The 139986-nt window shown below is 41.2% G+C and overlaps 11 protein-coding genes and 1 pseudogene across 15 annotated transcripts; 7 read left to right on the top strand and 5 right to left on the bottom strand.

Moving 5' to 3' along the window:
- Positions 1–20162: 20162 nt before the first annotated feature.
- Positions 20163–22407, top strand: LOC130135395 (1-aminocyclopropane-1-carboxylate synthase 1-like; annotated as a pseudogene).
- A 20372-nt stretch (positions 22408–42779) lies between these two features.
- Positions 42780–46016, top strand: LOC115686962 (1-aminocyclopropane-1-carboxylate synthase-like). 2 transcript variants are annotated; one of them, XM_030612402.2, is made up of 4 exons: positions 42780–43014; positions 43187–43318; positions 43420–43580; positions 44577–46016. In XM_030612402.2, exons 1-4 carry the CDS (start codon positions 42844–42846, stop codon positions 45586–45588), a joined length of 1476 nt encoding a protein of 491 aa, XP_030468262.1. In that variant the 5' UTR covers positions 42780–42843; the 3' UTR covers positions 45589–46016. The 2 variants fall into 2 exon arrangements, with proteins under 2 accessions (XP_030468262.1, XP_056160406.1); XM_056304431.1 differs by lacking the exon at positions 42780–43014 and having other exon boundaries at positions 43181–43212; positions 43257–43318.
- Positions 46017–56766: 10750 nt separating this feature from the next.
- Positions 56767–59004, bottom strand: LOC115665419 (heavy metal-associated isoprenylated plant protein 39). Its single transcript, XM_030587308.2, has 3 exons — positions 58721–59004; positions 58096–58171; positions 56767–57569 (listed from the first exon to the last, which is right to left on the bottom strand). The coding sequence occupies exons 1-3, from the start codon at positions 58724–58726 to the stop codon at positions 57142–57144; spliced, it is 510 nt and encodes a 169-aa protein (XP_030443168.1). The 5' UTR covers positions 58727–59004; the 3' UTR covers positions 56767–57141.
- Positions 59005–62761: 3757 nt separating this feature from the next.
- LOC115686983 (uncharacterized) lies at positions 62762–71606 on the bottom strand. 2 transcript variants are annotated; one of them, XM_030612429.2, is made up of 10 exons: positions 70620–71606; positions 70422–70520; positions 70077–70279; positions 68830–69023; positions 68559–68667; positions 68035–68324; positions 66161–66571; positions 65415–65496; positions 63753–65318; positions 62762–63054 (listed from the first exon to the last, which is right to left on the bottom strand). In XM_030612429.2, the coding sequence occupies exons 1-10, from the start codon at positions 70682–70684 to the stop codon at positions 62885–62887; spliced, it is 3189 nt and encodes a 1062-aa protein (XP_030468289.1). In that variant the 5' UTR covers positions 70685–71606; the 3' UTR covers positions 62762–62884. The 2 variants fall into 2 exon arrangements, with proteins under 2 accessions (XP_030468289.1, XP_056160425.1); XM_056304450.1 differs by lacking the exon at positions 66161–66571.
- Positions 71607–77472: 5866 nt separating this feature from the next.
- Positions 77473–79923, top strand: LOC115687030 (uncharacterized). The gene is made up of 5 exons (XM_030612499.2): positions 77473–77901; positions 78984–79138; positions 79299–79365; positions 79455–79506; positions 79591–79923. Exons 1-5 carry the CDS (start codon positions 77547–77549, stop codon positions 79682–79684), a joined length of 723 nt encoding a protein of 240 aa, XP_030468359.2. The 5' UTR covers positions 77473–77546; the 3' UTR covers positions 79685–79923.
- A 1301-nt stretch (positions 79924–81224) lies between these two features.
- On the top strand, positions 81225–85864 carry LOC115687029 (mitogen-activated protein kinase homolog MMK2). Of its 2 annotated transcripts, XM_030612497.2 has the most exons (6): positions 81225–81585; positions 82154–82283; positions 83032–83169; positions 83619–83951; positions 84871–85054; positions 85382–85864. In XM_030612497.2, exons 1-6 carry the CDS (start codon positions 81416–81418, stop codon positions 85552–85554), a joined length of 1128 nt encoding a protein of 375 aa, XP_030468357.1. In that variant the 5' UTR covers positions 81225–81415; the 3' UTR covers positions 85555–85864. The 2 variants fall into 2 exon arrangements, with proteins under 2 accessions (XP_030468357.1, XP_056160385.1); XM_056304410.1 differs by lacking the exon at positions 85382–85864 and having other exon boundaries at positions 84444–84928.
- Positions 85865–86245: 381 nt separating this feature from the next.
- Positions 86246–89123, bottom strand: LOC115687026 (probable polygalacturonase). Its single transcript, XM_030612494.2, has 6 exons — positions 88938–89123; positions 88394–88738; positions 87879–87999; positions 87586–87760; positions 87370–87440; positions 86246–87102 (listed from the first exon to the last, which is right to left on the bottom strand). Exons 1-6 carry the CDS (start codon positions 88971–88973, stop codon positions 86405–86407), a joined length of 1446 nt encoding a protein of 481 aa, XP_030468354.1. The 5' UTR covers positions 88974–89123; the 3' UTR covers positions 86246–86404.
- A 2334-nt stretch (positions 89124–91457) lies between these two features.
- LOC115687028 (probable polygalacturonase) lies at positions 91458–94474 on the bottom strand. The gene is made up of 6 exons (XM_030612496.2): positions 94269–94474; positions 93787–94128; positions 92940–93060; positions 92662–92836; positions 92389–92459; positions 91458–92236 (listed from the first exon to the last, which is right to left on the bottom strand). Exons 2-6 carry the CDS (start codon positions 94123–94125, stop codon positions 91527–91529), a joined length of 1416 nt encoding a protein of 471 aa, XP_030468356.1. The 5' UTR covers positions 94126–94128; positions 94269–94474; the 3' UTR covers positions 91458–91526.
- A 4264-nt stretch (positions 94475–98738) lies between these two features.
- Positions 98739–102350, top strand: LOC115687025 (uncharacterized). Its single transcript, XM_030612493.2, has 4 exons — positions 98739–98896; positions 99008–99889; positions 101340–101882; positions 101970–102350. The coding sequence occupies exons 1-4, from the start codon at positions 98828–98830 to the stop codon at positions 102072–102074; spliced, it is 1599 nt and encodes a 532-aa protein (XP_030468353.2). The 5' UTR covers positions 98739–98827; the 3' UTR covers positions 102075–102350.
- Positions 102351–106586: 4236 nt separating this feature from the next.
- Positions 106587–111230, top strand: LOC115686995 (ferric reduction oxidase 2). Its single transcript, XM_030612449.2, has 8 exons — positions 106587–106910; positions 107029–107131; positions 107219–107416; positions 107977–108211; positions 109071–109398; positions 109611–109854; positions 110043–110746; positions 110977–111230. Exons 1-8 carry the CDS (start codon positions 106685–106687, stop codon positions 111114–111116), a joined length of 2178 nt encoding a protein of 725 aa, XP_030468309.2. The 5' UTR covers positions 106587–106684; the 3' UTR covers positions 111117–111230.
- A 5169-nt stretch (positions 111231–116399) lies between these two features.
- LOC130135389 (ferric reduction oxidase 2-like) lies at positions 116400–122243 on the top strand. The gene is made up of 9 exons (XM_056304386.1): positions 116400–116405; positions 116912–117143; positions 117278–117380; positions 117468–117665; positions 118196–118430; positions 119989–120316; positions 120480–120723; positions 120951–121654; positions 121884–122243. The coding sequence occupies exons 1-9, from the start codon at positions 116400–116402 to the stop codon at positions 122021–122023; spliced, it is 2190 nt and encodes a 729-aa protein (XP_056160361.1). The 3' UTR covers positions 122024–122243.
- Positions 122244–122859: 616 nt separating this feature from the next.
- On the bottom strand, positions 122860–131926 carry LOC115686994 (uncharacterized). 2 transcript variants are annotated; one of them, XM_030612448.2, is made up of 23 exons: positions 131567–131926; positions 131375–131482; positions 130672–130820; positions 130346–130427; positions 129781–130199; positions 129163–129595; positions 128862–129085; positions 128202–128397; positions 127891–128036; positions 127611–127785; positions 127417–127470; positions 126985–127164; positions 126598–126710; positions 125988–126170; positions 125111–125168; positions 124791–124850; positions 124641–124682; positions 124437–124567; positions 124209–124344; positions 124052–124129; positions 123659–123775; positions 123415–123477; positions 122860–123272 (listed from the first exon to the last, which is right to left on the bottom strand). In XM_030612448.2, the coding sequence occupies exons 1-23, from the start codon at positions 131711–131713 to the stop codon at positions 123183–123185; spliced, it is 3384 nt and encodes a 1127-aa protein (XP_030468308.1). In that variant the 5' UTR covers positions 131714–131926; the 3' UTR covers positions 122860–123182. The 2 variants fall into 2 exon arrangements, with proteins under 2 accessions (XP_030468308.1, XP_056160405.1); XM_056304430.1 differs by lacking the exons at positions 131375–131482; positions 131567–131926 and adding an exon at positions 131092–131256.
- Between the last annotated feature and the right edge of the window lie 8060 nt (positions 131927–139986).

The following is a 139986-nucleotide window of genomic DNA, read 5'->3' as shown; positions in this document are numbered from 1 at the left end:
TTATTATTATTATTATAATAAGAAAAGGGAGGGGATCGTAACCATTATTAACCGACCAGCTACTTTGTTTTAACTCCTTACGTAGGTATTCAGTTGTCTGTTTGCTTATGGTCCGCCTAACAAAGGATTTTCGATCCTTTTAGGACAGGAAGAATTTACAAGACTGATCTTCCATTTTTCATGATATATAATCTGCCACGTGGCTCTCGCTCGGCTCATTAAACATTTCATTATTGGCTTTTAATCCCCGAAAACTTGATGGTTTATTGAGTTTAAGTTTGACAGGAACAAAATGGACGAAGAGAAAGTATCTCAAATGTATTCCCTAATGTTTATCTCTTTCGTCTTTCTTCTTTGATTGATTGTAAATTTGACAAGAAAACTAAAAAAAAAAGGACTTACTGTTTTGAATATACCCTTTTTGACTGTCATGTCTCATTAACTTTAAAATTGAAAAAAAATAGATGTAATTAAATTGATGCCCATAATTTATCTCCTCGGCACAGCAATCCTTCATAACACAATTGGCCATTATACACGATACACACGAACATCTCGATCGTCATGCATACTTCCCTCTCTCCCTTCTTCTGGAGCGTAGAATCATACAAACTTATATGGAGATAATTACAAAAAGAAAAGTTTTAAACATATTGCATGGATATCAATTCAATCAAAAACATTTTCATTAAACTAATTTAGTCATAAATCTTTTAACGATTTGCCAATACAATCTTTTTCGCCAATTTTTGCCGACAATTGTTGACATGGACATGGCTGTCCTATATGGCATGATCGGCATTAACATGAACGATTTTTTGCACTTTTTTTTTTATTTTTCTGAAAATTTTCAATTTTTTTTATTCTTTTCCTTTTTTTTCTCTTCTTTCTTATTTTTTCTTGTGATTCCTTCTTCATCCACCAATCACCATGGCCGGCAAGGGTTGAACTCATTGGTCCTCGTCTATGGCCGGTCGCATGCCACCGTTGAGACCTGGTGACCGGTGAAAGAAGAAGGAAAAGAAAAGAAAAAATTCAAAGAATATATAAAAAAAATTCAAAAATTTGTTCACATCGATGCTAGCGTATGCCACGTAAAATGCCCGACATCCACATCAACATTGCCAGCCGAAATTGGCCAAAATGACTACATTCATAAATCGTTAAAAGGTTTGGGAATAAATTGATCAAATTAAAACTGAATTGGCATCCGTACAATATGTTTATAATTTTTTTGTTAATTTTCCCTACTTATATGTGATGTTGATTATTATGATTTCCATTTTGCATATGTGCTACTTATTTATGTGTTGACACCTAAATTTTGGCACATCATTTAGTGATTAATTGCATAGAAAATTAGGGATTAAATTTTAACCCCTAAACAAAAATATCAATATCGCATAGCATATAGTTTAGGATCATATAGTTTAATTGCATTTCACATCGGACCGGCGGCAGTGAGTAAGTTGAAAATCCATTGCATAAATCAAGCTCGAGTACCGAACAAAGATCGTCTCACTCGGAAGACGGGGGACGAAAATCACAAGTCTAAAAGGCCTTGGTTGTCTTGTTTTGAGCTTAAATAAGTCCATTGAGCTTAATTAGAGAAAATCTCAAATTAATTCGGCCCATTTGAAATTAAATAAAAATTAAAGGATAAAAGCCTAAGCCTAAGCCCATTAAGACTAGGAAGCTTGGCCAATTAACTTAGGGTTGCAATATCAATATGTGATTACACCCCTCAATCAAGGGGGCTCTCATTTTTTCCGGAACATAATTCTTGACAGTACCAGAGACACGTGAGCAAGAGTAAGAGAGAGAGTCGCTCGCGCACGTGCCCGCCCCACCGTCGCGCTGCCTCGCTGCCACCACCGCTGCTGTCCCGGCGCCTGCTATTTCCACTGTGAGCCAAGAAGCCCCCTTGACGAGCTGCTTTAACATCGAGTCCGCTGCCCTGTTCGCCACTGCCCTGCTAGCGTGCATCCACTATATTGACGAGCTCCAGTCCACGACGATTCTTCCAACGGGCTAACGCACAAAGTCTTCCATCCGTCGTTGGTGAGGAGTCAAGCGGTGGCCAAACGAGCAATAATCAAGTGGAGAAGTGCTTCAGTGGAGAAAGAAGCAAAAGAATTCATCTTTTCCTCTCCTTCTCAGGGACGACTTTGTTTGCAGGTTCACAAGAGGACAAAACCGAGTGCAATTGGTGGAGGATGAGTTCGCTGCTGAAGGAGACAACATCATGCTCTCGGGATTCCGCATTCTCCACAAACAAATAACATAAAGGAAGAACAAACGTGTGAAGTCAAGCTTCATCCCCGTGCACTCGCCACAGCTTCGGCCGCACCACCGCGCACACCACCGTGCCCGCCGCCGGCCACCCCGTTGCTATCCCACGGTGAGCCTCTATCGCCGTCGCCTCTCATCGTCGCCGCCGGTTCGTCCTACCGCCGCTCGTCCCGATCCGCAATCCCGATCTGCAAGTCCAAATTTGGAAATTTCTCGAAATTAGGTAAGGATGTTATCCAATATTTTCATAATATTTGGTTTCTTAATTTTCGGATGTTTGAATATTTCGTGAATATTGCGTGGATAGCTAAATATCTTAGGATAATGTGTGTTATATCCGCAATATTTGAAAATACCCAAAATTAGGAATTTTTCCTAATTTGGCAACGTATTTGGACGACTATCCGACCTTATCCATAAGGTACGATACGCGACAATACGGAAAATTATTATCTTATCCATGATCACTTGGATACGATAATAGATTTTATTCGCTTTCCAAATTCGAATGATCAGTTTTTCGTCGATATCTATAACCCTATAGATATGACTGTTAATTTGATTTCTTTTCCTAATTCAAATTTGATAAGAAGAATCTTGCGGATTGCGTGGATTGTTTGAATGCGGTTGTTATCTTTGTTTGATTGTTTTTTTTAATAAAGAAAATCCAAAAATATGTTAGTTAGTATTTAAATTAGAAGTTTTGCATGTTTATAGAACCTTAAATGTATATAGAAGATAGGATAATTATTTAATTTAAATTAGGACTTGAGATAATTTATTTCCTAGTTTAAATTAGGTGTTATTCTAATCCTAATAGATTATTTAGGTTATTTTAAGATTCCGAATTTCCATGAAAATCCCAAAAGAATGAGTTACTTTAGGATAGATTGGGATAGATTGCATTCATAATTTGAGTAACTTTTAATTTCGAATTTAATAAAAAAAATATCAAAAAAAGAAGTTGTTAGATTGCGTGTTATTTTAGACATTTTTTAAATTTCGAATTTCATTGTAAAAATACCAAAAATAAATCGTTTGTTCGTCATTAGAATTAGGTCACGTCGTCGCATGACATATAGTTCGCATGCTAGGTTGCATTAATCGCATGTCATTTTTTGCACGTCATTGCATATAGATTAGTTTGCATTTTAATAAAGCGCAAACCCTAAAGAACATCTTGAGTGCCTTGCTTTGTTAATTAGAAATCATATTAGGATTGTCTGTGTGGTTTTCTACTAATAACGCAGATGCTTGCGTTGCTCTAAGGTACATCATTCTCCTAATCTTGCAATTTGTTTATTGCTTTCTTGGGTGTTAAATTGGTGGTTTGCACACCCGCATAAACACCTCACATGTTAGTGATTAAATAATAAAATGGATTCAAACTGCCTGCATAGACATTTTTTGAAAAAAAAAGGTACCGAAAGGGTGTTAGACTAGATCTAGCGTAACCAAGTCCCCGAGTTTAGAATCTCTAGTTCGTAGGAATAAAACATATCTCCCTATGTTTTATTTAGGTTTCTAATCGACCTACCATAAATAGATTAGTGGCGACTCCAAGCATGAAAACTTTTACATGTTAAAAACTTAAACCCTAAGTTGCGAATTGGTAGGGCTTGGGAGGGCCCGAGTTAGGCTGAGTCTTAATAATCCATTAGCCTGAGAAATTTAGGTCGCGATAATATGGAAATTGAAAAGGTAAAGATGACCAAAATTAACATCGATGGAGCTTACCTAGCTAGAACAAACGTAGGTATGGTGGCGGGTGTCTGCCGCAAAAGCCCTGGGAAGCTAATTGATGACTTTGTGCGATCTATCAAGGCTTCTTCAACAGCTCAGGCGAAAGCACAAGCCATGGTGGAAACCCTAATGTACTTCTCCACGCAAATTGAAGTCTCACTTAAAGTGGAGTTGGACCATTCTGATCTGATAAGCGCACTCACTTGTGGAGCGCAGATCAACTGGGAAGTACAAGGCCTTATCAAAAAAGCCTACTCGCTCCTCAAATCTTTCAAGGATATAAAGTTAGCCCATATTAATAGAGAGTCCAATAGAGTTGCTGATTGGGTTGTTAAGGTTCAGAGTAAAAATAGATTACCTCGAAATTGTGTTTTGAACCCCTCCCCCTCCCCCTCTTAGAGAGCTTCTTTGTTATGAAGCAAATGAACTGTATCCACATACTTATTTCCAGTAATGAATGTCCTTTCCTTTTTCTGACAAAGAAAATGTGAGTTTCGTCAAGCATTTTATCGAGTGAGCTTAACGAGATAAGTACATTATTATGACCCGATTTGGGCCATTCGTTTTTTCAAGTTTGAGCCGAAATTTTGGCTAGTGTCAACAATATCTTCCATTTTTAGGGCAAGTTTTTACACTTACGGTCTTTATGTTCAGAATCTATCCCTTTTGGCATATCCAAACATTCCAAACGTTCAACCTCAAACAAGAGTTAAGTCTCAAACTTTGACGAACAAAGAGGCCCAGACAAATGAAATGCTCGGAAGAAAGGCTAATTAGCTAAAAGATTTGCTCAAGAACGTTAGATGAGCCCATCTAACTGATTTCTTCTAAAGATTTTGTGTACTAAAACACACGGATATGACCTAAGTAAAGTCCTTAAACTGCTTCGTTTGAACTCTGGGACATTACAATTCGGGGATGTTCCCTAGGGCGGGGGGAAGAAAAACTTTCCCCCAACAAGAGAGGCTGAGCGTACGTGTATCAGCACGTTAAAATAAGGAACGCAGTCCTATCGGCTCACCAGGTATATACATCTGGATAGGTGGGGCGACTCCAATCAAAAACTTCGAATTTCCCTGCTTTGGTGAGGTACCTTAAACAGAGAGTTAAATGTCAAACTTTGAAGAATAAAGAGAAAATTGAAACCTTATCGGGCTAGACAAATGAAATGACCGGAAGAGTGGCTAAAAAGATTTGCTTGATGAGCCATCTAACTCGTTTTTCTCAAAGATTTCGTGTACTAAAACACACGGATCGACTTCTTTTAAATTGATGACTGCGAAAAAGCAGGACATTCATACAGGTGGCGGGGCTAGGGGGACCATGTGAAGTGTTTTCTTCCGGCAAGAAAACCCAAATTTCTTCAAGATTCTGCCTTTTAAATTGAACGACTTCTTTTTCGTTGCGACTCTATATTTGCGAAAACAGCCAAGAACCGCCCACAAAGACGTCATCCACCGGCTACCTTTTTTTGTCTTTGCAACTTTCAAAGTCTGCATCTCCTGGTCCTTCAGGGCGAAGCTTCTCTGATGCCAGTAGCACCATTATCACATGTTTTGTGGAAATCCCCCGCTCTGTCTCGAGGAAAAATGCTTATCTTCTCCTAAAGGGTAGAAGCAAGGTCGGATAGTCGGGTTTCCATGCCGTGCAAAGTCTTATAGGTCTTATATGGGTTTCGGGTGTTGACGTTGATGTAGCTAGCAAGGATCATCTAAAGGGGGGTGAATAGGTGATCTTAAACAATTTTTATCAATTTAAGCGGAAATGATTGATAACAGTTGAATCTGAATAAAATTCAGATTCAAAACAGTTTATATAGACAGTGCTCTTGATGTGCAGTGTGTAAAGTAAGAGATAAGGGATAGAAAAACTGTACACAAGTTTATAGTGGTTCGGCTTATAGCAAGCTTACGTCCACTCTCCCACGCTGACAGCCTACTGGTTGGATTTTACTATGTAATCAAGAGGAAATACAGCTTCTGAGTGACAGCACTCTTGTGTATGATAGGATTCTCTATCTCACACAATCACTCTTTACAAAGTGTCCATCAAGATCTTAATGTTTGGCTCAAGAAAGACAAAAAAAGGATCGGAGTATGCTCAGACTTTGGACTTGTTGATTCTTGATTTCGTACTTCCTTCTGCTCCTCGTAGATCTCCTTTTATATTCCTCCACTACCAAACTAGCCGTTGGACAGTCTTCAGAGGATCATCTTCCAATCTTTATCTTGGACAGATTTGTATAAAATGGATTGAGTAGCCGTTGGTTGATAAAATCTGAATCCCGCTGATTCCGGTCGCCTATACAATCAGAATCTTGATTTCTATAAGTAGAGTTTTATCCGTTGTAATGCATACTTGCCATAATGTTTGATTGTCAATCAATTAGATTGAGATTGAATCAATCAAAACCTTCCTTTTGTGAAATCCATACCAGATCACTAGCTGTTGTGATACCTTCTGAATGAGTTTTGCTTCTGCGTCTGAAAAACTTCAGCATTTGCGTCTGCATAATTACTGCGTCCGAAGAATTTCTAATTCAGAACTTGAGTCAGCGTAGGTCTTCAGTAGAATCTGAGTATTTCATAATAAGAGTCTGAATGACTTTTATAGTAAAGTCTGAAGATCTCATATCTGAGTCTGAACTTTTAGTTATGAGACTTGTAAAGTCTGATATTTCCTTTTGAACTTCCAGAATATATTAACCTGAAATGGAATGCATGTCAGTTTCACATAGAGAGTTTTGTCAGCTTCAAAATCCATTAGGAGTTCTCCTCAACAATCTCCCCCTTTTTTATGGTGACAAAACTTCCATGCAGATTCAATCAATGTCAAATAAATTTGAAGAAAATAATCATATTAAGCGCATGAAACACAGATAGATAAATGTGCAAACTTGAAAGATCTGTGTATTTCTCTCCCTTTGAGTATAACCTGTATAACCTGCATATTTGAGTATTAGTACGACAATATCTGCATAATTTCTCCCCTTTTTGTCATCAGAAGAATAAATCAATAATAAGCAGAATCAAGTACTGATATAAAACATTCAAATAGTCTAACAAAATCAATTGTCAATAATACAGATCCAGAATGGTTTAAAAGGAATGTATGAAAAACAGGTTATTTCTTTGAAGGGGTTTGAACAAGTTGAAAGTTTTCCAGAATAGAAACAGCTTCTTCAATCTTGGTAGAACATTGACCCACAGCCTGCTCCATATTTGTAGAACATAGAGCTATAGCTTCCCCTAATTCTGCCTTGTCTTTTTCTGCTTGATGACGTTGAGTCTGATTGTTTTCCTCAACAATTTTCTGAAGGTTCTTTACGTCTTCTTCAAGTGCATCTTGCTTTTCTATGATTTCTAGCAGAAGGGTCAGAATGGTTATGTTTTCTGAAGTCTGTCCCTGAACATTTTCTGGTGCATGCTGTTCGAACTTATCCCCTTTGTCTTTGTCATTTTTCTTCTCAACAGATTTTGCTGCTGACTGCTGAGCATCCTTTCCTCTGGCTATGCTTGCTTTTTCCTTTTTATCATCAAAATGCTTCATCTTGGTAAGCATTTTTTCTCCAACAAACATACAAGGTACAAAGGTTTTGCACAACTCATCAGGAATAGTTATCCTTAAAAACATTAAGATTCGAGTGATGAGTGCACCATATGGAAGTTGTCCCTTATCCTTTTGCAGAGTTCTGTACATGTGGAAGATGATGATGTGTGGAAGAGAAAAAGATTGTCCATTCAGAATGGCCCAAATAAGCTTGATTTCAGACTTGGATAAGTCAGTTTTGGAAGCTGCTTTAGACTTCAAGCAATTGATAATGATCTTATGCAAGATCATAGTTCTTCTAGTCATATCAGAATATGAAATATGGCATTTAGAACCTTGAGCAAAATTCTGATTCTCTGAAGCCGCTTTGGAAGCATCTTCTAGGCTCACTTCCAATGGAGTAAACTTGTAATTTTTCGCTCCAATAATCAGAGCCAGATCTTTCGCTTTCAAATCATACTTTTTATCACCAACAGTGAATTGAAGCCAATTTGGTGACAAAATAGAGAGATTTGAATAAAAATAGGCAATTAGTTCTGCATATACATGTGCAGATTGCAGACAGATTTCATAAATCCCCAATCTTTCAAACAGATGTTTCACAGAAATGCCAACCTTTTCAAGATATTCGAAATCCACACTTCGATGATTCATAACCCCTCTAGCAAGTAATAACTGATAGTAGACATTGTGCTCAATACTTCTGAATAAACCTCCATTACCTTGCACACCAGATGCAATTCCAACCTTCATCTCAAAATTATCAAAGAATCTAGCATCATCATCAGGAATCACAAATTTAGATGCACTGGTAGACTTAGGGCTTATGCGAACTGATTTCTTGTCAGAGAAAGTGGATGGTTCCCCGACTTTCTCTTTTCCCTTTCTAGAAGAAGTCTCATTTGGAGTAGTGCTGGCCTGATCGTGATCAGTTCCAGAGGAATATTGAGAATATTTTCGCACAAGGCTTTCTTCAGTGTGAAAGCCGTTATCTCTTAGACATTGACGAAGGACCGATGCAGAAGCATTACTTCTTCTCAATCATAAGCATTCCATACAAGTTTGATGCTACTGAATCGAAAGTCAGTTTTACCGGTGGTTTTGGATGGCGACGATCGTTGTGGTGGTGACGCTTCTGAGGGTTTTGTTGTTGGTTCGATTCTGTGTCTGATAACTCCATGTGCTCTGCTGGTGCTGAAGACTTTGAATCTTTGTTGAGAATACGCGAAGATACTCTTTTGAAAGGGCAAAAGTACACCACAAGTGCCATAACTTGTGTACGGCGATCACTTTGGTGCCATAACTTTTTTTCGGATCACTTTGGTGTCAAGTCGAAGGAAATGAGATCACTTTAGTGCCAATTTGGCCGGAAATCCAACGTGGCATTTTTTATTAATTTTTGACGCCGACGTGGCTCGCCGGAGGCTGAGTCAGCGTGAACAGTCAGCATTTTTTATTTTAAATAAATTTTTCCAGCGTGTACAGTCAACATTTTTAATTTTAAATATTTTTTTCCTTTTTTTTTTCTTCTTTCCTTTTTCTTTTCTTTTCTTTTTTTTCTTTTCTCCCCTCGCCGGCCGGCCACCGGCGAAGCCTGGGAAGAGCTGGGCGAGGCTTGCCCATGGTTGGCGAGGGGCGGCCTCGCCAGATCTGGGCGAGGCGACCCTCGCCTGCGACAGGCGAGGCTGGCCCAAGCGAGGGCTGCCCTCGCCGGATCTGGCGAAGGCGACCCTTGCCGGCGTCGGGCGAGGGAAGCCCTCGCCTGGGTGGGTGAGGGAAGCCCTCGCCTGGGCGAGCGAGGGTCGCCCTCGCCGGATCTGGCGAGGGCGACCCTCGCCAGCGTCGGGCGAGGGTCGCCCACGGTCGACTCTGGCGAGGGCGACCCTCTTCCCTCGCCCTACGCCGGCGAGGGTCGCCCTTGCGTATCCGGCGAGGGCGGCCCTCGCCCGGGCCGGCGAGGCGGCTCGCCTAGGCCGGCGGCGCCAGGGCAAGCCTTGCCCAGCCCTTCCCGGGCTTCGCGGGTGGCCGGCCGGCCACCGGCAATCGGCCGGCGAGAGGAGAAAAGAAAAAAAAGAAAAGAAAAGAAAAAGGAAAGAAGAAAAAAAAAGGAAAAGAATATTTAAAATTAAAAATACTGACTGTACAGGCTGGAAAAAATTATTTAAAATAAAAAATGCTGATTGTACACGCTGACTCAGCCTCCGGCGAGCCACGTCAGCGTAAAAAATTAATAAAAAATGCCACGTCGGATTTCCGGCCAAATTGGCACTAAAGTGATCTCTTTTCCTCTGACTTGGCACCAAAGTGATCCGAAAAAAAGTTATGGCACCAAAGTGATCGCTGTACACAAGTTATGGCACTTGTGGTGTACTTTTGCCCTTTTGAAAGGCATATTGATTCACAAAGACGAAAAGATTTGATCTTGAAGAAGGAGGAGGAGTAGACTCCGAGTGTCGTGATGGTCGGGAGTGAAAAAGGGTTTCGTACTGATAGGGTTTTATAAAAAGAGGAGGATAGTTTTTGGAAAGAAAGACCCCTTTTTGAATATAGAATAAGTGATCCTATTATAGAGGAAGGAAATATTATATTTGAAGCACAAACAATCACGACAATATTTTAAGCACAATTAATAAGATAAATTAGAATATATACCTGATTTGCTTCCGAAAGTAACAAATACGAAAATATCCTGCTAGAAATGCCAAAAATATACCCGCCAAAATTTGAATTAAGGACGTACCTTTCTTTTGAGTCTGAAATGGACATTCAGACGGAGAACATTTGAGTCTGAAAAATTCCTGTCTAACAAATACTTCAAGAAAATGGATAAGTAATGCACAGTTTATTTCTAATGTACTCAAATGAAGACCTATCAAGAGGTTTTGTGAATATATCAGCTAATTGATTCTTAGAATCAATGAATTGAATATTCACATCACCATTTTGAACATGATCTCTGATGAAGTGATGCTTGATTTCAATATGCTTAGCACGTGAATGAAGAATTGGGTTCTTGGTCAAATTGATAGCACCTGTGTTGTCACATTTGATTGCAACACTTGAATCTTCAATAGCAAAGTCTCGCAAATGTTGCTTCATCCATAGAATATGTGCACAGCAACTTCCCAAAGCCACATATTCTGCTTCTGCCGTAGAAAGTGCAACTGTATTTTGCTTCTTTGAGTACCAGGATACCAACATGTTTCCAAGTAGTTGACATGTTCCTGTAGTACTTTTCCTGTCCACTTTACATCCAGCTAAATCAGCATCAGAATAACCAGTAAGAGTAAAATCTGAATCTTTGGAATACCAAAGACCTAACATTGGATAAGTTCCAATGTATTTGATTTTCCTTTTAACTGCAGAAAGGTGTGATTCCTTTGGGTCTGATTGAAATCTTGCACATATAGACACTAAATAGAATGTCAGGTCTAGATGCAGTAAGATATAACAATGATCCTATCATGCTTCTATATACCTTCTGATCAACCTTTTTACCATTTTTATCTTTGTCCAGTTTGGATGAATGAGACATAGGAATGTCTGTTTTCTTGCAATTCTGCAATCCAAACTTCTTGACAATCTCCTTAGCATACTTCTCTTGGCAAATGAATGTACCATCTTTGGTTTGTTTCACTTGTAGGCTGAGAAAGAATGTCAATTCGCCAATCATACTCATCTCGAACTCATTCTGCATATTCTTAGAAAATTCTTTGCAAAGCATTTCGTTAGAGGATCCAAAAATGATATCATCAACATAAATTTGAACAAGTAAAAAATCCTTACCTTTTCTCTTAATGAACAAGGTTGTATCAACCTTACCTTTTATGAAGTCATTTTGCATAAGGAAGTTACTTAACCTATCATACCAAGCACGAGGTGCTTGTTTCAGACCATAAAGAGCCTTTTTGAGTTTATAGACATTATCAGTCTTCCTTGGTTCTTCAAAACCAGGTGGTTGTTCCACATATACTTCTTCTTTGATATATCTATTCAGGAAAGCACTTTTCACGTCCATCTGAAATAATTTAAAGTTATGGAAACAAGCATAAGCTAATAGTAGCCTAATGGTTTCTAACCTAGCAACTGGTGCATAGGTTTCATCATAATCTATGCCTTCTTCTTGAGAATAGCCTTTTGCTACCGGTCTTGCTTTGTTTCTTGTGACTTTCCCTTTGTCATCCAGTTTGTTTCTGAATACCCATTTTGTTCCAATTACTAGATGATTTTTGGGTCTTGGCACAAGTTCCCATACTTTATTGATTCTGAACTGCTGAAGTTCCTCCTGCATAGCTTCGATCCAGCTTTCATCTGATAATGCTTCACCAACTTCTTTTGGTTTTATTTCTGATATCAACGTCAAGTTGCTGATCTTCTCTTTGTGTTTAGATCTAGTCTTGATGCCATCTTCTATTTCTCCAATGATGAGGTTCTTCGGATGACTGGATTTATGTTTCCAGTTTCTATCAAATCTTTCCTTTCTGAATATCATCAGACTCTGAAGGTTCTGGTTGAGTCTGGATTGTATCTTCTTTTCCTTCTTCTACAGATTCAACGATCTTTGGAGATTCTTGTTGAGCTTCAGATATCTCTTGAATATTGGAAGATGGTTCAGATTCATCTTTGTGAGTCTGAATATTTTCATCAAACCTTACATTCATTGTTTCTTCCACAGTTTGAGAATTCTTGTTGAAGACTCTGCATGCTTTACTTGTGGTAGAATATCCAAGGAAAAATCATTCATCTGCTTTCTCAACAAACTTACCAGAGCGGTCATTTGGATTTTTGAGTATAAAGCATTTACAACCAAATATACGAAAATATAAAATATTGGGTTTTCTACCTTTGTAGGGCTCATATGGGGTTTTCTCAAGAATGGGTCTGAGAAATGCTCTGTTAATGATATAACAAGCCGTAAAAACTGCATCTGCCCAAAAATGAGAAGGAATCTTGCTTTCAATCAACAAAGCTCTTGCCATTTCTTGCAAAGAACGATTTTTCCTTTCCATAACACCATTTTGTTCTGATGTATAAGGAGTAGAAAAATTGCGTTGAAAGCCATTTTCCTCACAGAAATCTGAAAAACTTTGATTTTCAAATTCTCCCCCATGATCAGTTTTGATGCTGGAAATAGTATAACACTTTTCGTTCTGAACTCTTTTCGCAAATCTTGAAAAATATGAAAATGCTTCATTTTTATGAGCAAGAAAGAACACCCAAGTAAATCTTGTGAAGTCATCAACAATAACTAAACAATATTTCTTACCACCAATACTTTGTGTTCTGGTTGATCCAAATAGATCCATATGAAGAAGCTGCAAAGCACGATTAGTAGAAACATGATGTATAGACTTAAAAGAGCTTCTTACTTGTTTTCCTAGAGTGCAGGTATTGCATAACTCTATTTTCTTGTATTTCAAATCTGGGAGACCTCGAACCAATTTCTTGGTTGAGATTTTTTAGATTTGTTTCATACTGATATGCCCCAATCTTCTATGCCATAGATCTTCATCCTTTGAATGTTTGAGAAGAATCTTTGCTTGTTCCTGAGCATGTATCACGTCCATCATACATGGCATGATCGGCATTAACGTGAACGATTTTTTGCACTTTTTTTCTGAAAATTTTCAAATTTTTTTACTCTTTTCCTTTTTTTCTCTTCTTTCATATTTTTTCTTGTGATTCCTTCTTCATCCACCAATCAGCATGGCCGGCAAGGGTTGAACTCGTTGGTCCTCGCCTATGGCCGGTCGCATGCCATCGTTGAGACCTGGTGACCGATGAAAGAAGGAAAAGAAAAGAAAGAAAAGAAAAAATTCAAAGAACATATAAAAAAAAATTTCAAAAATTTGTTCACATCAATGCTAGCGTATGCCACGTAAAATGTACGACATCCACATCAACATTGCCAGCCGAAATTGGCCAAAATGACTACATTCATAAATCGTTAAAAGGTTTGGGACTAAATTGGTCAAATTAAAATTGAATTGGCATCCGTATAATATGTTTATAATTTTTTTGGTAATTTTCCCTACTTATATGTGATGTTGATTATTATGATTTCCATTTTGCATGTGTGCTACTTATTTATATGGAAACTGAAAAGGTAAAGATGATCAAAATTAACATCAATGGAGCTTACCTGGCTGGAACAAACGTAGGTATAGTGGCGGGTGTCTACCGCAAAAGCTCTGGGAAGCTAATTGATGACTTTGCGCGATCTATCAAGGCGTCTTCAGCAGCTCAGGTGAAAGCACAAGCCATGGTGGAAACCTTAATGTACTTCTCCACGCAAACTGAAGTCTCACTTAAAGTGGAGTCAGACCATTCTAATCTGATAAACGCACTCACTTGTGGAGCGCAAATCAGCTAGGAAGTACAAGGCCTTATCAAAAAAAGCCTACTCGCTCCTCAAATCTTTCAAGGATATAAAGTTAGCCCATATTAATAGAGAGTTCAATAGAGTTGCTGATTGGGTTGTTAAGGTTCAGAGTAAAAATAGATTACCCCGAAATTGTGTTTTGAACCCCTCCCCCTCCCCCTCCCCCTCCCCCTTTTAGAGAGCTTCTTTGTTATGAAGCAAACGAACTGTATCCACACACTTATTTCCAGTAATAAAAGTCCTTTCCTTTTTCTGACAAAAAAAAAATGTGAGTTTCGTCAAGCATTTTATCGAGTGCGCTTAACGAGATAAGTACATTATTATGACCCGATTTTGGCCATTCGTTTTTTCAAGTTTAAGCCGAAATTTTGGCTAGTGTCTACAATATCTTACATTTTTAGGCCAAGTTTTTACACTTACGGTCTTTATGTTTAAAATCTATCCTTTTTTTTGGCATATCCAAACATTCCAAACGTTCAACCTCAAACAAGAGTGAAGTCTCAAACTTTGAAGAACAAAGAGGCCCAGACAAATGAAATGCTTGGAAGAAAGGCTAATTAGCTAAAAGATTTGCTCAAGAACGTTAGATGAGCCCATCTAACTGATTTCTTCCAAAGATTTTGTGTACTAAAACACACGGATATGGACCTAAGTAAAGTACTTAAACTGCTTCGTCTGAACTATGGGACATTGCAATTCAGGGATGTTCTCTAGGGTGGGGGGAAGAAAAACTTTCCCCTAACAAGGGAGGCTGGGAGTGCGTATATTAGCACGTTAAAATAAGGAACGCAGTCCTATCGGCCCGCTAGGTATATACACCTGGACAGGTGGGGCGATCCCAATCGAAAACTTCGATTTCCCCTGCTTTGGTTGAGGTACCTCAAACAAAAAGTTAAATGTCAAACTTTGAAGAATAAAGAGAAATTGAAACCTTATCGGGGCCCGGGCAAATGAAATGCCCGGAAGAGAGGCCAAAAAGATTTGTTTGATGAGCTATCTAACTCGTGTTTTTTAAAAGATTTCGTGTACTAAAACACACGGATCGACTTCTTTTAAATTGATGATTGCGAAAAAGCAGGACATTCATACAGGTGGCGCGGCTGGGGGGACCATGTGAAGTGTTTTCTTCTGGAAAGAAAACCCAAATTTCTTCAAGATTCTGCCTTTTAAATTGATCGACTTCTTTTTCGTTGTGACTCTATATTTGTGGAAACAGCCAAGAACCGCCTGCAACTTTCAAAGTCTGCATCTCCTGGTTCTTCAGGGCGAAGCTTCTCTGATGCCAGTAGCACCATTATCACATGTTTTGTGGAAATCCCCCGCTTTGTCTTGAGGAAAAATGCTTATCTTCTCCTAAGGGGTAGAAGCAAGGTCGGATAGTCGGGTTTCCATACCGTTCCGAGTCTTATAGGTCTTATATGGGTTTCGGGTGTTGACGTAATTGGGTGAATTCAGAATCTTATTCTCGGAACTTATAGAATTTCAAACGGGTTGGGAATTTACTTAATCGGGTGATTGGAAGTCTACAAAGCCGCCCTTGCCTTCGCTCTTTCGAAATGCTTAAATTGCTTGTGTAATTTTGTAAATCCTAGAACTCGCTATTCATCAAAGTGTAATGTTGTTCTCTTTGCAACAAGGCCAACGACCATTATTTCAGGCATAATTTCCCATTTTAGATCTTAAATCTTTATGATTGTTTGTTTTTAAAACTTTTACAATCTTGTATTTAAAATCTACCAACCTTCAATTTTGAATATATGGGGATGATTTATTACATATTTAGTACGAGATAACTTGTTATCTAAAGGATACTATCAAAGGTTTCATCTAAATTGTGAAAATCTGACTATTTTACTAACTCGACTTTGGAGTTTTATGTCAAACCGAGCGCCTGATATAGGATGGGTATGGAGAATAATTGAGAGTTACATTCCAAATGTATTCCACTTCCATTCTTAATTCTCTTTAATCGCGTCCCTCTAGTCAATTAGCATACCATTTCTATATGTGAAAAGCATATGGAATTGTTGAAATGTTGGAGACAAAAACTTAATTTATTAGGTGGAATGAAATGACACAGTATATATTATAAGGCTCAATCAAACATAACAGGCAAGTGATTAGGTGCGATTTTCTTTTAACATTCATCCTCACATGTAAGTATATCTAGAACCGTTTGAAAGGAAGGCATGTGGAATAGTCAAGTGTGTCTAACCAAAGAAAAAAAGAATAGTCAAACATGGGGCACGAATGATCAACGACGAAACCCGAAAATTTATTGGGATTTATTTACAAATGATCTCCCTAACACTTTTGTGTTGAATAATTTGACACGATTTCATCACCAGTTACCTTTTCTTTTCCCAATCAGCACTAGATTATAAAGATGGAAGATTCTTATCTCTAGCGTACGGCCTTCTAGTCTCAATGAAAACATGGAAGACGCGCAAGCAAGCACGCTTGATCTTCCAACAACTCCTTTGAATTGAATAGTGGACTTTTCATTCATCTTTCACTCGCATTGGCCCGCCGGTGTAAATCATCCGCTGCTTATGAATAGGGGGCAATCTCCGGTATCATCTCTCGAGATTTGACCTGGAAGAAAAAAAACAATTTTTACATGGAAGTCGCTTTAGAAGATTGCTAGGAATGACGGGCACGGTGAGTATTCTCCGTACTTTGACGGACCGAAGGCACACGAAACACAACTGAGAATCCTAATGGAGTCACCCAAAAGTTTATTCCTTGTTCACAAATGATCTCCCTAACACACCTTTCCGTTGAATATTTTAGCATGATGTTTTCATCGCGAACCTTCTTATCTTTTCCAATCAACACTTGATTATAAAAATGCAAGATTCTTTTCACTTGCCTATGCCCTATTTGTCTCAATGAAGTTATTGCCTAAGCCAAGTGATCGAACAATAAAATTGACAGAATAAGAAAATAAATCGGACACCAGATTTACGTAGTTCGATCGTAGTGATCTACGTCCACGGGTAGAGCAACAACGAATTTCACTATAGATCAAGCGACACAACGGAAATTACAACCATACTTGAGTTACTCAAACACTCTAAGTGTTTCCCAAGCCCTAATTACACTCAATAACTCACGTAATGTTTAGCCCCATAATTTCCTCACGAAATAATTTATTAATCTCGCGGAGAAATTGTACACAAATCTTACCGCAAGATTTAATTACTATAAATACTTGAACTCTCGATGTAATTTCACGAACAAAACCACCAACCCCCCGAGCACTCAGCCGAAAATGGCGCTTCAAGTCTGCTCACATCAACAACGGCTTAAGGAAGTCACCGTCCAATATCGTGTGTATATCTAGAGCCCAAGGATAAAGACGCGCACGGTTGCCGCCTCAAGAAGTCCCCCGGTCGGTCAAAGTTGACAGAATCAAAATAAGAAATAAAATCCAATTGGACTCTCTTTCTTTTCTTCCTTTTATTTTATTTCTTTCTTTTCTTTCTCTCATGAAATTTGGCAACAATGGACTTTCCCCTTTTTGGAGTCTTGTTTTCCCGGTCACGCATGTCGGACTGGACTTTCCACTTTTGACTTCTTTTACCGACTTAACTAACTGAACAGGAAATATAGATTTCTATGGTGGACATGCATAAATATTCAACTTCCAGATTTTTTTTCTAATTTATTTTGGATCGAGTTTCGTTCACGGGCTCAAACTTGAGACATATTTTAACAGAAGTCATGGAAAGTAATGCAAGGAGGAAAATCTTTTTCATACCAAACAACGAAAAATATTTTCCAAAATTTTTTCAGATTTCAGCCAAACACCGAAAAATTGTGCAATATTTTCCAAGAAAATGGCTTCCTAGAAAACATTTTTCAGAAAGGTAACATTTTCCGCGAAATGAACGAAACCTAAATAGTAAAAAATTATGAAATGGCTAACTATCTTTACGTTTCATTTTTTGAAATTACACTTTAATTTAACCTTTAAATAAAAGTGCAATCTCAAACTTTGAAGAACAAAGAAAAAAAATGAAAAACCCTCCCTCTAGTCATTTCGCATAGTCACACCAAAGACACCATTTAGCATGCATTGGTCATTTAGCATGAAGTCATTCAGCTCCACTCAAATGGTATCTTTGGTCCACTCAAATGTTAATCTCGATACCGTTGATCCAGGGAGATCGCCAAGAGAGAGCGGAAGCCCGAGCCCGCCAATATATCCGGTTGGACCCACCACCACTCAAAAGTTTAAACCAATGAATTATTGATCGACCAAGATTTATTAACAACTTCACGCCGTATCAATTCTTCCACGTGGACTTCTCTGAATACCTAGCATTGAATTCATGATTTGACTTGACGAATTTGGAGAAGCAGGACGTTTATACACGCAAAATTATAGAGAGACAGCAGCACGGGTGGAGGACCATGTGAAGCATTTTCCTGTGGCAGGAAAACCCAAGTGAGATTTTGCTTTTTGGTCCCCGGGGATTCAAGGTTCCAGTTCTGGCATGCGCTGTGACTCTATATTTGTGGAAACAGCCAAGAACCGCCCACAAAGACGTCATCCACCGGCTACCTTTTTTTGTCTTTGCAACTTTCAAAGTCTGCATCTGCTGGTTCTTCGGGCCGAAGCGTCTCTGATGCCAGTAGCAACATTACCACATGTTTTGTGGAAATTGCCCGCCCTCTCCTGAGGAAAACTGCTTATCACGGTAAAGCCAAGAAGTACTCGACTTCTCCATCCTGTCTCAACCTTTATAGGTCTTACATGAATTTCGAGTATTTGATGTTATTGTGCATGATCAAATCCGATTTACAAAACTCAAAGAATTTCACGCCTATTAAATGAAGGGAAGACCAATTGTATATAAGAATGTATAAGACTCACTGTTAAGCGATATGGAATATTTCAACATGTGCAAAGCAACCCTTGTTCTCACTATTTTGAAAAACTTAAATTGCTTAGAATTTTTGTAAATCCTAAAGCACGCTATCAATTAAAGCCTATCGTTGGTTTATTTATTTCTCTATTTATTTTGCTACGAGGCGAATAACCATCATTTCAAGCTTAATTTTCTAGTTTAGATCTTAAATTTTTATGATTGTTGATGTTAAACTTTTTACAATCTTATGTTTAAGATCTACAACCATTTTGATATATGGTTGTGATTTATAACATATTTTGGGCGAGATAACTTGTTGTTTGAATAATACTATCGCAGGTTTCATTTGAATCATGGATATCCGACTATTTTATCGATTTAGCTTTGGAGTTTTATGCCAAACTAGTGGCTTATCTAGGACAGGTTTGGAGAATGATTGAGTGTTATCGAGACAAGTTTGAGATAAAGCCAATCATCCCGAATATATCCCGCTTTGGGTCTCAAATTTCCATAGTCACACCCCTCTAGTCATTTAGCATACCATTTCTATATATGAAAAGTTCATGAAACTTTTGAACGTTCAACCCAAAAGCTTAAATTATTAGGTTAAAGGAAATTATATATGTCTTATAAGGCCCAATCAAATATAATAGTCAAGTGATGCGGTATACTTTCTTTTTTTAGCATCTCTTCTCACGTGTAAGAAAGTCTAAAACTGTATGGATGAAAGGCACATGGAATAGTCGAGTGACATGGAATAATAAGCTAACACACACTCATGTACACGATCTAAAACCGACGAACAAAGGCCTGTGAAAATGAAGAATTTGGAGTCATGTATATGCGAAATAAACCTAGGGCATGAAGGATCAATGCGGAAGCCTGGTTCTAATATTTTGTAACAATATCAAATCCAAAATTTATTCCTTATTCGCAAATGATCTCCTTGACACCTTTGCGTTGACTATTTTAGCATGATGATTTCATCGCCAACCTATTTTTTTTTTTTTTGTCCAATCAGCACTAGATTATGAACATGCAAGATTCTTTTCACTTGACTTTGGCCTATTTGTCTCCATGAAGTCATAGGAGACACGCAAGCAATTACGCTTGATCTTCGAACAACTCCTTTGAATTGAATAGTGGAATCTTCTTTCATCTTTCCCTCGCATGGGCCCGCCATGTAAATGATCCGCTGCCTATAAAAAGGGGGCAATCTCCGGTGTTGTCTCTCAAGATTGTCCTAGGATTGAGAACTGACTAAAGTGTAGTTCAGCTCTTATTCTGTAAGGAAAAACAGTTTTAACATACAGACATCAATGGAATTCGCAAGTGAGAAAAAACATGAGTCGCACTCGAAGATTTCCAGGAATGACGGGCACGGTGAGCATTCTCCGTACTTTGATGGATGGAAGGCATACGGCAAGAACCCCTTTCCCGCAACTCAGAATCCTTATGGAGTTATCCAGATGGGTCTTGCCGAGAATCAGGTCTGGTAGTAGCAAAAGCTCTTTGTTATAATAATCTGCTTTCGGAGATAATATATATAAAGTTGCCGTAAGACAGTAGCATGCGTTGCCCATTCGCGTACTCTCACACAGATGGCTTCACAACTTTGTTAATAATACCCCTTTTCACCTTGTTTTGCGATATCGTTTGCAGCTTTGCTTCAATCTGATAGAAGAGTGGATAAAGGACAATCCTACAGCATTCATTTGCACTTCCAATGGGGTTGGCAAGTTCAAGGACGTTGCCATTTTCCAGGACTATCACGGCCTCCTGGAATTCAGACAAGTAAGTTGTAGACAGCCGAAGAGAAAACATTGTCTCTCTAATTAAAAGGAAATGATATGGCCTTTGTTACTCACTAGAAGCGCTTTACATTGCTTCTCTCAGGCTGTCGCCAAGTTCATGGGAAGGGTTCGACGTGGTAAGGCGACATTTGACCCGAATCGTATTTTCACGAGTGGTGGAGCGATGGGAGCGAGCAAGACGCTCATTTTTTGCTTGGCTGATCCTGGAGACGCTTTCCTCGTTCCTTCTCCGTATTATCCAGCGTAAGGATTCATGCTCCCATCTCGTCTTCTGCTCTATATATTATTTTATGTAAGTAGTTAACTCACGTATAGCCCTCAATGAATAATCCGAAAAATATGTAGTGAGGTCCATGCATGGTAAAATGAATAAAACTTTGCAAAAAATCAAGCTGGCAAATAGTCATCGAAGAAAAGTAAGTTCTGGTGAACAGTTCATCTGAATCGAATGGGAACAAGAAAGCTTCAGAATTCAAGTCCTAGGAAATTATTCTTTGCCCTCGTGCCTCAGATTCCGCTAGGAATTGATTCGTCCGTAACTAAGAGAGATCAATATTTCCAAGTCTAGAAAAGTCGCTGTTTTGACCTGGGAACGTCGTCAGGTCAAAGTGATGGTAAATGCTTGGTAGCAATAGTAAGGTTGGTCAAGCAGACAAACATGATGGAGATTACCGCATCTTGATGAGCTTATTATAGCAGAATAGAGTGGACCCAGACCAAATCTTCCGCATGCTTGAACTCGTGAGTTAATTAATTCCAATAACATTCAAACTTGACAACCAAGTCATTTTTGCTAACCACTGCAGCCAGAGATGGAACACAAAGATGGAAAAGGAATCCAGCCCATGTGGAGGTTCTTCTTGGAAGTGAAGCTCCACAAGCTGGTGAGCGTTTCTCTGCTCAAAGTGATTCCCAGCGGGTTTGATGGGTTCGTTAAGATCACTCCTTTTACGTTGATGTTGGCTTCTGTGGGGCCTTGGTGACCTGGGCGCCATAGAAGCCAACATCAACGTAAAATGAGTGATCTTAACGAACCAATCAAACCCGCTGGGAATCACTTTGAGCAGAGAAACGCTCACCAGCCTGTCGAGCTTCACTTCCCCGCCTTCACGAGCATCTCGAAAAAATGCAAGAGACTGAATGCAATCCCGATCTCGTCCACACTATCTACAGTTTGTCCAAGGACATGGGGTTTACTGGCTTTCACATCAGCATAATCTGTTCCTACAATGATCAAGTGGTCAATCGCGCCAGCAAAATGTCTAGTTTCGGATTGGTCTCTTTGTAGACTCAGCATTTACTTGCCTCCATGCTCTCCGCCGATGAGATGTTTGTAGAGAATTTCCTAGAAGAGAGAAGGAGACTGGCCAAGAGTCGGAGTCACTTTGTCAAAGGACTCGAGCAAGACTTGGAAGACAAGGCCGGTCTTTTCCAATGGATGGATTTGGGTCACCTCGTGAAAGAACCAACGCTCGGTGCCGAGATGAAGCTGTGGAGGGTGATTACACAGGATGTGAAGGTCAATGCCTCACCTGGGTCCTCCTTCCATAGCCAGGAGCCCGGGATTCAAAGGGTTTGCTTCGCTGATGTGGATGATCGCACGGGGGAAGAGGCGCTTAAGATTATTAGATAGTTTGTGACCAAGGGCAATGAAAATGGTGATGATGAGACATTTTGGCTTTGTTCTGTTATTTGGTGGAGTGTTCTCAACAATTACGTATATCCCATTTTACAATGATTGAGTTATTAATCGTCAACCATTTCTTTGCACCATTTGCTTGGACGCTGTGTCAGCTTTTTGTGGAAACCTCAAAGAAGGTTTCATTCCCGTAGACAAATCTTCTGTCTGCTTGTCATAGCCCCATGGGCAAGAAACCCTAGGAAAGATTATTTCATGTATTACCATCTCATCAATAAAATAATCTACTTTATTTCGAAATATTTGTTCTCCTGGTAGTGTCATATTTTGCAGTATTGCAATGTGAGATGCAAAAGATGGATTCTCATTTGGAAAAACAAAATTGCAGTTTTCCCTCCACTTTTTGTTTATCAGTAGCGCAGCTTTTCCTTTGGCCTAGGGCAATAACGGTTATATTAATAATAAACTCATTTCAAAATAGAACCAAGGACAAAATTCCTAGCAAACACTGCAAGGGAAAGCCAATAATTAACGAAAAGCATGTAGAACCAAGACAGAGATTAACGCACACCCTCCGTGAAATCTCAATTCTCACGTGTACTTCCCTCTTTCCCTCCTATTCCTATGTGTGAAATCATACGCCCTCGTATATGAAATTAAATTACTTTGGTTTCCGTCTCGCATAAACGTAACTTATTCGTATGGAAATTGAAAAGGCAAAGATGACCAAAGTTAAAAGTCTTTGAAGTTCTCATCCTCCATCTACAAATTATTATTTTCTGTCCTTGCAATTCAAAGTTAGTTTTGCATCTACATTTGGCTTTATATTTCTTTTCTTCTATAGAGTCATTCAAAAACGTTGTTTTTCATTAAAATATGAATTGTAGGACCCGCGTATGGTGCGGCCGATACAGCTAGCGGAGCTAAAACAGTGCACCTCAAAAGGGCAAAAAGTCGAAGAAAAATGGCTTGGATCATCATCATAAAGAGACACTCTACTCAGAAGGCCCATCACTCAAGTTGGACCAAGCCCAGGCCCATCTCTTGGAACAAAATAAAATCGACAAATTGGCGGGGAAAAGAGAGAAAGAAAATCCCTGTTCACTTCCCACTCCCAAATTGGCATTTGCACTTCCATTGATGGTTCATCGACCAAATCCCGAGCTTTCACTTCAAATTTGCGATTATGAAGGTATGCAATCGATTCTAAAAAGCTTCAAGTTCAAGCATAGTAATATGAAACTACCGTTTCATTTTCACCAATGAAACTGGTGAAAGAGATGGAACATGGTATATGAAAATAAATACGAAGAATTAAGACCATGTACCATGGAATCTTCGCATCGGAGAGTACGTCTAGGACAAGTCATGGATATGAATACTATGGAGATATCATATTGATGAACGGCTGAAAGCTTGTGGTCCAAGACTGGTTAGCATTCGAAAACATGAAAGGAAAAATCTACAATTTGTGATCTGGAAAATTTACTATGTATATACTCTACAAGGCTTGTGCTCGTTATCTGTTGCCATGTAAGTTATGAAAGCAGTCCTAAGTTACACTTTTTAAAGAAATTATATAACCGAACAGTAGCAGCTTAAATTTGCATTTGGTACTCATGAATTTGTGTTAGATTTCCTGTCTTTCCAGTTATGTGTTGAATCCTAGCAACTTTGAAGTTGTTTCTCAAATTGTCACATCATTACTAAGTTTCAGGGTTGATGCCACACAATCTTTCAAATTCAAGCGACAGAGTTTGAGTTAAGATCTCAAGTTTTATTTTATCTTTGGATTCTTTGTCTTGCGGATTTTCTAAGCTGAAATGCCAATCAATGTCAATCCTTAAATATGCATGTTAAAGATCATGTCATCAGACTCAGGTTTCTGCCGTGCTCGAATAAGTACTTCTAATCAATACATTAAAATCTGACCTTTTTTTACTCATCATATGTTAAGGCTAACATCGACGGACCACGTGCAACCAAAACCATTTAAGTCCAGAAGAATTTCTAGTTACAGAAAAGTATTAGTCTCCAACCATTATGGTGTTTGAATGCAGTCAATTCTAACCCAAAGAATAATATGAACTCCTTCAAAGTCATTAAGCAAAGCAGAATCCCATGACAATATTAGACTTGCATGTGTTTCTTGTGTTAATTGCCAACCACTGTGCAGAGGTGGCGTTCGTAGGACCTGGTCAGATGTTAAAAGCATGAGGATCAAGCATTTTGACAGATTGCTGGTGTTCAACAAGTGCTGCAATTGAAGAAGACTAAGGTGCTGTTCCTTGACGCTCTTCTAGACAAGTCCTGCTCCGTATAATAGCATTTAGACGTTGCCCGCTAATAACTCGGTTACAACTGTTCATCTAATATTTTTTTAAGCACAAATTCTGCCAATGGTCTGGATGACTTCGATGGATTCTTGGCGTCTCTTTCTAATGGAGTGACGCCCTTTATTTTTCTTTTTGACCAAACAAAGAAACTCCTAATGAGGGAGGATTCCTCAGGTCCATATTTATTCGGTAAAACTTCAAATAGCTGAGCACTCTAGGAACTTATATTATAATCAATCTGGCGTGGCGGTTCCCTTCTTCGGATTTGTGAACCATGGATGCCGATGGCTACATGTTGCATGGTTTTTATTATATTTTATGCAAATAGTAATGCCACCGGGATCTTAACGAGTGGGGATTGGATAGGTCGAGCCTTAGAAATAAAGGAAACTGCATAGTTTACAGAAGCCCTGCATCTCTTTTGCTGAGTTTAGCCCCTGGTATTGCTCCACCAGCCAGTCATTACTAATGCTTTCTCCCTCAAAAGTGCCCTGTCCCTCTGCTTTCCCCATTTCGAACACTGGTTTTCACCAACGGCTCGCGAAAGTTACTTGCGCCCCTGGTTTAGATGGCTTGCACGATAGCTTTACAAAAAGGAAGTGCACTAAACTTGTTGATCTTTCTAGAATTCATCCACCCAGCTAAAGGATTTTTTTTTATTTTATTTTCTACTTCGCCAAAGTTGGATTTGTCCACATTAACGAAATACTCTAACAACCCAATGAACTAGGTAAGTCCAAATTAAGAAAATACTCGTTGATACTTGAGGTTGTTTGTATATGACTCTATGATGATGTGAGGAACTACGTTTGCGTTTATGCTTTTGAATCACACGCACATCTTACCGTAGATCACTAGGGTAGCATCTCGAGGTCGATAGAAGAATTTTGAAGTATATGGCTACTTTCGGATTCGAACACAAAAGAGTTCGAATAGGTTGCTTTACATCTTGGGAACAGAAAGATTAATTGCAGTTGAACAAAACCATAGTCTCCAAGAGTGAGAAGCCCTTAACCTTTCAAGAAAAAAATTCTACAGGAAGAACTTCGGAAATGAATGTCCACAAGCCATGAGCAAGTATTTTATGAACAAATATATATTATTAAAATATTAATTGTAAATGACCAGAAAGATTAAACATTTTATAAAAAGTTACTAATGAACAGAAAGATTAATAAGAACGCATTAAGTTTTGTAATTGATCTGGGTCTTTACAAAGAGTACAATGTGATATAGCACATAATTGACGTTTACAAGCAATCATTGAATTTAAATGAATAAACAACTTCTTAATCATATCCCCGGTATAAAAAGTTATACTATTCGCGACCTCTTATTATCTAGCAATATTTATTTATAAGAAGTTACAAAAATCCTTAATTAATGGCTATAGACATCATCTCCCGGTGATTACGTTTTTGTCAAGTCTTGATGAAGGCTCTCGTCAATGACTTGCACATTGTATTATCAATGATTTCATTGGCAAGTTATCAATTCTTGTCAACTATTTGATTCATTGATGACTTCTCTTTTCACCAAAATTTGCTCTCATCAAGTAGTCTGTCACTTGTCAATAATAACAAAAGTTGGTCATTTTTTTCGTCAACATATACCTCCTTCAAAAAGAGTTTAATGATTCATTCAATTGTTCGATTCTTTTAATTTAATTAATCAAGAGTCATCAATCATTTGACAAATGTGATTTTTCCTTGCCGAATTGCCTCATGAATTATTTTCCTGAAAACAGTACAATTTACCATGTTATGGCCATATGATTGGTGCCACTTGCATTTTATTTTGTTTATTAAATCCTCTTTACTTGGAAATACTTGGCCTTTGGTTATTTAATTAGCTATCTTTTAAAAGTAAGTCGAAGATTTTGTCCAATTTACTAACATCAATAGAGTAAATTTAAGTATCTTTAGTCCTATCTAATTTTTTTTTTTTTTAAATTGCAGGCGATAAAACTTGTCAAGCACCATTTTTGCCATGGTTTCTCAATATTTTCATATTGGTCAAATTCATCATTTGACTCATATATGTCCATTAGAACCATGCTCTATGTAAAGTCTACATGTGATTATTTTATCTCTTTCTGTATATAGTTACTCATACTTAGACACTCATCGCCAATTGAAATAAATCGGCAAAGTCTTTACCTTCAAATCTTTTTCTTATGTTGAATTTTAATCCATCGAACCAACTTTATGAACTCCTCTGAAAGTGAAATGGGACATTTATTGCTAACCTTCTTAAATCGAGCAACAAATTGATCTAAGACTCGTTATTTTATTGATAGAGTCTGGTCAAATTAGTAATCAATACCTTAGGTATCATCATATAAAATTGAGAGTGAAATTGTCTTTCCATCTAAACCTAGTTATCAACAGAATTGGGTGGTAAATTAGTCTACTAAGTGAAAGCAATTTTCGACAAAGACATAAAAAAAAGTAACCTAAGCCTTAAAAACTCACTTGTCCCTGCTTCTCCACACCGGTCTATAAATCAACCAATGTATTCAATGGTCGCTTATTTATTTTCGCCAATAATAATGGCACATTTAGGATTTTGAAGCCTTTTGGAAAAGGTTGATTGTCGACCCATTCAAGATATGATATCTTGTAAACAAAACTAATAATGTCTAGCCCCAATTATTCTTGAACTTCTTCAGCAAACTGTGCAGGATTCAATTATGGGTTTGGTTAGCCATCTTACCCTAGATGATGATACCGGTCTTATCGAATTATCTATGTTAATATTGATTGGCAAATTAGGACTAAGTAGAATATTTGCAGTAGGGGGTGGTAAAACAACTGTCGGCCTTACTTATCTGGCATTTGACCAATTTGTCGATCAGTTTTGTTTGCCAAATTGTTACCAATTTGATTTTTTTTTTTTTGGTAAGTAAACCAATTTGATTATTTTAACCATCATTGTTTCCATTATTTTGGCTTAATTCGAAGATTCATACCTTTACATTATTCTTATATGGGGTTGACCAATCTGACCTATATCGTTAACATTATTATAAACAAATGAACTAGGGATATATCTAGTTATCACCGGGTTGACTTGGAATGGTAGTGTCTGATTGGAAGATCTTGGTCTCGACAAAGCAATATTCACAGCATTAATGACAATTGGCTTGGTCACTTCCAACATGTGACTCACAATGTAATTAGCCATATGATTTTGTTGCTTTTTGAGCAATCTTCTCGTGATAAACACCATGTTGGAATTTGGAGCAATATCTCTTAACTGCTCTTCAGTAAAGATGCTTTGGAAGATCAACTTCTTCATGTCGATTTCCTTTTGCTACTCTTCCTGATGCGGAATTTATTAGTGGTGCGTTTCTAGATCGATTGGACAGACATAAGTCCAAACGGAAAGCGAAACGGTGATGCGATTAGATGGTTTTTTTTTTTATTATTTTAGTGTTTTTTATGAGTTAATTTTAAGGGTCATTTTTGTAATTTTGCTATTTGATGCTTATTAACTTTCCTATTATGATTAGATGTCCTATTATGATTAGGTTTCCAATTCAGATAAGGTAACTTTCCTATTATAATTAGGTTTTCTATTGTAATTAGGTTTAACCCCTATAAAAGAGTGTTTAGGGTTTGCTTTGAGGAGAACATTATTATCATCAATATTGAATTTCGAGATTTTTCTCTCTAAGCAAGGTTTTGCTTGAATTATTCGCTGAACGCTACGTCAGGTGGTATCAATGCCCATGGCGACTGGCGGTGGTCTTCGTGATGATGCTCAGGAGACTGGATCCCCAACCCTTGGGGATGACGCATTGCAACATTTGGAGTAGCGTTTAATGGAACGCTTGGATCAACGATTCGATCAAAGTCTTCGTCGTTTCAAAGAACGATTTGACGAGTTAACAGAACGATTCGAAGGTCTCGGTGTTGATGTGAACCGGAATCGGCGGAACGACAGAAGGCCAGGTGCAGATCTTGCTCACGGTGATCCCGTTGATAGGGATGTTCCTGTCCGCAGGTTGCATAACCCTCTGTTTTCAGAGAGTTCGGAAGAAGAAGAAAACGATTATTTTGATGCGGAACATGCTGATTATGGCGGCGGACATCGTCATGAAGGATTTCAAAGAGGATATGATCGGAGAGATGGAAGACGATGTTACGACGATCATGAAGGTAACGACTTTAAATTGAAAGTCGATATCCCTTATTTTAATGGTAGTCTGGGTATAGAAGAATTTCTGGATTGGCTTGCTGATATAGATAGATTTTTCGATTATATGGAGACCCCTAGTGAGAAAAGGGTGCGATTAGTAGCCTGTAGATTAAAGGGGGGTGCGTCTGCATGGTGGGAGAGATTACAGAATAGGAGGGAACGAGAAGGGAAAGAGAAAGTTCGAACTTAGACTAGGATGAGGAGGCTGCTGAAGCAAGAATTCTTTCCACCCGACTATGAGCAGATTATGTTTCAGCAGTACCAACGTTGCCAGCAGGGCAATCGGACTGTGCATGAGTATACGGCCGAATTTATGAGATTGGCGGAGCGGAATAATTTATCAGAGACGGAGGAACAGCAGGTGGCCAGATATCTTGATGGTTTGAAACCCTTTATTCGAGATAAAATTGGAGTACAGTTTCTGCGAAATTTAACTGAAGCCAAGAATATGGCGATGAAGGCAGAATTGATGCAGCAAGATAGGGGAAGAAGAGGCTATGAAAATTATCGAGGTAGCAGTTCGAGCAGTTCGGTAGAAAAGAGCAGTTTCAATAATCGCTTTAACGCAGGGCGAAATCAAGAAGATAAGGCGGTAGAAAAGCGTCCTATGAACGAGCCAAGGGATAAGGGAACGCAAGCACAGAAAACTGCGAACCCTAACCCTTATGCTAAACCAGCCGCGATAAAGTGTTACAGGTGTAATCAGCCTGGGCATCGATCTAATGAATGCCCTCAGAGAAAGACCGTAAACGTAGCAGCGAGAGAAGAGGAGGAGGATGGATATTGTTGTGCCCCGGATGGTGAGGATGATGATTTTGAAGATGAAGAAGAGGAGCAAGTAAACTGTGTGGTGCGTAGGATGATGTTGGCCCCAAAACAGGAAGATGATTGGCAGAGCCATCAGTTATTCCGAACCAGGTGCACTATTCTAGAAAAGATCTTTGCTGTGGTTATTGATAGTGGAAGCATGAAGAATATCATTGGGAAGGAGGCAGTGAAGAAGTTGGGAATACCCGTGGAGAAGCATCCTAACCCCTATACGTTAGGATGGATTAAATCTGGAGCGAAAAGCATTCAGGTGACTGAACGATGCAAAATTCCATTCTCCATCGGTAAGTATCATGATGAGCTATATTGTGATGTAGTAGACATGGATGTATGTCATGTGTTATTTGGGAGACCGTGGTAATTTGATGTAGATGCTCAGCATTCGGGAAGAAGCAATCAGTATAATCTTGTGAAGGATGGAGTGAAGTATACATTACTGCCACTGAAGAACAAAGGAAAATAAGCTGCTGAAAATAATTTCCTTACCCTTACGAGGAAATTTGAAGCTGAGGTTAAGGAGACCCGACAGATTCACGTGCTGGTCGTGAAACAAGCAATTGAGACTGAGGCTGAATTACAAGTGGAGGAGCAGCCTGAAGCAGTCAGGCCTTTATTGAAGGAATTTAGCGAACTGATGCCTGAAGAGATTCCAGATGGATTGTCGCCTATGCGTGATATTCAGCACCATATAGACTTAATTCCTGGTGCTAGTCTGCCAAATTTACCGCACTACAGGATGAGTCCAAAAGAGAGCGAGATTCTAAAAGAGAAGGTGGATGAGTTGTTGCGAAAGGGACACATTTAGAATAGCATGAGCCCATGTGCTGTTCCGGCCTTGTTGACTCCTAAGAAAGATTGGAGTTGGCGGATGTGTGTAGATAGCAGGGCCATTAATAAGATAACCGTGGGTTACAAGTTTTCAATTCCGAGATTGGATGACATGCTGGATAGGTTGCACGGTGCTAAGTGGTTCTCGAAGCTGGATTTGAAGAATGGATACCATCAGATTCGGATTCGGCCCAGAGATGAGTGGAAGACAGCTTTCAAAACAAAGGAGGGGTTGTACGAATGGTTAGTGATACATTTCGGACTTTCTAATGCTCCAAGCACTTTCATGAGACTTATGAATCAGGTTCTGAAATCTTTTATTGGCAAATTTGTTGTAGTTTATTTTGATGATATCCTGATTTATAGTAAGACCAAGGAGGATCATCTGATGCACTTAAGGGAGGTATTGACAGCTTTGCAGATTAATAAGCTGTATATTAATCTTAAGAAGTGCAGTTTTTTAACTAATAAACTGTTATTCCTGGGGTTTATTATTACTGCTGAAGGAATAGAGGTAGATGAGGCGAAGGTAAGAGCAATCAGAGAGTGGCCGACTCCTAAAATAGTTTCTAATGTTAGGAGTTTTCATGGGTTGGCTACTTTCTATCGGCGATTTATTAAGAATTTCAGTACTATCGCAGCTCCGATTACTGAATGTATGAAGAAAGGCAAATTTCTATGGGGAGAGGAAGCAGAGAATAGTTTTGCAATTTTGAAGGAAAAGTTATGTACTGCACCTGTTCTTGCTTTACCTGATTTTGATAAACTGTTTGAAGTTGACTGTGATGCTAGTGGAGTGGGTACAGGAGCTGTTTTATCTCAAGAGCACAGACCAGTTTGTTATTTTAGTGAGAAGCTCAGTGACGCAAGGCAGAAGTAGAGCACTTATGATAAAGAATTCTATTATGTCGTAAGGGCTTTGAAAACTTGGGAGCATTATCTGATTGGGAAAGAATTCGTCCTTTATTCTGATCATGAAGCTTTGAAGTATCTGAATAGTCAGAAGAGGATTAACAAAGATATGCATGTGCGATGGTGTCAATTTTTGCAAAAATTTCCTTTCAAATTACAGCATAAGTCAGGTGTGCATAATGTTGTAGCAGATGCAATGAGTGGGAGAGCTAGCTTATTGATTACGTTGAGCCAGGAAATTCTAGGGTTCAAGCAGCTGAAAGACTGTTATGCAGATGATGATGACTTTGGAAAAATTTGGGAGTCATGTGCTGCTGGTCAACCTGTACAAGAATTTTATGTGCAGGATGGTTATCTGATACTTGGCAATCAGCTTTGCCTTCCTCGGACATCATTACGAGAGAAGGTAATTCGCGATTTTCATGATGGTGGATTAGCTGCACATCTAGGTCGTGATAAAACTATTGCTGCAGTCTGGGAGTGATTTTACTGGCCCCAGTTACGTAGAGATGTCAGTAGGTACGTACAAAAATGTTATGTTTGCCAGACTGCTAAGGGTCAATCTAAGAATACAGGTCTGTATATGCCTTTACCTATTCCTAACAATATATGGGAATATCTGTCCATGGATTTTGTGCTTGGTTTACCACGGACACAAAGAGGCGTGGATTCTGTTTTCGTTGTGGTTGACAGATTTTTCAAGATAGCGCACTTCATCCCTTGTAGGAAGACTTCTGATGCAGTAAGTGTGGCTAGATTATTCTTTAAGTAAGTGGTTCGTTTGCATGGTGTGCCCAAATCTATTACCTTAGATAGGGATAGTAAATTTCTAAAGCATTTTTGGCAGACTTTATGGAAACTGTTTGATTCATCTTTGAATTTCAGTAGCACTGCTCACCCGCAGATTGATGGGCAAACAGAGGTGGTTAATAGAACTCTGGAAAACTTGATTCGAAGCATTTGTGGAGATAAGCCGAAGCAATGGGATGTTGCTTTATCACAAGCAGAGTTTGCTTATAATAATGCAGTTCATAGTTCTATTGGTAGGTCGCCTTTTTTCTATTGTTTATACAAAGGCGCCTCAGCATACTCTGGATTTGGTACAGTTGCCTAAGCAAGCGGATAAAAGTGTAACAACGGATCATATGGCTAAACAGATTGTGGAGGTGCATAATGAAGTCAAACAAAAGTCGGAGGAAGCTAATCAAAAGTATAAAGCTGCAGCAGACAAACATAGGCGAAAGCAGATGTTTGCGGTAGGTGATCAAGTCATGGTTTTTCTTCGTAAAGAGCGATTACCAGCTGGATCTTACAGTAAATTACAGCCAAAGAAGTATGGACCTTACGCCGTCAGCAAGAAGATCAACGATAATACTTATGTTATAGACCTTCCACATAGCATGGGCATATCCAACACTTTTAATGTTGCTGATTTGTCACCGTTTCATGAGTCCACAGAGCCGTTATATCCAGATCCTGATTTTAACTCGAGGATGAGTTCTTTTCAAGTGGAGGAGAATGATGCAGAATTTATTAGTGGTGCGTTTCTGGACCGATTGGACAAACAGAAGTCCAAACGGAAAGCGAAACGTTGATGCGATTAGATGATTTTTTTTCTATTATTTTAGTATTTTTTATGAGTTAATTTTAAGGGTCATTTTTGTAATTTTGCTATTTGATGTTTATTAACTTTCCTATTATGATTAGATTTCCTATTATGATTAGGTTTCCAATTCAGATTAGGTAACTTTCCTATTATGATTAGGTTTCCTATTGTAATTAGGTTTAACCCCTATAAAAGGGTGTTTAGGGTTTGTTTTGAGGAGAACATTATTATCATCAATATTGAATTTCGAGATTTTTCTCTCTAAGCAAGGTTTTGCTTGAATTATTCGCTGAACGCTGCGTCACTTCCGGTAGCTGGAGATCTGGAATGTGCACACAACCTCGTCATCAGTTTGTAGCACTAGATTATTATTTTTTTTGTCAAAAGAATTTATTTATATCATAACTAGAAACTAGCCGGCAAAGCCCATAATAGGAGCATCACTACATAGCAACGCCCTTACTTAAGGTGGGGATGAGAGCCAATAAGGAGGAAGACAATGTTATCTCTAGGCTTTTGCAGCCCAATCGGCCACCATATTAGAGCTTCTTGGGCAAAAGGCTAACCGGATGAGAGGGAGGCCCGAGAGCAATGAAACCGGGGATCGAGGCTTATGGTGTGGTCTCGAGAGATGCACTGGATTATTATTACCATCAACATTGTCGAACTCTTGTTAATTTATGGTTCTTGCCATCATACTCTCCTCAAATCAACAAGATAGCCAAAAAATTTTAAAATATGGATGAATCGATATGACTTCACAAATATTAAAAAAGGTCATTTTTTAATTTTAGATCAAAAAGTAAATGATATGGAATTTAAATGTATGAACGCTGGGAACAATCGTTGCCAACAATGTCAATTGCCGGTAAGTAAAGATAAAAATAAATTTACAAAAGAACGTTAAGTTATGTACAAGGGGGTCTTTACAAACAGCACAGTTTAGGTATTCATGGCCCCAAATCAACGGTTATAAGCAGTTATTGAATTTGAATGAACAAATAACTTCCTAATCGTATATGTGATTACAAGAAATTACACTATTCACGATCTCATATTATCTAGCAACATCTATCCACAAAAAAGTTATAAAAATATTGAATGGACGGCTATAGACATAACCACCTAGCAATTATGTTTTTGTGTCGACTGCTCGTTCTCGATGATTTTGTCAATCAACTTCTCAAGTCTCGACAAAGACTTGAGTCGATAACTTACACGATGTGTTGTCGATTATTCAAAGTGGTAAGTCGTCGACCATTTTGTTCATCGATGATTTTTGTCTGCTCTCACCTGTTAGTCTATCGCTTGTCGCTTTTTGGCAATCAAAAGTTGATCGCTTTCTGGCAGAAAAAAAAAATTTATTAGGCCTCGGTTGCGTGTAAAGGAAGAAAGAGCAAATCAGTCAATTGATGAACATGGTTTTAACACTATCGGAAACACTGTGGGTCCATCTGACTTCGTTTTGTTCGTTTTTTCCAGATAAGTCCTGATTGACTCTGTAGAACGATGAGAATAAATAGAATACGATCTCTCTCCGGCCCAAGTCAAACAAACCACGTGTCAAATTCTCGAGGGACGGTGGGAAAAACGGGAGAAGAAAAGGACTGGCGTGCGAGGCGCCATTCAGACGGAAAATGTTTGAAGAAAAATCAACAGTAAATGGAGAATAACCGGACAGGCGGGTCTAACGTGCATATCTCGGTAGAAATTTTCGTTCCAAAAATAGTCAACAGCCACCGTGTTGTTGACTGGTGTCTGGGACAACAAGGATAATTATCCGAAAAGTCATTCGAAGTATATTTTCTGCAAACACAAGAACATAAGAATGGATTACTCTTAGGGATATCCGTCCTCTTTAAGTTAAACAGACGCCGGGTTGACTGAAGGTATGGTATTTGTCATTGTCGGATTAATGGTATCTCCCAGTGACTACGATTATTCGGAGTCTCCTATACGGCAGGCAAAGACTTAAATCAATAATACAATGTCTCCCATCATATCCACAGAAGTGGGAAAATACAGATTTGACTCTCGAGGTTTGAGGGTCGGAAGTCTGAATTTGTTTTTTCCCAGGATAGGTAGTGGTTCACGTTTGCACTTATTGTATGTCTGACTTAACGTGTACAAGGGTCTGTAGAGGTTCAAGTACTGTACCTGTTGATTGACCATAGTTTAGTTCTTGGCTGGCAAAGAGAAATTAGATAACTGTGCGCATAATGCATCAACATGCCAGCGTTTGAGCTGATAATTAACTGTTGAGTTTAACCAGGTTGAAAATCGTACTGAGAAGGCAACATCTTGGACCTTTTCAAGAATGTAGATGGTTGTGCAAAGCGTGGAGGTATAAGGGTTCGCATGGGGTACTCATGTATATTTACATTTGCTGTATGTTTAAGGCTGCGAATGATAACCATTCTGTTTCTCTATTTCTGTTCCAGAAATAGGTTTGGAACAGAAATCTGTTTGGTAACGCAATTCCAATTTCTATTTCTGGAACAAATTTTTGTTCTAGAAATAGGTTTGAAACAGAAATCAGAAGTTAAAATTTTTTGCTTTTCTATTTCTGGAACAGAAATGAGAAATTAAAATTTTTCTCATCGCTCGTCCTCGCTACTAGCCTATCGCCGACCTGCCGCCCATCGCCGCCTACTTGCCGGCCGCTGCCACCCGCCGTCGCCGCCCACCCTCCTCCCGTCGTCGCCCGCCTCCCACCAACGTCTCCTGCCATTGGCCTCCCTTCTCCCACAGCCGCCCACCTCCCACCGCCAGCTGCCGTAGGCCGCCGCCCACCATCCACCGGCCACCGCTCCCACCTCCCGCCGCCACCCGCTTCCCGCCGCCGACCATCGTGGGCCGCCGCCTGCCGTCCACCGGCCACCGTCTCCCATCGCCGGCCATACTCCTCCTGCCACCACCCGCCTCCCACCGCCGGCCACCGTCTCTCGCCACCGGCCTCCCTTCTCTCGCCGTCACTCGCCTTCGACTGCCGCCCACCTCCCACCTCCGTGGGCCGCCACTTGCCGTCCACTGGCCATCACTCGCGCCTCCGGTCGCCCTCCTCTGGCCACCTCCCGCCGCTGTGGGCCACCGCCCGCCGTCCACCGGCCACCGTCTTCCGCCATCGGTCGCCCTCCTCCCATCGCCGGCCGCCTCCAGCCACCATCCTCCGCATTGGCCGCATCACTATCCGCCGCCGTCTCCCCTAGCCATCCGCCGCCCGCCATTCGCTGCCACCATCCGTCGCCTGCCATCCGCTGCCCACCGTCCACTCTCCGACCACCCAAGAGGGAGAAAGTTTGTACCGTTATCAAATAAATTTCTGTTTCTGGAATAGAAATTTTGTGTCGTTATCAAACGTGTTCTTTTGCTCAGAAACTTCTTCAGGAACAGAAATTGATTTCTGAAACTGAATGGTTGTCATTCGCAGCCTAAGTGTTTGTTCTTTGGCACAATCTCATCAACATATTCGCTAAATGCGGAAAACAATGTAGAATTATAATATCTGCGTCACCCGTGCCGTGCCTCATCTAGCATGAAATCTACTCGTGGATCAATCCCAATGTTCAATTCTCAATCTGTGGTCTGGCCCTCTGATTTCATCCTGTTCAACCTTAACCGATAGGCTGAGCAGTTAATTTCTCTGTTTAGGTATTGATCTTTCGTTCCATTCAGACTTTCCAGCATTTCATCTTGAGAAGCAACATGGAGCCATTAATTCTTGTCGTTGGCAACATCTTTCTATGATGTGGCTTATGTTCATTCCTCAAGTATTTTTACCAAGCAGAGGATCAGATTTTGGATACTGATGCCCTCGCTTATCTTCAGGACATTGGAATGATTTACACAAAAAGAATCATACTCGTCTGTTGTATGATATGACAAATTAATAATGGTTGTATGTTTTCTATAAATAAGTCTTTCTAAACATTATCTTTACATATATTATTTTGGTTTACAAAATTATTTTACAAAGTAATGCAGGACACATTTTTATTGTTGGGTGTTCGAATATGACCAACTTATTTAAGTATGTACTTATAACCAGTCGATCACTTTATAAACCGATTTTGTAAATTAATTTCTGTCTAAAATCGCTCTAATTAGTTTGCTCAGCATGTCTTCCTTGTCTTCCTTAAAAGTGATTTTCCGTCAGCCATTGGACAAATAGCCACCATATTCCATATAAAATAGGTTGACCCATTTGGCAATTTGAACACGGACTCGGTAAAGTTACTGATCGCAATCAACTGGGAGACAAACTTGGGCTCCAAGTGGGAAGAAATTCTTTCTGCCTATAGTCAAATAAAAAAACTTTGAATTTGTGAAGTAGGTTTCATAGATTTTCACAATCATTTGCAATCTATACTGACAAAGAGATTGGGAAAAGTGCCAAAAAAAGTCCTAAACCTTTTGTATTTGTGCCAATTTAGTCCTAAACCATTTTTTAATGCCAATTCAGTTATAAACCTTTTACATTTGTGCCAATTCAGTCCTAAATCTTTTTTTGATGCCAATTCAGTCCTAAACCTTTTTTTGGTGCCAATTCAGTCCTAAACCTTTTTTTGGTGCCAATTCAGTCATAAGCCTTTTGTTTTTGTGCCAATTTAGTCATTTCGGCCAATTTTGGTCGGATTTTGCTGACGTGGATGCCAACCGACCGTTGGCCGGTCACCGGCGCTGACATGGACAACTTTAATAATATTTTAATAATTTTTAAATTTTTATTTCTTTATTTCTTTTCTTTTTTTTTCCCCCTCCCCTCCCTCCTTCGTCCAGCCGGTCGTTGGACCGGCGACCGACCAGAGGCTAGAGGCCGGCGAGGCTCGCCCTCGCAGGATCTGCCGACCCGACCTCGCCGGATCTGGTGAGGTCGGGCCTCACCAGCGACGGCGAAGGCGAGCCTCGCCATGGCTGGGCGAGGCACAACCTCACTAGATTTGGCAAGGTCGGGCCTCGCCCAGCCATGGCGAGGCTCGCTTTCACTGTCACTGGTGAGGGCGAGCCTTGCCGGCGCTGGCCTCTGGCCTTTGGCCGGTCCGGCGATCGGCTGGAGGAAGGAGGGAGGAGAAGGGAAAAAAAAAGAAAAGAAAAAAATAAATAAAAATTCAAAAAATATTAAAATATTATTAAAGTTGTCCACGTCAACGCCGCGCGACCGGCCGATGTCCACGTCAGCAAAATCCGGCCAAAATTGATCGAAATGACTGAATTGGCACAAAGACAAAAGGTTTAGGACTGAATTAGCACAAAAAAAAGTTTAGGACTAAATTAGCACCAATACAAAAGGTTTATGACTTTTTTGACACTTTTCCCCAAAGAGATTTTGATCATTAACGCACACAATCTTGTAAAGTTGGGAGGGATATTTATGCCTTTTGAAAATTGAAGCACTCTCTTCTTAGGCAATCAAAGAAAACGGCTTGATTCTAAACGTCAACGTATATCTCGTGAATTTTAGAAAATGGCTTGATTCTAACGTCACATATATCTCGTGAATTTTTGTCAAGTTGTGATCGTCAGAAACTCAATTCTTTCAATCAACGATTAAAGTCCAATTAAGATGATCGATGGCCGATTAAGTTGTTGAATATGACTTCGAATCAAAAGTGAATGGATTCTAGTATGCCTTGAAGTCTCAAGAACTATTGCAAAACTCAGATTACTGAAACAATCTGCAAATAAGGAAATTGCATGAAAATTTATTGAACATCAGAATAGTTGGCTTACATTCTTGGAGGCCTTGCTTGCTCGATGTCTGAAATTGAACACAAACTGTTAATAGAAATTACTAGAGTGCATAGAGAAAATTAAAAAAAAAAATTAAAAAGTACGAAAGGAAAGCTTTTATAATCAAAGATAAGTACTGGAATTAGAAAACCAAAACTAATTCAATTTTTAAATGAAATTTAGACAAAATATAATTTAAATAGATTTTTTATGAATTACCTTCTTATATAAAAAATCCTATGTGCTCTTGGTGGTTTGTGATGTCTTAACTGCTTGTGTGTGTGTGTGAATATTGATTGATCTCTAAAGATTGGTCTAGTCCCTCCCCCCACTCTTATTTTTCCTGTTCTTTAAAAATTAATAATTTAACCTTAAATAAAAGTGCAATCTCAAACTTTGAAGAACAAAGAAAAAAAATGAAAAACCATCCCAAACAGACATCTCACTGGATGATCTTGTTTTAGAAAGCTAAATTATATTCTTTACGGACATATCAGCAGAGTGACTAAACCCATTACTCGTCGAGTGTAACTGAGATACGAGAAACACGTAAGTCTTTTAATGATGAATCAGTAGCGGTAATCTCTGTTGTATCGGTTGATTCTATTATACATTCTTCTACATTTATTTTCGTGCGAGTAAACCGTATTGACCGAACTGTGTAAATAGGAAAAAATACAAAAAAAGTGCTAAACCTATTACACTTATGCGAATTCAATCCATAACTTTTCAATTATACCAATTAAGTCCTAAACCTTTTGACGATTTGTCAATATAGTATATCCGGCCAATTTTGGCCGGAAATCACTAACATAGACACTAGTCATCCTATGTTGCACAAACAACGCTAACGTTGACAAATTTTATAATTTTTTTGATATTTTTTGAATTTTTTCTTTTTTTTTCTTTTTTTTCTTTCGCTGTTTTTTTTACAACTTTGGGCTGGCAAGGTCAACGGTCAACCATCACCGTCCACAGGCAAGGGCAAGGGCGTCAAGCCGTCACCCAGATCCAAGCGAAGGCATCCGCACCCCCACCAAGATCCAGGCGAGGGGTTCGCGGCCCTCACTTGTGGCCAACAAGAAAATCATGGCTCTCGCCCAGACCAGGTGAGGGCATCGCAGCCCTCACTTGGCCGGCGAGGGAATCAGGCCCTCACCCAGATGAGGTGAGGGTGTCGCTGGCCCTAGCCGGCCCATAGTTGGGGAAAAATGAAAGTAAAGGAAAGAAAAAAGAAAATAAGGAAAAGAAAAGAAAAAACAAAAGAAATTATTAAAAAAACTAAAAATTATCCACGTTAGCACGGCCATATCACGTAGGGCAGCTGGCATCCATGTCAACGATTTTCGGCCAAAATTAGCCAGATGAATTATATTGGCAAATCGTCAAAATGTTTAAGACTTAATTGGCACAATTATTTGATCAAAAAAAAATTGGCACAGTTGAAAGATTTCTGATTGAATTGATTAAGTACAATAGAGTTTGGACTTTTTTTTTTATACTTTTCCCATGTAATTATGGTGCTCGATGTATCTCTTGTATCCTATACTATGTCCAAGCCACTTGTTTACATAACAATTAATGTGAACTGCTTTATTCCAATTAGCGACACTTTACTGAATTTATGAGCTTAGTGCATGCACAATCAGACAGTGAAGTACGGAATATGGAAAATGGAAGATGGAAGATGGAAGATGGAAACATGTTAAGAGAGCAGAGGACGAGCTCATGATCCTCGTTGGTCGGTCGGTCGGTATTTGGCACTGGCAGGACATGTGACCCTCCCATTCTGAGGGACACAACCATAATCGTTTCAACCTGGATTTGAATTCTTCACACCTCTATAGGGAAACCCAGTTACAAATACACGTTTTTTTTTCAATCTTGTGAGGGGTGAAGCAACTTGGGATGGACGGAAGAGAGACCAATCAGCTAAAGGGTTTTGCTCAAGACAGTTCAATGAGTCATTTAACTGATTTCTGTCAAAGATTTTGTGCGGTGGATGTTGGGAGCGCACAGTAAAAGCCCGATACCTTTCGCCTAGTGCGCACAAGCCCGATACCTTTGGTCTGAGGAGATTGTCAAGAAGGAGTTGAAATCCGAGCCCGTCAATATATTCAGTTGGACCCACCTCCACTCAAAAGTTTAAGCTAATGAGTTATGGGTCAACTAAGATATATTACTAGCTTCACGCTACATAAATTCTCCAACGCGGAACTTTTCTAACACAACTCGCACACGTGTATCCAATCACTGAACTCGAGATTTGACTTGACCATTTTTGGAGAAGCAGGACGTTTATACACGCAATTATAGAGAGACGGCAGCACGCGTTGGGGACCACGTGAAGCATTTTCGTGTGGCAGGGAAACCCAAGTGAGATTTTGCTTTTTGGTCCCTGGGGATTCCAAGGTTCCAGTTCTGGCATGCGTTGTGACTATATTTGTGGAAACAGCCACGAACCGCCCACAAAGACGTTCACCGGCTACCTTTTTTGGTCTTTGCAACTTTCAAAGTCTGAATCTCCTGGTTCTTCAAGGCGAAGCTTCTCTGATACCAGTAGCACCATTATCACATGTTTTGTGGAAATTCCCCGCCCTCTCCTGAGGAAAAATGCTTATCACGGTAAAGCCATGAAGTACTCGACTTCTCCATCCTGTCTCAACCTATGTAGGTCTTACATGGATTTCGAGTATTTGACATTATTGCGCGTGATTAGATTCGATTCACGAAACTCAAAGAATTTCACACCTGTTAAATGGAGATCATGTGTATATAAGAACGTATAAGACTCACTGTTAAGCGATATGGAATATTTCAACATGTACAAAGCAACTCTTGTTCTCACTCTTTTGAAAAACTTAAATTGCTTAGAATTTTTGTAAATCCTACAGCACACTATCAATTAAAGCCTATCGTTGGTTTATTTATTTCTCTATTTATTTTGCTACGAGACGAATAACCATCATTTCAAGCTTAATTTTCTAGTTTAGATCTTAAATTTTTATGATTGTTGATGTTAAACTTTTTACAATCTTATGTTTAAGATCTACAACCATTTTGATATATGGTTGTGATTTATAACATATTTTGCGCGAGATAACTTGTTGTTTGAATAATACTATCGCAGGTTTCATCTGAATCATGGATATCTGACTATTCTATTGATTTGGCTTTGGAGTTTTATGCCAAACTAGTGGCTGATCTAGGACAGGTTTGGAGAATGATTGAGTGTTATCGTGACGAGTTTGAGATAAAGCCAATCATCCCGAATATATCCTGCTTCGGGTCTCAAATTTCCATAGTCACACCCCTCTCGTCATTTAGCATACCATTTCTATATATGAAAAGTTCAGGAAATTTTTTAAACGTTCAACCCAAAAGCTCAAATTATTAGGTTGAAGGAAATTACATATATCTTATAAGGCCCAATCGAATATAATAGTCAAGTGATGCGGTATACTTTCTTTTTTTTAACATCTCCTCTCACGTGTAAGCAAGTCTAAAATTGTAGGGATGAAAGGCACATGGAATAGTCAAGTGACGTGCAATAATAAGCTAAAACACACTCATGTACACGATCTAAAACCGACGAACAAAGGCCTGTGAAAATGAAGAATTTGGAGTCGCGTATATGCGAAATAAACCTAGGGCATGAAGGATCAATGCGGAAGCCTGGTTCTAATATTTTGTAACAATATCAAATCCAAAAGTTTATTCCTTATTCACAAATGATCTCCCTAACACCTTTGCGTTGACTATTTTAGCATGATGATTTCATCGCCAACCTTTTTTTTTTTTGTCCAATCAGCACTAGATTACGAACATGCAAGATTCTTTTCACTTGACTTTGGCCTATTTGTCTCCATGAAGTCATAGAAGACACGCAAGCAATTACGCTTGATCTTCCAACAACTCCTTTGAATTGAATAGTGGAATTTTCTTTCATCTTTCGCATGGGCTCGCCATGTAAATGATCCGCTGCCTATAAATAGGGGGCAATCTCCGGTATTATCTCTCAAGATTGTCCTAGGATTGAGAACTGACTAAAGTGTAGTTCAGCTCTTATTCTGTAAGGAAAACAGTTTTAACATACAGACATCAATGGAATTCGCAAGTGAGAAAACACACGAGTCGCTCTCGAAGATTGCCAGGAATGACGGGCATGGTGAGGATTCTCCATACTTTGACGGATGGAAGGCATACGATCAGAACCCCTTTCACCCAACTCAGAATCCTGATGGAGTCATTCAGATGGGTCTTGCCGAGAATCAGGTCTGGTAGTGGCAAAAGCTCTTTGTTATAATAATCAGCTTTCAGTGATGATATATATGACGTTGCCGTAAGACAGTAGCATACATTGCCCATTCGCACACTCTCACACACATGGCTTCACAACTTTGTTAATGGTACCCATTTTCACCATCTTTTGCCTCATCGTTTGCAGCTTTGCTTCGATCTGATAGAAGAGTGGATAAAGAACAATCCTACAGCATCCATTTGCACTTCCGATGGGGTTGGCAAGTTCAAGGACGTTGCCATTTTCCAGGACTATCACGGCCTCCTGGAATTCAGACAAGTAAGTTGTAGGCAGCCAAAGAGTAAACATTGTCTCTCTAATTAAAAGGAAATGATAGGCCTTTGTTACTTACTAGAAGGGCATTATATTGCGTCTCTCAGGCCGTCGCCAAGTTCATGGGAAGGGTCCGACGCGGCAAGTCGACATTTGACCCGAATCATATCGTTATGAGTGGTGGAGCGACTGGAGCAAGCGAGACGCTCATTTTTTGCTTGGCTGATCCTGGTGATGCTTTCCTCGTTCCTTCCCCGTATTATCCAGCGTAAGGATTCATGCTCCCATCTCGTCTTCTGCTCTATATATTATTTTATGTAAGTAGTTAACTCACGTATAGCCCTCAATGAGTAATCCGAAAAATATGTAGTAGGGTCTATGAATGGTAAAATTAATGAAACTCTGCAGAAAATCAAGCTGGCAAATAGTCATCGAAGAAAAGTAAGTTCTGGTGCACAGCTCATCTGAATCGAATGGGAACAAAAGAGGAAAGCTTCAGAATTCAAGTCCTAGGAAATTATCCTTGCCCAAATGGTGCCTCAGATTCCGCTAGGAATTGCTTCGTCCGTGACTAAGAGAGATCAATATTTCCAAGTCTAGAAAAGTCGCTGCTTTGACCTGGGAACTTGATCAGGTCAAAGCAATGGTAAATGCCAATAATACTTGGTAGCAATCGTAAGGTTGGTCAAGCAGAGAAATACGATAGAGATATCGCATCCTGATGAGCTTATTATAGCAGAATAGAGTGGACCCAGACCAAATCTTCCGCATGCTTGAACTCATGACTTAATTAATTCCAATAACATTCAAACTTGACAACCACGTTCATTTTTGCTAACCACTGCAGCCAGAGATGGAACATAAAGATGGAAAAAAAATTTAACCCGACACCCTAAATTTTCCAAGTCGTCCAAAATCAATTCCCCCAAATTTTACCAAACTTTTAGAAGACCTCCTTCTCCCAAAGAAGAAAAAGTTGAAATTCTCCTCTTGCAACGTAGCTTTTTGTCATATAATCTTTCATTAGATATTGATACTGTTTAACATATTTTACTATGAATTCTTCGCTACATTTCCACCAACTTTCTCACATTTTCACGCTTGGTAATTTCAACGTTGGTTCTTGGAGAAGTTTGACGCTGACCACTTAACAATTTTTAAAGCTTGTCACGATACTTACTAAGTATGTTTATTCTCACGTATACTTGTCCTATGATGTAATTCTCATGTACTCGTCTCTGGTTTTCATATTCTTTTCCCTCAGATTTGATAGGGACCTAAGATGGCGCACTGGCGTACGGATAATTCCGGTTGACTGCGACAGCTCCAACAACTTCCAAGTAACCCTGGCACAGATAGAATCAGCATACACCAAGGCCAAAGAAGCCAACATCAACGTAAAAGGAGTGATCTTAACAAATCCATCAAACCCGCTCGGAATCACTTTGAGCAGAGAAACACTCACCAGCCTGTTGAGCTTCACTTCCGAAAAGAACCTCCACATGGTCTGCGACGAAATATACTCGGCCTCGGTCTTCAATTCCCCGGCCTTCACGAGCATCTCGGAAGTAATGCAGGAGACCGAATGCAATCCCAATCTTGTCCACATTATCTACAGTTTGTCCAAGGACATGGGGCTCCCTGGCTTTCGCGTTGGCATAATCTATTCCTACAATGATCAAGTGGTCCAGTGCGCAAGGAAAATGTCGAGTTTCGGGTTGGTCTCTTCGCAGTCTCAGCATTTGCTTGCTTCCATGCTCTCCGATGAGGTCTTTATAGAGAAATTCCTAGAAGAGAGCCCAAGGAGATTGGCCAAGAGGCACGGTCACTTTGTCAAAGGACTCAAGCAAGCGAATATACATTGCTTGGAAGGGAACGCCGGTCTTTTCCTGTGGATGGATTTGCGTCACCTTATGAAAGTACCAACGCTCGACGCCGAGATGAAGCTGTGGAGGGTGATCATAGAGGATGTGAAGCTCAATGTATCACCTGGGTCCTCTTTCCATTGCCCGGAGCCCGGGTTTTTCAGGGTTTGCTTCGCGAATATGGATGATCACACAGTGGAAGTCGCGCTTAAGAGGATTAGAGAGTTTGTGTCTAAGCGCAGTGAAAATGCTGATGACAAGAAATTGTTGAAGAAGAAGCATTGGCGAAACACGAATCTCAGGCTGAGTTTTACGTCCAGCAAATGTGATGAGAGCTTGATGTCTCCTCACCAGAGAATGTCCCCTCACTCACCAGTGCCTCACTCGCCACTGGTTCGAGCGAGGACATAGAGTGGCCATATTTGCTTTGTTCTGTTATTTAGTGGAGTATTCTTAACCATTCCGTAGAATAAGTTTTTCCCAAACTATTAGGAATTGAGTTGTGACCAACCAATTCTTTTTCCCATTTGCTTGGATGCCGTGTCAGGTTTTTCGTGGAACCTTTAAGCGTTTCATTCCTAGAAACAGATCCGTCCTTCTGCTTGTCCTAGTCCCATGGGGAAGAATCCCTGGTTCAGATTATTTGATGTATTTTTTTTGTTTGGTCGAAATATTTGATGTATTCGTATCTCATTAATGAAGTATGTGTTTTATTTCAAATTTATGTTATCCTCGTATTATCTTATTTTGCAGTATTTCAGCGTGAGAGGCAAAAGTTGTGTTAGAGATATATTTAGGATTTATATTTCTCTTGATTGATACTGATTGATTGTACTAAATATTTTGTTACTTTAGATAGTCGTCATATAAAGCTTATAAATAGGCTAGTGTATTCCTCACTTGATAATGTACCAAATATTATACTTTTCTATCATCGTAATTCTCAACTTGGTATAAGAGCCATTGTTTTTTAATGAAGCGTCCATCGAGTCTATTTAGTAAGCCAACCGCATTGGTCGTGTCTCTTCATGGTGGTGGCCACGACGCCAACCGCACTAGCCTTGTCGCTCCTAGTTCTACGCCAAGACCGAAACCTTCAGTTGTTGTCCGGCATAGTTCCACTGCTCATTTCGAAACACTGACACCATCATCAGACTCGCCGCCCTCAAATGATCCAAACCCTAAAATTTCGTCTCCAACAAATGCTGGAAGCCACCAGACGCGCCGCCGCGTCTTGGACCGAGGAGCTTGCCGCTGTTTAGCAGTGATTTGGAAATCTAGTGCCGAGTATTTACAAAAACAAACACCAACGCACGACTCATTGCTCTTTGCTGAGGCATCTCATGAAATTTCACGGCACATGCCCTCAGGCGCCGCCAGAAGCTCCCGCGTGGGATCCACACGCCATGGGCCCTCCACACGTGCTGACATCATCAGCCGCGTCATCTCTTACCGCTGACCACGTTGCGTTGACCGATTCAGCTCAGACTGGCCGGACCGATTCCATCGCATTTCTGACATGTACGATCATTTTCATTTTGGCATGCTAAGTCCATTTTTTGGCTCTATTTTCTCCGTATCGGCTCTCTAGGTAGCGTGGATCGCTATAGAGCTCGACTAGTAACAAAAGACTTTACTCAAGAGTATGGTATTGATTATGATGAGATCTTTACTCCTATTGCTCGTCTTATTTCTATTCGTAGTCTTCTTGATTTTGCCGCTGTTAAGCATTGGCCTCTATTTCAAATGGATGTTAAAAATGCATTTCTCATTTGCGATCTCACAAAAGAAGTTTATATGGTACCTTCTTCTAGATACACTCATTCATCTAATAAAGTGTGCCGATTACGTCAAGCATTGTAGGCTCCCCGTGCATAGTATTCCAAGTTTAGCTGAACCATAAAATCTCTTAGTTTTAAATCCAATTCTTAGGATCGTGGTCTCTTTGTTCGGCATACTCATCATGCATATATTATGCTGCTTTTATATGTGGATGATATGGTTATTATTGACGATGATCAAACTGACATTACCAAACTCCGGCAATATCTCAGTAAACATTTCGAAATGAAAGATCTTGGGCGACTCAGCTATTTTCTAAGCTTGGAGGTTGCGTCTGATGCTTCTAGTTATTATCTTTCAAGCAAAATATGCCACTGATCTTATTTCTCGAGCTAACCTCACCAATAAGAAGATTGCTTCCACTCCCATTGAGTAGAACGTCAAATTCAATGGCATTGATGGAACTCTTCTTCCGAATCCTACACTTTATCAGCAGTTGATTGGTAGTCTTATATATCTCACTGTTACTCGTCCTGATATCGCCTATGTTGTTCGCATTGTTGGTCAGTATATGACCACACCTCATACAACTCATTTTGCTGCAGTCTTCAAATTGTTCAATACTTCACTACGTCAAGGGTACGTTATTTCATGGCCTTCACTATTTTGCTCATTTTATATTGGAGTTGACAGCTTATTTTGACGTTGGCTGGGTTGGTGACCCTCAAAATCGTTGCTCCACTACAAGCTACTGTTTCTTTTTGGGCAACTCACTTATCTCATTGCGTAGCAAGAACCAAACCACTGTTGCTCGCTCTAGTACAGGATCATAATATTAAGCTCTCGCTAATATGATATCGAAGTTACTATGATTGCGGTGGCTACAAGAAGACATGGGAGTGTGTCATCATAGCGGAACAATCATTCACTGCCACAACCGAAGTGTTATCCAAATTGCACATGATGATGTTTTCCATGGACGCACCAAGCGCATTGAAATAGAGTGTCATTTCATCCGATATCACGTTCTTCACGGCATCGCTCTACTTGTCTCTACTTCATTAGCTGAATAGTACTGATATCCTCACTAAGACATATCCACTTGGGCATTTTCTAAATCTATTCTCCAAACTCAATTTGACATCTTTCACATCATCTTAAGTTTGAGGGGGATGTTAGAGATATATTTAGGATTTATAAATCTCTTGATTGATACTAATTGATTGTACCGAATATTTTGATACTTTAGATAGTCGTCATATAAAACCTATAAATGGGCTCGTGTACTCCTCACTTGATAATGTACAGAATATTACATTTTTTTGTCATCATAATTCTCAACTAGTTGCATTCATATTTTGGAAAATAAAAAAAACACACACACACACAATTTTTCCTTCTTATTGTTTATCAGTAACGCAGTTTTTCCTTTGGCCTAGGCAAATAACGATTACATTAATAATAAATTAATTACAAAATAGAACCAAGGCGAAAATTCCTAGTAAACATTACAAGGGAAAGCCACTGGTAAGTTAAACAGGTTGAACCTATAATTAACGAAAATCGTGTAGAACCAAGACAGAAATCGACGTGCACCCTATGTCTATTGCAATGGACAACCATGCTTTAATGTCGAATTTGTTGAATTATGTCTCGAGGAGTTTGAACCGTTTACGGAATCCGCACTTGTGCATTAAAAGACAAAATAGAGGGGGCACGCTTATTTGATATATTTATATTTATGGTCAATAAGGGTGTGCATGACAACCATTCTGTGCCCGGGAACTATTTCTGAACAGAAATGATTTTTTTTTATTCTGTGCCCGGAAACAATTTCTGAGCATTTGAAGACGTTTGGTAACTGTCCAAAATTTCTATTCCTGGAATAGAAAAAGAACATAAATGCGTTTGGAAACTGCAGAAAATTTCTATTCTAAATTTTTTTGAAGTGCTTTTTAAAACTTGGTATTAATTCTCATGGAGCACTTACCAATTTTATTTTTTTCTTGTAAGTGAAGGAAACATGGTGCTATGTATAAACATGGTATATAGTTGGTACAAACTCTTCCCTCTATCACTCCTAGCAGTGTATACCGTATTTTGACTTTACCGTATTTTTGCTCCTATCGAAGAACCTGGAATTAGAATGGAAACATTACTCCAAATCCAAATATTAGGTGAGTGCTTGTATTGAAGACTTTAAGATGAATCTTATCTAAATCCTTTTCCTTTTTTTCATTATGGAGAAAATTTTTGTGGATGTTTTATTAGTTAAAACTTTAGGTATCACAAAGAAGTGCTGGCAGAAACTTATGTAAGTCCAACTTCCCCCTAAGCAACTACCTAAGCAATCTTGTATAAACAATTTTGACTGGACTAAAATTGCACCTTGAGTTACTAGATTTTTCGTTGATCGACTCATGTCATACCATCAGTAAAGTACATGTAATAAAACAAAAGGAAATGACAAAAGTACATGTAAGGATCCTCTCCCATCGTCATGTAGTATTTAAAAATAATATTACAAAATTCAGAAACACAAATCATGGAATCTCAGGCAGATTGTAATCCCTTGCCATTTTATTTGCAATACTTTTCCTAAGCATGTTTATCTCAGCTGCTTGCTCAAGTGGTGTATCATCCGCAACCTCCACTTCTCTAGCTCCAAATGGGTAGTCTGGATCTCCATAATGGGAAAAGTTTTTGTCCATCTTGTCCTCCTCACGAATGTAATAATGGAGAGCACAACATGCAATTACAATAAGTTAAAGGATAAAATAATCAAACTTACATATACAATGAAATCAAAATAATCAAAAGTTAAAAGATACCTTGATGTGAGATTCCCAAATACTTGGATCGTCGACAACAACAGTTTTATTCACATTATCCCAGCCAAATCCAGATTGCGGAAGAAGCTTCTAAAACTACCATACTGTTTCCTTAGTTTGTTCACCTTGTTCTTCAACTGAACTAGGGTATATTGGTATCCTGACTGTTTAATGAATTCAGTCCGTATATTATTCCACCCAACTTTATTGTAAGTAGAAGATGTGCGATTTCCCTTTTTGACCTCCTCAACCAACAAACTTACAAACATGTTGGTTAAAGGCTCAGTCCACTTTGCATTGAATATCTCTTTTTGAGATGCCATGTAACCTTGCTAGATTGAGAATCATATGAGTCATGCATTAAATCAATAACATAGTCATGTAAAGATAAGAGAAGAGAAAAAAATCACGCCCCGCAGAACATCCAAGCATATCACTAGTCAGATGATGTTCCCACAGTTCGTCGGATGCTGATCAATAAAGCTTTTCAAGCTTTTCCTCCATCGAAGGACCCATAGGAACACGACCTGCTTACAAATTACTCGAACGACCCGAGCGAGCAGATCGCTAGAAGCAAAATACGCGAGGAGGAAGGGGCCAGGAAGAGCGACAGGAGACGCCACTCGACACAAGAACTAAGGGAGATTATAAGGTATGGAAGTTGACACGAACAAGATCATTTATTATATGGTGCTTCTTCGGATGTTACACACGCACCCAGGAATCAATTTTGAATAAAACCTCGGCAGTCCATACATACAGCTTCTTGATGATGACAAAACATGCAGAGACGACAGTAGAAGATAAGGTGCAGGGTATCTGACTCCAAAGAACATTTACAATACATACAACTTCTTGACTAGTGATATGCTTGGATGTTCTGCGGAGCGTGATGTTATTGTCAACATATAACTCACTGTAAGGATAATTCAGATACAACAAGCTTGCTCACTGACAACTATTGAAAAGTACACCCAAACAGCAATGCAAATTCAATATGCTTGCCTAGACACTAGAATGTTAATACTCCTAATGGTCTTCTTATGCGCATACTGCACAATATAATGCACCTACAAAACAAATACAGATTGTCCACCATGAATAACCACAAGAAAGTCTGCCTTTGCGATAACCACAGGTGAGGATTTTACCTTTGCGAATCAACTTGGACAAATAATAGAAAGCACTGGACAGAAGCATGGAGCTGAATCCAGGCGTAACGAACTTCTACTCAAATTGACTAATCACCAATTAGCTTGTTCAATCTGATAAAAAAAACAGAATAACCATTTAGTAAATGAAAATCACCACCCCAATGCAAAAGGATCGCCGTTGTGAAAAGCAACAGAAAATTAACACGAGACAATTACCAATGACCAACACCATATCACCATAGTTGCATAAAACAACTTCGAGCGAGCGCGGCCCTCACCCAGATTCGCAAGGGCGGTGGTCGCTCGAGCGAGAAGGAGCCCAAATGGGCGAGGGCAGCGCCCGCTCGAGCCTCGCCGACGCCCAGATCGGCGAGGGCCGCGAACGCGCTCGCTTGGGCAACCATCGCCGATCTGGGCCAGGGCTCGCTCAAGCGAGCACGGCCCTCGCCGATCTCTGGGCGACGGCGAGGCTCGAGCGAGCGCGGCCTCGCTCGAGCGACCGCGCCCTCGCCCAGATTCGCGAGGGCGGTGGTCGCTCTAGCGAGAGCGAGCCCAGATGGGCGAGGCTAGCGCTCGCTCGAGCCTCGCCGTCGCCGATTTGGGCAAGGGCTCACTCGAGCGAGCGCCGCCCTCGCCGGTCTGGGCGACGGCGAGCTCGAGCGAGCGCAGCCCTTGCCCACTCGCTCCAACTTGCCGTCGCCCAGACCGGCGAGGGCGGCGCTCGCTCGAGTGAGCCCTTGCCCAGATCGGCGATGGTTGCTCGAGCGAGCGCCGTCGAACGAGAAGGAGCAGAAGGAGCAAGTCATCAGCAAGAACTTACCTCGAACGAGAAGGAGCAGCCTCGTCGGTGTCGGTGAAGGAGCAGCCTCGTGGGTGAAGGAGCAGCAGTGGTGAAGGAGCACAGTAGAACGAGCTTTGAGCAGGAGAGGAGTAAAAAGTGATTCCAAAATTGTTTCTTATTTTGGAAGCTCAGCGCTTCCAAAATTGTTTCTTATTTCTGTGCCGAGAAACAAGAAGCTAGTTTTTTTTGTTTCTTGTTTCTCCTCCAAAATTGTTTCTGGACATAAATTTTTGTAAAAATGTGCCGGGGAATAAAAAATTTACCAAACGCATTTCTGTTCCCAAACTATTTCTGAGAACAAAAGAACAGAATTTTTTACTATTTGGCACGTTACCAAACGGGCCCTAAGTGGACTTTACCTTATACTCATGGGCTTGCAAAAGAAAGACAAGTGGGGCCCAAGGGAAATTAGAAAAAAAAAATAGAAAACAGAAAAGATATATGGTCTTCTTTGTTTTGAGCCCTAGACTAGCCCTAGGTCCTTCTATCAGGAGGGGAGCCGCACAAAACAGAGAAAAGAAAGTTGTGGGTCTTCTTCCCTCTGCTCATCAAGTCTAGCCGCAAGTGAGGTTGAGGGAATAGTGACCGCACAGTAGCTCTTCCCTTGGAGCAGAACGTGGGTTTCAAAATAAGAGTACAGTAACTCTCCTCGAGTGGCCGGCACACGAAGAACGAAGCCACGTTCGAATATGTGAATTTATGCCGTGAGTCTTTTATATCCATTCAAGTTGTTTATTTGTAAACACTTGGGATTTGGGTTTAATCTAGTTGCGAAAAACACTCGAGCGTGTGAGTGAGCGATTGTAATTTGGATTCTCCGATTATTAGTGAATTATTTGCTGGTGGCTCTCCTCGTGGATGTAGGTACCGATACATCGGAACGAACCACGTAAATCTTAGTTGTCCTTTATGCTCCTGGTTATTTCTTTGGTAATTTCGCAATTGACTTAATTTGCAAGATCCGGGTTAACTTACACATTAGTTAATATTATAACAGAATTAATGTCCCGCATGAAGTCGGCAGCGGCTTAGATTCTTAGAACATGAGTGTTAGAGGAAGTAGATCCCGGAAGGAGCCAATAAGTTTGATCTATTTTCACTCAAAAGTCTAAGTCATTTTATGAGCAAAATTAGGTATCATCGATTGCTTCTTTCATCTCCGGACATCAAATGTGAAATTCCTTCCTGTCACCCCCCACTCATGTACGTACACTCGACGCCGAGTCAGCCAGAGCGGAAGCGATTGAGCTTATTCAATCGCTAACAATCGCAAACGTTTGAAGCGTCGCTAGAATGTCTTAGTACCTACACCAAGCCAATCGCAAGTTTACTTCGATTGAAAAGGACAATCCCCCATGATATACATCAGACCAACCATGTCGATCTGTCCCCGTCATGTATTCAATCGATTATGGCACTCTTGTCGAAATAAGGAGATCGGATCAAATCCACACTTCGACAAAAGGGTGCCTAATGTTTCGCCAAACGAACGACGTGTAATCTTTACCTTTTTCAGACCGAGAGCAAAGCATGGACACCAAACTTGCCTTTTCGGAATGTGAAAGAGACGGCGGGCTTTGATTTTGAGTCACCGTGGTCGGACGGGCAAAGCAAGTGGGCACCGCAGGTGGTCGCCCTTGGGGAGCACGGAAGGGGCAATTCACGTTCGATTGCGTCACGCACGTAAACATGCTAAGACCTGACGAACAACATCTCCGTTCCTGCCTAGTGTTCTTCCTTGCCGTGCGGGGCTGTTTCTGTGCACGATGATCGTTCTCTTCTCGCCCTTTCATGTAGAAGGGTCAGCTCGTTTCTGTGCACGATGAATGATGAGGAACTGGCGCCACGCGCAGGCCTTGACGCGATCCAAAATGGGAAGCGCACAAAGGAAAAGGGAAAATTACCCAATCAGTCCCAAATCTATTATACGGATATATCGATTCAGTCTTAAACCTTTCAATTTTGCCAGTTTAATCCTAAACCTTCACGCGAAGATATAATGCAGTCACTCCGATCAATTCTCACCCGGAAATCGCTGACATGGCGGTCCAGTCATCGCCGGCCGTCCTACGTGGCACACCCCACACCTCAGCGAACTCCGGTGCAATTGTCTCCTGAGCATATGATTGAGCCTTATGTGGATAAAGTGCAATTAGTTTGCAATTAGAGTCTCCAGATTAATGCTCATTGGGGAAGTTTTAGAGCTAAAGCCCTAATTTGGCATAAGGCTCATTTCATCCCAAGGTCAAACGGAGGGAGTTGACCGGTCAATTGGGGCTGAGTCATCACGGGCCGGATTGGCCCAATTGGTGGGTCCGGGTGGGGGCCCTACTAACCCTGAATGTTGACATTGTTGCACAATTGCTCCCTAGTTTTGAAAAGTTACAAATTACCCTCCCAACTTTGGCACCGTTGCATCATAGCCTCCGAACTTTGAACGAATTACACCCATAAATTTTGAGTTTTGTTGCAGTATTTTCATCCGTATAGTCGTTAAGTTTTACCTGAAAATGGATTAACTTAGTTTTCCTAACCAAAATGACCTCTACTATATTTTCTTAACTTCATCAACAATGCATCCTCTCTATTTCTTGATGTCATTAGTCATGTGATGTAGGTTATTTTCGGGTGAAAAAAATGAATAACCATTTTAAGTAATGCTTTACGGTTTTATAGGCAAGAGGGTAACATGTACCTTTTCAAACTTCAGAAGTTTCCGGCCAAAAAAAAAAAGTGTTCAAAAGTTAACATACAACGGCTCCAAAGTTGAGGGAGTAATCTGTTGCTTTTCAAAGTTCGGGGATAATTGTGCAACGATACCAAAGTTCAAGAGGTTTTTGAGCAATTATCCCTCAATTTTTTTTTAAGTGGGTTGGCCCTAGACAAGCAATTCTATTTTTTGGCACGGTTGGTCCACTTGGATCTCTCATTCTTTTAAGTGTTTAAAGTAATGCTAACGATTTCTTGAAATCATTGCCGGACTTAGACGATGGTTTTTGGACCCAAGAAAGGGTTCGGCCTATTGGGCCCGGCAAAGCCAGGCCTAGCTTGCCTCTTGACCCGACATGATCTGAATCGTATAAATCAAACGTGAAATAAAGTCACCAAGATGAGTCACTTGATAGCAATGAGAAAATTTTCTTATAAGTGTGATCTACATTTAAGGCATCAACCAGACAAGATCTACTGGACTTCAACAGCTGGAGGAAAACTATGTAGACCCTAGAAAGCATCTTAAGGATAGTGTATCGTTAGAATGGATAGAAGCATGAATTAGTATTGTCAATGTAGAAAAAGACTCTCCTTTTTGTATTCAATGAATATTTTTTCTGTACATTTACAATGCTCAATCCTGTTATATATATAGGACATATGACAACCCTAATTAGGAGATATACAATAGGAAGGATTCTATACTAGGAAGAAATCTATAAAAATGCCTAACAAATAGGCTAAAATAGCTCACGACCACAGTCAATACACGCTTAAAATTGATATCCGATTTGGAACCAATCGGCTGCATATAGTGATCGTGCAATGACGTGGATAGTGAATATCCAAAACATTTAGCTGCAACTTTTGCTTAAAGCCAGCACAAAATAGTCAATAGCGTGCAAACACGAAGAAGAGACATTTTGGTTGAGTGGAGAGATCTCGTCAACTGTTTTGTTGGGTTCTTGCCTATTCTTTTCACCGTGAGATCGATCAAAGCGAACCCCATTGCAGGAAAATGCTGATGTCAAATTCAGAACAGACGTAGCCATCAACATTGACAGGGCTTTGCCGAGAAAATAAGAAGAAGAAGAAGAAGGCAATTTAGTTGCTGTAATTCGCCTTTACAGATCAGCATCTCACGCCTGACAAGTACGGTTTGAACAAATTAAGAAATGTCGGCATGGTGACAAGAGGAATCGAGAAGAGGAATGAGAATGCTGTAATATAATATGTTACTTTAACCTTGATTGTTTGATTAAAGACAAAAGCACCATATGTTTTTGCAGTTGTTGGGGGTCATGTGTTCAATGACGAGCTATTACATGAACGTCGTACCATGTGGTGGCACTCAGGACCAAAAAAAGTAGCATCAATGAATCAGCAGAGTCATGTTCAGTCACATGCTATAGCCCACACATGGCACGTTATATTTGTACAGAAACAGGAATAAGTTGCTGCAATTTTTCTAATTTTTATCGAGGAGCCTAGTTTTCTATACGAAAAGAAGTGTCTGGCTGAGGAAATGGCATGTTGTTATCGCTGTTCTGCTCATTAAAACCAGATGGTTTTTTTGTCCTATTTTTTGGACCGACCATTTCAGTTTCGTGCATGGCCCCTAAAGAAGTTGCCTTGCTTTTTGTCCATTCAACATGACGCCGTCAAATCCCACCATGCCCGTATTAGTCGCTCCACATCAGCAACAGGTAAAGGGCGGTGAGATTCTGAAAAGATAAAGACATTTAATGAAACACTGACCCACCAGGGATTCTCAATACAAGAAGCTATGATGGATCGAGGACAAACCGGCTTTTCAAAGAGGCAAACCACAAATCATTGGGACGCTAGAAATGAACTGTTAACAAGAATGTGAGATTGGGATTACGCGGCATTAGAAACATGGGCCATACCAATCTTGTTTGACAATGGAATTGTGGCTAGTCGTCGTCGTCGTCATGCCTTGGTCTGGAATTTTCAATTCAAAATGGTTTAAATCTACTTAACACTGGCCGAGTCTATATGCTGCCAATGTAGTTGAGACATCGCATTGTGAAGATGGTAGTTGAGACATTGCCTTATTTTCTCTCTTTCAGGTGCATTAGTCAACATCCAACAAACACTCTTATGTTAGATGAAAGAAACAAATGTAAAAAGTTACATGAAAATACTCTTGTATTCATAGGATTGCCATATTAGATACTGAAAAAGCAGTGCGATCTAGGCAATGATACGTTTGAAAGCACAAAAACATTGCGATATGTCGACACTGTTAAAAAAAATCAAAAATTTTACCATCTTAGACTTGAGTGTAATTCCCCTAACAGATTTATGTAACATGATCAGCTAGCTCTAGCACGTAAGTGCCCAAGTAATAACAACCATAAGATACATCAAACAAAACTACTCTAGAGTCCAGAGTTACATACCTGATGGGGCCACAAAATTTTTTATTTATTCTCCCTGCATATCATTGAATAGGCTCAAGTAAAAATGAGGCAATCTTTATATACACTACAGCGATCCTCGGACCCATGCTCAGACGAGGGTGTTTGCCTCTCTATACACCGATGATACTCAGTTCCCATCATCACCTGCTAGAACCTGAAGCAACCCCCCACTCAAAAACTCCTCTTTATTTTATTTATCAACAGATGACACAAGCATTTGGATTCTCCTCCATGCTCTGGACATAGTAATAGGTGGTCATCTGAGGATTGTACGCCCTGTATGCCCTAACAAGCTCAAGGACAGGGTCAGGCTGAGGCACCGGAGGCTTCTTCGGCTCTTCCTCTTTCTTGGGTTCTTCTTTTTTGGGCTCATCTTTCTTGGCTTCTTCCTTCTTCGCCTCCTCCGGTTTCGCTTCTTCTTTCTTGGCCTCTTCCGGTTTTGCTTCCTCTTTCTTGGCCTCTTCCGGTTTTGCTTCCTCTTTCTTCTCAGGCTCTTTTGCTGGCCCCACTGTGATTATGTCCGTTTGCCAGTACTTGCGCAACTTGCTCACCACATTCACTGGGTCGACTGTTCCGATCACTGTTAGTTTCTTCTCCTTCATGTCCATGGAGATGGAGTCGATCCCTAGAAGATTAGATTCATGTGAATGAATTGTTCCATCACAGTTTCGTTTCTCGCCTAAACAGATGGTACCCGTAGATTTCAGAAGGGAAAACTATCGGTTCTTTTTTAAGTTCACCATCCACTGTAGCATGAGAAAACCAACAAATATGACTGGACAAATCAAGGAAAAAATTGAGGAGCAATCGCTTCTGATTGACATTATCAACGTGAAGTGCTCCAAGTCCCCTGAAAATAAGCTGTATTTGGTTTGGTGAGCCACTCAATTGGTCCTAGTGAAGATATGTGGATCCCATTTTTTATGCTTGAAATTAAATCACACCTCTATTTATTGAAAAAAAAAATGCTTGAGTTTATTTCACTCAGAAACTCCAAAAAAATCAAAAGAAGAAAGCACGCGAGCAAACTCACAAAAGTCACACTTTTCTTTTTCCAGCTCATTTCATAAGACAAAAGTCTAAATTAAAGGGAGGAGAACAGGCAAACCAAATAGTTTAAAGAAGAGGAAGCTTGAGAGGGGATAAAGAACCCTGAAGAGTAGAGACTGTCTTCATGGCCTTTTGCTTGGCTTTGTCATCTTGTAGATCCAACTTCACTACGAGCTTCTGCATATATAATTTCAGTAGATCCATATCAGCATCAATCAGCTCTCCTTCTCAACTTGTTTTAAATGACAAACGAAAAATAAACCCAAAAGAAGATCAGCTCAGTAAAACAATGTCAGATTAAGAATAATATAGCTCAAACAGATATCTGATCAGTTAACGAATTACACAACATCAAAGAGAAGAAAGGCTTCTAATTTGGACAGCCATCAACCTTTTGAAAAGAACCCTTTCATAACTCGTTCAGCAGAGAAAGAACTCTCTGATAACTCAGGACCAATCAATAAGAACATTCCTAGGAATTTTAAGAATATGGATCCTTTCATCAGCAACTATATTATTTAAGACAGAGCACATATCAGATCCTGGATCAGAACCCTTCAAAAGAAGATGAAACAAAAAGCAAACCCAACAAAAGTTCCATGCAGACTCAAGAACAACCGAATAAAAAAAAGGAATCTTGAAATGGTTCCTCGGCTGAAAAAGAACAGGAAGAACAATGAAGTACTAAAAGGTTTAACATTCGAGATTCTGAAGAGACGACGAGACCTTCATTGTAATGCCCTCCTTATCAAGGTATGCGGAGATCAAGACTGGAGATGAAGAGAGAAAGTTGGTAGTGAGTCAGAGGAGTGGAATGCCAACAACAACAAGAAGAGAGAGAGAGAGGGAGAGAGGGAGAAACAAATGGGTGTTTTGAGTGGAAAGTAAAGAGAAGACGTAATGGAATAATGGAGGAGTTGAAAAGGAATGGAGAGGTATCGACAGAGGGGGGGTTCAATGGCTGGCTGTGACCACAAAAATCCGGATCAAAACAAGAAATGCAGAGTAGGAGAGAGAAAAAGAAGGAAGGTTGAGAGAGAGAGAGAGAAGAAGAAGAGAGTGCACGTACGTATGTTTGAAGTGAGTATTATTAGGGTGGGAAGTGAAGGAGTCCATCAAATCTTAATTTTGAAAGGCACTGTGAAACAGAGCCATCCTTTTCCTGTATCCTACTTTCAGATCCACTCGGGGTTGATTGGTATGCCTTACATTCCTCCACATGTTAAAAAGGGGATTTTTAATCCGCCAACCATATTAACCTTTTTTAATCGCTTTGTTTTTCCTCCATCTGTATCCCAAGACGGTTCTTGAATTCAGTCCTTTCCTTTCTGTTCTGTTATTGTCCCTGAAAATGAGATACGAGGCTCATGAGTTTCCACCGCCTTAATATTTTTTCCATTACATACGGTCATTCCTCACCAAAATGAACAACTGCGCCCGAGCTTAAATGAGAAAGTATTTCATGTGACGGATACGCCACATGACGGCAATGACGTGGTATAACTGACCAATCACCATTGTTGTCCGTGTGTTATGATTCTCATCTTACTAAATGCCAAATAGACGTGCAACTCACCTTAGATTAATCGATTACGCTAGATATCACTGCCACGTATATACATCGTCTGATAACATACTGCCTCCACGAAGGTGGCCCTTTGAAGGTCCCACCAGCCACTTGTGATATACTCACCTCCTCAAAGGACCAGTCTCACACATGCCACCAGCATTATCAGCTGCATGGACACAGAAGAATCTCGAAACATGGGTCAAAAATTCACTGAAATTTTGTATCTTTACTCATCATGATTCAGGCAACATGGAATCATCACCACATGCTTCAGGTTGTGTATATACATGCTACCAGTGATAGTAATAGGTTCATGAGCAGAGTGACAAGCGCAAAGGAAAACGTGCAGACCAGAACTCTAGAGTCATTCCAAATGTGGGTTATCCTCTTTTTCCCTTTCTTTCCTATTTTTTTTTTTTGTATGAAAGGAAGGAAAAAGAAAGAAAAAATTCTGATTTAGGGCCACCACTCTTGCTTTCCTTCACCGCCCTCGGCTTGGCCTCAATCAGACTGAACTTTCTTCTCATCTTCTTGTACTTTTTTAGGCCCTGTTAGGGCAAGCAATCAATCTGGTAGCTATGGAGCTTTTCGTTGAAAAAATGGGTCTGGTAGCGACATGATTTGTTGGGCACTAAAACTCATCTGCCCTTTTTGGTTTTGGTGGGTAGCAAAACTTTGCAGATGGCTTCTTTCTCAGACGATCATTTCCCCGGACACCGCCGGCTCACGGAGCGTGGCTCCACGGCCCCGGTTGGGCCCGCCGGCGAGTCGGACCTCAGCAAAATGGTCCCCAGCACCAGCAGTCAAAATCTCTCAAACGTGCCTAACCCTTCGAGCCAATCTGACGCAGCCATGGCCGAAATACTTCGAACGTGGACGCCATTTGAGCTTTCATGCGTCTCTTTTTGCCTAAATTCGGAGGAGTAAGAAGTCGAATTTGGGTCCTCCGGATAAGGAAGTCAAGAGTCAGAAACAAGAAGCCGCCGCCGCCGCCGCCGCCGTACCCACTAGAAAGGCTCCTTGCGTATTATCTTATTTTATATTATTATCTGTATTTTTTACATTAGTGTCTCGTTTTCATCGATGGAATTTCAATCTTCTTTTGTTGTCAGCAACCCCGGTGAACATTAATCCTTCTCTTCTTGTGACGCCTATCTCTAATGCAGAGTTAGCGAATTAAAGTGATCCTGCGTGCAAGTCGATGTAGAAGAGATACCACATATCATCTCCTCATGTCGTGCGGTACTCCTCCTTTCAGAGATTGAATTATTACGCGTAGGCTTTAATTATTGTCCCTGTCTTAGGTAGCGACGTGCGGATCTCATTGTGTTTTGACCGATCGGATACAAAAAATAATTCTACCGCATTATGCAATCCGACGCACAGATCTTAGCATTGCCGCGTCACGCAAAGAATAATGCTACGAATAGCTCCGCCCAGCGACAGTGACTCTAATATTCTGAGTTAGGCAACGGGCAAGACGTATGTGATCACAATAAATAAAGCCAGACCTGATTACGTACGACTTGATCCATAGGGGGCCCAGCCTAGCATGATTGAACTCCTCGTCATTTCTTCACGGGATATATTTACTAGAAGTCCTAAAACTTATCACCAAAATACAATAGAAAAATTCCAAATCAGTACCCAAAGTGGGGTCAAATTCTCAAAAAATGGTCCAAAGTGGACATAGTGTCAAATAAGGGCCTGAAGTGCTCAATCGGTCTCAAATAGAGGCCTGAAGTGCCCAATGAGTCTCAAAATAGGGTCTGGGTTCGCCGGCCGGTCAAATGCTCACCGGCCGGCTAGCACGTTACTGTTCCGGCGACCGGAAGAAGGATAGTTTCGTCTTTTTCTTTTTTTCCTTTTTCTGTTTTTTTCTTTTCCTTTTCCTTTTCCTTTTCCTTTTCTGTTTTTTTTTTCTCTTTTCCCTCCCTCCGCCGGCCATAGCCGAGGCCAGCGGAGGTTGCCGGCCTCAGGCGGAGGCTGCCCTCGCCGGCGTCGAGCGAAGGCTGCCCTTGCCGGGGGCGGGCGAGGGCGACCTCGCCAGATCCAGCGAGAGCAACCCTCGCCAGATCCAGCGAGAGCAACCCTCGCCGGCGTCAGGCGAGGGCGACCTCCACCTGAGGCCAGCAATCTCCGCCGGCCCCGGCTATGGCCAGCGGAGGGAGGGAAAAGAGAAAAAAAACAGAAAAGGAAAAGGAAAATAAAAAAACAAAAAAAAGAAAAAAAGAAAAAGACGAAACTATCCTTCTTCCGGTCACCGGAACAGTAACGTGCTCGCCGACCGGTGAGCATTTGACCGGCCGGCAAACCCAGACCCTTGTTTGAGACTAATTGGGCACTTCGGGCCCCTATTTGAGACTGATTGGGCACTTTAAGCCCTTATTTGACACTATGTCCACTTTGGACCATTTTTTGAGAATTTGGCCTCACTTTGGATACTGATTTGAAATTTTCCCAAGTACAATTGACACATAAAAACTTGCAAAAAGTATAATCAAGTCCTAAAACTTATATAATTAGTTCAAATGAGTCATAAAGTTAATACCGTCAAACTTACTAACGGAAAATGTTTACGTGGCGCTAACATGACTTATTTTAATATTTTATCTCTCCTGCGATCCTCAGCCAAATCTGGGCGAGGACCGACGACCCTTGCCCGATCTGGGGGAAGACCTACCGTCGACAAGGGTCGCCGGCCCCTGGCCAAGGCTCGGCGACCCCCACCCTCACTGGCCCCTCTCGACGATGGTGGGGCAGCAACAGCGGGGAGGGCAAGCCCTCCCTCCCGACCTTTCCTCCTCCTCCCCTTTTTTTAAATTTTTTATTATATTTTCCGTTAGTCAAATTGAACAGTATTCACTTTAGGACTCGATTGAACCAATTTGACAAGTTTTAAAACTCGATTACACATTTTGCAAATTTTAAGACTCAATTACACTTTAATGACAAGTTTTAAGACTTATAATGAACATATCCCTTTCTTCACATAAGCCGACAAGTTAGGCGACCCAGTGGTCATGCCCTTTTGCCCAGCCTTTGGAATGTCTTACTTAGCATTTGACAGCAGCGAGGGTAGAGGTTTTAGCCTAATGGATTTGGTTCCAAGACCAAAAACTAACCCCTTTTTTTTCAGTTCGTTTGCTCTTTTCCGTTTTCGTTATTTAAAACTGAAATCCGAAAGGCAAACCGGGTATGAAATCTGTCCATTTTATAATATGCATATCAAACCCGTCCTTCACGCTAGAGAGAGAGAGAGAGAGAGAGAGAGACAGCTGAGTACACTGGCATGCACACTACATCGCCGCTCGAAACCTTCATCTGTACCGAAAACCCATATCTATATCACGGCCGCCGTACATTCCCTGGCTATGGCCAGCAGCGGCGGCGGCAAAGGGGTTCATCTGCTTTGCATTTGCCCGCCGCTCCAGATCAAGAAGCCTTTGAAATGCTTCTGGATGGTTGTTTCCAATGCCGGCTTCAGGAGCTGCACAATTCAAAACAAAAGGAGGTGTCAGTGAAACAAACATCAACACACCGGCAAGACCTTACTTTGGATCCAACATTAACTTCAACGGAAAAAAAATGCCTTCGTGGCAGCTTATAAATATAAAAAAAAAGGGATTCTAAAGCTGATGATTATTGATCTGAATGATAGGTCTACAAAATAAAAGAAAACAAGACTAACTTATCTAAATCACAACAGTCGCGACACTTAACAAGACTTGCATCAACTTGGCCAAAAGGAACAAGGACCAACATCTAAAGTGTCAGGATTCGAATATAGTTGATTATAGAGTCAAATACTGTAAGCAAAGTGTGGTATAATAATAACGCTCAGCGAGTGGGGCACCTGATTCCAAAATAATTATGGGGTCCGGTGTACTTATTAAGCAATAAACAAAGGAAATTTTGCAATTTTCAGTACACTAACTATCCTCACATTATTTATTTATTATCCATGCTTCGGAAAACAAGGTATTCCATATGAAAAAGGGTCACCCATTAACATGACCCTATATTAATGCCCAAAGGACACATTTAGACATCAAGCATTTATGTTATTAGCGAGCTGCTTTGCCAAAACTTATTTAAACCCTGACAAGTCCCGGATAAAATGCCATAAAACTAAATTTGGCACAGCAAGAGCATTAAATGAAATCACAGAAGGGATTATTTCTTTACCAGGCGGTGGTAGTCCACTATTTGGCTGCCGCTGACCGAAAGGAAAACCTTGAAGCGGGTTAAGTTCCTGAATAAGTCCAGAGACCTGGTTGTTCAGATGATTCACCTGTGGTCCACCAGGAAATCCCTGTAATTGATGTGGCGGAGGAAAACTTGGTGGCAGATGCATCTGTTGCAACATAGGATGATGACTTGGAGGATCAAATCCAGGAAATCCGCTGCTCAGATGGTGCATCTGAGGGCGGACCATATTTGCAGGAAATTGGTAATTTAGCGGTTGATCATGATGGAGAATGCCATCTGCAATCTTCATTGGAGTATTACTATGAACAGTATGAGAATCTAGAGAATTAAACATCGGCCCAACATGGTTCAAACGGTGGGGATGAAGCTGAGGAGAAGATTGTTGAGCATGAACATTTGGAAACGGAATATCTGGCTCCCTCCTACTGAAGGGAATTTGATGGAAATGCGAAGGTACTTGCTCTCTAGCATATTTTTCTTCCTTGAAGATGCCATGTGCTGCAAAGTTTTCAGCAACATCAAATGGTGCATTGCTGGAGGACAACTCAGCTTTATCGGGATGCCGACCAGGCATTAAGCCCTGCAGATTCAGAGGATCACTGACAGTTATCAGGCTATCCTCTTCAGGAAGCCGAATTTCAGCTGGCCCGCCAAAATTGCTAAGCTTGGGCCCCACTTCAGGTTGTAGCTGTAGAGTATCTACTTCAGTTCGGAGATGATCAAACTTCAAGAAACGATCTTCTGTAATATCCATATTAGATTGATGACTTCTATCCGATGTCAACCCATTGCTTTCGTGAATATTCCTGCTCGATATAGCTTCACTTTCTACAGAAGCTAGCATACTTCCACCAATTACAGGATGGGAAGATCCATGAGGGTCAAATAGTTCGACTCTGGCAGACCCAGTAGAACTCCTTTGAGCAGAGACTGGAGCTCCAATTGATTGCAGCTCCTTCATAAAAGCAGTTCCAAAAAGAGTTTCCAGAGTCAAACTGTTCCCGTGATTAGGAAGACTATGACTCGTTGTCTCTTTTGAGTCGCCCGGTAAATTGCTGGTCCTTTCTCCTTCAATAGTGTCCACCTGATCTGCAAATTTAACATCAAAACTGGGGAACAGTGCCACATCGTTGTTGTTCGTTCCCTTGTGTAACAAGGAAAGGAGGTGCTGGGATGCAAGACTATCAACATTGGCTCTTGGCTGCTCAACCTTTGCCTCAGCCTGTAAAGGCTGCTGCAGGTTTGAACCACTGTCACTAATCTCTGACAAGATGGTATTCTCAAGATCTTCACATGTAAGGACAGCTGGAACTCCCCCTGGTTTGCGATTGGCGAACTGCTCGCAACTTCCAACTGCAGCAGATGCAGTGCCCTCCGTCATCTGCTTATCTTTAGGTTGAGAACCTGAAAAGAGACTCTTTGACCATGGTTGCTCCGGCGTTTGCACATCAGAAACCGATGATTCACCTTTATCACCCACACCAATTAATGATAGCAAGTCTTTGGGCCTTCCGGATAAGGTATCGTCCGCAGTTTTCTTTTCTGCAGCAAAATTGGAAGAACATCGACGCTTATAACATATTCGAAATCAAAGCAACAACTTAACAGCATTAGGCCTGAATACTCATGCAACCTCACCTTCTTCACCAAACAAATGAGCAAATTTGGAAGAGAGGCTACTGTGAGAGCTCCATACGTCATCACCTTTAGTGCCTTGTTGCTAGAGAAGCAGTAAAATATGTCAGTGAAGTCATTAGGCAGAAAGTTCTCCTTTTTTGCTGTTAGATAAGAATGTTCTAGAAGGACTTTAGACAACCAAATATCTACTAGTAAATTTCAGTTTCAAGTTAACAATAAGGATTACATGTGATGACCTACAAGGAAAGTTTTTGACAAAGTTCTAGGGATGCACAACACCAAAAAGATCTAGTTAGACTCTTCTTGGACACAATCACATTTTCCATTTGACAAGATCTTGTCAAACTTCCCTTCATGAATGGCACAACACACAATCACACTTTCCCATTTGACAAGTCAACCAACAATGGCACTTTATCAGTTAACAACAGTGAAGAAAGTCTTCACTATAATGCTAAACAGCATGTGAATTACTTCTCCTGCTCACAAGCATCATGTATACCCCTCTCTAGTTGCCTCTTAGTGATAGAACATGTTGTTTTATTTCTGTTCTACAAAGATCCTGTGGTTCATGGTTCAAACATTATTTTGACATGAGACGAATGCTTTAGATGACAGAATATTTAACTGAACCTATTAGAACTGCCTCATGGTTTAATTTGTTATCAGGCTCTAAGTATGCAATCTACACAACTACACTCCAGCAAAGGCACAAAACAGAAACACAATAACCGGATGATTATTACCTCAGTATGTGAAGATGAGACGGCACTTTCTAATGATAAAGCACTACCAAAAAGTTTTTCCAGAATCGTAGTGGGATGATCTGATTGACTCATCATTTTGTTCCGCTCTGCCTCCTGAGAGTCAAGGTCTATGCTTTGCCCAATATCTGAAGATTCTGAAGTTTCTGAAAGATTGCAAGTTCCTAACAGTTTCTTCCCTTTAAGAGTCTGATTAGAAATATCTAAAGCAGGTGATGTGATGACTTCACTCTTATCCATCTCTGAACTTTGGAGTTCAGGGGTTACATGCAGCCTTGTAATCAGACTTATTTGATCAGCTGTTTCCTTATCCCTCTGACCATCGTACAAGCCATTCAACACAATATTATCCCTCGCATGGAAAATGCTACCATCAGGTGCTAAAGTCTTGACCTAGTTATAAAGAAGAGAAGTGAACTCTATCAGTGGTTATGGAACACAACGATTAGTCTTTGTCACGATATAACTATATGACTCTATGCCAATTTATGATTAGTGTGCTAGCAGGATGTCCATGATTGTAATGAAAATGAAAACCATAAACAATTGTTGAGCACCATAAATGATTCATATATCATAGTGAGAACACTATCTAGTTGCACATATCTCAGCTTTAGTCTTAAAACAAAGAAAAAGAAAAAAGCAACCAAACAACTAATGGTACCACCATTCTACCGCGGTATAGAAAATGCTTGGTTAAACCACAATCTGCAAGAAGATCAAACAAAATATCAACATGGAATGCGTTTTTAACACAACCCTACATCTATAATGTGTCTTATATACATGTAGTTTCTCCCTCAACTGATAGCTTAAGTTTTTGGGTTGGACATTCTAAAATATCATAGCACAAGTCAATAGTTCAGATCCTGGCACTCTCCTCAAAAATTCATTGCTTGTGATGGGTTCACAACTGGCTCATACAAAATAAGAGCCGTGCCCATTACATGATATCGAGTTTGAGTCGTGCCACCATGTAAAAAACTGACTTACACGCGAGGGAAAGCATTAAGTATAATCTCACATTGCTTAATTACATGGTTATAATGTGCCTAATATACACGTAGTCTTATTCTACTTAATAATTTAAGCTTTTGGATTGGACGCTCTGCCAAAAGATAACACCAAGATAATGAAGTCTCGGTAATTACCAAAGATTTTTCGCTTCTAGAACTTTGTTCAGGAGTTAACCTGCATTGTCTCGATTAGGGAAGAACTTAATCTCATTTTCCGTGAAAAGTAAATCAAGCAAAGTTTTGCTACCCAAAAAGAATGATATGGAATTAAAGGGAAACATGTGATTGTTCTAAACGAGCAAGTTGAAAATCTTATTGAGTTAACCTGCATTGTCTCGATTAGGGAAGAACTTAATCTCATTTTCTGTGAAAAGTAAATCAAGCAAAGTTTTGCTACCCAAAAAGAATGATATGAAACTAAAGGGAAACTTGTGATTGTTCTAAACGAGCAAGTTGAAAATCTTATTTCACCTCTTCATGTCAAATATCTCCTGCTTTGGATGACAGGATGACAGTGGTTCTGTAATTTGTTTTGATGAATTAGACTTATGCAAGTAATCATCCTACTATACCTACCTCCAAATTTGTACATCTTCTCAGTTCATTTCCAAATACCTACCTCCAAATAAAAAGAGGATGCTGCAAATGCCATGAACAGAATATGCCACACAATTGAAAAAAAGTTCACATCACTTAAATCGATATGATAGGAACAACAAGCTAGTCCACATAGTAATAAGAGAAGCCTCAAGAAGTTGCCATACAACTAGCAACCAAGATATAGAGCAGTTAGACAAAATCATCTAAAACAAGTTAACGCATATGTGTAAGGTAAAGTACCTCTGCTGAATGTGACTTCCTATCCTGGACTGTTGTTGCAAATCCAGGAGGCACAAGTGGTCGGGGTCCAGCAATTTGTGATCCTAAAGATAGTTTTGCAGATTCAATGGTGGATACTTTTGGTTCTTTGAGCTCATTAAATTCATTACTTGAGTTCAGTTGTTTATTCTGATCTGTAGAGTCATCCATAAGTGTAGAGATATCAAAGGGGTCTTTATGCTTCTCTGAAGTATTTTTCTGCCGTTCTTGGAATGCTTTATGGTGCTCTTTCCTCATTAACTCAAATGACGCTGAAAGAAATCCAGCAAAAAAATTACAAGTGTGATAAGAGAAACCTGAGCTTTTAGCTGCTTACAGTACTAAAACAGTGAACACAGGACAAAGAAGTATCATTCTACAGCCGCCACCAAGTGCTTGAATGTCCATGCATAGTCTCATGTGTATGCATGTCTTCGTGTGTGTGTGTGTGTGTGTGTGTGTGTGTGTGTGTGTGAGAGAGAGAGAGAGAGAGAGAGAGATGGAACCTCTTCTTTTCCTTTCCTCTTCAGCTCTGTCCTCACTTGTACAATCAGACGACCCAAATGTTTCGTTATTAAATGAGTCATTAGTTTCTCTACGTGAGTGTGGTAACGCCTGAAAAAGAAGGATGTCATTTCGGATGAAAATAACAAACAAAACTTAACTGGGAATTTCACTAAATAACACATGAGCACCAATAAATGTAAATCAAGTTATTTGCCAAATCCTACAGGCATAGATCAAAATTGCAACAATTCTCAGGTAGCAGCGAGAAACCTTATAAGGACGAGGAGGGTGATATGGCTCTGTAGTCCTATTAAGCTGGTACTGATCATTAGGTCGAAACTTTGCAGCTGACACCCCAGGAGTGTACCCTGACGGTCGTGGAAAACCGCCACTGCCAAGAAGTCCATCATGCTCAGGGGCTTGCCAACCCCGTCGTGATGGATTGGCATAACGCTTTCCTGTATCTGCATTCCATGGGCAGGAATTCAATTACAGATAAACTAATCCATGAAGATTCTCATCCTCTGGCAGCACCATAACAACACTTAACGAGAGATCAAAGATTGCAAAAAGCCACAACATATCAAGAAATTCTGAGTGAATTAGTCAGGGTGATCGGAGTTTGCCTTGGCATGTAATGGTCAAAACATTCTAAAACTTTTGGACTAGGAGTACAATATAGGAGAGCTGACATGATTAGGCACAATTTGTATGACTAAATTGAGTATCCACTTGCAGTACAAGAAGCAGAACAAAAGATGAGAGGAAGAATTAATCAGATGATACTTTCAAGAGCCATCGCTGCACAGAGGTGTCAATTGACATCTCATCAAGCATAAGGACAGAAGACTTGATCAACATGAAAGGATGAAAATAACTATTCTGCCGATTGTTTCAATTCCAGATGCATCTAAACCATAGAATTTATTATATTCTCATGCGTAGGGATCCTGAAGTATCCTAAAGTTCTTTGTAAATACATGTTGAGCAATCTGTCTCTGGAAGAACAAATTACTTGGTAGTGAAGTATAAAGAAGTTCCCCATGATTGGTTAATTACTCAGACGATAATCAAGAAAGAACTGTGCATTTCCACGCAAGAATAGCCAGATGATTAATCAAGAAAGTACTGTGCATACTACTATATGTGCACAGATATTATGGCTTACAAGCTACGAATGGGACAAACACTCGTAAATTAATAATAAAAGCTGCACGAAGAGATGTGCTTTGTGAATAAGAAGTGAAATGGACCGGGGAATACCTCAACTGCAATGCAATCTAGGCAACAATGTGCCCAAATGCCATTAGCACTTGTTAATTAAGTATGCACAGAAGAGAAACCAAATTCATGTTTATACTTATCAAAATGTATGAAAGCACCTTAACAAACAAAGACTTGTAAAATTGACTGAAACTTGCATTCAATTAGTCACCCAAAATGCTACAAAATTTGTTCAACAAGAGATGCTTTTTGAATGAGAGCCTAAATGGACTTGGCAATATCTCAATATATACCTGAATCCCAATCAGACTGTGAGTCACTGTCTTTATCGCTCCATCCAGAAGAGCGACTATCCCACCTACCATGAATTCCCCGAGAATAATTACTTACATCCCCTCTCGTAGGTGGGGACGATCCATATTCATTTCGCCTATAACCTTGCAGCAAAAAACTGCCAGAGGTTCTTTGCCGGTCTTGGGAAGCATCCTCAAATTCACTAAGCAAATAAAGCCGATGCACATCAGAACAGCAGATTGTCAACCCTAGCATGCTCGCAGCCAAACATAGCATACCAACAGCTAAAACTCTACATTTTACAATATCACATTGTAAATGTAAATGAAACACGAGGATCTTACGCAAGAATTGATTCGTCAAATCCACGAGGCAAATTCCTGCAAATATCCAATCCACTCAGAGACAAGAGAAATTCCCGTGAATACGATATCTTTGTCATCCTGAACCATCAGAGGAAATTTGTTATCGTTCCAGAGGGTTATGCGCTAAAGTGCAATAGAATATTCATTGAAAATTGAAACTGGAGATGGGTTCTCTACTTTGTTTCGTTAGTCGACTCGATTGGCTGACCCGACAGGCATGGATCTCCATTCTCTGAGCTCATTTTGCACAATCAAGCGATTGTCCTCCTCCACGACAAGACTGATCAGCAAAGGCACTAGCGGCCAAAAACCCGAAGCTCTCACAGTTCAATGTCAATAACCAGGCAGCAATCAAAAAGGTAAATTTGAACAATCGGGTACACTCTTCCTAATAAACCCGAAACTCATAGAGCTTCAAACATCACATCTGCTTGAACCCAGCCAGCCCCACTCGCCAGACCAAGTAGAAATGGCGCTATATCAAGTAACGGGGCGAGCAACCAAGTCGCTCATCCACTGCCCGTAAAGGGCGTATGCCAGCAAAATACGAATCACCACGCGCGAGCTGATAGCTCCACCTCAATTCCTCACAAATCCATCTCCCAGAAAGCTCCCCGCAAATCTCAATAACTTTCCAGAAACGAATGCCGCCGAACCGTGCGCGTTCACGAATTAGCTACGCTTTCCATTGGGAACTCAAATCGTGCTCCAGGAGAGGACAAAAATCAACCGCCCCGTGATCTGAATTTCCCGCACGGACTTGGCATGCCAGCTCCCCGACCGAGGAAAGCCAACGGGGAGTATTTTTCTAGGGTTTTGCGCGCCGATCTCGAAGCTGCGAAGGGAGAGGAGAGCTAGGGTTTCATCGTTGCCGTGGCTACTCTCGGATCCAAGCCGGAGGAGGAGGCGAGAGGGAGAGGGAGAGGGAGAGGGAGGGAGGGAGCTCGAGCGGGACCGCGGAAGCTGAAATCCGGATTGGAATTTGCAGGTGGTGTTGATCTCTGCGTGATTCCACCACCTCTGAAACGAATTGATCGACGAGAGAGAGAGAGAGAGAGAGAGAGAGAGCTGGACAGAGGAGTTTTTAGAGAGATAACAGACGAAAAATTAGAGAGAGAAACTGGCGATGGGCCTCTCCGACTCTCTCTCCTCCTCCCCTCTCTCTCTCTCTCTCTCTCTCTACTGTAATTGTTGAAAATGATAATTTATAAAAATTGGTGGGGGGGAGGAGATATTCGCACGCGCGCTACGGCGCGCGTGTAACGCAGGGGCACGATTCGAGAGATAAAAGAGAAATTTTGGACGTTGTTCGCTTCTCGTTGTGAGGCGCGTGGGGGAGGAGCGAATTTCTGACTCTCTGAATTTGTTGGCCAAAATGAACATCTAAATTAGTTTCTTTCCCATGGCTACTCAAGAAGAAAGTATTTTTATAATCCACGGTCCATAAGCTTTGATCCAATTTTCAATGTAATCCTTAAATTTTTAATTTGTTCAATATAGTTCCTAAATTTTATCTCAATGTATAATATGATCCCTGAATTTATGCATGTTCAATTTAGTCACTGAACTATATAAAAATAATTAATGTTATCCTTCCATTCAATTAAGTTCAGGAACAACATAAAAGCATTTTCATAAGTGTAGGGACTCATTTAAACAAGGGACCACATTGAATAAATTAAAAGTTCAGGAACTACATTGCACATTGTGATAAAGTTCATGAGCTATATTGAACAAATTGAAAGTTCATGGATCACATTGCATATCGGACCAAAGTTTAGAGACCATTTTTCCTTTTTATAATTATGTTAGGATTATTATTGAGCCGATGCAATGCTAAATTCGAGCTTTACTTTTTTTTTTTTGGTCATACAAGCTTGACTTAACTATTCGGTGTTTGAAACTCAACTCAAGCTCGAACTCAAATTGTCTTGACTCGACTACAAATTAATTTATTGACTAACTTGACCTCAATCTTAAGAAAAACTCGAATAATATGAGTATAATATGTAATTTAGAGGATGCATCGGTCGATTTAACTAATAAATTTAAAAAGAAATTAATTGAAGCCTCGTTAGACTTGCGAGCTAGTCAAACTGAAACTTGGTGAGCTCGAGCTAGACTTGAAATAAGACAAGTCGATCTCGAGTAATCATCGATTCAAGGCAAAGCTATGCACGAGTAGCTTGACTCGATTGCTCCTAATCAAGCGACAGTGCTCATGCAAAAGCACAGCAATTTCAAATTAATCAAACTTTGGAAAGTATCGTTTTTTAAGCGATTTACTTCTCCTCGTATCATTATCACGTTGTAAAGGGCAAATCATGCACGCCTCATTATGAGACGGCCGTGCTTCTCCAGTATTAAACTCTGCGGCATCTATTTCATGACATAGGGTCGGGAAAACATCTTTATCATCTTGCAATTCAACTACTTTTGTAATTTGATCCTCGCATAATTTTTTTTGTCCATGCATGGCATCATTATAAGACGATCGAATTGTCAATGCATGGCATCCTTACGAACGTCTAAGTATTTTCCATAAATTAAGAAGGGTAGAAAACTACTCAATGTCTACGAGGATGTGAACTGGCCATCAAAGTTAATCACGGCAGACAAATTGTTGTTATTTTGGATCGACACATCGTAAGCGGTGCGTCAAGTATAACTAAAAGATTATCGTAAATACGCGGTTTCTTATAAGTCGGCATCTCATTATAAATATGGGCATTTCCTAGGTTTGCATTTCGTTTGAAAATGATCTAACGGGCTCCGATCGAAACCTCGCAAAAGGCTTACCTAATTTTGAAATCTACGAAATAGTCTCACTATCTGTTTCTATTTTTAGCTAGAAAGGTTCATAGACATAATGAAATGTGTAAGTTATCATCTAAGGCTGCGTTTAGTCGTCCGGATTTCTAAACAGGATAGGACTGGATAGGATAGGATAAGAAATCCTGAGATTTCTTCATATCTTGTCCACTGTTTGGTGGACTACGGATTTAAAGTCGGATATGATAATTTTTTTTTTTTGCTATTCACGGGTCCGGAGGAGTCAATGAAGGAAAAAAAGCCGAGAAATTTTTTTGGTGAAAGCGCACAAGGTGTAGGGATGAAGATGACGGCAAGTGGAGCGTAGGATTTCTGGAAAAATAGGCATTAGAAATCCTATATGGGTCTATCCCATCCTCCCCCCCCCCCCCCGGATTTTTTTATCCGGTCTATATCCGACCTTATCCTATCCTGGACCACCACCAAACGCAGGATAGTATAAAACATATCCTATCCTAGCTTTTATCCGGTCGACCAAACGCAGCCTAAGTGAAAATGACTGGTAGTTGTAATGACGTCCTTAATGGCAATAACACTAGAAAATATGGGTTGCAAACAGCATCACACCTGGCTAGTAGGCTTTTTAAAACTGTGTTTCTTGGGAGTTGCCGGGTCGTGCTCGAGAATTCAAAAACTTGCTATAATTTAGAGAGAAACTGCTATAATTGGATGGATCGTGGGCGGGCATAGCTAATCCAATTAGGAACATTAATAATCATCTGACCAACAAAATATAACCAATAATGTCAAAAAATCAAACTGAGCTTGCAAGAAACATGTGAATGAGAAATGTTATTCGAAAAATTTTTAGGTTTTGATGACTAGACAACTCAAAATATGGGCATTACAAAATTTGAGAAAAGCAAAAAGTCACTTCGAATAAATCCTAAACGTGATAAGAATTTCCATGCTCACAAATTGTCTATGCTCTCTTTTTCTACACAACATCAAGTTTCCTTGCTTTTAAGACATCGACCAATCACACCCTACTCCGATAGCCTTCCATCTCGTTACAACTACATAGCTGCAGCGTCGATGTGGTTATGGTGGCTCTGATAAAAGTTGCATTGCCTTCATGAGGCTAGGGATGCCAATGTGACCTACTATCCCAATAAATCGAGTCAACCCCGCCCCATCCTGCATCCTAAGCTTTTGTACATTAGAAGAAAATCATTCTTATATGTATAAGTTCGTATAAGATAGATCTTGATGTAGCTTATGATTTGACAAACATTGTTCGTCCTATTGCCCTGAAGAACTAGAGGCCTAAGACACAAACATTTTGAATAAAACTTGGGAATAAGTTGCAAATAAGAGATGAGCGCCAAAAAAAAAATTAGAGTCTTGGTCTTTGTCGTTTACGGAAAATATTCTCCTTTTAGAAAATATTTTTCCGAAAGTCATTTTCCCGGAAAATGTTTTCCCGGAACATAATTTTCCGGTGTTCGCGACCAATATGAAAAAGTTTCGAAAATATTTTTCACCGTGACCGCGGCGACGGCCGGCGACCGACGGCGGCATGTAGCCGGCGACCGGCGGCGGCGGCGGCGGCAACGGCCGGCGACCGGCGGCGGCGGGCGGCGGCATGTAGCCGGCGACCGGCGGCGGCGGTCGGCGGCATGTAGCCGGCGACCGGCGGCGGCGGGCGGCGGCAACGGCCGGCGACCGCGGCGGCGGGCGGCGGCAACGGCCGGCGACCGGCGGCGGCGGGCGGCGGTAATGGCCGGCGACCGGCGCGGCGGGCGGCGGCGGCGGGCAACCGGCGGCGGAGGCGGCAGCCGGCCGACCGGCGGCCAACGGTGGTGACCGCGATCAACTTCCTCTCCCACGGAAAATATTTTCCCTCCCATGGGCAATTTTGCCTTCAATTTGGGGGAAAATGATTTCCTCTTTGTGAAAAGAGGAAATCATTTTCCTCAAAACAATTGAGGATTTGGGGGTGGGGAAGGAAAATGTTTTCCCACGGAAAACATTTTCCGCCCCCGAACACCGGAAAACGCAAAAAATATTTTCCGGAAAAATATTTTTCCGCAAACGAATACAGCCTTGGTCTTTAGTCAAATAAGGGACTTAATATTTTATTTTGGTCAATTAAGGACTTGAGATTTTAAAAAGCCACAATCAAGTCTCGAGATCACCGTTGACAAAAATTATACATCGAAAATGACAGCGGCAGATGATCAAATAATCCATGTGAGTGCCACATTGAATTTTCAATCTAAATTCCATGGACTACGAGCTCCAAATCTAATTGGAGTTTTCTTAAACCTTAATTATCAAGTGATCAATTTGTTTTTTAAGTCCTCAATTGATCAATAACTAGGGGTGAGCTGTTCTAGAGTAAGGGTGAGCGGTTCCAGGTTCCACCTGGAATCCGGAACTTACCCTCGGATATAGGTTTTTCATTTTTTGAAACCTAGAACCTACCATCAAAACTTGGAACTTAGAACCTACCTTGTCACAGGTTCCAAGGTCCAACAAGTTCTTTTTTTTTTTTTGAGTTTCATTTTTAGTTAAACAAAACGAAAATGAACGCAACAATATCAAACAAACTTATCATTCACCAAAAAGAATACAAAAGACTAGTTTTCCTAACATTACGGTTCAAATAAATACAATTAAAATGATAAAGTCATTGCATGAATTGATACGCAAAATTCACGCGGGATTAGCATGTCGATCAAGACAATATCCATATCTAGGACCACAAACAAAATGGGAAGCATGAAAAAGGAAAGAAAGATGAGCTTTTGGTCCTCAAACATCCATGAAAATTTGTTCCAAATTCTAAACACCTAAAATCAAAAGAAACAACAATCATAGTTGATAACTTAATAATAGTTTTAAATTTTAAATTAAAGTGTTGCGTATCAATTATTTCCAACTGCAACTGCAACGACAACTTTTTCTTTTCTCATTCCACCATCCATTATCACTATGGTTCTAACTATGCAACCATCAAGTTTAAGATGTTTTTTAAAAGAGTAAATGATGAAAACAATCGATCTCACTAAAGAACAAAAACTTGGTATAGATACATGACAATGAATACCCAAACATAACAAGTTAAGCAAAGCAATGAGCATGCGAATGGTGGGTACTCCAAAACCACAATAAATCAAAAGTCTAAACAAACCTTAGAAAATGGTCTACATGACAAGTTAAGCAAAGCAATAAGCATGCGGACAGAGATGAGAATTTGAGAGTTAAGAAGTAAGAAGCGAGGAGTAGTAAGAAAATTAGGGATTTTAGATTTAGGGTTTTCGGTTCCCGGTTCCATTCCCAGTTCTCGATTCTGGTTCCCAGTTTTGGTTCCGGTTTCAGTTCAAGAACCGGAATCGGAACGGACGGTTTCTAAAAAAATGGAATCGGGAACCGAAGCCTCCCTCCCTAGAACCGGAAATCAGAGCACAATTCGGTTCTCCGGTTCCCGGTTCTACCCTAGACCCGTGCTCACCCCTATTCCAGAGTCAATTTAGATTCCACCTAGGACCTAAAATTTACTCTATTGGAACTGGTTTCTCGGTTTTTGAAATTTGAAACCTATCTTTCATATCCTGAAATCTGGAATGTAGAATTTATCCAGTTAATCAGTTCTAGGGTTTACCCAAGAACCAGCCAACTTCCTTTTCTTCTGATAATTTTTTCTTCTAGTTTTTGTTAGTGAACGCAACAACAAAAATACCCATTTGTCAATAACAACAATACACAAAAAAATAAACACGTAATATAAAATAAATAATAAAAAGTTCAAAACACGTAACATAAGCTTAAATTACATAACTTCAATCCTCAATCATCAATGAAAAATTGCTCCAAAGTCTAACCACATGAATAGTTAATAACTTAATAATAGTTTTAAATTAAAATTAATATTAATTAATCTGAAATAATTATTAAAAAACTTTACCATATATATTTATTCCACTTCGTCAGTTCCCTGTTTCCGATTTAGTTCCCGCGGTTTCCGATTCGAGTCTTACCTATGAACCGGGAATCAAACCGTATAGTACCGGTTCCACTCTTTTGGAATTAGTAACCACGGGAACTTGGAACCGGCTGGTTTCCATGGCCGGTTCGGTTCGGCTACCGGTTCAACCCTGACTAATGCTCACCCCAACAGGTGGACTTGAATGTTCTGGTAACGAGACTTTAGCCAAGTGGGCCAATGATCCGGGACAGCACCCATTTTTTGTGGCTACCGTTCGGTGATACCTCATTTGCGGTTTTGGAGAAACCGCGGGAAAAAATCTCGCTCTGTCTTCCTCTCCAATGGCAGCGATTCTGTCTTTCGCTCCCAGCACTCCCCACCCCAACTCCCGCCATAAACTTGCCTCTCCGGCCCCGGCGAACCACCCCAAGATCGACAGGCTGCGCTGCTTCGGAGAGAACCCGGCCCGCAACTCGTCCGCCGAAGCGAAGCCCGAGCCCGAGAACGCGCTGCTCAAGGCGGCCTGGTACGGCTCCGAGCTCCTCGGCATCGCCGCCTCGTTCTTCCGGTCGCCGGCGAGCGCCGAAGCTCCGGCGAGGGACTTCGTGCTCGCCGGGGATGGATCGGGAGCTTTTGATCGGGGCGTGGTGGTTGAGACCATCAAGGAGGACTACCGGAGGTCCTACTTCGTCACGGGTGCGTCATTCTTCTACTGCCTCTTCATAGATGGTTTGGCCATATTGTTCACATTCAGAACGATAGCAAAGGTCTACCGAATTTTGCTTGCGATGAATCGTGCCCACAAGTAGTCACTTGAGCATTTCTTTAGAACGACACGAATCGACGGCGATTGTCTCGATTCGCATGTTAAATTGAGTGTCCGCCCTGCTATTTGGCAACGACTGAAGTGGGCTTGTAGGCTTGAGTGGTCTCAGGATATGGAATTGGCAAAGAAAATATCTGCGATTTGTTTGTTCTTCTTGGCAAACTTCCAGTGGCAATGCACATATCCTAATGCCTCTGAAGGAAGAAGTAGTTGTAAAACCAGCTTAGGTCTAACTTCTAAGTCTATAATTTGGTGATCGGAGAACTGGGTTCACCCTTTGGACACTGCGCACGCTTATGAACCTCGCTGATGTGTGCTTTAGACACATTGGGTGTGTGAATTTATGCTTCTCTTTCCATTCTGTTAGAACTAGCAGGAAATGTGATGGAGGGTTTGTTTTTCTTCTATGTTTTCGTCGACTCTAATGATTTTCTTGCTATTTTCTTTCGCGAGTTGATTTCCAGAAGACTGAGATAGTCCTCTATTACTGGTGTTTAATCTCGCTGCATGCTTTATAGCCACGAGTGCGAATTTTCACAAGACCCCTCGTTACCTAATCTTCAGTTTTGAAGCGCAACTGAATGGATATTACCCACTGAAGCCCTGGTAACAGGAAAGATAATAAGAATTTCTATCAGTTCAGCCCTAGACATGTGCAGCTGCTCGTGTCCGATATAGTTGCAGAGATGTCATGCGTACAGAATAGCGGACGTACTTATATCAGTGATACGACTACGCTTGTTAAACCTGATTGTAATGCGGGAAACAGGTGACGTGTCGATCACATGAGAAAAGTAGGATTCAGAATGGTATAGCGGCTTGTTTCGAATTCCAGTGTTCCTGGTGGATTTATTGTCTTTAAATTCAAATTCTCAAACAATCTTTTTTACATTCTATTTCTGCATAATTTAAGATTCTTTGGTCGTGCTTACATGCCTTCTGCATTGATTAGGAAACCTCACACTCCATGTTTATGAAGAGGATTGTGAATTTGCTGACCCAGCCGGTTCCTTTAGAGGGCTTCGTCGCTTCAAAAGGAATTGTACCAATTTTGGTTCACTTATTGAGAAATCAAATATGAAGCTCATGAAGTGGGAAGATTTCGAGGTCAGCTTTCTGACATGATTAATCACCCTTCAGCTACCAGCCATGTCTTCCTGATTATAGTGATTCCTAAAATTTCTGAGCTTACATCATCGAAAGCATCTTGTTCTTCGTCCTTTCTAGAAGTTCGAATGATAACTTTGTTTGCATTTGGTGATCCCAGGACAAGGGAGTTGGACACTGGCGCTTTAGTTGCATCTTGTCCTTCCCTTGGAGGCCCATTCTCTCCGGTACATACTGATTCATGTTTTGCAGGAATGAAATATTTGCTACCTGCATTCAGTTTTTTTGATACTCTTGTGAATGTATTATATTGCAGCAACTGGATACACAGAATACTTTTACGATGCGCAGTCTGGAAAAGTATGCAGGTAACATTTTATGGGGAGAATTACTCTTTTTCATTGGACCCGCTTCCTGTTTTTACCAACTTCTTAACATGCAACTTTTATCAGACATGTGGAGCATTGGAAGGTTCCCAAAATGGTGCTATTGAAGCAAATTATAAAGCCTAGCCGGTGGGCATGGGAAAAGAAATCGGGCGGGTGAAGGAATTGATTTCAGATTCACTTTGGTATAAGAAGCTATATAATGGAATTGAGAAACTGTAGCAAGGGAAAAAGTTGGCAGAATGAAGGAGATCAGGCTATGCAAATTGATCTCTCATTGTCACAAAACTTGGATTTTTCAAATCCTTAAGATTATTGAGTGGCTGTATATAGTATATACAATCAAAAACTTCTTCAATTTGATTCGGTTGTCGTAATGTTATGAGCTTGTTAGGCCCATAGATTGTTTTCAGGATTTGATCTCTTCCCTCACAATGCATATTGCTCCCATTATACTTGTGTAGAATGATGTAAACTAGTATTCTGTAGTTTGTAGGAGTGCAGTGGTTTAAACCTGCAATTGCCATGCAAAAACTATTCTCAAAGAAGTCAAGTTCTCAAATTCTGGCCTTTTGTAGGCTTCCATGCATGCGCATGTGACTGAGATTTCTCAACCGTTCTGGAGGTTGGTATCTTCAAGAAAGCAACTATCCTCATGTTGATTCGAATGTACCAAATAAGACAGTTCCCTTCACTCATTGTATCTTGTGGATCTCAACCCGTGATGGCCGATCTTATTCTTTCGATCTCTGGCTATTTACCCGTCCGAAACGTCGGAAATGGGAAGTCTTGAGGGGTGCAGTGTATTCGAATGGATTCGCATCTTGGCCAGACACACTCGCAACAAAGGCATGCGGCAACTCTACTATGGTTGGAACTTGGTACAAGTCACTAATACCTCTTCGATTTCGTGCTAGGGCGCATCTCTTGTACCTCTTATCAATCCCCACCACATTAAATATAATTCGTCACTTGAAACATAAGTTTCAGCTACCGAGGAAAAGCCTTTGGCCATCCAATTGTCCGCCCCAATTGAATGGTTCGTCCCCCTACCTACTTATCTACTCCTCGGGGCTCATCTACTGATTGGGACATTATTGCATCCATCATGCGTCGTTGACTTTCAAAACAGCCTAGCAAATGAGCAAACGAGGGGACGTGTGCTCGATGTGATCTAGCAATCAGAAAACCAAAGCAAAACCGAATACTTAACATGAAAACAACGACCTGGATCATTCAACAAAGTCATGAGAGGTCGGGATACAAACTCCGTCATTTTGAAAGATTTCTAAGGATGTGTTCCGACACGACCCGAACATCCCGGCCTATTAACCAATGACTTGCATTTTCTAATTTCTTTTTTTTTTTTTTGAGTTAGATCTACCGCTTATATGATGTATAATTAAAGAAGACACCCACATTTACGCCCAGAAATCAAAGTAAAAAACCAACGATAAAGAAAGGGGAAGTCAATTTTGGGTCACGGGGTGTGAAGTGAACCACGCTTTTTCCGGTTCAAAAGGTCAGACACGTGCTCCTCCCTTTCCCCACTCAATCGCGTAAATTCGAATAGTTTAGCGAAAATTGGATCGAAGAAAGAAACCCCCAAAAAAATAAAAAAAACTAAAAAAAAAATAAAGAGAAAAAAAAGACGAAGAAATGTCAAAACGTATACACTTTTTACACCTACCGACACGGACTCTCGTCTTCCCCCCGCCCTGAATTTACGCTACCTTCCGTCTTCCTCTTCAGCTCGCTCGCCTTCCGTTTCGAAGCTCCACCACCTACTCCCGGAAGGAAGAAGATCCAAACCGCCCCCCGCACCCCCCGCCGGAACCCGGGCTGATTCGGGTCGGGTCGGCCGAGAGCCCGGGGCCCCCCCTTCCTTCCGATGGAGTCGTCGAGCTCGGGAGCTGCTTCGGCGGAGCACGGCGTCGGCGGGATCCCCACCTACGGCGGGCGCTACGTGCAGTACAACGTGTACGGGAACCTCTTCGAGGTCTCGCGGAAGTACGTCCCCCCGATCCGCCCCATCGGCCGCGGCGCTTACGGGCTCGTCTGGTGAGCTGCTCCTCTCTTCCCGAGCTCGATTGATGGACTGGTCTCGCAGCTTTGATTTATCGGCTTTGAATTGATTGTCTTGCTTCCTGAAGCTGTGTTTGGTTTTTGGATTCTCTGAGTTGATCGTGCGAATCGCTGGAACTTCGAGCAACGACTGGCATGGATAATTTTCGAGCAGTTGTTTTGACTAATCTGGTTTGGAAGTTGATCTCGTGGATTACTTGGAAAGTAGCGAGAATTTTTTTGTGTACGACAAGAAATGAATGATCTCCATTGACTTGAACTTTTCATTTCGGCGCGTATTGTAAATTATCCTAGCTCTGCTAATTTTGTTCTATTAAGAAGTTTCTCCTGCTAAAAGAAATTCCATCTGTTCTGCAAAGTTGTAGCTCGGATCGCCACTAAAGGAAAAGAAAAAGTTAAAATTGAGATGCAAGATGTGATTTGTGGAAGAATTGGCTTATTTGCTGATGAACGGAACTATTGTTTCGTTTCGATTCCTGTGTATTGACTTTAAAATTCATCAGTTACGCAAGATATGTGAATGTCTTTATGTCACTTTGACCAGCGCTGCCATGAATTCGGAGACAAATGAGGAGATTGCCATCAAGAAGATTGGCAATGCATTCGACAACAGAATAGATGCCAAGAGGACTTTACGAGAAATTAAGCTTTTATGTCATATGGATCATGAGAATGTAAGTATAAGATTCATTCTGATCTCTGCTCTCATCGATCTTATGATCCGGTTCCTCAGTATGCAGAGAATATAAATAGGATGGAACCGTGTCACTTGTGACCGCGGAGGTGTATTTCAATTAGTTTAATCATCTGAAGTATGGTGCCCCCCCTTTCCAGAATTAAAAAAGGAAAGGAAATTATGTGTCACAGCTGGTGGATTGTTATTACAAGTCTAATTCCGGGGAAGATCATCACTAGAAAGTTTTTGATATTGTCGTTACTGATGGTAGAATCTTGTTTTGGCAACTTAGTCATATGATCGTCTGCTTTTATAGATTACGCACTTTGAGGAAGTCTGCACATCTTGCTCATATTTGTCTATGTATGTTGAGTGGTATCTGACTTTTGGTTTCAGGGATTATGTCAATCTTGCTAGTCATTAATTGTAACAATGGCTAAACTAGATTGTTATGCTATTTTAAAGCTTTTTTTTTTTTAATGTGGAAGGAAATATGGAGCCTTATTGTTGAATGATAGTAATGGTATAAGGTTAGAGAACTTGGCAGCAGCTTAAATATTAGTTTTATCGCTGGCAAGTTTGCAGTATTTTGCTATGTTGAAGGTTATCAAGGATGTGCTTTATACTTACATGGCATACGTTCTCTGAGTGAAATTATATTATTGTCTGCTAATCCATTCTCTGGGACCTTCTCCATTGGAAAATAACTTGGGAGTAGTTTTTAACTTGTGATTCTCTTTCCACAGGTTATTGGGCTTAAAGACATAATACGTCCACCAAGTAGGGAGAACTTTAATGATGTATACATTGTGTATGAATTGATGGACACTGACCTTCATCAAATCATCCGTTCCAATCAGCCATTGACTGACGATCACTGCAGGGTTAGAACTTTCTTTTCCTTTTCTACGGGGTCTTTTTTTATGAGATTGCGATCATTTTCCTTTTGTGGAGTTATTTACTTAGAAGCAAATTTTGGAGACTTCAACCAGGAGTACTAGAGTTCAGCATGTGTTGGTTTGCTGGAAAAATAGGAGATAGATAAGTCATTCCGTGATTAATTTGGTGCTTTCAATTGTTTCTTTTCCTCCTTCCTATGTAAGAAACACGAAGGGTCCCTATGTTCTGAAAATTCTTTTTATCACTTGCTTTCTGGCATATTTAGTCCCCTCATAGAATTAATGCACTTGGTTTTCTTGTTGAATTCAAATGTAGCCTTGATTTATTTAGGGTGTGGACCTCATTGAGGTTGTAGAGTCAGTGTCCCTTTGCTCTTAATAACCACGGTTTTCTTTGAGAAATTCTAGAGTATAACTCATCTATGGTTGTGCAGTACTTCTTGTATCAGTTGCTTCGAGGTCTCAAATATGTGCATTCAGCAAATGTTCTGCATCGCGATCTGAAGCCGAGCAACTTATTTCTGAATGCGAATTGTGACCTTAAAATTGGGGACTTTGGGCTAGCTAGGACCACATCTGAAACGGATTTTATGACTGAGTATGTTGTTACTCGCTGGTATCGCGCACCAGAACTGCTCCTTAATTGTTCAGAGTACACTGCTGCCATTGATATTTGGTCTGTGGGTTGCATACTTGGTGAAATTATGACTAGGCAGCCCCTTTTCCCAGGCAAAGACTATGTCCATCAGCTGAGACTTATTACAGAGGTATGCTCGCTGGAACTTGCTTTCATGGTGTTTAAGAAGGGAACCGTTGCTGTTTATCATGCTGTGAACAATGAACATCTCCTTGTTGGCTTCTCTAACAATTGGAAAGTGTCTTATTATGCATAATCGTAGGAGTGTTTCAAAATCAGAACGCAGTATCCTCTCATTCTCATAGCAAACACAACTGTTATCTAGGAAATGAAATGCCTTGATGATGCTTTTCCTCTAAAGATGCTCAATATGCATAGTTTACCGAGTTTCTGATAGGTGAAGAGTTGGAAAGGTTGCTAACTCGATTCTTATCCCCAGTAATAATTGATCAGTGAGTTCAGCAACTAAGTCTCGTTCATGCAAATCTACTTAAATCTGATACTAGTTTATTGTTTAGAAATTGAATCTGCTATTTGCAAACTTCGAATGCATTATAGAGAGACAGTATGATTCTAAGCTATAAGGCTGAGATATTCTCATATACGTTGATGATTCATGTAGAATTCGAGTTCCTGGATTGATCATTCCACCAAAAACCAATAATGCTTAACTACTGAGCTTGGGCTTATTGATTTGAATGAGAAGGATTAATACAGATCTTCTCTCAAAGATGTTGGCGTTGCTCCTATTTTAGGGCTTATAATCTTAAATTTTCTCCACTTGTTCTTAATGATTGACAAGGCAGCTGTTGAGTTCATAATTAGAGGAAGTATTCATTCTGTTCGTACTATCGAGAATGTGTGCAGAGGAGCACAATTGCATGGTTTGCTTTGTTTAGTATTGAAGTTGCATACGAACATAATGTCTAATTTCCTTTTGACGGCATCATTGACAAGAGTTTTGCATACTGGGAGGATGTGTAGAACATCATCCTTAATCATTGAACATAAGATAAGCTTAGAATTTGACAAGTCATGCATGTGAAAAGCTTATAGGATCTCCTGATGACTCCAGCCTTGGGTTTTTAAGAAGTGATAATGCACGAAGATATGTAAGACAGCTTCCACAGTACCCAAGGCAGCAATTTTCTCGTAGATTTCAGAGTATGTCTCCAGGTGCTGCTGATCTCCTGGAAAGGATGCTCGTCTTTGATCCCATCAGGCGAATAACAGGTACATCGGATGCTGATATCTTTTGCATCCGGTTTGTTGCACAATTAGGCTATATGTGTTTCATTGTTATGGGTAGAAAGGTCAGAAATTTTTGAAAATAGAAAGGGGCACATTATAATGGCAGGACTTAATGTCCTAAACTTATCAAAATAGATAATATAGTAAGTGCGTGCCTGTAGATTAAAAAATAAGAATACATTAATCATGGGTTAAATGAACTTTTAGCTTGAAGTTCTGAAACTCCTTATACAGAAAGTAATGTTTATTGTTTGCTTTCTATTGAAATGCTCGCATATCTTAATAATGTCTGTGTATATTCATTTGCAGTTGAGGGCGCTCTGTGCCACCCATATTTGGCCCCTCTACATGATATAAATGAGGAACCAGTTTGCCCGACTCCCTTCATTTATGACTTCGAGCAACCTTCATTTACCGAAGAAAACATTAAGGAGCTCATCTGGAGGGAGTCTGTAAGGTTCAATCTGGATCCTATGCATTAGGGATTTGCGACAGGTTGTCGCTCTGTTTAGTAATGTTCTACGCATAACTGGTTGGATGTTTCATTCAAAAATGAAACAAGCGTGCTGTAGATAGCGAATTTAGGTTTGAAGTTTTCTAGATAGCTGGACAAAAGTTCTTTGAGCTTTTATTGGACGGCTATGTATGCTTGTAATGTTCAACTGGTTCAATGGAGCCAATGAGAAAAGGTCTTCACTCTTGAGGCTTCTTTTGGCTGTATAGAGCTGTAACACCAAGAAACTCCCCGTTGTTCGTTGTGCTAATGCATATTCTCACGGTTTGAAGCCACAACTTTGCTTGCCTGGTACTTTTTTCTCTATTTCTGCTCCTAAACGTCCAAGAAACTCTGTTTGGTTTTCTGTAGTCTGCTTAGGTTTAGCAGAATGATGCAATTGTTGAGTTGTCTGATGCGATGCAAAGTCGTAGGGGCAATTCATAGGTTTCCTCTGTATTTAAATTTACAGAAGAGGTTGGCCCTGTTGGGCCCTCTAAAATCTTGATTGTAGTTTGTAAAGATCCGATCCCTCTTAAAATGAGGGGCAACACATAGGATTCCCTCTTTCGTATGCATAATCATGAGTCGCAGATATTCTCATTCACTTTAAAAAGAGAAACTACTGACTAGCACCTTCTTGAGCATGTTCAAAGTGAACACGCATCTACAAACTGAACTTAACCGATTACACACACGTTCATGCCTCAAAGAGCCGATCATAGTTCATAACCATTTTCTCAGGTTCTCATTCAAACATAGAAAATGCATTTTGGCATTCAGCGATCTGGGCTTTGCAATTTACACCGAGTAGCCCTCCGGTTCGCTGCACAAGAAAATCATGCATGGTTCCCCCTATAAATGCACTTTTTGAACTTCACTCCATCGATTGGGAGACTCGTCTCCGGAAAATGGCACGTCGTGGTTGCCTCCGGTAACATGCCACAAGGTTGAGGTGTGACCCCACTTGTGATCCCATGAATGTTGCTGCATGTCCACGGCTCCTCTTTGGACTTAGGGGCCATCGTGATGGTCGCATTAGATATGCAAATTCCGGTGAACGGGTCCCCCAGGATCCCCTTAAACTGAGCAGCCATAGTCACGTTCTCGGCCACAATATCCCGGTAATTGATCCCGGTGACCATGGGTCGGGCCTTTGGGTTGTAGTGGTTATCCGGGTGCGAACCATAATTGCCGTCCATCCAAAAGGCCCACTTCATGGTGTGCATTTTCATTCCCTTCGCATAAACATCCTTCACATATCCTCCCCTGCCCAAAGCAGTCTTGATCCTGATCCCGGACTCCGTGTTGATGGCCGTGATGTCTTCGGCTCGGACGTCTTCGATTCCGCCGGACATCTCACTTCCGAGAGCGATCATCGCACTGTACGGGGAAATGCATGTGAGCCGTCGGATCACAAGCTGTCTGGTCGGCATTCCGTAAGAGATGCCATACTCATCCCAACCGCTCTTCACGGCCACGCAATCATCTCCAGAGACGATGTGGACGTCTTCAATTTTAGTATTAGTGCAGGAATCTGAACACACCATTAAAAACCATTCAAATTGGTTCTTGACAAAAAACATTAGCGAGCAAGTAGATGAACATGGACCAACCAACAATAGGAAAACTTATTAGCTGTCTCCCGAAACAGAGCAGGTACCGACTTTTGACGGTATGCTAACACCAGTAATGACCTCAAACCATGGTATGGGACACATGGGTCCGACAATTAATTTGAGTTTGCAACTCTTATCCTAATGAATTTAATGGCTTGAAGTTCTAGCAGAGAGAGAAACATCACCTGGGTCAATCCCATCGGTGTTGGGAGATTTGATTGGAGCAAGGATCGTTACCCCTTGAATGACAATGTCACTGCGACTCGAAATTAAAACGAAAACAAGCTCCATCACCAACGTTTTCTTGAAAATAAGAACAGCAAATGAACCCCCCCCCAAAAAAAAAGAAGGCCTAGAGGACCATAATCGTTGGTGTTAACAACAAGGAATGAGGAAATAACCTGCTGTAAACAGGATGAACAGTCCAAAATGGTGAGTTGAGCAGAGTCAAATTAGAGATCTGAATAGAGCGCGAGTGCATGATCTCGATCAGGTGAGGGCGGGTGTACTTCAAGCTGCCCTTGTGGAACTTCGTCCACCAAACGCCACCCTGACCATCGATCTTTCCATTGTCCCCTGCACGAGACCGAAAATGCGCAAACGGGTCGGGTCAAAGTGCAACCTCCAAACCTATCTTGTGCAACCCGAGCGTAGGAGTTCAAGTGATGATTTAAAGATTGGTTTTTGAAGCTACCGGTGATGATCACGTCGGTGAGGTTGGTCCCGAATATGAAGCTCATGTACCTCCCTCCCGGCGCTTCCCTCCCATGGCCGTACGACGGCAATGGATCGGACAGTGGCCAATCTCTTATGTCCTTCAAGCATTTGACGAAATGTATATCAAAGAAAACCTCCGGACACAGTCCTCTTTTTGCTTTCAAGAAACATGATCACATATATCGGAGCTAATCATCACTGCCCTACGCATGCCATCCAAAAGTACTGCACCACTCCAAACAAATCACTTTTTTTTTCTTCGTTTAGCCGAAAATGAGAGGCAAGATGCCATTTTCTTCGGATGCTGTTCTGTTCTATGACTGTCTTGTTCCTCTCGATTACATCAAACAACATGAAATATGATACCGACAAAACAAAAAAAAGACAGTCCGCCAGCAAACAAAACCATCTCCTTGGGTTTTGTGGGAACGAAGATGTACATACTAAACTGTACTAAAAAAGAAAGAAAGAGAGAGAGAGAGAGAGAGAAACCTGGGAAGCAAGAAGAACAGCCTGCTTATGCAAGTAGAGAGTGAAGTGGCTGGTCAAGTTGAAAGTCCCCGTCAACCACCTCCCGGCGGGGACGTAGAGCAGGCCACCGCCCACGGCCGAGTACCGGCTGAGATGGGCGATCGCCGCCGCGAACGCCCTGGTGTTCAGCGTCTTCCCGTCGCCGACCGCCCCGAACTCCGTCACCGAGGCACTGTGAGCCCTGCAGCTCATCGCGCTGTACTCGAAGGTGCTGAAGCTCTTCACGATCCTGCCCTCGGCTCCACCCAAAATCACCACGAGTGCCACCATGAATGCCCAAACTGCTACTCTGTTAATCACCTGTGGCTGAAGAAAACCAAGAAAATGAAACCTTTCTCTCATTCTTTGATAATTATTTCTTTTTTGGGGGGTTGGGTTAGTGAACCCAGTGTGAAGAAACATTTTTTAAGAACATGATGAACTTGAAGAGACTGGAGTGCAGAAGAAAGCAAAGATTGAAGGTATATTAATGGAGTTAGAAGAGGATTTGCGGTTTTTCTTGTACCTGAGTTTTCACTGGACGCTTTGCTTTGAGCTCCATGTCTGGGGAAAGTGTCAACAGGAGAGGTTTTCTGCAGAGAAAAAACGAGAGAATACTGATAGGGCCTAATTACAAGCTCATTTATAAGCTTTTCGTTACTTCCTGGGGGTCTCTCTGTTTTCTTTCCTGTTTCCAAAATCATTTTATCAAAAGTAGTTTCACTGTGTTCGAAGCAATTTGACGCTTTTTTTTGTATTTCTCAGGCGCTGTTGGGGGAACATAAGGACCTGGAAGTCAAGAAGCACCTTAATTTTCGGAGGTTTTTCTTGCGGACACCTTGAAATTTGGAGTAAATCATGCTAAAATGTTGCATTAAGTAGTGTGATAAAGATATGCCCTTCTTTAAAGTTGGAGTTTCGTCCAAGAATCAAATCATTTCAATGGTAACTTTCGTTGGTATAACCCCACTCAAAAGTAAGGTATATATCCGAGGAAGAGTTAGTGATTGTCTAATTTTAATTTGGTCTTTTTGATTTTCTTCCTTTTTATATTCACTTTAATTAATGTTAGAAAGGTGAGTTTCATGCACGAAAGAGATAGAATCTTTAAAGACATATAAAGTATTAACATTTAAAGTCATCTTGATTTATTTATTTTTGTATTTTCTATATTAAGGTATTCTTATATATTGACGAAAGACCATTCAAATTGATGCAAGGGCTTTAAGATAAGAACCAGACAAGCGCCCTTTTAATCACTGGTCACCTAATTGCTTTAGTCCCAATCACAACAAGCCATGCTTGAGCTTGGTGCTTATTGCTAAGTTCCATATTTAGGCCACTGATTAAGAGTTGAAAGTGTTGGTAAAACTTTTTGGCACTAATGTGCCGAGGACTCGGTGAATTCCTATTACTTCAGGTTGGTGGGATGCTTGATGCTGTAACAGATTTTGGTCACATGGCACTGTGAAATATGGGTTAGGTTACTTAGACGGCATAGATCAGCAAATTCTTTTATGTTTAAGAAGTTAAAAGGAACCTCATTTATCTTAACGAGTGTCTTAAAATACCGAAAATACCTATTTAAGGAAAGATTGTAATTTTTTATGTACCGTTCATATAATACGATGTACAATAATTGAAATGAAAATCAAGACAGCTTTTTATTGATATAATTAAGAAAACCGTAACAAGACCTATCGACAAATTATGTCACTGTCAAAAAGCCTCCACCTAGTCTACCGGCGCAGCTCCCCTCCAGCAAAAGTTAGCCACCTGCACGATTGACGGCAATCAAGATGCAACCCCTTTTCAATTCTTGACAATCTTGATGTTTATTCAAGGTTCTTACAATGTCTATTGCTTTTGAAATCATAATCTATAAGGTATCACCTAAGTGATGAACTCACTGGCTGGACTGAGATTGCTGGCGATAATTCTGCTAGAGCAGTTAGTTTTGTTTGACCCATCATCACCCGCTACACTTTCTCTTAGGATTCCCCGTCTCGAAGCTGCTACAATGCCTTCTACTGTTTCTTGCACAATTATTGGGCTAAACTTGGTCCTTGCCTTGGGGCTCCTAGAAAACAGGTCGAAATTGCAGGTTTTGGTGATTTGTACCCTCAGAAACAGGTCGTATAATACTTTCCTTACCTGATTTCAAGGTTCTTTCGGGCCAAGTTTTTTGGGTTATCCTTCGTCGTGGATGATTAACTCGACATAAAGCTGATTAGCTCGCTAAACACTCGAGACTAGTTCATGCACTTGAAAAGACAAATATGAAGCTTTCAAAGCTTATCAATAACAGTTGAAGAGACTCTTCTTTTTCACAAAGGAGAGTCATCGACGCCGTGATAACCGGAGGATGAAAATAAAGTGCAGAGTATATCCTCTTTCCTTTGTAACTCCCATGTGAGTTCACCAACTTTTGAGCTGAAATTTAACTTGAGGGGTACACTTTAGTCAAGAACAACTTCATAAGTATTAAATGTGTTGCGAGGAAAAAACAAGGATGAAGTGGCTCCACAATCCTTTCATAGCCCATGTCTAATTTCATGACGCATTGAACCCTTTCAACAAAAAAAGGTCAGTTGTCCAATGCAGAAAACCCAGCAGATAGGACCTCCCTGCCCTGCTGAAAATGATTCTGACCATTCAATTTCTTCCTCGTCGAGGACATAAAATTCAAATGCAATTTCATTTCAATTAGAGATCATGCTATGCATTTTAGGATTAGTTTACAAAATTAGCATGTTTAGTGATGTGACAGATTCTGACTGATCATTGAACATCACCCATTTGCTTAAATTCTCATTTGCAAGTTTTTAGTATACTTAAGTATTACTCTTCAGTTAATTTGCGAGTCAGTATGGTTTGAAAATGTCACTCTCTCTCTCTCTCTCTCATGTTCACATGTTTTATTGGCAAAAGAAAGGGAAAAAAATGGTCTAGAGTGCTTATTGAGCTAGTTTCTTTATAGCCACTGTTGTGCATGAAACTGACTTTCTATAAGTCTCACTTGGTTGTAACAGATACAAAAAACAAAGGGAGGAAATTCAGAGTGATGCATTTCTATTAGAAAAGTAGATATTGGTTTACATGAGTTTGTGAGAACTCAGAAGTAATTGATCCTGTAACTACATTGCTTCAGCTTTACTTCATCGATAGGCAGACTATCGGCGGGAAAATCGCAAGCAGAAATTTTCTCCGGCCCCTGGTCTGGCAACGAGTCGCACGGGGACGGTGTGACCCCACTCGTCATCCCTTGGACGTCTGTGCAAGTCCATGGGTACTTCTTGTGCTTGGGGGTCATGCCAAGCGTCACATTTGCGATGCAAATTCCGGTGAATGTATCCCCCGGGATTCCATCGAATCTAGCAGCAACGCTAACATTTTCGGCCACCATGTCCCTATAGTTGATGTTCTGGATCACCGGGAGCGCTTTCGGATCGTAATGAGTGTCGGGATGCGATTTGTAATCGCCATCCATTTTGAAAGCCCATTTCATGGTGTGCATAGTCATCCTTTTCACATAGATGTCCTTGACATAGGCTCCTCTTCCTATGGCGGTCTTGATCCTTATGCCCGATTCGGTGTTGATGGCGACAATGTCTTCGGCTCTGACGTCTCGGATTCCTCCGGACATTTCGCTGCCTAGGGCGATGGTGGCACTGTAGGGAGAAATGCACGTGAGCCGTCGGATCACGAGTTGCTGCGTCGGCATTCCGAAAGCAATGCCATATTCGTCCCATCCGCTCTTGACAGCCACACAATCATCTCCTGAGACTATGTAGCAGTCTTCAATCCTCACATTTGTGCATGAATCTGGGCTTGCATAAGCAGGAGCATCATTTAGAAACTGCTAGTTTGTCATTAAAGTTTGAATTTGAAGGCTTACAAATTGAACTCACAGTAATCTGACTAGCCAAGGACGGAAAAAAAATTTGCTGCTGGTCCAGGAAAAAGAATGGACAAACCTGGATTGATCCCGTCGGTGTTCGGGGACTTGACCGGGGCAAGAATGGTGATGCCTTGCACAAGAATGTTACTGCAATAACCATGTATTGGTTAGTTTGTCACTTTCGTTCATCCAAATTTAATTAGTGATTTGGTCAACTGGTTGGATTAAGAAGATAGATGATAGTCCTTGGGGAGTTTGTTATAAACCGTAATGGCTAGAGAAATGAATATGTAGACAAGAATTTCGATGCTAGAAGGCCAAAGATTGCAAAAAACTGGTATGATTGTACCTGCTATAGACAGGGTGAACATTCCAGGATGGGGAATTGAGGAGGGTCAGGTTTGAGATCTGGATGGTATCGGTGAACATGAACTCGATCAGGTAGGGGCGGGTGTATTTCAGCTTGCCGCCGTGGAACTTCTGCCACCAGAAAGCGCCTTGACCATCGATAGTCCCATTGTCCCCTGGCACAAAGAGACCGCGATGAGCAAATCTGGAGATTGTACAAAGCGAATCGGAGCGCGAAAATGAGGAAGTTAAAAGAGAAATTAAGCAAGCGGGATTTACCGGTGACGATAACATCAGTGAGATTGGTGCCGAAGATGAGGCTTTGATACCTCCCGGCAGCTGCATCCCTTCCTCTGCCATAGGATGGCAATGGTGTGAGCACAGGCCACTCCGTCATGTCCTATACACACCCCACGGCACAACACACTTTATAGTTAGAACATGCACAGATTAAGCTCTAGTTCAGCTAGTTTTTCACTTGTTAACGTAGCCCGAGAACTCGAGACTCTCGACACGCTCGACTAGTTCACCGAGCAAATATGAATAGTTCGTGCACCCTAATCGATTACCGGATCACGGGTCTTAACGGCACACCTCTAAAGTTCACCCCAGTGGACTCTCCAACACGAACTCACCTCTACCGAAGTCGAGGCTGTTCAGGCTCTTCCAAGGTCGTGGACTAATCGTACATGGATCATTGCTCACTCGCCGTCGCAGATGGTGTCGAAATCGAACCGAGCTAAGCCGGACCGAGCAGGCCTCAGTTGAATTTTTAAGTATGGTTCACTCAATTTTTTGACACGAATCCGTTTTAATGACCTGTCCAGATCCTTTGGAAACGACCAACAGTTTTTGAGCAAAATCGGCCTAAAAAGATGGGACGACTAACACACGGCCACCCAAGCAAAATAAATAAATAAAAATATATATATAGATAGATAAATAAACTTTTTTTGGCCCAAAAAAAAAACAATATTGTTAAAGAAAACCAATAAATCCAACAAATTTGATTTTTACGTAAATAAAATAAGAAAAAAACTTAGAAAGCACTCCAAGCGAGCGAAGGAAAAACAAAAAGGAAATTGTTACTCTTAATTATTTTTATAGATGAATAAGAATAACCAACCTGGGAAGCAAGGAGAACGGCGTCGCGGTGGAGGTAGAGCGTGAAGTGGCTGACGAGGCTGAAGCTCCCCGTCAGCCACTTCCCCGCCGGGACGTACAGCTGCACGCCGCCGTCGGGCGCGAACCGGCTCAGCTGATCGACGGCGGCCTTGAAGGCCTTGGTGTTCGACGTCTGGCCGTCGCCGACGGCCCCGAAATCGGTCAGCGACGCGCTGTGCGCTCGGCAGCTCATCGCCGGGTACTCCAGCGCGTCCAGCCTCCTCACCTTCCTTCCCTCCGCCCCTCCATAAGCCGAAAACAACACGAACGCCACCGCGAGAAGCGACGTTATCTTCATCATCCTCTGCAAAGTCAGAACCCAAGATGGCGCAGACATTAAGGAAAGTAAAAATGTTTTACTTCTTTGAAAGGTGCGGAACGTGGGAAGAAGAAAAAACGAAGAAGAAGAGACAGAAGTGACGATGAGGGTAAGGGGGAACTCACGGGCGAGTTCGATGGTTGTCGCAGGCGGGGCAGTTTGCAGTTTGGAGTGTTTTGTGCAGAGTGGGAGTGACAGATGGGGAGTATTTATAGGCAGGAAAGGGAAGTGGGTTTGTTGGGTTATGCTCTGTTTTTCTTTTCGTTTTTCAACTGTTGTTGTTTGCCTCTTTGAAGCGAAGGAACGCTTGTCATGGTCGTGCCACATTTTGAAAAAACAACACATTTGCTTTCCGTGACCTGAGAAAAATTTGAAAGAAAGAAGGGATGATTGATAGAAAAGCGGAGAAAATATTGGTAATTAATCGAGCAGCAACTGTAATTGGTGGCTGATGACATGTTACACATCGGGAAAAGCAGGTACGAGCCTGCTCTATGGCTATTCCTTCTCCTCGGCCTTGTCTTTGTCTTCGTCACAGTCACATCCACCGCCTCAGATTGGTCACGTGATCACCATTCCCTTCGTCATCTCGTGCTAGCTTGAAATCACCATGACGCAAGAATCTCTTTAAACCGGCTTTTCGCTTTAGAGTACATGATTTAGCTAACCTAAGTAATAAATTAGCTCTATGCACAATAGTTATATTCATGGCTATGCAAAGCGGGGCAAGTACGGGCCTCATTCCGGATGTTAGGCCGTGTAAAGGGTCGATGGAAATAAGATACAATATCCAAGCATCATCAGATGATCCAGTGAACAAGCACGATGGCTCTAAAATATTCATCTGTCGAGCAATGGAGAATCGAACTGTGAGCATGTGACACGGGCTCGGGCGATTTTGCATTTGGACTATCTGGTGTTGGGAGAGACAGTGAGGAGGGTCCCGCTAGCTAAGGTTCACTTTCAGAATTATTTTTTGGAAACCGATCTCGTGAAGCCTCGCTGAAGCCTCGCTTTTGAGCTCCCCCCAATTGCAGTCCCACTGACGCCGACCCCCACTTCTTCACGGGCGATGCTCCCTCTATGATTGCCCCCTTGAGGGGTCCATTCTTCTGCCCCCGTTCTCTAGCCCTCCCTTGCCCGATAAAGCAAGGCTCAGGCAACCACCAATTGGATTAGAGTATTTCTCGGATGTTCCGATTCCTTTATCTTCCTGTTATTCTTTCTATTTCGATGCAAATGAAGGTGAATGTCTTCTCCATTGAGATACATGTGAGAGTTGTGTTAGAGATATTCCATATCGAAGAACTGATGTGGTATATAATAGTTAATATATCATAATTAAACTTTGAAGTGAAGGTGGATCCGAAGTGAGTCCGTGCTCGGACCTGGGCTCCCTTTTGGTGATCTTCCCAAACGGGAAAGGAATGAATTTGGTAACCAACCCGGTTTCTGGGCGTTCTTGGAAATTCAAGTTTGAGATATCCTGATGCAGAACAATACTACTCCCTAACACTGAACTCTCACGTGAATATACTTTTGATGAGTGAATGTGGGTTCAACTAAATATGTTGATGAGCTTGGATTTGGACTCCCTCTTGACGATCTCAACAAAAGTAGTTTCGCACCGCACGATCCTCGTCGAGCTAGGACCATTGGCCAAACCATCACGATTGGTGCATACCCTCGTTTGCTCTAGGATGGGTCCTTTGAAAGACGTCACAATACGATGGATATGCATGCGAATGCGAGGAACGCGTACTATGTCTGGCCGCTACTCGTGCCGACTTCACCCGGTGGGGGTTCATGTGGGGTCGCATCGGTCATTTTTTGAGGTCCATATAGCCTTTGTTTCCTCTCAACTCGATGACCTCCCTCGTTAGATTGTGCGAGCACTCTTTACAATGTTGGGAAATCTTGCCTTGGAGTGGACTTTTGTCTTACACGTAAGGTGCACTTCACATGCATATTAACGAGTCTTTTCGAGAGGAATGTTTCTCTTCTCTGTGGGTGGAGAGACATTCTTATGGAGCAAATACCACTAGTCGATTGCCGACCCATTAGCGGAGTAGGTGCTGGACGATGCTATTGGCTTTTTCGTCACCAACCCCTCTCACGCCGAAAAAGATACAAACCCCTATCATCCACTGGCATACTTATGTGATGCTACTGGTGAATTTAGGAACCAGAAGCAAAGTTGGACTGAAGAAGTCGAGAACGAGGAATCAGTGAGCTACTTACAGATTTGTTATGTCGTATGGTTCTAATTCTAGATAATGATATGGCCCCTTACAGACCCATCACTTCTAGTTCAGTCTCTTCAATACACATGGATCCCTTTCCCAACTTTGCGAAATCGCATCTAATTCGGGAGTCGCGTCATAGAGGCAAATTGGCTCAGTCAGATCAGATCGGCAAAAATCATCGTGCGAAAAGGCAGTTCCATCTTAGAAATAGGAAAGTAGAGCACAGTATTGGTAGTAGAGCATGGAGCATCACCATTTAGTGATATCACTAGAGTAAATACTTAACACATGGGCATGATTAAAGCACTGCAGACGGTACCAGAACGATATCAACATTCTCTATTTATGTCTATTCAGAAGTATGTCATCGTCCATCATCAATCAATCAAAGATTCCACAATCAAGCAGCGAGCTTTTACAACATATCCTGCCATTCATACCGGGCCGAAGGGCCCGAGCGTTGAATCGAAAGGACGAGCAATGGTCAGCCCAGATTTGAGTCTGCGTCGGCCTTTTTTTGGGTCTCTGTATGTGAAGTTTCTGTCCCTGTGCGAATTGTCTCTTTCTCGTTAGAATTTGTGCTTTAAGCTTTGGTCTCAGAGATTAAAGAACGACCTCGGACCAGTTTTGTTGTATTCACCCTTCCTTGTATACATGTTTTTGTTAGTTCCAAGGGGATAAAGGAAGGAGTTGACATGGGTTGGGGACAATGCTCTTAAGAATTGTGAAATCTACAAAGATACGATGCAACTTTGTTTTCTTGCTTTTGCCATCATCTCTGCGTGAGTCCATTCCTTTGACAAGGTTGTTGACCATGCAAGAAAAAAAGATCATGCACGAATTGGGTCCAAATCGACCTTGGCTAATGTGACAAACAGGCGATTGGGAAGGCAAACCATGAGAGGCTCGTTCTCTGGTTAGTGCTCGATCGCAAAGTGATCATAATTCCAAAAGGCAAGTTTTGCATATGGAATGGAAATGGATTCGAGTGACAGAAAGGCCGTCAGCTCCTCAGAGTAAAGTGCTCGGAATTAAAGGAAAATTACAGAAACAAGTCTTGAAATTAAAGCAGTTGGAAGAGCAGCGCTTGAAACTACAAGAAATTAAAGGACAAGTATATCGAAAGTAGAGGAAATCGAAATGCGAGCATAGGAAATGAACTTCGCTGGAATTAGCTCTAAGCAGATCGAGCTTCTCCTACTCTTACTCGGATCGAAGAGCTATCATTACCCATGTCAAGTCGAAATTAGTTTGGATGGGCTCTAGATCGAGGTTGAACTTGATACACCTTAACCCCCAATATATCTCAGATCGAGATAAACTATTACAGATATCAAGTCAAATTAGGCTAGATGAGCTCTAGATCGAGGTTGAACTTGATATGACTTGACTCTTGCATTCTACCCTTCTTCTTTTTACCTATGCCTTAACTTTAACTTAATCCTAGTACATTTGTGCCCTACATCTACGCCACCAACACTTTCTTTTATGTAATTCATGCTATAAAATGTCAAATTACTTGAGCCGATGAATTCTAGGTAATTTAAGTATAGGGTCCAAAGACACACACAAAGGCATTCTCTGTTCTACCTAATTACTTTAAACTATGGAAGTGGATTCTTTAGGATCAATTCAACCTGTTCTCAAATATAGAACAAAACCAAGTAATAAAGTATTTATCAACAATGATTAGAAAAATGGGAGATTCTGTCTTAATTGGATTATCTATGGAAAAAATATGATATGATGGGTGAAATTTGCTCATCACCAACTCATTCCAGTAGATCAGATGAAGACCGTCCTCCTTGTTCAACTAAAGAACCAAGAAACATTGAGCTAGACAGTTGGCTTCCACGAAACGTAAGTTCAACCAACATTTGACTGGGGACTATGATCGATTCTTTCAACTGCATCGTCCTTAAATAATAAAAATTTATAAAACACTTTGGCCACTTAATATGTGAAGTTGAGTTTAGTGTGTATCTTGTTGGGCAAGTTCAAGTTGATAATCACACATATTTACTTTTAAAAAAAATCAATAACACGGATCATCGTTTTATGCAAGCGATACTTATCAAGACACGATTAAAAAAAGGAAATAGAAAATCCTTATCCATGATATCTATTCAGGTAATCTTGTTTTGTTTTTTTTCCCCAAATTGATGGGCTCGATGAAACCATGAACTTTGTCACCAACAATATAAACTAGCAGAAGACACACTCCAACTTTTGGCGGATATTGCTTGCTAAAAGGGTGAAAGCAGGCACGATGTTTTTCACAAACTCCTCAAATGAGAATGAGTGTAAACTCAATACATAGTGGTCAGCTTTGGTTCACTTTAAAAAACCCACCAAATCATTTTCTCACCGAATATAGCCACACATCAAAAGCAAACAACAACATCAGGAAGAAACAAGCTAGCGACCGCCCGGTGCAGATGAATTCGATGGAACAAGTCAATTTGAATTTAAGTCCATCGGATGGAATAATGTCAAGACATAATCAGGTGCGCATTGAAAAAATTCAGAATGGTTGGGCGAGAGAGAGAAGGGATCTTATATATATATATATATATGCGTGTGCTGAGTCGAGTTCTGCTGCTATTATTTCCTTGTAGCCAAGCCAAAACCCACATGAGTCCATGAAAGAAACCTCAAAGGTCGCAGATTCATGGGGCCAGCAGTACAACATGAAGAGCTCTCACCCTTACTCTCTCCCAAAGCTCATCGCCTTCTTCTTCGCCTTCTTCTCTCTCTCTTACTTCCTCTACTCCCTCCAATTCCTCTACTCTCCTCACTCCTCCTCCTGTGATACTTCTCATATTGATGATTTCAATCACCACCACCACCAAGCAGAAGCACTCTCTCCACCGCCGACCGAAACGGCCCTCCACCACATCGTTTTCGGCATAGCCTCCTCGACCAAACTATGGCACTACCGCAAGGACTACCTCAAGATCTGGTGGCAGCCGGACCGAATGCGCGGCGTTGTGTGGCTCGACAAGCCGCTGCCCCGACCCGAGGCCATGGAAGGAGAGGACGACTCGACCCTCTTGCCTCCTGTGAAGATCTCGAGCGACACGTCGGGGTTCAAGTACAAGAACCCCAAGGGCGACCACTCCGCCGTGCGCATCTCCAGGATAGTCTCCGAGACTTTCCAGCAGCTGGACGGCGAAGAGGCGAGGTGGCTCGTGATGGGGGACGACGACACCGTCTTCGTGGCGGAGAACCTGGTGAGGGTGCTGTCCAAATACGATCATAATCAGTATTATTACATCGGGAGCTGGTCGGAGAGCCACCTGCAGAACATATACTTCTCGTACAACATGGCGTACGGCGGCGGCGGGTTCGCCATCAGCTACGCGCTGGCTAGAGCGCTCGAGCGGATGCAGGACCGGTGCCTCCGGCGGTACCCGGGCCTTTACGGGTCTGACGACCGGGTTCAGGCTTGCATGGCCGAGCTCGGCGTCCCTCTCACCCGAGAACCGGGTTTTCACCAGGTCAGTCTTTAATTTTTTTTCAAATTGATTTCTTTAGTGTGAGGAATACATCTGGAAAGCTGAACTCATTTCAAACAAAGCAAAGAGTGATGCATTGCGAAAAGCTCTATTTCATTGGATCTAACCAGAAGAATCAGGGAAACGCATTCTCATTTTATGCGGTCACATCAGATAAAGAGCTTGTGAGATAAGTGTGTCATCCGACATTTTAGCTAAGGATCTCTTTTTCAACAAAGCACGCCATTTGCGATGAAAGGCTCCTTTTGCCTTTATTTCTTGCTTTTTCCTTAATGGAGTGAAGGGCTTTTTGTCATGGTCTTTATAACTTCTCTCTCAGAATTTCCGAGAATTTAGCCAAGTCTGTCGTCAAGATAAACACGACCTCGTTTAGGGGGATTGCGTGAAATCCTGACGCGGAATTTATTCGATAGGCTAGCTATGCCACTGTTAATAGAGAGCTTTTAAACACTGTAAACCCTAAATTTCCGGCCTAGATGGATGTTTTGGACTTTGGACGATCCGAAGATACCATCTCGTTATGATACACGACGCAACAATAGTTAGAAATGCGACCATTTATTCGGGAAGAAACTCGAAAATGTCATTCATGGTGAAAAGTGCCTATATGTTTTTACCTTTTCAATACGTCAAAACGGCGACCTCTGTTCGTTCTTGTTGTTGTTGGACCTGTTCAGTCATGGGGGTAGTTCCGCACACTCATGAAAACTCTCTTGTTTCATTAAATGTCGAATCCACGCATTGAACGGGGTCGGCGAAGTGGTTCCAACGAGGTTAATCAACACATGCACTCATTGCCGTCCAAAGTGGGACAGCACGACAAGATGAAAAGAGAGGAAATTTAGGATAAGTTCCGGCGACTCATTTATGCATCATCCACTTGGCTAATGTCCATAGGTCTTGCCTTTTCTTATGCACTCCAAAGCTAGACACCTAGTCCAACAGGTGCGGCTCCTCTAATGGAGGTTGAGGTTGAAAATTGATGAAGGGGGCGTTGTTGTTGATAATGACTCGGTCCAAGAGAGGGCTGTGCTATGGGCATAGCGTGTCAATGGATGGTTGAGCCTGAGAGGGAGCCTCTCTCCTAATACCAAACAATACCTAACCAAGAAACTCATTGGTTTGAATTGTTCATCCATTTTCCTCGTCTAATCAGTTGCTTCCACTACATGGAGTTGTTGAATCTCACAACAGTCGACTCCAAATTCAGCAGCTGAGATTTCTTCCAATTCCAAAATTGAACTTTATAGATCTCATTTGGAGAACTGCACAGCTAAAAGAGAATATTTAGCTCCCGCGATTCTCCTTTTTCTTGTTTTCACGTTGTGAAAGTTTACAATTTTAATAGGGTTACTGCACTTTGATCTTAATTAGTCATTTTTTAGCTTCCTTTGCCTAAGATTCCTTTTCTTGTTCAATGGGTCGATTTCAGTTCGACGTGTACGGGAACGTGTTTGGGCTCCTAGCTGCTCACCCAATCACGCCATTGATCTCGCTCCACCACTTAGACGTGGTCGAGCCCATTTTCCCCAAACTGACCCAATTCCAAGCCCTGCAAAGGCTACGGACTCCGCTCAAGCTGGACTCAGCTGCGCTAATGCAGCAGTCCATTTGCTACGACCGGACCCGGAGCTGGACTGTGTCCGTCTCCTGGGGCTACGCGGTCCAGATACACCGGGGCATCTACCCGCCCAGGGACATGGAGACGCCCTCGAGAACGTTCCTCCATTGGTACAAGAGAGCCGACCCCGCCGGATTCGCGTTCAATACCCGGCCCTTGAGCAAGAACCCGTGCGAGAAGCCCTTCATCTACTTCCTCTCGGATGCGGCCCGCGATGCAAGGACGAACGCGACGGTCAGTGAGTATGTCCAGCACGGGGTGCCAAGCCTGGATTGCAAGTGGAAGATCGCGGACCCGTCGAGGATTCGCAGAGTGGAGGTCCACAAGAAGCCCGACCCGCATTTATGGGACAAGGTAACAATCAGCAAATACAACCTTGCATGCATTTGCAGAGGCTCAACTGCTAATCTATACAATGTGGTTTGTGCGTATGTTGTGCAGGCTCCTAGAAGAAATTGCTGCAGGGTGTTGCCGACGAAGAAAAAGTTCACCATGGAAGTGAATGTGGGAGAATGCAGAGAAGACGAGATTGTTGAATTGAGGTGACATTAGCTGGGAGAAGATGAATATTTTGAGTCCTCGACGCTTTACACGACACACTGGATTGAATCTGATTACAGCTTATTACACGAACCTCACTCGATATTATTGATTGGAATCGAAGAGAAGCCCTTGCTGTCACGAGGAGCTCAAGCTTAGTCACGTTGAGGTTTTTGCCCAGGAATTGGGTATGTGTGTCTCTAGTCTCTACAACTAACACTAGTTCCAACGTCATGCAAAGTACATCAAAATTTGATGAATGCGGGTCGTAATTTTGCCTAATTTTGGAGCCTCCGAGCCGATTTTTGGGGTAACGACATCATAAGTATCCAAATTTTTATTCATTTTACAAATGAGTACTAAATTTTTTTTTCAATCAAATACCTCAACTTTTCAAATGTGAATCCATGTGAGGCCATCGTTAAAATCGCAAACTAAAAATTGCCAACTTGAACACTATTGCCAATAATTATCTAGATTCAAATACTAGATTGTTAGACAAACAAAAGTTCATATACGTACGGTGTCATTATTCCGGATTTTTTTTAAAAAAAATTTGGGAAATTCCGAGTTGCTTTTCTCCAAATCCGAGACACCCCAATCCATTTGCTTCCGTCACTGAAATATCTTCTTCTGGAGCTTAAATTTGGGAGCTCAAACGTTCACAAGACATCAATAAATCAGAGTAATCAATTTACATTGATAGATATGTGCCATATGGCAGAAAATTCATAGGATACCTACGAAACAATACCGAAAAATTAAAAAATGTCGAAGGAGAATGGAATGTCATTTCCTGTCCGTTCCTCAATCGGAAATGTTAAATTCTTTCGATAAAAGCGATCAAGCTTTACCGCACAAGTCCTATGTTCACAAATAAAGAAAAAAAAGTGGGAACGAGCGAAAAACTTGGACCGCCTTCTGAGCATTAGCAGAAGATTCCACGGTTCACACCAAACTATTGAAATTTTGGTGCCTTAGGATCACAAGATGGGGAAAGAAAATCTTTGACCAGCATGGTGGCGGCTTGGGGACCCCCAGGCCGCTTCTTACACAGATTCACGGAACTGTACCGCCATCACTCCTTTCTTGAAACTATTTCTATTTGTTGATAGAGCCTTGGCAATTCTTTAGACGAAAACCTCGTAATCGCATCGTCTCCCTAATTACAATTTGCCTTTCTGGAGCCCCGTCACATCGTTCTAAGGTGCTGCGACTCTGTTATATGTATCGAGTCACGCAAATTACTACGCACCGTAACTCTACGAGATAGCAGAGTTACAGTTTAGAGAAAGGAAAACAAAATCGAACTGTGCTCTAATCACGACAAGACTATTACCGCAGCCTAACAAATTAATATGATAAAGACTTTGGGTGAATTTATCTATAGTTGTGCTAAATCCAAACAACACTAGTATACTCTAAGCAACTCGGAAGTTAATTATTATGTGAAGACAAGGTTATGTTTGCTGAACAAATATTTAGATAATCGTGCACCACTAGTGTGTTTGAAGAAAAATCCAACCAAACCAGAGCCTTGAATGGTCCTAGAAGCCACAAACTTCCAAATGCAATTGTATTGTCAGTTGAACATATTCACCAAGTTCACACTACATAGTCCCAACCAACATGTGCACTTTTGCAGCTTAATTTGTCGTTGAATCCGCCGCCCAATCATTATACTTTCTCCTCAAATCTCTTACCAGCATGACCGCACTGCTTATCTGGGATTGATTCAACTCGTCCGTCCTAACCAATGAATCCAAGACACGAATCCCAAGACACTTTTGATTTCTGCTCATTCCCACCATCTTCGGAATCGTATGAACTTTTTTTTAATCTATAAATAGGGGTGATCGATTTTCAGTCCGATTCGATCTCACTCAATAATTGGCAACTAAATCGGTTCCCAATTTCTAAGATCAGAAATCGGATTGGACCGACCGGTCTAATCCAATCCAATGGAAGCGGTCACTTAGCAATGATTAGATGACCAAGCAATGACTTAGGTGTTGGTGCTCCTCTTCCTCAAGGGTGCAAAAAGAATAAGGAATTCTTGCAACTGGAGGCTCTACTAAGGAAGGGACATGTGAACCGCGAGTGAGCTCGTCGTTTTGCATAATAACAAACACAAATGCAAGACCCGGACACAATGAAAAATCTAGAGCAAATTAAAAAGGCAAAGCTTCAAAACAAACTTGAACAGATCATTACAGAAGAGTGAAGAGCGAGACCGCGGGAACAAAATAGGCTCCCGAAAGAGCGAGAGCTGTGAGACAGAAGAGTGAAGAGCGAAATAGAAAGCTCGAAACAGGTAGAGAAATCGGGCGTTTCTTGATGAAGGACTCTTTGTTAAAGGGAGCAGCGGTCTGAGACCGAAGAGTGGAGACTAGGCTGTTGATGAGCAAGATCTGGTTATCGAGCAAGATCTAAGAGTTAAGCGATAGCCGAGAGACTGAAGAGTGAAGAGCGAGGCGTGAGGGAAAAACTGGACTGAAGAGCAAGGCCATGAGAGAGGCAAAGATTGAATGCCAATTAGGGTTTATTTGTTTTCTTTAAGAAATTGAAAAAATTAAAAAATATATATAGCCGATCCAGTTCGGTCCGCTTCCCACCTTGAAATTGGGAACCGGACCGAAAATCACAGGTTCCATTACAAGGAACCAGGAACCAGACCGGCACCCTTTAGAATCATCTACAATCGGCCAATTCAGTCCAATCCGCGCAGTCCCGATTCGAGCGGTCTGTCTTACTCGTACTCACCCCTCCTACTAGGGGTATTTATGAACTTTTGGAGCTTCTTTACGAGGAGCTTGGTGTGCTCCAAATGGGTCCACCTGGGGAATCGTAAGATAAACCGAAGAGTTAATGGAATTCTGAGATGAAACATTAATTAAAAAAGAGATAGAGAGCTAAAAAAGAAAAGAAAAAAATAAAAGAAAGAATTTTTTTTTTGGTCTGTAAAAAAGAAAGAATTAAATGAGTGGACATCAGCTGCTAGCATGTGTTGCCACACATCGAGCATGCCCCGCATCCACATACAACTCTTGCTCAAACATGAACCGTACATGCAGTAGCTCAAACCCCATGCTTATTGCCTTGTTATACTCTCTACGGTAGCGTAACAAGAATCGTACATGTACGTATAATTTAATAAGAGTCAAATACACAAATCTCCCCATTTCTTGTTATTGAAATGATTTAACGAATAAACTTAATCCTGAGTCTTCATCCAGCTCGAGAATGAGATGAGAGCGACAGTGTGAGAAAGCGGGAAGATATTGCCCCCAAAAACGGGGGTTGCATGATCCTTGCCATTGTCCCGAGTCATATCCACTCCTAAACAATGATCATTTTGGACTTGAGTAGGTCCTTAAAAGGCTCAATCTCCTAAATTGAGAGAGAGATAGTTAAAAGAGAAAAGAAAAAAATAAAAGAGAGAATTAAATGAGTGGAAATCAGCTGCTGGCACGTGTTGCCACACATCGAGCACGCCCCGCATCCACATACAACTCTTGCTCAAACACGAGCTGTACATGCACTAGCTCAAACCCCATACTTATTGCCTTGTTATACTCTCTACGGTAGCATAACAAGAATCGTATGTGTACATATAATTTAATAAGAGTCAAGTATACAAATCTCCCCATTTCTTGTTAATGAAATAATTTAACGAATTAACTTAATCCTAGGTCTTCATCGAGCTCGAGAATGAGATGAGAGCGATAGTGTGAGAAAGCGGAAAGATATTGTCCCCATTATTGTCAAAAAGGGGGGTTGCATGATCCTTGCCATTGTCCCAAGTCATATCCACTCCTAAACAATGACCATTTGCACATTCCCAATTCATCTAACATTCCCCCCAACAAATTTGCAGCTTACCCAAAAAAAGAAAATCAATAAAATTGCATCTTCCCATATAATCTTATCTCAAAAGTAAAGTATGTGCTAAGATTCAGACGTGGGCGCAATTGAAATTCGAAGGATGACCGATTATTTTGTAATTCTTTTTGCGGTGTACCTTTCATAATAAGTTTCGACTGTGCAAATTCTAGACGGTGCCGGTACTTGTTTGAATATAAATGTTATGCCGAAGATGGACTAAATACTTAGAAGATGAGAAGAATGGCAGAACGACCGAATTGCTTCACTTCGATATCACTGCTATGGCCTGTTTATAGGCGTCGAACCAAATTGGACAAAAGGCAATCGAACATACCACACCATGAATCTAGACTTAGATCCGACCACATAGAAGATGCACATTATATGCTAAATATGTGAATTATATGCCAAATGTCTGGTATATTCAAGCTAATCTCGATAAAATTATAAGGATATTTTTTTAACAAACGGTTTCTAATATACTGTATATGGTCATTTGACGTTTGGGGAGGGACATGAATCATGCTTTCCCTTCTGAAATGCGAAATTAATTACAAATGATATCGACCTTAAGTCCCACCCCTTCTCCCTATATATAAATACACATGTACAGATTCACTCCACACATTCCTTATACACACTCTTCCTTCGATCACTAAAACTCTCTCTCTCTCTCTCTCTCACACACGCGCGCGCACACACACACGTCACCGAGAGGTTGAGAGAGAAAGATGGACTCTGGTACCATGAGAAGATCATCACCACCTTCATTTTCTTCATCTGCTTCTTCTGGTGGAGCTAAGAGAATCGTCAGAGATGCAATATGGGTCTTGTTCATGGTGGTGTTTCTCGGGACTGTTCTGATTTGGATAGTGATGCCCACCAACACGTACCGCAATCGTTGGTCGCCCAGCATCAGGGCCAAATCCGGCTCTTCCACCTACTTCGGAAATCAAGGCATAGAATCTGACTCCTGCACCCCTCTTACCTTCTTCTTTTTTCTCCTTCTTATGTCCTTCATGTTTTTAATTTCTACTAAATTGGTGAGTTCTTTAATGTTGTGATGAGAAAACAGGTTATACGATTCTGATGTTCACATTCCCAGTCCTGTTCATCGCTTGCTTGGGCTGTGTGTACCTCCATCTGGGTAACAAATCGAGCGAGCCCCGAGTGGGAAAGTATTAATCTATTCTACGGCTGTTTGATTCGTCTCTCAGTTTATCAGCTTCTATGGCTGCTTGAATCACTTAATGGTGGAAAAACAGGAATGGCATGGAAAGGAATAAGGGATTGGCAATGTGGAAGAGACCGGTGCTGGTGAGGGGGCCACTGGGGATCGTTTCGTGGATCGAAGTGGCCTTCTTTGTGATGTTCATGGCACTCCTGGTTTGGTCTTTCGCCACGTACCTTCGCAACAGCTTCCTCAACATCGACCGAACGGGACCGACGGATGGGGATAAAGTGTAAGAACCTTTCTTATGCGCCAAACATGGCTTTTCCCAAACTTCCTTCTTCCTTTCCTTCTTCTGCGGGCATAATAAGCTTTTTACACTACTCTCTCCCACTCTCTCTCCCCATAGAAAAGTTCTTTTGAGGAAGAAGGGTTTCGTTTTCCTGTTTTAATTCTCAATGGAAACAAAAAACACAGGCTTGAAATCACGTGTTATTCTGACCATTGTTGAAACTGATTAAGGAGTTAATACTTTTTATAAATCGAGTGATATGACAGACTTGGTGTTTTTCTAGATACCTCAAGGGAAATTTAATGGCTTTTACTTGTGTGAAACCCGAATGAAAAACCCAAGAAGGGGACATGAGTTTACGTAACGTCGGGTTTAGAATCATCTACGTATAAAACGTGACCTGAGTTTTTTAGTAAGGCAAGGAGCTTCTCGTGCCAATTTTGTAAACCATTTTGTCAGCCAATATTTTATTCCAAGCAATCTTACACCAGTCTATTGTAGCATAATATAGAAAACCATATTATAAGAACATAAGCATAAAATTCCAAGTATGATGGCAGGTGGGAAGCGAAATTGGAGACCTCAGGTTTGAGGCTAGGGCTTGTGGGGAACATAGCACTCTCTTTCCTATTCTTCCCGGTGACCCGTGCATCGTCAGTGCTGCCGCTCTTTAGTCTCACCTCGGAAGCTAGCATCAAGTACCACATATGGCTCGGTCACATCGTCATGGTCCTCTTCACTACGCACGGCATCGTTTACATCCTCTACTGGGCTCTCACTCACAGAATCTCCGAGGTGAAATCAGAATATCCTTATTAAGTCGTATCACTTTTTGAGTATGATTTCAAAACATGGTCTCGAACTCCATTCTTTTTCGGAGCTTCCAAGCTCTAAACTCACGTTAATTAAGAGTTAAGATAGAAATCTTGAGGAGGGCAAAAGAAAATACCCCTACTCTTCGTAAAAGCTGAGATTTCTCTAAGCAAGTGGCTTGTATTACGCAGAAGTTATGAGTGGCTTTGATGGCATCCGGTCAGTACGGTCGTTTCGGCAACTTGTTTGTTCTTTGCATATATTCATACTTAGCGACGTCACTGGTGGGGTGGCACTGTACACCGCCCGTTCTTTATGCACCAAGACGGTGCTTTTTGGATCGTACAACCCCGACCAGTCCGCCGTGTTGGACGGTCGGGATCGTCGGTTGAGTTTGACCTGTGGCGATGGACAGCAGGGTCCACGTAGTGGTGTGTGTCGTGACAAGTGTACCATCTTTTTTTTTTTACCTTTTTTTCTATGTATTTTCCTTTTTGTTTTTGGGGCTGACCGGAAAAGTAACCCGGCTTTTTGGAAGTGGAACTGGGCCTTAGAAATTTATGGAACGAACGAAAACACTCGAAAGAAAGTTCGACGACTTTGTCGGATTGGCACTGTTAGCGAACGAGTTTCAAAAGGATTCGCCTTTTTGGGGCCCACGTGGCACCCTTGGCACGGACTCACATGGTGTATTTTTTCAGAATTTCTTTTGTCTTTTCCATTTTCTTTAAAATCTCGATTTCCTTTTCGTATATTATATGTTATACATTCATCTGGCCAACTTATACTGTGTATGGATGATTCGAATTTCGAACCGTACAATGTGTACGCGTATGTGCAGATGGTGGAGTGGCAGAAAACGGGGATATCGAACGTAGCGGGAGAGATAGCGCTGCTGGCCGGGCTAGGGATGTGGGCGACCACCTTCCCCCGCGTGAGGAGGAAGATGTTCGAGCTCTTCTTCTACGCCCATTATCTCTACATTCTCTTCATGTTCTTCTTCGTCCTCCACGTCGGCATCACCTTCTCCTGCATTATGCTCCCCGGCTTCTACCTCTTCATGGTCGACCGCTACCTCCGCTTCCTGCAGTCCCGCAACCGGGCCCGCCTGGTCTCCGCTCGCGTCTTGCCCTGCGACACCGTCGAGCTCAACTTCTCCAAGACACCAGGTGAAGAACGATACGCGAGTCTAGGATTTAGTTTAGTTTATTTTGTCGTGTGCGTCTAATAAGTGGATCACTTACTCCAACAAGCTTAAAACTTTAACCCGATCGAAAACAAAAATGGCTCAGACATTCTATTGTGTCGTTCGAGTACTTGGTGTTTCGGATATGGGCTCCTTATTTCCCTTATTCTTCTTCCATATTTTGAGTCTGAGCAGGTCTAGAGTATACTCCGACGAGCATCGTGTTCATAAACGTGCCCAGCCTATCCAAGCTGCAATGGCATCCGTTCACCATTTCATCGAACAGCAACTTGGAAAAGGATAAGCTCAGCATCATCATCAAGAATGAAGGGACTTGGTCTCAGAAGCTCTACCAAATCCTTTCTTCTCCTTCTCCTCCCAATCGCCTCGATGTCTCCGTTGAAGGACCTTATGGACCCGCCTCGACTCATTTCCTCAGGTAAATATGTTTTGCTCGGTACTTTGGATAGGTCTTGATATATCATGTGTTTTAGTCCATTCCTAAGTTAGAACATCCCATGTAAACAGTGTCTCTTTGTGTAGAGATCTCCTTGTGTTTACATTTTCTTTAGAATGAGTCTGTCTAATAATTTTTAATTAATCTGGACAGCGATTTTTCTACTGCAGGCATGAGAAGCTGGTGATGGTGAGTGGAGGCAGTGGGATCACTCCATTCATCTCCATCATCAGAGAATTCATCTTCATGAGCACCACATTCAAGTCAATGACTCCTAAATTGACCCTCATTTGTGCCTTCAAGAACTCCTCTGATCTTACCATGCTTGACCTCGTCCTGCCCATCTCAGGCACCCCGTCTGACTTATCGAACCTTCAGCTTCAGATCGAAGCCTACGTGACTAGAGAAAAAGAACCCACCACCCAATCCTCGAAACAATCCCGAGCTGTTTGGTTCAAACCCAGTTCGTTCGACGAACCGTTGTCTGCCATTTTAGGCCCCAACAGTTGGCTGTGGCTCGGAGCCATCATTTCGGTCTCTTTCGTCATGTTCCTTATATTAATAGGGATCATTACACGCTACTATATTTACCCGATAGATCAAAACCAAAACAAGTACTCTACCGCTTCTAGGGCGGTCCTGAACATATTGGTCATTTGCATATCCATCGGCATTGCAGCTAGTACAGCTTTTCTATGGAACAAGAGGATTAACGCCAAGGAAGCGAAGCAGATCAAGCACTTGGACGGGTTGAGTCTGGTGCATTCGCCTGATTCGGGGTTCTACAATGCCGAAAGGGAATTGGAGAGCCTCCCACATCAGTCCCTTGTCCAAGCCACCAATCTGCACTTTGGTGAAAGGCCTGACCTTAAGAGTAAGTATTGGATCAGGTCTCGTTAAAAAATATAAGCAATTTCAAGTTGCTTCAAGTTAGTGGTGATCTATTCATATACCCATTTTGCTAGTGTTCTCTTTTTTGTTGATTCTTTAGCTCTTATCCAACAGGACACCCACAAAACTCCCTCCGAGTCTGCTGACTTTGACTAATGCTTGGCCTCGCACATTGGCACTGACTTTTTTTTAACTATCTGTGACTTTTTGCAGAACTGTTATTTGAGTGCAAAGAGTCAAGTGTTGGAGTCCTGGTTTGTGGTCCAAAGAAGATGAGACACGAGGTTGCAGGCATCTGTTCCTCCGGGCTGGCTGACAACCTGCACTTCGAGTCCATCAGCTTTAACTGGTGATCCAAGTCAAACCGTCTCTCAACGGAAGAAGTTGATCGAATGTATTGTGATTTTCCTGCAATGCAAACTTGTCGAATGCGCCTCGCTTCGTATAAGTGGTGTATGTTGTGATGATGTGGCTTTCCTCTCTCTCTCTCTCTCTCTCTCTCTCTCTCGGCAAACGTGATTGGAAATAAATAAGTGCCAGCAAAGAAGGGAGTAGGGGAAAAAGGAGCAGATTAGCTGGTGTATGTCAATACAAATACGTGTGTGTGTCGGTTTCCTTCTAACTTCGTTTCCCCAAAGACATCGTATTTACACGTTGGCTTTCTTTACTCACGATCTCGCATTGACATTAACAATATCAACGTTGGTTTTCTTTACGAAATGTCGATACAAATATGTCCCAAATTCAAAAGCTATCCTTATTCGCTTTTCAGCAATCCGTGTTAAGGGGCTTCATCTGGCTTTTCCAAATCCAGTGACTGATGCAGCTTAGGTAGAGACGATTGACTCAATCAACCGTTTAACAGACTGGCCCCACAAAGAAAGGCCAAAAAAACAGAAAAGACAAAAAGACAACATTCTAACCGAACTGCATAGGTTAAAAAAAATAAAGAATTGATGGTAACATTCCGGGTCGACACAAGAGTTGGGATTATACTAGAATGTGGATCCATGTGAGGCCATCATTAAAATCGCAGATGAAAAATGCCAACTTGAACGCGGTCGCCATTGACTATCCACATTGACATGGGATTAATTATATCCACATTGGCATTCAGTGTGACCCCTTGAGATGATGTCGGTCGGTAGACACACATTAGATGGCCGCATTCATCCGAGTTGGCATTCTCTCTCTTCATCACCCAATACTTAGATGGAGACAGACACATTTTTTTTAAGTAGGCGAGCCACGCCACCGATTGTGCTTGAATTTGCGGAATAATCAAGCCACAATAAAATCACAAGACATGACAAATTAAGTAATAAAAGTCTCACATTGAGCCAAATTTGAAAATTGAGATATTTGATCGAACAAAAGAAAATTTCATGTACTCCATTGTTAGACGGACAAAAGTTCAAGTACTTACAGTGTCATTAATCTGAATTTTCTTTTCTTGAAATTACACACACTGATATATGTATTTATTTTAATGTTCCATCTTTCGGTGGAGAAAGTTATTTTAGTACATTTATTGTTGATTTTTCAAGTTATGATTACGTTTATCTATTGCATGATATAAGAAGATGAGAGGCAACTAGATAAAAAGGTGAAAATAATAAAATCAGATAGAGGTGGTGAATATTATGAAAAGTGTGATATCTGGAAATTTCGAAATAATAAGTATTTGACATTGGAAATTTTCTATATTCGATAATGATATTTGGATAAGCCAAGTATTATTTAGCTTAGTATTTGTGCGGACGCGTAGAAATCGTTGTTGGACCGTAAATTGCAAGGCGCGGATTCGAGAATGTAATCATTTCGAGCTCGACATGTTTAAAATTTTAAACGTTATTGTATACATTAATAGTAATGCAGTATTAATTAATTTACCGTTGCCTTGGTAATTAGCAGATAATGTTATTGGTAAATTTTTGGTTAAGTAGTGTTAACCAATTTATTAATTTCTATTTGATGTTAAAAAGGGGGGGAGATATTCTCACAAAATATCTCTTTAGACTCTTTCTTCTCACGTAGCCCTTGAAGGAGCAAGGTTGGCTGCATATCACTTGTCCTCTTAAGTCAGCTTTTGTTCTAGTTAGACACCTAGTCTACGCAATCATTTTCCTTGGCCACTATTACTTTGATTAAGCCCTTGATTTATTACACCTGGCCGTGATGGAAAGAGAAGATGCCACCCGTGAGTGCATTATATTTATCCACCTCAACGTCTACTCCTCTGTTTCATTTTATCTGGGTAAACACCGAAGGAAATTTTCACCCAAACCATAATTCCCTTCTTTACTTTCTACTTTCACCATCACCCGATCCAAAAATCTACGAGAGAGCTTTAACTTTTGGGTGTTCAGATTCTGCACAAAGTAAGTGCAGACTCTAGAGTTAAGCTAGTTAAATCTACTTGACACTTTTTAACTTGGTTGCTTGAGAAATACTATTTTGATGTGTGATAATAGTGAAGATATGATGATGGTTTGATCTGTTTTGCTGGTTCTATACGTGTTCCAATGGATGTGTTTTGTTTCCTTAAAGTGTGTTGAAAATCAGCAAGTGTAATGGTTAAATCTGAACGTGTAAATGTCATAGTTGATGTGATTATGGAAATTGTTTTGCTAGTTTTATGTATGTTTAAAAGGGTAGAAAAAAGTTTTACTCAAAGTGGTGTATATTAGGTGAGTGTAAATGATAATTATGTTTACTTCTAAGCTAAAAAGATTTTAAACTCAATTTCTGATTCTGTTTACTTCTGAATTGAGCAGATTTTAACCTCAAAATCTGGTTCTGTTTACTTTTAAAACTACTTAGACTTCACAGTCAAAATCTGATTATGTCTACTTTTACAACTGCTCAAACTTTACGATCAAAATCTGGTTCTGTCTACTTTTAAAACTACTCAGACTATACAGTTAGAATCTGGATATGTATATTTTTAACACTAACCAGAACTTATTTTCAAAGTCTGGACATATGTATTTTTGAACCTGAGTAGACCTTATTTTCAAAGTCTGGACGCATGTATTTTAAATTCGAATAGATTTTACTTTCAAAGTCTGAATAAAGGTATTTTCTAAACCGATGAAGTTTTATCTCAAAATCTAGATATATGTACTTTCTGAACTTAAGTAGACTTTGGCTTTTTGAGTCTGAACCCGTATTGCTTCATATTTATTTGCTTAAATGATGCATTTCATTGTTTTAAGGGATATGTGATGTAAAAAGAAGGTGAATATATGCATGCAAATACTTGGTTGTCATGGCTTGCATGAGAATAATATAAATTATGTCGCCCATATAGTGGTGTGTGATGATGCCCCGTGTGTCGGGATGCCCCGGGAAGTGTTTCGGGATGCCTCGGGAGTCGAGATGCCCCGTTGGTCGGGATGCCCCAGAGGGTGCGCCGGGATGCCTCGAAGTTGGGATGCCCCGTTGGTCGGGATGCCCCAGAAGTGTTCGGGAGAATGAAGTAATGAACCTAACGCATAAGCATGAATGTTTTACATCATATGCTTGTGTCTAAGTGAAAGTATTGTGAAATGTTACATTGCTCAGATTTTGTGGCACATCCAAACGGAAAAGGTATAACATGCATTCAAGTTCTATGCATACTGTTTGTTATACATACATGTTGTTTATGCCAGGTGAAGTGGTGAGCTGATTTTCCTAACTTAAAACTAGAAATTTCATTTATTGGGTCTCGGCTCGTCCCGTTATTTTTTCAAACATGTAGGATGGATATTTCATAGCCTCTACGTTTTGGAGTTCCCGTATATCATGCAGCTGTTTATGAAAATGTGTTTGTGCCTGAGTCTGAATTAGTATATACTAAGGCTCCGTTCGTTTGCCGGAAAATATTCTCCTTTTGGAAAATATTTTCCCGGAAGTCATTTTCCTGAAAAATGTTTTTCTGGAACACAATTTTCTGGTGTTCGGCTAAAATTTGAAAAAGTTTCGGAAAATATTTTCTGGTGTTCGGCGACCGCCGATCCGGCGGCGTCCGGCGACCGCCGATCCGGCGGCGTCCGGCCGGCGGCCGGCGGCGGCAGCGCGGCGGCGCGGCGGCGGTGACCGGCAATCCACTTCCTCTCCACGGAAAACATTTTCCCTCCCATGGGCAATTTTGCCTTCATTTTCCTCAAAACAATGAAGAATTTGGGGGTGGGAAGGAAAATGTTTTCCCACGGAAAACATTTTCCGCCCTAGCGGCGGCCGGCGACAGCGGCGGCGCGCGACGGCGGCGGCGGCGCGGCGCCGGCGACCGGCGGCGGCCGGCGACGCGGCGGCCGGCGACCGCGGCGGCCGCGACCGGTGGCCGGCCGGCGGCGGCCGGCGATCCACTTCCTCTCCCACGGAAAACATTTTCCCTCCCATGGGCAATTTTGCCTTCATTTTCCTCAAAACAATGAAGGATTTGGGAGTGGGGAAGGAAAATATTTTCCCACGAAAAACATTTTCCACCCCCGAACACCGGAAAACGCGGAAAATGTTTTCCGGAAAAATATTTTTCCAGAAACGAACACAGCCTAAGTGTAACTCTACTGTCTGGGTCGACATAGGATTAGCAGAATGGGTTCCTTACCTTTTTGTTGCATGGTACTTTAACCTTGATGGCGAGTGAGTTGGCCCGTTGAGGGGCTTTGGCTTAGATGATGGTGGTTTCGAAATGGAGGGCGAAGTTATCGATTCATGACGTCACCAGACTTTTGTTCAAACAGACTTTTGAAGTATAGTCTAGTATGGAGATAGGCAATTTCAACCTACCCAGACTTTTGTTTTTTTGTACTTGTATGATGTTTGATCTGGGCTTGTAAATCTGACAAGGGTTGTTAATAAGAAGCAAAAGTATTTTGACTAAACTTGTGTGATATTCATGTTTAATACTTGTTCAAACTTTGACTTCCGTTGGCAAAATTATTAATAATATTAATTGGCACGTGTCGCGCGTGACGTTCTGGGACGTCACAAAAACTATAATGAATTAGGACAATGTCCAATTCCATTTGTTAAATTCCTTAAAAGACATGGTATTTGTGCTCAATACACGATGCCGTGTACACCACAACAAAAAGGTATAGCGAAAAGGCGTATTTGTACTTTAATAGAAATGGTTAGGAAGTATGGATTACAGACTTCTTTGTATTTATTAAATAGGATTCCTAGTAAGGCAACTCGAAAGATTCTTTCTGAACTTGGACCGGAATGAAACCGAGTTTACAACACCTGCATGTTTGGGGTTGTCCAGCAGAAGTAAGAATTACAATCCACATGAAAAGAAATTGAATTTTAGAATGACCAGTGGTTACTTCACTGGTTATGCAGAAAAATCCAAATGGTATAGACTTTAGTGTCCTGAACATAGCACAAAATAGCACAAGAATTGTTGAATCTTAAAACGCTAGCTTCATTAAAAATGGTGACATTAGTAAGAGTAAAAGAATGCATGACGTTTGCATTCATGAAAGTTAGGATGGAAGTTCCTATAGCCAAACATGAAAATCGTTATAATAATCTTCCCATATAATCTCATCTTAAAAATAGAGAATGAACTTTTCATATTGTCCACCCCACCCCACCCCACCACCATCGATGTGCCAAGATTTGGACATGTGCAATTCTAGACGATGCCAGTAATCGTGCGTGAATATCAATGTGTACGCCGAATATGGTAAAAAATACCTAGTAGATGAGAAGAAATATCTTCGATATCACATCTATGGCCTATTTATAGGCGTCAGACCAAATCATGCAAAATGCAATCTAATATACCATATGACGAACTTTGACACAGATCTGATCACATAGAAGATGCACTTACTATGTTAAATATGTCAATTAAATGCTGAATATATGGTATATTCATGATATCACGATAATCGTGAGGATATTTTCAATAAAAATAAATTTTAGTATTTCATGATAAAGAAGGAAGGAAATCTTTTGTCATTTGACATCTGGCGAAGGACCTGATTCATGCTTGCTCTTCTGAAATGCGAAATTAAATACTAACGGTCCCTCCCCTTCTCCCTATATATAAATACGCATGTATAGAATCACTCCACACATTCGTCATACACTCTTCCTACGGGTCACTAAAGCTCTCTCTCTCACACACACGTCACCGAGAGATTGAGAGCGAAAGGTGGACTCCGGTATCATGAGAAGATCATCACCAACTTCATTTTCTTCTACTTCTTCATCTGGTGGAGCTAAGAGAATCGTCAGAGATGCAATATGGGCCTTGTTCATGGTGGTGTTTCTCGGGACTGTTCTGATTTGGATAGTGATGCCCACCAACACGTACCGCAACCGTTGGTCGCTCAGCATCAGGGCCAAATCTGGCTCTTCCACCTACTTCGGCAAACAAGGCATAAATCTGACTCCTACACTCCTCTTATCTTCTTCTTCTTCTTTATCTCCTTTTTCTGTCCTTCATGTTTCTAATTTCCACTAAATTAGTGAGTTCTTTCCCGTTACAATGTAAATAAAAAACAAAAAACAGGTTACTCGATTCTGATGTTCACATTCCCAGTCCTGTTCATCGCTTGCTTGGGCTGTGTGTACCTCCATCTGGGAAACAAATCGAGCGAGCCCCAAGTGGGGAAGTATTAATCTATTCCACGGCTGTTTAATTCGTTTGTCAGCTTATCAGCTTCTATGGCTGCTTGAATCACTTAATGATGGAAAAGCAGGAATGGCATAAAAAAGAACAAGGGATTGGCAATGTGGAAGAGACCGGTGCTGGTGAGGGGGCCACTAGGGATCGTTTCGTGGATCGAAGTGGCCTTCTTTGTGATGTTCATAGCACTCCTGGTTTGGTCTTTTGCTGCGTACCTTCGCAACAGCTTCCTCAAGATCGACCGAACGGGATCGACGGATGGGGAAAAAGTGTAAGAACCTTTCTTATGCGCCAAAACTGGCTTTTCCCAAACTTCCTTCTTCCTTTCCTTCTTCTGCTGGCATAGTAAGCTTTTGTCACTACTCTCTCCCCCTCTCTTCTCCATCGAAAAGTTCTTTTGAGGAAAAAGGGTTTCGTTTTCCTGTTTTGATTTTCAATGGAAACAAAATATACACGCGTGAAATCATGTGTTCTTCTGACCATTGTTGAAACAGTTTAAGGAGTTAGAGTTTTTATACATCGAGTGATATGACAAACTTCTCTTTTAGAGTGTTTTTTCTTAATTCCTTCGGAGAATTTTCATGGCTTTTACTTGTGTATAACCCGAATGAAAAACCCGAAAAGGGGACATATGTTTACGTAACGCCAGGTTTAGAATCATATCCATATAAAACTTATGCCAACTTTGTTAACCATTTTGTCAGCCAATATTTTATTCCAAGCAATCTTACACAAATCTATTGGAGCATAATATTCGAGAAAACCATATCATAAGAAGATGAGCATTAAATACAATGGCAGGTGGGAAGCGAAATTGGAGACCTCAGGTTTTTGGTTGGGGATTGTGGGGAACATAGCACTCGCTTTCCTATTCTTCCCGGTGACCCGAGCGTCGTCGGTGTTGCCACTCTTCGGTCTCACCTCAGAAGCCAGCATCAAGTACCACATATGGCTTGGTCACATCGTGATGGTCCTATTCACTGCGCACGGCCTCATTTTTATCCTCTATTGGGCTCTCACTCACAGAATCTCCGAGGTGAAATCAAAGCATCCTTTTTAAGTTGATTCATTTACTTTTTTAGTATGATATTGAAATATAGTCTTGAAACACCCCCCCCCCCCCCCTTTCTTTTAAAGCTCTAAACCCACATTAATTAAGAGTTAAAACAAAAATCTTTAAGGCAAAAGAAATTACCCCGTTTAAACAAAAGTTATCCCTCCACATAAATGCTGAGATTTCTCCAAGCATGTGGCTTGTATTGGCATCAGGTTGAGATGACTCTCTTCGGTGTCGATTTCGGTATGGTCGTTTCAGGAACTTGCTTGTTCTTTGCATGTTAGTCGATCTCATCGACGTCACCGCTGGAGTGGCACCACACGTGACCTGTTTCCCATGCACCAAGACAGCGCCTTTTGGATCGCGTAACACCGATCGGTCCACCATGCTGGACGGTCAGCATCGTCGGGTTAGTTTGACCTGTGGCGGCCTATAAACGAAGGATGGACTGAAAAGGTTCACTGACTTCTTTAGGAAGTGGGACTGGGCCGTAGAAGAAAATTCAAACATGCAAAGAACGAACACAAAACCACCCCTAAAGTACGGGTGGCAGAACCTAGAATTTGAGAACTGGATCGGTGAAAAATCGATTCCAAGATATCAAGTATTTCGACGGATAGGTTCTAGCTTCTAAGTAATGGAACTTGAAATCTGAAATCTGACATCTGAAACCTGAAATAAGTTTTTATATTTTTCTTGTTTTATGTCGTCGCGCGATCATGTGGTATTCCATAGCGTCCGATGATGAGTGTATAATTTGAAACCACTAGTTTGAACTTTCATTTTATAACTAAAACTTTTACTTTGCTAATGTTTCATATTATTTGTGTGTCTAAATATAAGTTATGGTCAGTCGATTGCAATAACAAATGGTGATCATTAAATGTGATGATTTACCAGGTTTCAAGTGGAACCTGTGTGGAACCTAGAACCGCTCACCCCTACCATAAAGAAAAGAAGAGAAAGGGGAAAATTACCATAAGAGTCATAAAAATATTGTAATTGTGATAATTCAGTCCTAATTTTTTTATTTTGTCAATTCAGTCCTAAACCTTTTTTGTTTGTGTAAATTCAGTCCATCCATGGACACCGGCTGGTGCCAACCATCCGACTGACATTGACATGGCGTCTACGCCACGCCGGCCGGCCAAAATTGATCAAATGGACTGAATTGACACAAATGTAAAAGGTTTATGACTGAATTTACGAAAACAAAACTAGATTGGCACAATTACAATGGATTTAAAATTGTTTTATTGATTTTCCCGAAAAAAAAATGTCTTTGAAAAGGAATCGCATTTTTGCGCCCCACTAGAATTTCGGGCCGGGCCCACATGTTCTCTTTTTAGATTTCCTCTGTGTTTTTTTTAATATTATTTTCTTGGATTGGGAATTTCGTCTAAAAGAACGAACAACCGCCGATTCAACAAAACGTGAACACCAATTTATTTATTGTAATTTATACATTCATCTTGCTAACTTATGCTACCTATTATTGATGATTCGAACTGTAAGAGATACGTGCGCGTATGTGCAGATGATGGAGTGGCAGAAAACGGGGGTATCGAACGTAGCGGGAGAGATAGCGCTGCTGGCCGGTCTAGGGATGTGGGCGACCACCTTCCCCCGCGTGAGGAGGAAGATGTTCGAGCTCTTCTTCTACGCCCATTATCTCTACATTCTCTTCATGTTCTTCTTCGTCCTCCACGTCGGCATCTCCTACTCCTGCATTATGCTCCCCGGCTTCTACCTCTTCATGGTCGACCGCTACCTCCGCTTCCTGCAGTCCCGCAACCGGGCCCGCCTGGTCTGTGCTCGCGTCTTGCCCTGCGACACCGTCGAGCTCAACTTCTCCAAGACACCAGGTGAAGAACGATGATAAGCATATCACTTAGTCAGCATGCTTAGAAGTTAACCTGAATGAAGAAAAATGGCTCACTCATTCTATTGTGTCGTTCAAGTACTTGGTTTTTCGGATTCGGGTTCCTTATTTCCCTTATTCTTCTTCAATATTTTGAGTCTGAGCAGGTCTAGAGTATACTCCGACGAGCATCGTGTTCATAAACGTGCCCAGCCTATCCAAGCTGCAATGGCATCCGTTCACCATTTCATCGAACAGCAACTTGGAAAAGGATAAGCTCAGCATCATCATCAAGAACGAAGGGACTTGGTCTCAGAAGCTCTACCAAATCCTTTCTTCTCCTTCTCCTCCCAATCGCCTCGATGTCTCCGTTGAAGGACCTTATGGACCCGCCTCAACTCATTTCCTCAGGTAAATATGTTTTGCTCGTTTCATGGGATAGGTCTCGATATATCATCTATTTTAGTCCATTCCTAAGTTAGAACATCCCATGTAAACAGTGTTTCTTTGTGCACTGGTCTCCTTGTGTTTCACCTTTTTTTTTCCAAATTTATGATTATTGGATGTGTCGTGTCAACAATAGAATGAGTCTGTCTAATAATCTTTAATTAAACCGAACTGCGATTTTTCTACTGCAGGCATGAGAAGCTAGTAATGGTGAGTGGGGGCAGTGGGATCACTCCATTCATCTCCATCATCAGAGAATTCATCTTCATGAGCACCACATTCAAGTCAATGACTCCTAAATTGACCCTCATTTGTGCCTTCAAGAACTCCTCTGATCTTACCATGCTTGACCTCGTCCTGCCCATTTCAGGCACCCCATCTGACTTATCGAACCTTCAGCTTCAGATCGAGGCCTATGTGACTAGAGAAAAAGAAGCCGCCACCCAATCCTCGAAACAAGCCCGATCTGTTTGGTTCAAACCCAGTTCATTTGACGAACCATTGTCTGCCGTTTTGGGCCCCAACAGTTGGCTGTGGCTCGGAGCCATCATTTCGGTCTCTTTCGTCATGTTCCTTATATTAATAGGGATCATTACACGCTACTATATTTACCCGATAGATCAAAACCAAAACAAGTACTCTACCGCTTCTAGGGCGGTCCTGAACATATTGGTCATTTGCATATCCATCGGCATTGCAGCTAGTACAGCTTTTCTATGGAACAAGAGGATCAACGCCAAGGAAGTGAAGCAGATCAAGCACTTGGACGGGTTGACTCTGGCGCATTCGCCTGGTTCGGGGTTCTACAATGCCGAAAGGGAATTGGAGAGCCTCCCACATCAGTCCCTTGTCCAAGCCACCAATCTGCACTTTGGCGAAAGGCCTGACCTAAAGAGTAAGTATTGGATCAAATCTCATTTAGAAATATAAGCAATTCGAAGTTGCTTCAAGTTAGTGGTGATCTATTCATATACCCATTTTGCTAGTATTCTCTTTTTTGTTGATTCTTCAGCTCTTATCCAACAGGACACCCACAAAACTCCCTCCTAGTCTGCTGACTTTGACTAATGCTTGGCCTCGCATATTGGCACTTCATTTTGTGAACTATCTGTGACTTTTTGCAGAAATGTTATTTGAGTGCAAAGAGTCAAGTGTTGGAGTCCTGGTTTGTGGTCCAAAGAAGATGAGGCACGAGGTTGCAGGCATCTGTTCCTCGGGGCTGGCTGATAACCTGCACTTCGAATCCATCAGCTTTAGCTGGTGATCCGAGTCAAACCGTCTCCCAATGGAAGAAGTTGATTGAATGTATTGTGGTTTTCCGGCGATGCAAACTTGCCGAATACGCCTCGCTTCCTATACGCGGTGTATGTTGTTATGATGCGGATTTCCTCTTTCTTTAGGCAAACGGGACTGGAAACTTAAAAAAGCCAGCAGGTGTGTTTCTTACTAAATGTCGATACAAATGCGTGTCGGTTCCTCTTTAACTTCGTTTCCTCAAAGACACTGCATTTACACGTTGGTTTGCTTTACTCACGGTCTCGCATTGACATTAACAATATCAACGGTTCAACCTATCTTCGTTCACTGGCTGAGAACAACGATGCATTACCGGGAGCAAACTTTCTGTTTGTCCTTTTCCCCATTTTGGGTACGAGGATCAATTTTTCTGGACTTTGCTTAGCGTGGCATATCTTCGTAAATTGTTGAATATGCATTCTCAGAACCATAAACAGCAAAACTTCACTTCAAAATCACAATGTGCTTGATGGAACAAACATATCAAGCACGAGGACTAAAATCCGTGATCCCATGTTATAGTTGTGCTTCTAATTACATTGTACATAGCACCTCGCACACCGTCGAAGTTTCTATACAAAAGCCATCGATATTTGGAATTTCCAAATATTGACATATTCAAAAGCTATCCACGTTCGCTTTTCAGCTTCCATGTTAAGGGGCTTCATTTGTATTTTACAAATTCAGTTGCTGATGCAACTCAGGTAGAGACGATTGACTCAATCAACCTTCTAACAGACTGGCCCCACAAAGAAAGGCAAAAAAAAAACGAAAGAAAACCTTCAAACGAAACTGCAGAGGATAAAAAGATAAGTAAAAGACACTAATATTCCGCGTTGCACGAGACTTGGCATTATGTTATGTGCACATTTACCATATTACCTAAAAGATGAATAGAGAAAAGAATACCTAGAAAGACTAAAAAGATTATTTCAAGAGCTGCCCTCAACAAAATTGTAGGCTCCTTATCAACACACACTTCCTATAAGACTAATCCTCTTGTTATTGTACAAACTTCCTCCGCCGCGCGTCGTTTGGTATTGACTTTGCCCTTCACTTTAGTTGGATGAATGCCTGGTTGAATGCCCGATAGAGGAATCACCCAGTTGAAAATATTTCAATAATCATCAGTATTTCTCTTCGGAATTGGCATATGCTGCGAGTTTCTCTTCCAAGGCCTCCACAAGATCATGGTACTCAAAGAATGCAGGGTATGACTGTAGACCAATCAACACATGAACTCAATAACCCTTACCACTTCCAAAAAAGTAATAAAATCCAGGTGCACGACTTCTGCTTCCAAATGACATCATGCTTAAGAATGCAGAAGTCGGATAAAAATGAAAAAACAAAGTCTACCTGTAGAGTGACGCTGTAAGCCCTCCACAAGCGCAAGTCATGCCGAAAAAGATCAAACAGTACCTTCAATGATTTCCACAAGCAAGTAGGTCAGTTAGCCATCTTCACTAGATGAACGTACATTTATACTCCTAGAAACTCAAAACCAACCTTCTCAAGTTACGGTTTCCATCTACAGAGAAGCAAGATAAGATACAGAAATATTTGGTGACAATACCATTATCCAAATTGTATTTAATTATACCTCAGACCGCCTTAAAAGAGTAGCAAGAACAACTATCCACTCCTTGAACTTGACAGAGCACATATGAGCCAACAGAAACTCTGCATCCAACCTGCTTTGCAGCGTACTCATCTGAAGCTGAATATTGATGAATTTCCTCGATCAGTTGAAGAATGTCGTCAGATTCACATAATCGATATATAAAAGAAAAATTGAAGAATTGGGTGCCTCCTATAATCTTTACAGCAGTTAAATATGGACGTGTTGAGTCAGGGACATGACAACAACTCATTAAAGGTACATGGATATCTCCTCCAACAAATCTCATGCAGGAAAAGAAGCAGGTGTTGTACATGGAGAACAGGCATACGCTCGGGCGCGTAGAGAGAGAGAGAGAGAGAGAGAGAGAGATGCCTTTTGACCAATTAGTTCAAGCCCCGAGGCAAAACTCTCCAAGCGAGCGGAACCATCTTTCTCTCGTTGGAGATACTCCTGACATGTATTGCAGGCACACAAATCAACCAATTGTCAAAAGATTCACGAAAAAAAAAAATTCGTAGGTTTTTCTCACCACCAAATCGAACTGTGTGCCTTTCACAAAAGCAACAAGTTTCGAAAGTTCCTTCCCCGACATCAAATAACTAGCATGGTTTTCTAGAATGTTCTTGACTGAAGTGACATGAGCACTTTGCTCTTTGAACGAAGGGCTAAACAAAAGCAAAACTTCAGTAGGATCATTCTGACGGGCAAAGTAGTAATATCAAAGGATAATGTAGAGTTAGTGAAACAGATGAATGACCTTCTGTAGTCTGTGGACTGCCTCTTGTAACTAGAACGAAATAAAAAATACCCTAAGAATCGAGGCGATAATCTGTCTGAATCAGAAGATGCCTGTTCGTACTCCCTTCCAGATCTCAGCAAGAACCTCACCTACAAACCAAAGGAAAGGTTTTAGAATGAGCAAGAATTCTCTCTCCAAAAGAGCAAATGCCACAATTCGTACCAGCTCTCCTGCGAGTTCATACAAAGATTCATCAAGTGTCGCCTGCATAAGTTAGAAAAGTAAAGTGAGAGGCTGCATCAACCTATATAAAGGAAGGGGCAAAAAGAAAATCCAATGAGACAAGAAACTTGCAGACAACTAGTCATCTACCTGCAATAAACGCAGGGCACTATACTGACTGACAGCAGGACCTTCAAGCTTTGCTATAACCTGTCCACAAAGATTGAAGGAGTTAATAAAATTTGAGGTCCCAGCAGGACAGACAAATTAAGAATCTTAAGAAAAAATGCCTTTCTCTGCGTGATTAATACTCTCCCTCATAGTCTTCAGGCAAATAGGAAAGAAAGGAGATCTTTCACACAGAACAAAAGAAAGGGATCTGTCCTTTTGAATATTTTTCTAGAAAAGAAGCATGAGGAAAAACATTATCCACAAGCATAGTATTGATAGATGAAGATCTAAGAGCATACCAGTATGTAGCAAGCTGCTGTCCTGTACCATCTTCTTTGGAAACATTCCTCAAATAACCTTCAAAAAGTTTGAGTAGTGTAAATATTCTAAAATCTTCAAGTGACAAGGAGAGAGAAAATACTCAAGAATACATCTTTAATCAATAACTTAATGAAAGAGTACACAAGATGGCTATTTATAGAGCAGGAGACACACTAACAAAAGCCTAATTTCTTTATTTACGACTAAATAATTCTTGACTAATATGCATGAATATACTTCAACAGGTAGCAGCAAGAAAAAATTAAGCACTTGTCCAAAACATAAATATATATATATTTCTTTTTTTTGGTAACCGAGGTGTCCGGGCCAGCTTGCGCGCACCTCGACTATTCCTTGGGGGAGACTAGCACAGCAACCCACCGCCATGGCCCCCCCACTTAAATCACAAGTGCTCAGCCGGGGAATCGAACCTGGGACCAGTGTGCCTAACCACACAATCCCAAGTACGCCCTAACCAACTGAGCTACCCATGGGTGGGTCAAAACATAAATATAGTTTTATTCTTCCTTTTGCTAAAAATTAAACTCCTCAGCAAGGTGTCAAATTACAGATACTTTTATCGCTGCTGGATAAACACGTACCATCATCATGAATGGTGGAATCAGAACAGACATGCAAAGAGACTTTATTCTTGCAGAAATTTCGTTCACGTTATGGAAAAGATCTACTTCATGATGTGCATTAAAAGCTAGCTGACCAGGAAAAAGATTATTTCAAAAGTCAAGATAGCAGTACGCTACACTTATCAGGTCCTCCTTGTGACGCTAGTTCCTTGATTAACAGTACATCAGCACTCCAGTAGATTAAGATGAAAGCAATAGGTCAGGAAAGTACTCTGTTGATCTTCCAGCGGCAGAAAACAGATCAGCCCAATGACGACCATCAGTTTTTCTAGCAACACTGACAACCACATCAAAATACTCAGGAAAGTTTCTTATCAAATCACAGGTCTTCTCCAGAAGAGTGAAACTGGTCGCACTTTTGAGGCCATTATTCCGGTGCTTGTTTATGTTTTGCCTGTGATTTGCAATTTATTATAGGTTAGAGACTATGAAAAGCCAAAAAAACATTAGTAAAATATAAATACATCAAAAGAAAAGCTAATGATTAGCTTTCACAACAGAAAATACAAGAGGGAAAAGCCAACTGCCAAGCAAAAGCTTTAGCCAATCAACAAACATCACAGGCTACAAGAAATTAAATTTAAATTCTTACCTAGAAAATGACTTGCAGAAATCCCCAGATATATAGTCAAAACAGAAAGTACAGAGAAAAGATTTACGCGTAACCAAAAGAACTGATAAATTTAGGGTAACACAAGCTTTCTGGTAGGGTTAAACTAATTTGAATGGTAATAATTAAAAGAAAGACAGCGGCAAGAAATAAGACACCACTCAGGTACATAACTCTTAATAAGGTTAAAATCTGAGTATGACAAAATTACCTGGAAATCTCTGCATCAAAGACAGTAAAAAGAAGCCATTCCAGACAGTGACAAAAATGAGGCTTCTCTGCTGATAATTCTGCAAGCCTCAAAGCTTCCTGACTTTTGTTCCTCTAGAAGTCAGAGATAAGAGATGCAATAAGGGGGAAAATCTTCTTAATCATACTGTTGTCTTAATATAGAAACACTGTCATGCAAGGCCAAATATGGATTCACAAAAGATAAAAAATATCAACTTCATGAATCAGCTGTTTTGAGCCAACTACTAGGATGTTAATTCAGAAATCAAGTTCTCACTAGATTCCAATTGATATTCTATTCTCCAGCTCCACCAAGCAATAAAACACCAAATGCCAATAAGAGGACCATCTGTTGATATAATGTTACCTGAAGGAGGTGGCGAAGTAGACAATGCAATATAGTCTGCGCTTGAGGAGAAGGTTCAAAACATGGGAATTCCGTACATGCTGAAAAAGACATTCGCTGAGAAACACCAACCACAACCCCCGCATTTGGTAGGAGCCCAAGTGGGTACACCTCTCGATCAAACTCGAGCTCTGGATCCAACTGAAATAGGAAGAGAATTCTCAATCTAATTACATAAAAGAACCAGAAATCTGTATTATATAAGCATAAAAGATTTACTATCGGTTCCAAGACTACTGAATATAGCATGTAAAACATCAAATGATTACCGATCATGAGAACAGAGCAGAGTGCTCTTATTTAATTTCACAAACTTCAAAGTCAATGTATGCCTAACAGGCAAAATAAGATATCACAGTGAAGAATGAAGTGCAACAGTTAACCGCAAATTACCTGCAAGAAATCTTCCTGCTTAAAAGATTCTACACCTGGAGATGGATACCAGACCTGTAATAGCACGTTTCCAACAAGGACCTTATCAGACAAATTCAGTAACAGCCAAGCACCAGGACAATCCACCCTAAGCTAATGAAAGAGAATAGGTGCCAAGATGGTTTCTTTAGGCTTCAGTCCCAACAGTCAATTACCTGCATTCCTCGATGACCATAATCCAACCAGGACACTTCTTCTATCAAATTAGTTGTCTCCTCGGATTGACCACAGGTCACCCAAAATAACTCAACAGAGTCAGTAAGCTCCCTTTCACGTCCATCGTCCAAATCAAGTAATGAAAGCTCTCCATTTGCTCTCAATATCAAACATCTGGCGATTAATGAAACTATTCAGGGTGATGTGGCATTAGAAGACCTCTACCTCTATTTGCGACTATCATTTGAATAATTCCACGGACATTTGAACCCAATTTACCTGGAAGGTTCCCTAACCAAACCATCTGAGGATGAAGAGAGATGATCAGTCGACGCACATTCTCTGGGAAGCTGGTCAGGGATGAAACGCATTGCTGCAGGATGGCTCTTTGCAGTCATGATGGAGAGTTCTCGTACTGTAGAAAGCTGTTTGTCATTTTATCACTTAAAATGTATGAAGAATAGAGCTTCAGTCAAGCACTCTCATTCAGAGTGCAATTCTGAACATCCATGTTTAGAGCTATGTAAAGTACACTATAATGAGCAACTAAACGAAACCATTCCACCAGAAATAGAAGGACATGTCTTTACCTGCAAATCTGGGGTACTAGATGGTGTCAATTCTCCGGATAATTTTACATGGAAGATGTGAACATCAAATGGACGATAAGTGACTAGGATATAATTCTCATATACATCCATAACCATTGGTTTGGTAAGCAGCGACTTCCGACAAAGTAGCGAACTCTGATCAAGGTGATATCTTGGGTAGAAAAGCAACTCATACCTGTATATAGACAAGAACAAAGAAAATGAAGAAAATTTGTACCGGATATCAAACCATATAATGCTAAAATTAAGACTAATACAAAAGTCAGCTACAAATTAAGATTATACAACATGAGTAAACTCAAAAGAAAAATAAACGGCAACTAAATGCCTGCTGCTCTTCCCCCTTCACCCCTTTCACCCCCTTACCTCTCCCCCCCCCCCCCCCAAACAAAAAAAAAAGTAAAAAAAAGCCTAGAAGAGAGAGGAGAAAGTCCCACCCAAAAACACCTATGAAAACCGAGAGAAACCCAAACTAAAGTACAAAGATCTACACAGAGCAAAGCACACAGGTGATGTTTCCATGATATGAGGGCCTCAACACTTAGTTGGATGCATCTAACAGATCCGAGTTAAAATGCTCTCAATATGACAAGACGACACTAGGAAAATTATTAAGGATTTGATTGAAAAAGCCCTCACGTGTTAGAAGAATCGTCATAGTTGCACACAACAACAATCTTTCCCAGCCATAGCAAACCTTTGCATTGTATCTTCTGTTCCTGAGAAATGTCACCAAACACCCGCCATTTCTTCAATCGTATATCATAGAGAATTAACCCGTGAAGGCCAGCAACTGCTAAGTACATTCCATCTTTGCTAGCTGCCACATGTTGAACGGGCCAATTTTGGGAGAGATACGAAACCTGGAAAGAAGCAGACCATATCATACAGGTCCTAGGCATGTGGATATTATCTCTCAACGATGGAATTTACCACTTACTGGAAGATTAAGATGCAGCATTTTAAGTTCATTTGTGTCTTCAGACTGCACGACAAGCAACCGATCCTCGCCGTAAATCACTTGGCGCACATATGTCATACCAGACACACCTCTATTTAGACAACATTTCCCAAAGGAAAAGGCAAGAACTCTCTCGGAGGAACCCTCCTCAATAGCATATAGCCTGTATCCGAATTCATCCCACTGCATCAACGAGACACCACTGACCAACGGTTCAAACCGACTATCCTGATTCGGCTTCATCATAGGAGAAGACACAGAACTTAAACCAATCTGACGTATCGTCGACATTAATCGACACCCCGAAACAGACCAGACTGTAAGTCCTCTATGCTTCCATCCAACAGCAAAGGCAGAATTATCTGGGGTCCAAGCAATGCAGGTGACGGGACCAGTGTCTTCCACAGAATACCTGGAAGAACAAGATTAACTTATCCAGTCAATCCAATTGAAAATGGAAATTATTAGCCCTAGAAATCAACACTACACCATTTTCAAGCAGTGAATGTCCTTATCAAGACAACCATCATAAATAAAAAAACAAAAACTGATTAACTTGCAAGATGCCATATAGATGGTTCATGATACGACACTTACCCCCAGTCAAACAGAGACACGGCACGAATAAGTGATGCAGAGTCAGCAAGGTCATATAGCTCCACGACCCCTCTTCTGGTCCCAACTGCAAGGATTTGTTGCTCTGAAGCTACTGATGTACATACAGCATCACCAGATCCAACATGCTTTTCAGCTCTAATAGACTCAACCTGCTTTAGTCCTTTCTTACTCACCGAACATAACATCAGTTGTCCATTGGAATATAACACAAAGAGCAGCCTCACTGGAAAGCAAAGCTCCAACTGAACAATTGCAGGCCTTTTTATAGAATTCTGTTGTGATATCGGAGCTCCTGGATTCACTATGGCAGCAATTCCATTACTTACAGGATGTGGTAAGTCAGTAACTTTATCACTCTCATTTCGTATGGGATGGTCAAGTCCAACAGCCCCACAAAACTGCGCAGACATTATGATGTAAAGAGAGAAATTAAATCATAATCAACAAAGACGACCCTCTTCAAGCTGAACAGATCAAAGCACCAACGTCTTACAGAAAACTCTGATCCTGAAAGTAAATAGCCAGTAAAAAAGATAAACCATACCTCTCCCTTCCAAGAAATGCCATACAAGGATCCGTCAGAGAGTCCAAGCAGCATATGCCTGTTATCACTTACAATATTGCTCCTGAAGAAGAGACAAAAGCTCGGTAAATATTCATCAAACATGCCCATTAGGTTTCTAGACTGCTTTGTTCATTTAATATTTTTATTTTAAATGAGCAAAACCAATATACTTACAAGATGTTATGTGCTTTTTGTACAACTTAACCGAGTTTAGGGAATAATAAAGACAATGGCGTGCCCACAGTCCACTAAGGCACAAGTTTAGATTTCCAGCATACACACAAATACATTAGCGTAATACTCACACAGATAAATTCATGTCTCCAAAGGGAACCTGCTCGCTGAGGAGAAGAGAAATAGTCGCAAAATACAAACCAGACGGCTGCTTCCCTCCAATCTGTACTCTTTTCTCAGAAAAGTGAACCTTAAATAAATGAAGATAGAGTGAAGTCGTCTGCAAAAAATATGAAACCGCGTCATAAGAAGCAACCAAGTGCCCTCAAGGGGATAATATAAGAAGCAACTGGTATTTTATTTTACTAGTCAGAGCAAGACCAAGGAAGGAGGAAAGAATGCTCGCATTCACTAACAATAGGCACAATTGACAAGCATCACCTCTCTAGCTTCTATTAGAGATAATTATCTAAAGGGTCATACCGATACCCCCTTGTCCAAAATTAAGTAGCTACAAAGATCAGTCCGAAGAATGACAGTAGTCAACCGACACGCAGAATTTCTAACTGGAACAGCCAAAGAAGAGATCTACAGCAGGGCACCCAGCTCTCATTTTGAGCACCATCCTTTGGGGATGCATTGTAGTCAAGGTAAGTTTTGTACACGAGTACATCCCAAAAAATGAACTTATACCAATCCATAGTTATAGGCCGACCAGATATGAATCAAGAATAGCAATGCAAATGCAAAATCAATTGCAATTGCCCGACTCACAAATCGACCCTATCATTTCATGTTTCATCAAACCTATCCATAAAAACATCTCGAACTCACCACAACGGCAATCAATTTGGCATCAGGGCTCCACACGGCCTGCGAATTCTCCCCCTCCCTCCGCAACGAATCCGCATCCCTCTTGTACTTCCCCAACCTCACCCTATGCTGATCACACGAAACCAAAGACAACATCAAGAACAGTCACTGTACGGAACCAGCGACGACCGCGGGAGCGAGCTCGTTCCGTACCTGGGAAGAGCTCCAGAGCTCGAGGTGAGACGGGGAGACGACGAGCAGGAGGCGATTGATGACCTTGAAGTAGATGACCCTCTGGGAAGACGGGCACAGGCCTTGCTCCAGGGGGATCACCTGCGGCCATCCGTACGCCATGTACATCTTCGGCGCTCCGATTCCCGGGAATTCCGATGCGGCGAATGACTGCAACTGTGCTTCGGGAGGAGAGAAGAGCGATCAATTCGGCGGTGATGGAGGAGGAGGAGAGATCTGAAGCATTTTTTTTCTGGAGCAGAGACGAGCGATGGCGACTCCGATCTCTCGCGTGGATCTCAGAGGAGGAGGAAGAAGAAGAACTGAAATTCAACCATTTTCTCTTTTTCCTTTATTCATTTATTTATTTTTATTTTTCCTCCTCCTGTTTTTTGGTGTTTTGCTCAGAAATGTCTCGTGCGTAAATCGGCGGGTCGGGTCACGCGGGTACCGGATGGAGGCCCGACGGGCCTAGATTCCGGCCCATCATCACTCGAGCGGGCTTGGGTAGAGACATTTTATCAATCGGGCTGGGCTCAAAAGGTTCGTTAAAGAGAAAGCGATACAAACGATCTTTGATGTGGTCCCTGAACTTTTAATTTGTTCATATAGTCCATGGATTTTTAGTACATATTTAATTTAGTCCTTAAACTATATGAAGATGTTTGATGTTAACCCCAAACTTGAATTACTGGAATGACAACATTGTACATTTTCATATTAAGTTGAACATGTAGGGTTCCTCAAGTGCTAAAAACGCAGCGGAATCTATAAATCAAAACCCTAGACAGGATCCATGTGTATATTGAAATCTAAACAGAAATTCGACACGTACATTTTGCAGATTGAAGATAAATTGACAATCGATTGTGTCTGGATTAGCGCCCCAAGTGTTGCGCCTCTACCGGTATCCACATACACGAACGGAAGTCTCCAACGATCCAAGTGCTAGCTAAAGATCTTGGATTTCTTTTTCCTGATCGCCTTTGATCTTCGAGACTCTCTCAAAGATCTATGAACAGAGAACGATTATTTTCGTATTCTCTTAGAGGCGTTTTTTTCTCTTTCTCTTAGGGTTTTTCGTCACCCACACGCTATATATATAGAGCCTCATTATCTACGCGAATTAAAAGAAGTGGGGCCGGGCGATTTGGGCCCGCCAAACTGTCCACCTTTAATCGTACGTTTAATCATTATCTCATAACGCGCACGACCGCATGATAAGTTGAATAGAGAATAAATTAAAATCTACTTCTTATTTTAAGTAGATCCCGCGCACAAAAATATTAACTCGCCTCGCTATTGTGTGCGACCCTGTAGGTTCACTAAACATTAGCAATGTACTCAAAACCCTTTTTGGCCCACAAGTCATAAGCGGTTTCTAGCAAGACATTATGACTACCTAAGTATAGTGAAGGTCGGTTTTCCGACACAACCTAATCCACAACTAATATTAGAGTATCAACCTTGATTGATTCCTAGGGCAGACCACTAACAGAACATGTACCAAAAGTTCAAGGACCACATTGAACAAATTAAAAGTTCGAGGATCACATTGCACATTGGATCCAAGTTTAGAGACTATTTGTGCCATTATCCCTTTGTTAAATGAACCTTCTCGGCCCAAGTGAGCTCACTCGAACCCACTCAGGCCCTAATATCTACCACTGTGTATTTAGACCACGGTTGACTTGAGATCGAACACAATAAATAAAAGTACATAAACTAGCCGCGAACCCGCGCCTATAGTCATGAGAAAAACTTAACACAAAGATATGAATTCTAATTCTATTAGTTGATGAACGTTTTTTAATTATTGCATATATCTAAACTTGTGTTGGAGAGTAATATTTCGTAAAATTATTCTAATTTTCCGGACTTTCTTATGTTAGATCAGAGGGTTTTCTTTTTCTTTTTTTTCTTTTTTGTGTTCTTCCCACGATTGGTGGACGAGTTGAATGCACGAGCAGACTTTCACTTTGAACGATGAAATGCATGGCTCCTTTAAGAGATATTCGAGAAAAAAATATTTGAAAACCCTCATCATCGCTTACTTCAAACGAGAGTTAGCACGATTCTGGCGCAAATGGAGGATCACAATGTAACCCACCAAAGTGGATGGAACTCTACCCCACCGTGCATGATTGAAATTAGGAAAATGATATGAATGGTTCATGAACTTTTAATTTATTCAATGTAATCCCTAAACTTTAGCCCAATGCGTAATGTTATCTCTAACATTTTAAATTGTTCAATATGATCCATGAACTTTTGGTATATGTTCAATTTAGTCCCCAAACTACATGAAAATGTTCGATGTACGTTGCCATTCCATTATTTCAAGTTCAGAGATAATATTGAATATTTTTATATAGTCTGGGGATTAAATTGAATATGTACCAAAAGTTTAGAGACCACATTGAACAAATTAAAAGTTCATGGATCGCATTAAATATTGAGATAAAGTTTAGGGGCCGCGTTGAACAGATTAAAAGTATATGGACTAGGAATGGTTTTTGTAATTATCCCACAAATTTGCTCTGTTTCCACCACGACGAAGAACATCCATCCAGCTTGGGTCATATCGAAAACGGAGAGAGACCCAGGCACTTTCGAAGAGCCCAGAGAAGAAAAAATGGATGTGTCGACCAGAGACGGGTCGACGTCAGAACTGAGATAGCAAAAGCCCCGAATGGAACGGAAAAGAAGAGAAAGTGGCGGGCGATAGGGACTCGAGAGGCGATGGAGCCCAACCAAAAGCAGAAAGAACTAGCAGGAGGGATCCAAATTTGGGGTCAAACGTGTGGATGGCCACATAGCTTTTCAGGAGATAAGCCTTGTGGGTGTGTGTTTGTACTGAAAGAGGGTGAGTGAGGAGAGACACATCGCCAACATTTGACGTGGGAGGGATAACGTTTTTCGCCATGTGATGGGGGCCTGCTCTCGACAGGATCGGGAACGAGATGATCCGTTACATCGGTCACTCTTCTCCATGGAATGCTTAAGGGATTCAAAATTAATTATTCGAGATCTTGTTTGCCGCGTTGTTGCGTATTAGAACTATACGGTAAAGATGTATGATCCGATAACAATAAGCATTCGGATATAACCAAACACCAATGGAAAGGGGGGGAAATGCGCATGTGAACATTCAACCTTTGCTAGATGAAGCGATAAAGTTATCGCACGTACGACGAGTTTGTCGAGGCTGGAATTATTAGATAACCAAAAATCTCGTTGCGGAAAAAAGAAACCGAATATTTTTTGAGAACTTTTCCGGGATCAATATGGTAAATGAGTATAGTTTTATAATGATGTATCCTTAAGCGCACCTTTGGTAACATGTGCTAAAGTTCACAGCATCTTGAATACGAATAAAGTGATTTTTATGTTAGAATGGGTTTATATATGCTATCGTCTTCTTGGCATATAGACCTTAAACTCTTTATGATTTTCTTTTTTAAATTTTTCTGATAAATTATGTCTCGAGCTTGAGCCCGTTATGCGAAATCCAACCTGACTCGTATCGTGAGGACAATCTTGGAATAAAAGAAAAGGGAAAGCAAAATTTTGGCGGAGTCTTTCGCTGGGTTGAAGTGTGACCAGGACCAAGAAAAGGAAATGACCATATTCCTTTTGGATTCGGCAAAAGTCTTTATAAACAAGCGCCTGACGGCTAGCTTCCTCACTGCTGAAGAGAATGCTCGGATTTGGATCTAGTCATTGAGCCTTGAGGGCTCTAATCTTCAAGCAAGAGAAGATTAGAAGCGGTGTCGGTTATTTTGCTCGCGTATTGCACATAAAATTTCTTAATTTCAAAGTGTTTAGGTTCTTCCTTTGAAGTCTTTATGCCAGATTATTTCGAGAGATTGTCAGCAAATATAGTGGATTTTTTTCGGTTGGCTCTTCTCGTGGAAATCGTTACCGACGCTTAGACCTAATCACGTAAATCTCTGGCGTTCTTTATCGTTCCTCGTTGATTTCTAGTGCAATTTCTTCTTCTCGTGATTAGATTCAAATTGCAAGATCCGTCACTTTACAATACTCCCTTTATATCGTTTCATCGCTCTTCCATTCCACCGTGGGACTATGGCTCGAGGGCCTCACTCCCGTTTTTATGCATGAAATCATATTGTCGTGCGGTCGAGATTTCGTGAGGACCTTATTAAATTCCATTTCTGTGGTTTTGAAGAAAAAGAATATGTTTTCCGTGTAATCACACACACCTACATACACATGAACAAGGAGAAAACAATTAAACGTGATTCAGTCGACGACCAAGGAGAGGACCCTTGGAAGCCTACGTGCGCACGATGGTGAAACCCCCAATTCTGCATATATTTCACCTTAAGGGGACGTCATTATATTTAAATAAGATAGATTATTACATCTTTGATGATAAACATAAATATCTATCGAAGAGGCAAAATACGGTTTTATCGAAAAGATATATGACTGCATAGAAGGACGACACTTGACACATCGATCCCTCCGAAGCTCCAAGACCACACACATGGGGGTACAAACAATCCATGGATGGCCCTTTGTCGGATTTTTGCTGGTCCCTCGTTTCTCATCAGGACTTGGACTTGAGGGTCAATTTGCTGCAAAAACCCACTTGAAGAGACAACTCCAATCTACACTTGAAATTCTCGACCCGACAGAAAATCCTATCTAGACTGGCTCCTCGATCGATAACCGGTAGATGCAATTCCAAGATCGGTTCCATAGCCGGCATTATAACCCTATGGACTAGTTTTCATTCTTATTCGTGCCGCCGACGATGGGAAGAGGGGATCCCTTCTGAAAATTGATGGATTTTTCGGTTCGATGCGCGGGTACAGAAGAAAAAACGAAGAAGAGAGAAAAGCATACTTTTGGTTCTTGTGCTACGGAGACTTTTTATTTCGGGTGCTATAATTGGGAGCACATTTTCATTTGAGTCCCTTAGTCTCTGCCGCCTTTCGTTTCTTGCTACTTATTATTGGGGAGCATAATGAAATTGCGCCTAAGTCGATGAGGACTAATGTGATTGGTTTTGGAGATAGAAAGAACGGGAAGCAACGTGACCTACCGATCTAGGATCCTTATTACAAACACATAGCATGCGCAAGAACCAAATCACATGCGTATTTCCAGAGATAATTCTCTAAACCAAAATCCAACCAAATGCACGCATGCCGTTCATTCACGTTAGAATTTAAGGCGCGTGCGAAAAAACCTCGAGTTATTACCTTGTAATTTAAAAAAAGAAGAAGAAGAAGAAAGAATATGTTCCGCTACTATCCAACCATGAACCGTCGAGCTACGATCGAACTCTGAGGTATCTAGCTAGCTCCTTCCCTCATAGGGCAATTTTGTTCAAAACCAACTATCCCTCTTCATGTAACATATGTGTAATTCGGTTTAAGATCACAATGCGTCGCGTAAAGGGCAGGGGCCGAACATTTCTTACGAATGGACAACAAAAGAATGAGAGAGAGAGAGAGAGAGAAAGGGAGCCAATATGGAAATAATTATGTAAGGGAAGGTGGTGGTGGTGGTGGAGGTGGTGGTTGGAGGTGGTGGTGGTGGTGGTGGGGGAGGTGGAGGCAGTTGGGCCATGGCTGTCTCGGCCACATCTGGGCTATAAAGAAATTCCGGGCAATTCGGGTAGCTGGGGACGACGGTCTCCTAATCCAACCATGAAGCCTTGCCGGTTGGCGAGGGTTCGCCCCCCCACCCCCCACGCCTATTCGTGCTCCCGCTCTCCCTCTCCTTTTGGCCCCCAGCGCACCCTGTTCATTTACGTCCCTCTACTAGATAGTTCGTGTAAAAGACTATTCCCCCTTTTGCCCCATCTCTGTCCTTCGAATAATTGATTTTCTATTCTTTTATGAGCATGTTATGATCATCCTTTTCCTGTGTTTAATGTAAGTCCAACGCGATCGAGATTTGATCGATCATATCGCACGTCTTGAAATGCACAGCAGGTCCCCCCACCCCCCTCCCCCGCACGGCATCTTAATTTAGGGAGAAAGGACATCGTTAATGAAGTGGACAGATACCACGTTTTTCAGCATTTGTCCAATGTTAATTGAATATAGACATCGTTTGACAGCGATTAAACCAGGGCATTCCCGAATTAGACTCAGCTTCGGTACTACCGGCAAGTCATATCTTGTGACCATTTGGTTTTGTTTTTGACTCCATTCATTGTCCTAGAAGCATATCAAAAACCAATTCTTGTTAGGTCCTTTCTCTCTTGGGAATCACTCCCTGTTCTCGTTGGACCGAATCATTACATAAAAAAATTTAAAGAACCGATAGTAAGGATCAAATTTATAGACTAATTAATATCATGCTCGCATTTATTATTGTCCATTGTCATTTGAGAGAACATATTTGGTTTCTTAGTCCTGTTGTGTGCACATTAGGATCCAATTTTTTGGCTTTGAACGATATGAGAATGATTATACCAATGTCCATTCTTTTTACTTATTTCTTTGCGCATAATTAAAAAGAATTTAGCAAAATAGAAAAATATATATCTGAGTTTTCGTCCAAATATAAAAGGCATGTTCCTTGTTTTTTAAAACTATAAATTTGGTATCTCGCTTCGACAATGTCGTATATTTATTTGCATAGGAACCCGGTCACCGTTGCAAATGGCCATGGAGATACCACCAACAGAGCTCGTCTCCTTTCTGTTATTCTCCTCCCCGACCCTCTCTCTCTTACGCACATAAATATTGCGCGCCATCGCATAAATGACCTCGATCTAAGGTCACCTCGGCATCGCCGCCTCGAATTGACACTGTAGACGCCGTGGGCGACCTCATTGATATCGTCACGAGGGCCACGGTGGCCTTCACCGAAGCTATCGAGTTGGCGTCAGCCACTATCACAAGAGAGGCAAAGAATTCATCGGGTGGACGCAGATGAGATCTAGAATGAGTGACCACGACATGAGGGAGGGAGAGAGGATGGCACGGTGGAGCAATCGAAGGTAGCACGACCGGCATCGACTACGCGGACGAATCGATCAGAGGCGGCCCGAGCGGCGTCCACGGCGTCCACGGAGCGACGGAACGCGTGGATGGCTACGGATGTTTTGCAAACTCTTCCACGTGTAAGGGCATTTTGGTCATGTCGAGAGGGTCGAAGCACGAAACTCGTATTTCCAAAAAGTAAATGCGATTTTTTTTTGTCGCATTTTTCGGTCACTAAACTCTCGGGAGATGCCTTTTTTCCATGATGGGAAAGAGAGGGACAACACATATCACTGAGGGAACCAAAAGATGAGAAGCCCGCAATTATACAAGCGTGATGAGAATCGGAAGCGCGGACGTGTTGTCTGCCAAGTGCTACTGTCCCTCCCTGTCCAACTCTCTTTTATCATTTTCTCACTCTCTTTTGTTTTTTTTTTTATATATTTTTTTGGCGTTATCCCATTTCCCGTTTGCTCCTTTTTTTTGGGACAGTTGTCTCCGGTTCAATCGTCCGTGTGCGCAACGTCGATCCACGGGGGAGGCGATTCTTCGATTTCAGGGTTGATTAGCATGAAGGGAGTTAATTCAATTGGCACACGAGCCAACATCTTATATTCGGTTTTGACTAAAGTTTCTGGAGACAATCGCACCCAATTGGCAAACCTTCCTGCCTACATGTATTGGATGTCGCAGCCCGCATTATTGTGGCGTACGTTACATTTAGATCCGTCAAAACGGGTCAAAAAGTTATTTTTTAACCAATACACGATGTGTCGGGTTGTTGTATGAGATAGTTATATTCAGTAAGTGGGTTTAAGCATAATATAAGTGTCAAATAGGTCACAAATGGGTTGTAAATTGATCATAAATGGTTTGACAGTATACTTAGACCCAATCCAGCTTCACAATTCTTTCTTCACTCTCTTTTTCCCTCACTCGATCTCCCGTTCACTCGCTCCGTACTTTCACCTCAATTTGAATATAAATTTTCGTAGATTATGTTAAATACGAAAGTGTTTTATCATTATGAATTGGGTCATGAATGGATCGCCAAATTTACACCGCATGAAATTGGTCAAATCGGGTTTAGTGGGTCTATTTGGATCGGCTATTTTCGATTTGATCCATCCTTTTGACCGATATAATTATATGTTCCTCAAAACTACCCTAATAGGAGATAACCCCGATTCGAACTCGCCGTGCAGACTCGTCGTGCACGTTTGTCCATGCAAACAACAGCGGGTTGTTCTTTTGAGTCATGCGAGAAATTAAACCCCTCCTAATGGAGTGAGAGGGTGGCGATGACGTGGCGTCCACCCACCGTAGGGGGGGGCGGGTGGGGGCGGAATACGGCACGTGCGTCCATTCGGCCACCACGTGCGGAGGCGCAGCAGCCTCGTCCCAGCACGATTATCGAACGCATCGGAAACG

This window comes from Syzygium oleosum, unplaced genomic scaffold (genome assembly GCF_021117445.2).
Source record: "Syzygium oleosum isolate NSW1041296 unplaced genomic scaffold, Sole_v2.1 Sole_v2.32, whole genome shotgun sequence".
NCBI classification, from domain to species: Eukaryota; Viridiplantae; Streptophyta; class Magnoliopsida; order Myrtales; family Myrtaceae; genus Syzygium; species Syzygium oleosum.
This window is presented reverse-complemented; position numbering and strand designations above follow the sequence as displayed.

Bases quoted from the DNA above. Each gene is read 5' to 3' on its own strand.
- LOC115665419 (XM_030587308.2), bottom strand. The intron at 57,570-58,095 runs GTTCTTTATCCC...CTAATCTTCTAG, and splicing joins GACAGTCTCTACTCTTCAGG to GGATCGACTCCATCTCCATG.
- LOC115687030 (XM_030612499.2), top strand. From the start codon at position 77,547: ATGGCAGCGATTCTGTCTTTCGCTCCCAGCACTCCCCACCCCAACTCC. The intron at 79,139-79,298 runs GTCAGCTTTCTG...TGGTGATCCCAG, and splicing joins TGAAGTGGGAAGATTTCGAG to GACAAGGGAGTTGGACACTG. The intron at 79,507-79,590 runs GTAACATTTTAT...AACTTTTATCAG, and splicing joins CAGTCTGGAAAAGTATGCAG to ACATGTGGAGCATTGGAAGG.
- LOC130135389 (XM_056304386.1), top strand. The intron at 117,381-117,467 runs GTATTAATCTAT...ATGGAAAAGCAG, and splicing joins AGCGAGCCCCAAGTGGGGAA to GAATGGCATAAAAAAGAACA. The intron at 117,666-118,195 runs GTAAGAACCTTT...ATACAATGGCAG, and splicing joins TCGACGGATGGGGAAAAAGT to GTGGGAAGCGAAATTGGAGA.
- LOC115686994 (XM_030612448.2), bottom strand. From the start codon at position 131,713: ATGTACATGGCGTACGGATGGCCGCAGGTGATCCCCCTGGAGCAAGGC. The intron at 127,471-127,610 runs GTAATTGACTGT...GTGCTATTACAG, and splicing joins ATGGTCATCGAGGAATGCAG to GTCTGGTATCCATCTCCAGG. The intron at 123,273-123,414 runs GTAGACTTTGTT...ATTGGTCTACAG, and splicing joins CTTACAGCGTCACTCTACAG to TCATACCCTGCATTCTTTGA.
- LOC115686983 (XM_030612429.2), bottom strand. From the start codon at position 70,684: ATGAGCTCAGAGAATGGAGATCCATGCCTGTCGGGTCAGCCAATCGAG. The intron at 70,280-70,421 runs GTAAGATCCTCG...TTATTTGCTTAG, and splicing joins TTTGACGAATCAATTCTTGC to TGAATTTGAGGATGCTTCCC. The intron at 63,055-63,752 runs GTAAAGAAATAA...TGAATTGTGCAG, and splicing joins TAGTGGACTACCACCGCCTG to CTCCTGAAGCCGGCATTGGA.
- LOC115687029 (XM_030612497.2), top strand. From the start codon at position 81,416: ATGGAGTCGTCGAGCTCGGGAGCTGCTTCGGCGGAGCACGGCGTCGGC. The intron at 81,586-82,153 runs GTGAGCTGCTCC...CACTTTGACCAG, and splicing joins GGCGCTTACGGGCTCGTCTG to CGCTGCCATGAATTCGGAGA. The intron at 83,170-83,618 runs GTTAGAACTTTC...ATGGTTGTGCAG, and splicing joins TGACTGACGATCACTGCAGG to TACTTCTTGTATCAGTTGCT.
- LOC115686995 (XM_030612449.2), top strand. From the start codon at position 106,685: ATGGACTCTGGTACCATGAGAAGATCATCACCACCTTCATTTTCTTCA. The intron at 107,417-107,976 runs GTAAGAACCTTT...GTATGATGGCAG, and splicing joins CCGACGGATGGGGATAAAGT to GTGGGAAGCGAAATTGGAGA. The intron at 110,747-110,976 runs GTAAGTATTGGA...GACTTTTTGCAG, and splicing joins TGAAAGGCCTGACCTTAAGA to AACTGTTATTTGAGTGCAAA.
- LOC115686962 (XM_030612402.2), top strand. From the start codon at position 42,844: ATGGAATTCGCAAGTGAGAAAACACACGAGTCGCTCTCGAAGATTGCC. The intron at 43,319-43,419 runs GTAAGTTGTAGG...TGCGTCTCTCAG, and splicing joins GCCTCCTGGAATTCAGACAA to GCCGTCGCCAAGTTCATGGG. The intron at 43,581-44,576 runs GTAAGGATTCAT...CTTTTCCCTCAG, and splicing joins CCTTCCCCGTATTATCCAGC to ATTTGATAGGGACCTAAGAT.
- LOC115687026 (XM_030612494.2), bottom strand. From the start codon at position 88,973: ATGGAGCTCAAAGCAAAGCGTCCAGTGAAAACTCAG. The intron at 87,761-87,878 runs GTAGCTTCAAAA...GGTCTCGTGCAG, and splicing joins CACCGACGTGATCATCACCG to GGGACAATGGAAAGATCGAT. The intron at 87,441-87,585 runs GTTATTTCCTCA...TTCGAGTCGCAG, and splicing joins GTTCATCCTGTTTACAGCAG to TGACATTGTCATTCAAGGGG.
- LOC115687028 (XM_030612496.2), bottom strand. From the start codon at position 94,125: ATGATGAAGATAACGTCGCTTCTCGCGGTGGCGTTCGTGTTGTTTTCG. The intron at 92,837-92,939 runs GTAAATCCCGCT...TCTTTGTGCCAG, and splicing joins CACTGATGTTATCGTCACCG to GGGACAATGGGACTATCGAT. The intron at 92,237-92,388 runs GTTTGTCCATTC...ATGCAAGCCCAG, and splicing joins CACCGACGGGATCAATCCAG to ATTCATGCACAAATGTGAGG.
- LOC115687025 (XM_030612493.2), top strand. From the start codon at position 98,828: ATGAATTCGATGGAACAAGTCAATTTGAATTTAAGTCCATCGGATGGA. The intron at 98,897-99,007 runs GTGCGCATTGAA...ATTTCCTTGTAG, and splicing joins TAATGTCAAGACATAATCAG to CCAAGCCAAAACCCACATGA. The intron at 99,890-101,339 runs GTCAGTCTTTAA...GGTCGATTTCAG, and splicing joins GAGAACCGGGTTTTCACCAG to TTCGACGTGTACGGGAACGT.